At 39.9% G+C, this 121896-nt stretch overlaps 1 protein-coding gene across 7 annotated transcripts; it reads left to right on the top strand.

Annotated features, from left to right (window-relative positions):
- The first annotated feature begins 1127 nt into the window (after positions 1-1127).
- On the top strand, positions 1128-83998 carry DICER1 (dicer 1, ribonuclease III). 7 transcript variants are annotated; one of them, XM_072986618.2, is made up of 28 exons: positions 1128-1253; positions 21371-21466; positions 22458-22646; positions 26227-26389; positions 26780-26910; positions 27305-27439; positions 28646-28806; positions 29173-29341; positions 30538-31010; positions 32414-32546; positions 35170-35412; positions 37562-37716; positions 39050-39182; positions 40187-40262; positions 42223-42362; positions 44286-44465; positions 53418-53631; positions 61539-61692; positions 63153-63335; positions 64271-64376; positions 64474-64649; positions 67467-68229; positions 70851-71006; positions 77478-78366; positions 78493-78761; positions 80744-80906; positions 80994-81069; positions 81713-83998. In XM_072986618.2, the coding sequence occupies exons 3-28, from the start codon at positions 22533-22535 to the stop codon at positions 81876-81878; spliced, it is 5721 nt and encodes a 1906-aa protein (XP_072842719.2). In that variant the 5' UTR covers positions 1128-1253; positions 21371-21466; positions 22458-22532; the 3' UTR covers positions 81879-83998. The 7 variants fall into 7 exon arrangements, 6 of the variants coding, with proteins under 6 accessions (XP_072842719.2, XP_020666690.3, XP_072842721.2 ...); XM_020811031.3 differs by having other exon boundaries at positions 1252-1596; XM_072986620.2 differs by lacking the exon at positions 1128-1253 and adding an exon at positions 1458-1596 and having other exon boundaries at positions 35285-35412.
- The last annotated feature ends 37898 nt before the right edge of the window (positions 83999-121896 follow it).

Raw genomic sequence — 121896 nt, 5'->3', positions numbered from 1 at the left:
AGTTAAAGGACTCTTATCACATGTTAATCAACAAATATAATAGTGGTAAGAGATCAACAGCTGTTTCTGGAAAGGACCTGTATTTTCATCATTTAATTTCCTTGATTTCATTCTACAGCTATATGAATGCTTCACACTTCAATGAAGTAGACTCTGCAGTCTTGGAAACCTTGCCCCATGATTCATCTGCTCGTTTTAAAGGTGCCACAAGACTCTGTTTATAAACCATTTTTAATGCTGATTTGGCACAATGTCCTATGTAACCATCACCATAAACAGATGAAAATGTACAGGAATTGCTTACAACTCCAAGGATGTTTATTAAAAAAATAAGCACAAGAAAATTGGAAGGAATTTTAATAAAACTACACCACTGTAAGTTTGCTAACCATCAACATGGTGTATTGCTACCTAAAATTAACCTCTATAAGTTTGGTGATGCGATGGCTTTTTAAAAAATGCCTGCTTTCTGCCTGATCTGGCATTTCTTCAGATTATCACTTCAGAAAGATCCAGTGCAGGTTCTAACATGTATTTACAATCAAATTCGTCTCTTTTCTCCTCTCTTCCTCAAACTAAGCTAGGATGTTTTTATACTTAGCCCATTCCTAATACTGTATAATTCTTCTGGGAAAGCCCCATTGTAACAGGACTGCATCCTCAGCTCAAAAGCCAAGCCTCATTCAGTTCAACAGGGCTGCCTCTCGAGTAAAATAATCACAGCCTCGGTCGGAACACTTTCTTCTGAACCACCCCTCCTGTTTCCGGCCTTTGGCTTCACTTCCATCCCGAAATCCTAAATTATTTCGTACTTTAAGTGCCCCTTCCTCATATACACGTTTATTACTTCCATTTTTGCTTCTCGAGTTAGCTGAAGATTGGAGTGTAAATCTGAAAAGCACCAAAAGGCATTTTGAGGGAGCGAGAAATTCACCCATTAATTCTTCTAAAAAACCGCAAAAATGCTTTTTTTAAAAAACTTCTTCGGACTTTAACCAACTTCCCCCGAAAACCGAAGAAAACAGCAGAACCAACCGCACGCACGTGAAGTGCCTTTTCAAAGCCCCGCCCTCTCCTCCCGTTGCTTTCCTTAAACTACTGCCGTCTCCTGCCACGGGATTGGCTAATCTCTTCACCTATAACCTCTCACCCGCTCCTCTCTCCAATCACACCCGCTCTTTCATGGATTGGGCTGGAGAAAGACCCAAGCAGGGCGGATAGAGAAGAACGTGGTGGAGAAGGCGATCCCTTAGGCGAGTGCCATTGCGCGCGCCAGGGTGCCCGTAAACCGAGTGTGGGGGAGGGCGGCGAATAGGGAGGGGGGGAGGCGGCGGCGGCGGCGGCGGCTCGGTATTCTTAAAACACATTTGCGTTAAGCGTGTGGCGCCAGGCCCTGTTGGGAAAGCGAGAGCGGAGCTCCTTTGGCGCAGGCAGGGGCGGCGGCTTGTCTGAGCCGGCCCCAGGTGAATGGAGTAAAGTGACAGTTGAGGGGAAGAGGCGAGGCGAAATGGCGGCGGCAGAAGCAGCAGCAATGGCGGCACAATGAGGCGAAACTTGTAACCGGGGTGTAGCTCCGGGGAGGGTCCCACCTGGCAGGTAGGAAGCGCGGCCGGCCTTGTTTCTCTCTCCCCCCCCCAGTCCACCCCGTGTTCCCCTCGTCTCTTTCACTTGGCTTGGTGTGGGAAGGCAAGGTTTTCGGGGTTCTCTCTCCTGAGCCGCCTGACCGAGAAAAGGCCGGGCACCTGCTGGAGCCGCCGAGCTCCTCCTTCTCATCCTCCCTGGGGAGCTGGGCGTCGCCGCCGCCTCCGACGAGGTGATACGGAGCCCGAAGGATGTGGCGGTGAGGAGGAAGAAGAAGCAGGCTTTTGTCTTTCCCTCTCGGCGTCCCTTCTCTCCGGCTGCGCGGTCGGGGCCTCTTCCCCCCCCCCAAAGTTACCCGCCTCCTTCCCGTCTTCCGGGCGTGTGGTAAGAGAGCGAGAGCCGTCGGGGTGTTATCTCCCTCCCCTCATCCCCGTGCACATTTATTTCTTTCTGTTGGAGAGGTAGTTAAGAATTCAGTCCTGGATTTCTTTAGAGAAAGCCGGGAAAGAAATGTTTTAAAAAAAAAACAAACGAAAGAGGAATCCTCAAAAAGGTATGTGTATCTGAGTTATCTGTCACCACCATTCAGGATCTGGAATAACGAGAGTTTTATACTAGCTTGCTATAAAATCGGGGAGGGGGGTAATCATTTCCCTTCGTACTGGGAAGGAAGTCGAGGGCTTGGAGGCGTTTGATTTTCCTTTTTGGAAATGTAAAGATCTAGCTGCACGCTATATGGGCGGCGGGGAGGAGGAGGAGGAGATATATTCAGCAGGGCTATTCTCAGTAAAATCCGTCTTCCGGCGGCCACGCTTTGTATAAAAGAAAGCCGCCCGAGACGCTCTTTCGGCGCCCCTTCCCTTCCCCCCCCACCCCCATTGCATCCTCGAAGTGTCTGGTGAGAAACTGGTGTCCCTTTTTTCGCCTTCCCTCCGTTCTTTCATTTCCTCCTCGAGCCATTGTTCTTTGAGGTTATCGGAGCACAATCTGCGAAATAAGAGGGCCTCTGGGTAACGTTGTGTAGGATTAAAAGGGTCTGAATCTAAGCGACATTCATCGATCCGCTTCCGCGAGACTGGCATAAATAAGGGACGTCTGGCCACTTTTATGCGTGCCGCTTCAAGTCGATTCATTCTTCCTATTTTGTGTATTGTTGGGATTATAGAAGGAGGGTTTTGTTCCTCCCTGCACTGCTCCCCCGCCCCTGTTCTCTTTGAAGAGATGCATCATTGCTTCTGCTCATTCTCCCGCACAGAAGATCTGGGGAACAGCAGCCAGTGCTTGTTTCTGCCTTTTTGGTTACATGAAAAAGACTTGGAAAACATGACCCATAACCTAACTGAAAGTGCAAAGGTGCACTTGGTGTTGTAGGTTCTTAGAAATGTGAATAGATTGTGTTTCATTCCTCCCTTGAAAGATATTACTGGATTTGTGTGGGGTTAAAATCCCAAATTGATAGTGCTTTTAAATACTACTGTAATTCAAGTACAGTACAGTATTTGTTGAAAGGCTTTGCAAGGGAGCAGCAAACAATCATGTGTTAGAAGTGATGTTGTTTAATTGCATAATTTAAGCTTCAACATGAACCAGGTCTGTTTTTTAAATACAATTCTCTTGCTCATCAGTGATACTTTAAAGCACAATCCCATTGACACCTGGAATACTCTAGAGAACAACATGTGGAGTGGGGATATTGGTTGAACAATGTATGAGTATTAGTTATAGGGCCTGGCTTGCTGTAGTCCATGGAGTCACAAAGAGTCAGATGCGACTTAAGGACTAAACAACATTATAGTGTAGGTCATCTCAGATCAGGGTCCATCTTCGTATTGGATCACTCTGCTGTGGAAATGGGATAAATTTGAGAGGCAGATATAAGATCCAACTGGTGGAATGAATAACAGAATGGTGGTTCAGGAAGGTAGACATAACTATGGAACAAAATGTCTCTAAGTATATACTTAGGCAATATGTTTCTTCCAGTATCAGCATTGGTCCTTGTACACTAGTCCTTTCACATACACATCTGCTTCCTTCTGCCCATCACTGCTCTGTAATACATCCTGCAGTATTTCACCAGACCATTTGTAATTCGAGGTGTTTTCTATTCCTGTACTGTAATTAACTAGATAATGTATTCTGTGCAATAGACAGCTTTTCCTTTGGAAGAAAATAAAAATCTAAATGTACTTCTGCACTCTATATTTAAGAATACTTGTGAAGAAATATCATTTTATTACAGCTTTTATTGTATATTGCCATTCTACCTTCATCTTGCCCCGTTAGCTTTTTTGTATCATTTTTGTTACTTTAGTGGACAACAGGTGAATTTTGAGAGAGAAATCACTGCCATGGAGTCTGATGATTTATAGAGGTTATTATTCAGCCTTTTAGGTTTCTTCATGAGAAAATTTGTCCATAAACCTACTTTCTGTGTTGATACAGGTTTCATAAAGCTGGCTGGATAGCTCTGTGAATTAGGCATCTGGCTATGGAGCCAGAGATTGAGAGTTCATCCCGACTGCATCCCAGAAGAACCAGATTTTGTGGCCTTGGCCAAATTGCACAGGTCCAGGATGCCCCCAGAAGAAGAGAATGCTCTCTGCCTAGAAAATCATGAAAAGGGGCATCATGAGTCAGAAGTGAAATGATGGCACACAATTATTATAGGTTCTATAAGTGATACTGGCAGCTTGTAACAGCTACTATGTCTGAAAATATGACTACAAAAAAGTAGCAGTGAGTACTTCTGCTAGAAATAAATGGAAACAAACAGATAATGGTTAGGATTACTGGTTTATATTTCTTCCTCAGATTAAAAAAAACTGTCATAGTTGTAGATGCAAGAAGGGGAGTCCTGTGCAGAGCATCTTGATATATGTCGTTCCAGTCAAACTAAGGATAAATATGCTTAACATTTTGTTGTTTATAAGGATCATAGTTAAGTCAAAGCACAGGTTTTTGAAAATGTACTGAATTCTAGGAAGCCTGTAAAACCAGTCAACTGGGCAATCTTGCTATGTTTTATGCAGCTCTTTGTGAAACATAAAACTTAGAAAAGTACTGGTTGAAGTGTAGTAGTACGTTGCAGCTAGAGTAGGCCTATTGAGTCAGTTGAGATTTAGTGAGTCAGCTCTGCCATAAGTTCCATTATTCAGTGGCCTAGTTGTGAGTTACTACTCGATTTTGGCCTGTAACCTTTAAAAAGGGGAAATCACAGAATTAATAAAATAAAACAATGTCCCAGTCCTGTTACTTCTTCCTGGCTGACTCAAATAGTATAAATAGCTGCAGGGAATTACAACTAGTTAAGGAACCTGCACTTCCTTTTCTCATCATGTCACATAGCTAGTGTACAGTGCAAAATTTCAAGCCTTGACTTCTTAACTAGCAACAGTTCACCATAATGATTTACACTGTTTAAGAAAAATGTTCTGGCTTGTGCTACATAAAATTCTTTCTTCTGTTCATTGATATCAGAGAAAAAGAGACAGCTGTTACAATCTCATTATTTCTGAGCTCTTTTATTTTGTGGGATACAGTGGTGCCCCGTATAGCGAGGTTAATCCGTTCCGGATTAACCCTCGCTATACGGAATCATCGCTAAACGGGTAGGGGAAACGTATTGAAACGCATTAAACTTCGTTTAATGCGTTCCAATACCTTTGTTACTTACCCGTTCAGCGAGGATTCCAGGTGCCGGCAGCCATTTTCGCGCCTTCGCTAAGCGAGGGCAGGGCGCGAAAACGGCTGCCGGCAGCCATTTCCGGGCTTCCGGCGGCCATTTTGGAACCGCCGATCAGCTGTTCGGCGGCTCCAAAATGGCCGCCGCAATACCCGATCTTCGCAATGCGGGTTTTCCCCATTGCGAAGATCGGGTATGTTTCCGTATAGCGATCCCGAAAAAGGGATCGCTATACGGAAACATCGCTATATGGTGCACTCGTTAAGCGAGGCACCACTGTAGATAGAAATTCCACCTATGCATAAATGGAAACACTATTTGCATAGTGTTTAGAGCAATAAATGTTGATAAGTTAATTTGACAATACTTGCATTACAGTACAGTAATAAATCTCAAGTCTGGTTTATGAACTCTGGATGTAAGGGCCAGGGCTTTCAAGGAAGAAATCGAAACAGTCAATATTTCCATATTAGGAGTATTCAGGTGTTTCAGCTAGAGTTAAAGTTGCTAACAATACATAGCTTATCTATGAAAAGCTCTAAATAAACTGGATTTGGAAGAACAAGCTTACTATTTTCAGTAATTTATATTATCTTTATTGGGCTAAGGTTGTTTGATTGGTTCTTTTCTGCCCTTGCTGTAGTAGGTGAAAAAATTAAAGTCTATGCTGCAAGCCTAACCCAGCAATCAGCTGATCAATATTGCAGGGAAACTCTGTAGTTCAGTGTTTAAGAACATAGTTAGGGAAGTTAGAGAATTCTATAAAATTATCAGTCTACTTGTAACTGGTACCCATTCATGCTGTGTTCAGCATTGCAGTTGTAATAAGGTCTTCACGAGTACCTTGAAATTAAACATCAAAAGTACATAGTCACTATATATGTCCACATCCATAGCCTTTTGCATGATATGTACAATGAACTTAAATTTCCACTGAGTTAAAACCTTGCTAAAGAGAAATTCCTTTCAAATTAGCACAGGGAAATGAAGTTCATGGCAACAATTCATGTATCTCTCTTGTGTATACAAAGATATTTTCATCATGTAAACACTGGTTCCTAAACTGCTTGGCATCATGGTACCCCTCTTGATTTTTCAGAGACCCTCATGCTTCTTCTCCACTTTTCCTTCATTATCAGTTTCAGTCCAGAATGTTAAATTAATAATTAAATAATCATATAATCATTTAATTATTAATTATCATAGATAAATAAATTATTAATTTAAAATTAGAATGAAACACACTATTTAAATTTTTTTTAAAAATGTGAAAACAGTGTTTCTTGCCATATAAATTAATAAAAATATAATTTACGTTACGATACCAGAAAGAAAATTAATGTACAGTGGTGCCTCACATTACGATGTTAATTCGTTCCAGCGAAATCGCTGTAGAACGAAAACTTTGTAATGCGAAAATAAAAAGCCCCGTTGAAACCCCCTCAATGTGTTCTAATGGGCTGGAAACTCACCATCCAGTGAAGATCCTCCATAGGGCGGCCATTTTCGGTGCCTGTGCAGCGAGGAATCCATCCCAGAAAACAGCGGGGAGTCATTTTATTTACCCGGCGGCCATTTCTGAAACCGCCAATCATCTGTCCAAAAATCGTCGTTTTGCAAAGAATCAGTTCCCGAAGCAGGGAACCAATCATCGCAAAGCGAAAAACCCCTATTCAGACCATCGTTTTGCGATCGCAATTGCGGTCGCAAAAAAGATGTAATGCGGTTTCGGCGTAAAGTGGGGCACGACTGTATCGTGAATGATGATGTTGCATTTTCTTAACTTAAGAAATCTTGGAAGTGTATACTGTAAGCATTTTCCACATATATTATCCAGCAAAGTGTAGAACATATGATTAAAGCAATGAATTTTTTATTCATACACATCAACAAACATTTTTGAGAGTTAAATCATATTGCTTATTTTTTATTATTTGCATCATATCTTTCTCTCAGTTGAAAGTCAATTTGAAAATAAACCTCTTCCACATCTCAAATAGTCCCTGTAAGAATGCCACCTATTTTTTCTTTGTTTTTGTTTTAATATATGACAATATTCCATTACATTTCCTGTTCTGAAACCCATACAGAGAAGTTCCTTACACCTTCTGAGATTATCTGGTGCATTTAAGAAAGCTGATTTAGTGATAACTAGCTGCTGACAATTATTCTTTGAGGTGAAATGAGAGGCAGTACTAAAATGCCCATCTGAAACAGAAGTTGAAAAGCAACAATAAGGCATAACCAGGGAATTTTGAGGGTTCATTGCAGGAAAAAATGTTCTGATAACTTTCCACAGGCAGATGAAGACCTTTCTCTTCAGGCAGGCTCTCTCTTAGTAACTGGCTGTCTGAGAGGGTTTTTAAAATGGATTGTTGTGCTGTGTTGCTTTTGAATGTATTTTTGGTGCTGATGTTATTTACCATTGTTAGTGTGGTATTTAATGGTTGTTGTGGGTTTTTCGGGCTCTTTGGCCGTGTTCTGAAGAACAACCTTCAGAACATGGCCAAAGAGCCCAAAAACCCCACAACAACCATTAGATCCCGGCCGTGAAAGCCTTCGCGAATATAGTGTGGTATTTCTTTGATTCTTTAAAATATCTGTATACTTAATGTTTTTTAGCTTTTAAATATTATCTTTTAATAATGTAAACCACCTCAAGTCCTTTTTAAGGAGAAAGGTGTGGTCTGAATGAATAAATAATTAATTAAATAAAGGAACCTAAGCTCCTCAAATTTTTTAATTGGATGACTTTCTGAAGTCCATGACAGTTATCTCTAAGTGTTTATGCTTTTTGCAGGAGTGCATGCCCGGCACCATTTCACTTTTCCATTGTGCCCTACCTAGCAAATCTGAGAAGTGTATCACAATAAAATTATACATGTTGGAAGTGAAAATAAAGAAATGTTTATAGAGAAAGCCACTTCTTCAGGAGCAAAGGAACAACTAATGGTGGGGAAGGAGCATGTGCATCTAAACCTTTTGTAGCTAACAGGAGGAAAAGGCAAGAATAGGAGCTTGGGGCTGCTGCAGAGCCACTGGCAGTAAAAATTGTTAAATATTTAAATAAAGAAAGGAAGTCTGAAAATAAGCAGGAATGCTTTTTGTAGCCAGCAGCCAGTACATATAGCTTAGAATCTCTCCATTCCTTTGCCCAGGTTGTTTCTGTCTCTTCTGACACATGCTAATACAGCTCTCCTCCCATGGAGGGCTACTTCATGTTCCTTCCCTCCCTTTCTTTCCAGGAGTCTTCTTTTAACAATAGATTATGCAGTGTTGTTTAGTCGTTAAGTCTTGTCTGACTCTTCGTGACCCCATGGACCAGAACACGCCAGGCCCTCCTATCAATTATGTGTAAACCCCCCCCCAAAGGTGGGGGAGATAGAGAGAGAAAAGAGACTGATTCTGTTGCAGAGCAACTGGGAATAAAAATCAGCAAAGAAGAATACAAAGTAGGTAGTGTGAATACAAGTATTGAGAGGAGGATGCCAAATAGATTTTGCTGTCAATCTTTACCTCCCCTCCTTGTGAGCAGAGTGTTATTGGCATATACATTCCACTTGTATTCATACGTCCCTTTCCTGTCTATAGTCTGCTAATTTTTACTGTCATTTCAGGGTGTATTTGATTTAAATCATGATTTGAATTTTAAAAATTGGATTTTGTGACTATTTAATTTTTTTAAAATTTTAAATCATGATTTCAATTGGTTTTTTCATCCTGCTTTTTCTCTTGATTTTTATTCTGAAGCAAAACTCTCGCCCCACCTATTGCATATCACTGGCAGAGGGAGCTCATGCAAAAAATAGTGGAGAAGCGCAAGATCCAGCCTTTGAAGATGGAGCTGGTTTAATGTGCATAAGATGAGAACAAATAGGGGAAAACACTGATAGTTGTCTGTTGTATCTCATGAATCAAATAGTACAGTATATTCACACATTCCCCTTCACATACACTATTAACTGCCCCCTTTTGTAGGGAGGGGGGAATGACAAGAACTGATTTCTAGAAATCATGTCTTCATTTTACTTTTACCTCATTTCTGGAGATGTTCTCATGCCCTCCACCTTTCAATAGTGTTTAGTAACATTCATGCTTCCATTTTGATTTATTTTAGTCCACCTCTTCACACAACTCAATGTTGTGCTTACCAGTTTAGATAATAGTGATGTAGAATAACCATTTGCCTTTTGGAAGGCATTTTAAATGAGATGATTTAATATGAGGGGTTGGTGCATTCACAGCTTCAGATACAGGCTGATCAGGGCTAATTTTGCTGGTCAATGACCGCAATAAACATTTATTATTAATTTGGAAAACTATTTTGAAAGCAGTTAAAGTTGTAATACCATTTATGTGGTATGCTTGTATTCAGCTGTTTAAATTCTATTACAAAGAGTCATGTTCCTCACACCAGTAATATTTAATTAACAATTAATTTGTTCAGCAAAGTTCTAGTTAGCATGCTAAATCAAACTCTTCAGTGTGAGAAATCTTTGTGACGGGTAATTTAAAAAGGAAAGATAAATGAGGGGTAATTTGGAAATTGACATTTATTGAAATCTGTGATAATTATTAGCTGTGCCCCATAAACATTTTAAAATTGTTGGTGCTGTTTGGAAAGTATTTCCAAAGTACTGTATTGGAAATTCTTATTTTCTCCTAAATGATGAATAACAGGTAAGCTACCAAAAAGTGTCAGTTTTCTTTTACATCTCAGTGTATAAAGACTCTGTGTGAGATCAGAGGATGAGAAAGAATCATACACTGGAAAGGATCACTTTGCTGGGAGTCATTTCTCTTAAAGCAATCCTCTTTCTGTACAGGAACCACCCCAAAAAGACTAGTCCTTCCACTGTAACTTGCATGATCATCAGGAAATAACTCACACAGGTGGTCCAAAATGCACACAGTTTCCCTGTCTGATTTTAGCTTGCAGTAGTTCTGTAGTTCCGTGGGACGTGGCGTTGGGGGGGGGGGTAAACCGCAGAAGCCTCTGTGCTGCAAGGTTAGAGGACCAGCAGTCGTAAGATTGAATCCATGTGATGGAGTGAGCTCCCGTCGCTTGTCCCAGCTCTTGCCAAGCTAGCAGTTCGAAAGCATGTAAAAATGTGAATAGATAAATAGGTACCATAGACACAGAAACTGTCTATGGACAAATGCTGGCTCTATGGCTTGGAGATGGGGATGAGCACTGTGCCCTAGAGTCAGACAGTACTGGACTAAATGTCAAGTTGAACCTTTACCTTTACCTAGTTCTGTATAGGAATGGAGGGAATATCTTCCTCACAAGACAGTATTGTAGGTTTGGTAAAAGATGCAAAATTCAAAGACTTAAGCTTCTCATAAAGTTGACAACTTACAGATTTTGACCATTCCCGCAGTTCGTGGTTCATACAGTGGTGTCTCACTTAGCGATTGCTCTGTTGAGCGACGAAATCGCTTAGTGATGGTCCCTATGAGGAAAATTCGCTTTGCGATGATCGCGGGGAAGTGATCATCGCAAAGCCCCCATTTTCGGCCAGCTGATTGGCGGTTTCAAAATGGCCACCGGGTAAACAAAATGGCCACCCGCTGTGTGTCCTCACTTTAGAGGCACCGAAAATGGCCGCCCCTATGGAGGATTTTCACTTAAGGTTAGTTTTGAAGCCCATAGGAACGCATTAATGGCGTTTTAATGCGTTTCTATGGGCTTAATTCCGTTTAGTGATGAAATCGCTTAGCAACGTTTTTTCCTGCACGGATTAACGTCACTAAGCGAGGCACCACTGTATTTCATTCTAGGCCTGTTACCTATTTGCTAGAATGATAGAGTTGCACGTATCAGCTGACAGGAGTTGTAGTGCAGGTCATAACAGGCGCATGCTTCAGCAAGCTGTGTGTGCAAGGTAAGGAAACCTCAGTGAGAACACTGACTTGATTTTTTTGGGATACAGTATTCTGAAACTGGAAACTTTTCAGTGTATGTTCGTGGGTGTAGCATAATGTGTTCTCTGGAGAAAAGACTGTTCAGGGAAAAAAATCCAACTGTTTCATTACATTTCAAAAAACAGTGTTTAAGGAAATTAGCTGGGCTTGATCGTCATCTCAGTTGAAACAGTATATTGACAAAGTACAGTTTAAAAGCAAGAACCTTCTAGGGGAAAAGAAAAACAAAACAAAAATAAAAACTGCAATCTCTTTGAATGTGTTGGCATATTGTAGATCCATGTAAGCACAGTAAAAAAGACAAGTGTATGATTTACATTTTTGCATATCTTGAGCTTAGAACCCCACATGGGGCCCATGGCAGCTGCTTCTACATTCCATGGAACAAAACTTGTAAACCTCTGAAAAGACTCCAGCTCTATCACTTGTCTGTAGTATTGTTGCAGGAAGGTTATGTCTGAATGGTTTTCCTTAAGCCATTAACTATGTAGATCTGAGATTACAAAATAAGTCAATTTTATTTACCATTCTTATACTTATGTAGATAATTTTGATGGTAATTTTACTCTGTTACTAGTCTGCAAAGCTTATTTCAAGCAGCAGGTCTTACAGATCTTCTGTTGTAGAATGTTGACAGGTTTTGATAATGCTGACAATATTAATATGTTCTGAAAAATCAGATAAATTTTAAGCCAAGACTTTAATTTTGCTATAAGGAATTTCATGCTTTCACATTTTAAGATTTAGATAGGTTTATGTGTACAGTGGTGCCCCGCTAGACACCCTGTTAAACCACGAAATCACTTGATGATGCCTTTTTTGCAATCGCAGTAACAATCGCAAAACGATGTTTCCTATGAGTTTTTTTGTTTAATGACTATTAGGTCCCTGCTTCGCGAACCAATTGTTCGCAAGACGACGATTTAAAACAGCTGATTGGCGGCTTGCAAAATGGCTCCCTGCTGTTTTCCGGACCTATTTTCGCACAAGACAGGGATCGCAAAATGGCCGCCCTATGGAGGATTTTCGCTGCACGAGCAGATATTTTCCCCATTGGAACGCATTAACCGGTTTTCAATGCCTTCCAATGGGTTTTTATTTTCTCATGACGACGATTTCGCTGTACAGCGATTTAACGGAATGCATTATCGACGTCATGCGGGCCACCACTGTAGTTTCTTAATGAATAGTTTTTATGAAAATAGTATATATATGAATACTACATTCTTAAGGGCCAGTGTTACTTACAGATATTCTAAGAAATTGTAAGTAGACATTACTTAAACATTATTCTTACAACGTAGGGTATATTACAGACAACATGTTACAATAAAAAAAGACAAAATTAGGGATATATTTGAGTGATAAATGGTCTGTATACAGTGGGGTCTTGACTTAAGAACGGCTCGAGTTAAGAACATTTTGACTTAAGGAACATTTCTCATAGGAAAATATTGACTTGACTTAAGTACTTAGATTTGAGTTAAGAACTGAAAAAAACCATGTAGGAGGCAGGGAAAGTGCAAAATTTGAACTTTCAGTTAACTGTTGGCCAGTGAAAGGGTGCCTGTCTGCTTCCTCACTCCTCCCAGCGTTTAGAGAGTGGATTGGGAGACAGTCTTCAGACTGCCTGGTACTGTACTGCCTGGACCAGTGGTGTCGAACTGTGGCCCTCCAGATGTTCTTGGACTTCAACTCCCAGAAGCCTTCACCACCACCTCTGCTGGCCAGGATTTCTGGGAGTTGAAGGCCAAGAACATCTGGAGGGCCACAGTTTGACACCACTGGCCTGGACTGTATTTTCCCTGCCTTCCCTGAACCTTTCTTGACCTAAGAAAAAAAGAAATAAAATATCCCCCTCTAGTGGTTGAAGGCGGAATAGCAGCTTCCCATTAGTTTCTATGAACGGAAAAGAGCAGATACGGATCAAATGGTTTTCAATGCATTCCTATGGGAAATGCAGATTTGACTTGAGAACGTTTTGACTTGAGAACCGCCTTCCAGTACGGATTAAGTTCTCAAGTCAAGACCCCACTGTAACATGTTCACAGTCTTTACTGTTGGTGTGTGCATGAGATAAAGAACTTGAAAGAATACAAAACACAATAAACCTTGTTCTTTCAGATATGGAATAATAATTATAACAGTGTGTAGCAAGCATATTAATTATGTTAGTGTCTGCTTTTGTTTTAATTTTGTAAACATTTTATTTACTATTTACTTTCCTATATGCCTTAATCCAACATACAATTTATAATGACCTTAATAAGATTTTAAGATACAGAAAATATTTAAGGATTTATTTTACCAATGCCATCCACCAGTGAGCTTCCATAGCCACACAGGGATTTGAACCTAGGTGTCCCAGTCTTTCATTCCAGACACTGTACCACACTAGTTTTTGTGTGTATTGTTAGACAAGCATAATATGGCTGCTGTGAGATTTTTGTTGTTGGCAAATTGTGTATGTCCTTGGCTATCAACATAAGTCCAGGTAACTGCTGCAACAGATCTTTTGTCCAGAGGAGGACATTTAAAAGCTTGATACACAGTTCTGTACTGAAACGTGACTGTTTTGGTATGAAGCTTGTTGAGTAGTATGTTAAAGAACTGGAAGGACTTGCTGCTATCAAAACAGTAGCCATCCATTCCTGTCAGTTACATTTCGGCTTTTCTGTTTGTGACCTGTAAAGACAAAACAAATTACTGTATCAAAATTGTCAATGGAGTTCTAGGGAGAATCAACACTTCTTACTTACGGTTTGTATGTTTTTTGAAATTGTAGTAATTAGCTGCCCATATACAAAGCAGAAGAAATAGACAATGCGATTTTTCTTTTTAGAACAAGAACAGTGAAGTGCCTCTTTTTAGAATCCATCAAAAGTACCATTACATTTGTCTTCTCTTGGTGCCAGATATAGACAAAAACTGTTTCCAGTCAGTGAAATTCTACTACATGAAAAGTAATAGTTCTTTTAAAATTGAAAATTTTGTCATACACTTAATTATGTAAACTTGCACCAGGTTTTGCAGTTAGAAAATGGGATGGGTATGTGTTTTATGAAAGTTTTGCTTTCCTCACTTCACATAATATACCAAGATTTTACAGATGTGTAAAGATATACAGACGTACTGAATAATTACTGCTGGACTTCTTTCTGGTACTACTTTAGGCTATTTGTATTAACATCTTATGTAGGTGTATCCCCTTTTTGGCAAAATAACAGAAATGTGCTGATGTTTCATTCCATAACTGGAATGAGTCTGAGATGAGACTTAGCAGGTCTGGTTTGGTCTTTTGTTTAGAATATTCTCTTCTGGTCTGTTCCATGAATATTAATTTGTGAAAGTAGCTGCTTACAGTTGTCCTGAAATTCTTCATTTGTAGTGAGTTTTACCTCCTGCTTGGCAGGATAGCTCAGTGAGTTGGAGTACTAAGGTTTGGGAATTGGATTCCCCACTGGGCCTCCTGGGTGAAGAGAGAGCCTGCATAGCCTTGAATAAACTGTACAAGTACTAGAGTACCACCAGAAGAAATGGTACATCACTTATGAATACTTCAGATCTAAGAAATCCTAGCAGAGATTGCTAGATTATTACACGTAATAATTACACGTAATTATTATTTAAATGTACTTTGTCTTAATCTTTGTTAAACAGGCTACTTGGAATTATCCTGCCTAGTATTGAGTGTGCTTTATAAAAATTTATTTTAGTTTTTGAAATTAGCTACTTTATTGGAAAACGAAAAACCCAAAGTCCATTAACACTTAATTTCAGTACCAAGAGTAGTTCAGATCTTTGCATCTGTCTCAGAAAATAGTGAAATGAGAAAAGTATTTGTGATACATTTGCCTTCATTTATATGAGCACACAAAACAGGTAATGGTTTCTCTATGTGTAATAAGTGTAATAGAAGAAAGTAGCAGATGTTTGAAATGTGTTATCAAATTGACTTGTTTTGCCCTCCTATACCACTATCAAGTTTAATATTTCATTATTTGATGTTCAAGAGTGCAGCAATTACCTTGTGCTGGCAGAGCAAATCAATATTCTTTAAAGGTAAAGATTCCCCTTGACAATTTTTGTCCAGTCGTGTTCGACTCTAGGGGGCGGTGCTCATCCCCGTTTCCAAGCCATAGAGCCAGCGTTTTGTCCGAAGACAATCTTCCGTGGTCACATGGCCAGTGCAACTTAGACACAGAACGCTGTTACCTTCCCACCAAGGTGGTCCCTGTTTATTTACTTGCATTTGCATGCTTTCGAACCACTAGGTTGGCGGGAGCTGGGACAAGCGACGGGCGCTCACTCTGTGACGTGGATTCGATCTTACAACTGCTTGGTCTTCTGACCCTGCAGCACAGGCTTCTGCGGTTTAGCCCACAGCGCCACCACGTCCCCCCTATTCTTTTAGACAATTTAAAAAATGAGAGCAGCCTAAATATATATAAATATAAATAAAATATTCAACTGGGCTTCAGATTAGCCACAAATTGGGCATAGTAGTTGTAACTGGCAATCTGCTCTTTCTCTTTTCCAAATTTGGGGAAGTTTGGACAAAAGGTTTCCAAGTTACAATTTTTAAAAAGTAAAACAGTCTTACTCTTCTTCTCTCATTCAGAAGTAGGTGATTTTGAAGGTCTTCAAATTTAAAGTAGATCATATAATTTTGTTTATTTTGAAAAAGTGGTTGCCCCACCTGCTTTTTAAAATTTGGAGTGAATCCAGGGTGCAGGGGCTGAAATACTGATCCTCAAATAAGGTCTTTCAAAAGGGGGAAACAGCCACTTTGTTTTAAACTGAGCATGCATGGAACAGGCTAGCCAGTAGGAACTTTGCAAAATGAAATATTGTATACATGGGGAGGGAGATTTTTTAGAGAGAAAGGTTACAAAAATAGACTGAAAATACAGGTTTTCTTTAACAAATTAAAAAACAAACAATTCCTTTAAAAAGTAATGGAGTAACAGCTCTTCAGAAAGGGGGGGTATTTGTCATTAATCCTGAGTACATGTTGTTTTGGGATTATGGAGACCAAACTGTTTTCTTACATAAATTTTCAAAGGGGGAATCAGCTCCAGGTCCAGAGTAATCAAACTTTTCACCTGCTAGCCAAGCTAACTAATTTCTTCCTGGCTAAACAGGCTTATCAGAATCATTCTTCCAAGGGGATTCTGGGTCTGGTTGTAAAAACTAAAACAAAAAAGGATATTACAGTGGTGTTTCGATTTACAAATGTCCTGATCTAATGACCATTTCGAGTTGCGACCAGCTCTGGCCACAAAATTTTGCTTCGATTTGTGGCTAGAGCTTCGAGTTGTGACAGGAAACAGTGGGGGGAAAGGTGGGGAATTCAAATTTGCTAACCGTTGGTAGGCGAAGAGGCTGCTTCTCTGTAGCTCTTTTGCCCCAACAATTAGAGTGGGTGCGATCAGAGGAGGCTTTGGACTGCTTGGTGCTGCTCTCTGCTCCTGAGTAAGTCCATTTACTTTGTTTTGCAGGGTGGTTTTGAGTTTGAGGGGGGTTATATTTCTGTGCTTTATTTTTTGTGTTTTGGTGTGCTTTTCCCCCCCAGCCCCATTGCATTCTGCTGGGGCTGGCTGTGTGTGTGGGGGGTTGTCTCCCCCCCCAGCTCCATGGCATTCCTCCAGGGCCGGCTGTGTGTGTGTGGGTTGTGTTTTTTTCCCCAGCCCCATTGCGTTCTGCTGGGGCTGGCTGTGTTTTATTTGTTTGTTTTGGTGTGTTTGTTTTTCGGCCCCAGCGCGTTCCTATGGGGCTTGCAGTGTTTTTTTATTTTTTTATTTTTCCGGCCGGAACAGATTAGTCGTGTTCCAATGTATTCCTATGGAAAATGGTGCTTCGACTTATGACAATTTCAAGTTACGCCCATGTTCTGGAACGGATTGTGGTCCTAAGTCAAGGCACCACTGTACATTTTTTTAAAAAAAGATAGATATCGAATATACTTTAAAAATATGTTTTAAAATACAGAACAGATCTAGTATTCAGAGCTATCTTTTTTAAACCATGAAATTACTGTACAGTTTTTGCTTTTTGGCTGGGAATGTCTTAATTCATGTTAGCACTGTTGTGGTGTGTATATCCAATTATAGTCTCCTGTCATAGTCTCTGTTGCACCCATCTTGTCACTATACAATTGCTTGATAATTAAAAAAATCCAAAGATATTATGTGCCATCAGGTCACTTGTGATGTGTAGTGACTATATCAGTTAGTGACCTCCCGAATGTCCTATCATTAACCACTCTTCTCGGATATTGCAAACGAACGGCATCTCATATTAGGTCATGCTATCTTCCTACTACTCTCCCCCTTCCCTTTCCTAGCAATAGTGTCTTTTCCAGTAAGTTCCATTCAGGCTTTACAAACTAACAGCTGTGTGTTCCTTTGTTGAGAATACAACTCATGTGAGATCTTGCTCCTTTCCTGCTGCCTCCACTTCAGAACATTTCCCAGCAATATTGCATTTTCTAGCCTGTTGAATTCTCTATATGTGCAAGGTAGGATAGCTTCAATTTACACAGTTTTGCTTTAGTGAAATTTCAGATTTAACCTGATTGAGTACCTAGCTTATTTGCCTTTCTGGTGGACTGTGGTATCTGTAACACTCACTTGCAACACCATGTTTCATATGAGTTGATTCCTCCCTTCACCATCATCCTTCACTGTCTTTCTTTTTACATAGTATGGATGATTTTGACATTGGTTTCAAGAGACAATCTTTGCTAACTCTCAGCCTGTCTTTTTTATTTCAAAAGATGAGGGAAATCTTTTGGAAAAACGTTCAGGCAAAATGTTCATAGAACAAGAGCTTGGAAATATGGCAACATTAGTTTACCTGAGAAGTTAACATATGTGTATGCTTCTCTTTTGAATATGTTGCACTTACTCAAACATTGCTTTGCCATCAGAAGTTAGGAGTTTGATTCCCAGTGTGCCTTTTTGATAGGGGCTGGACACAATGATCATAGGGCCCCTTCCAGCTCTGTAGTTCTAAGATTATTGTTATTTCATTAAGTCCTGGCAACCCTCACTCGGAACCTTAAGCAATTATTAAAAACATTTTTATTCAGATATGTCTTCCTGGGCTCTGCTTTATCTTGACTTAAAACAGTTAATGTTCAACCCTGCCATCTTTTTCTTTTTTCTATTTTCATTTTGATGCTTACTGATACTATTTTTATTTAATATTGTCTTAATTTTTACTTTGTCCTGTTATTGTTTTGTTTTGTTTTTATACTGTGTTTTATTAAACTATGTAAAATGCCCAGAGTGGCCTGAGTTACCAGATGGTTGGTATAGAAATCAAGTAAGTAAGTCAGTCCATCCATCTGTCCAAAACAACCCTTTAAAATATTTTGGCACAGAGGGACTGCAACCACATTCCAGCTGTTCTTGGTTCTCCTCTCCTCCAGAAACCACATTACAGATAATGTGATCATCTGAGATCCTAGGTATTTTGATTACTTTGTGGCTCCAAGTATTTGATGCCTAGAGAATTTGTTGAAAAACAGCTCTGACAATTGCTTTGTGTTTGGGTAAGGAATGGTTAACTGATGAAAAAGGAGTCCGTTTCTGGGGATTTTGCCCTGCTTGAGGTCTCTTTGTGAATGGTAGTGAACACAAGAGGGTATCTTGACTTACTAACATGGATGTCATCAACATTCAGGTTACCCATCACTATGTAAGGTTTGGCATCCTTTTTCCTGTAGTCAATGCAGGCAGGGTAGTGTGCTGCAGGATTGTGCCTATTTTCTGGCATTTTGAATCCTGGATACAGAAGCACACTATCTCACATTTATAAACTAGAGGGTTTTTTTTTAAAGAATTGAATATTTGTAGAAGAGAAATAAGAAAGTAGAACCATGTGTAAATCTTTCTGATGTTGGTGAACAATTGCTTTAGCAGATAGAGTAGAAAATATTTTCAAACTCTTAGGGTGATCTTTCAGACACTCGGTGTCTGTATCCTTGGCCAAAAAGAACATACAGTGGCTAATTTTGGAGGTAGTGTGTTTTTGCATAAAGATTAAATACAAGAAAGTAGTATGCCATATTCTTGGGTTTTGTTAGAGATTAAGTTGAAATTGTGCTGTCTTTGTATTACCTTCTAGGATATCTAGGTTGAAATAAAATTGTAGACTTGAATACTCTGGAAAACCTTAATAACATAATTCATAATACAAAAAAGTATTCAGAAATAATGTGTGTAGCCTAGTTAATTTTTGGACAGTTGTTGAGTAGACATTTACTTTTTAAATATTATTCTTAGTTGATATTTAAAGGCTACTTATAATCAGATTACTGGGTTATTTTCTGAACAGTTCATTAAGAATGAGAAGTACTCATTGATCAGATTTATTTATTTTCTGTTTCTTTCCTCCCCCCCCCGTACATGCAAATACTTAAAAAGATTCAGCAAAACCCACCAAATTTTACAACCTTATGACACAATTAATTATAAAATAATATTTTTAAAAATGAATAATTTAAGAACACTTTTAAAAGCACATAATTAAAACAATAATATACAGCATTATAAGTTTACAACATTCCACCTTTCTTCTGTCCATTTTAAGTGCTAAAGCCTGTCTGAAAAGGAAAATCTTTGTTCTTCACTGGAAAGACAGCTGGGAAGGGGACCATAAGAATAGGCATTCCATATCCTGGAACTAGCCATGGAGGATGCAGTCTCTAAGATCTTTGCCAACCATGTCTGGCGGGACCAAGAAAAGGTCCTGTCCCCAAAATATTAAAATCCACACCAGCTTATGCAAAGAGATGCATACTCCTTCAGATTGCCTGGATCTAAGCTATACCATAGTTCATAACAAGCACTTTGAATTGGGTCCAGAAATGGATCAGCAGCCAGTGGATACATAAAACTCTTTGTTGTCACATAATCCTTTGCTTTTATGTGTTTATTTTTAATATTTCAAGTTCAGTGATTTGGGAGGATCTCTTTGTTAAATTTAGACAAGGCTGATATGTTAAAACATTCAGAGTCCAGTAAATATTTCTGTGCATTTCTTAGGAGGACCTGCTACTTTATTTAGCAAGTAGAGCAGATGGTCCAACTCACAATTTGGAATATGAGAATTTATCATACATCATAAAATCACAGAACTGTAAAGCCGGAAGGGACCCTATGATTCATAAAGTCTAGACCCTTCCCAGTGCAGGAAATCTACAGCCATGATAGGTGGCCATCCTGTCTGCTTAAAATCTCCAGTGACGGAGAACCCACCACTGCTCTCACCCTGAGGCATTCAGTTCTTAACAATAAGAGCCATTTGACGATGGAAATCCTTCATAATGTTTAGTCGAAATCTCATTTCTTGTCACTTGAAACCATTACTTCTCATCCTATCCTCTGGAACCATGAAGAAGAAAGCTGCTCTATCTTCCACATGACAGCCCTTCACATGATTTGTTTTGCCTCTCAGCCTTTTCTTTTCCAGATGAAATATGTCTGTTCATTTTCTTGATGTAGTTTTAAAATTTGTAAAATTAATTTGGTCCAGTAAAGTTGCCTGTTGTATTTCGCCCACTTGTTCCTGCCTGTACTTCTCTTTGCCAAGAGTTGGTTGCCAGTCTTCTTGCAACAAACTGGCCTATGATGGTCATGCTCATAGGGAGAACTGGGCATAAGTGAATATATGTGGAAAACCATTATTTTGGTCATTTTTTCTTTTTACAAATAAAATTCAAATTAGGTAATGTAGTTCAGAATATTCTTCATGTAGCATTATTATGAATATTATAGTGGTTTTAGTGAGGAATGGCACACAAATTTATACAGTGGACCCTTGACTTACAGACAGCTTGACTTACAGACTTTTTGAGTTACAGACTTCTCTGGCTGCAAAATTTAGGTTTGACTTGCAGCCTGAGAATTGACTTACAGACCAGAAAAAAACCAAAATGGAACAAAAACGGCCTGTTACGGGATTAATCGGTTTTCAATGCACTGTAGGTCAATGGAGACTTGACTTACAGACTTTTTGACTTGAGAACCGCTTTCCAATATGGATTAAGTTCTCAAGTCAAGACCCCACTGTAGATAAAAGTTTTTCTTGAACAGTTGTTGAATCTCTTATAGAAACATATGGTGTTTTACCTTATCTTTTAACAGTTTCTTTGTATTGATTGATCAGGAGCTTGGCAAGAATGTGATTAGCCTACAGGTGGATATAATGGTGTCAAAATGCAGTTCAGAACGTGCGTACACAGAGGTCACAGAAATTAATACAGTAAGTCTATGGTACCTAACATGACCAGATATCCATATATGTTTAAATGTTGCAGTTAACGCTGTCACCTTTGGAAGAAAAAGCTGAACTGTTCTATAAATCCATTTTGGTAACTGAAAACTAAAGTAACAAATATAAAAATGTTTAGTCATCAATGTAATCCAGACAGAATTTTACTTTTACTTAATTGCTAAGCATTTCTCATAATTTAAAACCATTTGGGGTTCTAAAAAAGTGAACTATATTGTATAAATTATTTTTGTTCTCATTCTGTGCTGTCAGATTGCTTCCAGTTTATAGCAAAGTTATGAATTAATGAGCTACAAAATATCTTATCCTTAGTAGCACCACTCAGGTCACTATGTAAATAGAATACTTTAATTCAGAATATATACTAAATCTTGTATGCATTATCTTCACAATACAAGTAAGATTATATGTAAATACAAACATTTTAAAAATAGAAAAATGAAAGAGCAAATTAAAGACAAGAACACGCTGGCACCTTAAATACTGTTATATTTTAATGTGAGCCTTTGTGGACAAGTCCACTTACTCATACAAGCAGGATGTTATAATTGAGAATTATAAATAGCATCCTTTTTTCTGAAAGATTAAGAACAAATGAAACAATATGTTCTATCACTTGGATAGAAAACTAGCAGCATGGGCACAGAAGTTAATGATGATATAATATGCAATTAAAATACATTCTGGACACCTGGCATATGATTAGATTTTGTATGCTCCTGAATACTATAAAGTAATTCCATAAATCATTCCTTTGCTCTTGGGGGTAAAATAAAATTTGTGCCTTGAATGTTCCTTTTGGTTTGTTGTTCGAATATTCCATAGTTGTATCTGAAGGCTTACTGTTACATCAAATGTTAATAAAAAATAACTATTTCAGCATTTTTGAAAATCTGTAGATATGAATGACCAACCTTAATTCATATGGTTTTAATGAACTTTCTCTCTTCTCTTCCCCCAGCTGTGCTTGAACAAAAATGCAATGAGAGAAACACTGGATGAATGAATGAAAAGCCCTGCTTTGTAGTCCCTCAGCATGGCAGGACTACAGCTCATGACCCCTGCTTCTTCACCTATGGGTCCTTTTTTTGGATTGCCATGGCAACAAGAAGCAATTCATGATAACATTTACACACCAAGAAAATATCAGGTACAAATAACAATGCTAAGATTTTATAAAGCATAATGGAAGTGTAATCTGGATGTTTCTTGCAGACTGGCTGTATATTATGTGCATTTCTATTAGAGTACGGTTTTTCTGCAGTTCATTCTTTCTCCCATTTGGTAACAACAGAAGCAGAGAAGATATAATTACTGGTGCTTTAGGACTACTGAAAAGTCTGTTGCTCAGTTTGACATATTCTGCAATAGCTGTTCAGATGTTCAGAACTTGACAGTTAGAAAGTTTGTGGCCCTCCAGATGTTGTACTGCAACTCCATCGCCTCTCACAATGAAGTGTGCTGGCCAATGTTAGTAGTGCTGATATCCCATCTCTAAGTTATGGGCTTACCACATCACAAATGTAATGGAAGAGCCTTGGATAGGATAAGCATAGTCTTTACACAATGTGTTTAATATACACAGATGGCAATGTTCTTTGTGTGTAATATTTGGAGATCCTGGCTTCAATTGAAATTTATTCTAATATAGAAATATGAGAAAGTAGAAGAGTCTGTGTACTATTCCATTATGTGACCATAAAAGCGTTAAGATTATGAAGTATGATTATGACCATGGTTTTGGTGAAAGAGTAGCTATACTGTATTTGTAGATTATACTGTCACAATTTTAGTCAGCTTATTAAACTAGGATAATGTTTAAATACGATGAATATAGAACATCAGAAAAGTTACTATATTGGCTAGCTGACTTGAATTCAGATATTTCTGCTAAGGACATCTTGCTCACGTCTGGGTTCTTTCATTCCCTGCTTACTTGATCCAACCATTCCTCCCATTTCCCCCATGAACCCCTTTGAATGAGGAGAAAGAATGAACTGCAGCAGGCTCACCCATTGGCTTGTAACTGCAGTCTGTGTGACTGCAGTGAGGAGAGATAGCAGAAATGAATGAAAGTCAGTAGAATTTCTTTCATGTATGTGAATGGAGGTAGTTTCTGCTTGTTAATGAATTATATTGCATCCTAGCTGTTACATGAAGTGTCTTGAAAACTGATTGGTTCATAGTGTAAAACCTAAGTTGATAAAGCTGTCAGAATTTAGGAGCACACTGCTCTCAGTTTTTAAGTATTTTGGAAATTATTTTTATCCTCAAGAAATTTACTTAATTCTCAAAAGTTCACATAACTTCAGTTGCTGCAAAAGTACTAAATATTTTAGAGCTGAATTGAGCAGAACAATTTCTACATTTGTTGTAATATTTCTGCAATCTAACAAAGTTTCTTTGCAACAGGTTTTTTTAAGTATCTTAATGTTTTATTGCATCTTGCAAGTCCACCCCTTAAAATCATACATGCCTGTCTGCTGTAATTTATTTATTCCATTTATATCCTGCTTTTGCATCACAAAGCATTTACTCAAGAGGGCTTACAATCTTAGTTAAAAAACTAAAACAAGTAGAATCAAATTTAAGCATAAAATCATTAAAATAAAGTAAAACTAGCACCGCCATAAAAATCATTGAAATTGAGTAAGTGTACAGTTAAGAACAACAATAGCACAGCAGGTCAAACATCATCTGTCAGTTTTAAGACTTTTTCAATGCCCTTCTTAAAAGTAGTCAAAGTGGAAACTGATCGAAGCTCTGAAAGGAATGTGTTCCACAGTGTGGGTCAGACAGGCTTCTGTTGGTATTTTCAAGATCTTCCCTAAAGATCTTAACAGTCAGACAGGTTCATAATGAGGCAGGCAATCAATAGATAGGCCCCAAACTATTTAGGCCTGTAAATGTTAAAAGCAACACCTTGAATTGATCCTTGTTAGTAATTGGCAATTAGTGCAATTCTTTCAGTATCAGGATTGCACGATTGCCATATTTATATTTATTAACAGCCTAGCTGCTGCCTGTTGCACCAATTGAAGATCTTACTTAAATCATGCCTTGTAATTGTCAAAGCATGATGTAACTAAGTCATGGATGGGGAAAGACTGAAAGAACTCAGCATGTTTAGCTTTGAGAAAAGAAGGCTGAGGGGAGATACAATAGCATGTTTGAAATACTTGAAAGGCTGATGTGGTGTTCACCCTTATGGCACCTGCGTGTTTTGCCCTCACAAAGGTTCACATCGCATTTTCTTCTCACTACCACCAGTGGATTACCTCAATCCACAATATAAATGATGTTTGTCAGAACACTTGTCTTGTGAATACAAACAGAACTTATTTATTGAAGTGAAGCAGATTTAATAATAAGTTCTTCAGATAAATATTGTACACAAGCAAATCATTAACAGTTCTCTCAGTACATGCTTTGCTCTTGCAATATCATTATCACCTTCTCTACCTGTTTTCTTAACCAGCTTTATCACTCAGTATCTGTTCACTCTCTCTGTCTCTGACTAACCAGCCCTTATCTCTCTCTGGATCTCATCTCTATCTCTGAATCCTCCTTTTCCCTCCAAACCTTCATATAGCTACTGACTCCGCCTCGCCAGTCCTCTCATAGGCTCATGCAAATTAGCTCATGACTATGAATGGCATAAGTGATGTGGGGCGATCGTCACAGATGAGGAGGGACAGGATCTGTTCTCAGCCATCCCAGAGTGCAGGACACGCAACAATGGGTTCAAGTTATAGGAAACCAGATTTCAGTTGAATATCAGGAAAAACATCCTAACTGTTAGAGCAGTATGGCAATGCAATCAGTTACTGTATATCGAGAGATGATGAGTGTTCCAACTCTGGAGGCATTCAAGAGGAACTTAGACAACTACATGGCAGATATCCTTTGATTTGTATTCCTGCATTGAACTGGTGATTGGACTCGATGGCCTTATAGGCCCCTTCCAACTTCATTATACTATGATTCTGTGACCCTCGGAGAGACTCAGGAAAGGATGTAGTTGGTGCACTAAATGGTGTTAGGCAAAATCACTCCTTGTCATTCATGCCATCTGGAATCCAGGGACAGTGCAGAATCATTGAGTACTCCCAGATTGTAAACCTAACTTGTCAGACAGTTGCAGCCCCTTCTAGAGAAGGTTCGGTTTCCATCCCAAAGTCTGACTTTCTGCTGATCAGCAGCAACTTCATCTTATAATGTTTTAATTTCAGTTTATATTAAAATTCTTTGGTGTTTGTGGCATGCATTAATAGAGCTGGGTGTCATCAGCATATTGATGGCACTTCACTTCAAAGCTTTGAATTACTTCTCCCAGCAGTAACACAGTTAATCTATACAGAAAGGTTTTTGAGATTTCTTTTGTGGACGCCAGTTGTTGCCTTGTGTTTATTTATTTATTTATTTATTTATTTATTTTTATTTATTTGATTTATATCCCGCTCATCTGGTATATGTATACCACTCTGAGCGGCTAACTTGTTTTTTAAAATGTATTTCTGAGAGAAAGAAGATGCTTTAGCAATATAACTCAATGACTTGTTTTGTATGGTATGTCAGCACAATATCTATGACTTCTTTCATGCCAAAACAAGGTTGGATGATAATTTTATTCAAGCACCAAAATATAAAAAGCAGATACTTTCTTGATAATTTATGGATTTTTCTGTAATTAGTAAAAAATTAACCATTTTTTTAATTTGCCAATACAGGTTGAACTGCTTGAAGCAGCTCTGGATCATAATACTATAGTCTGTTTAAACACTGGCTCAGGGAAGACTTTTATTGCAGTACTACTCATTAAAGAACTGTCTTATCAGATCAGGGGAGACTTCAACAAAAATGGAAAAAGAACAGTATTCTTGGTCAATTCTGGTAAGGATATAATATAAATTAAAAATGAGAAGTGTGATAAAGTTTCATTGGTAAAACTAATAGGGAGTATTATAATTTTAAAAGGAAAAACAGTATCACGAGCAGAATGTCCTTTCAGACTGTGTCAGTTAGTACAGCAAGGTCAGAGACTACGGATGGGACTAGCATACAGAGAGACTTGCGGCTTTCGTTGTCCCACCTCCTTTTATGTTTATATGTAGGGTTCAGGCATACATGGTAGATTGTAAACAGATTCCCCATGGATACAGGAGCCCTACCATAATTTTAACACGCACACAAGTGAATTGGTGAAGGGGACCGTTATCTGAACTTTTTTCAAAATATTCCTTTTTTCTAATTCCCCCCCCCCCCTTTTTTTTTCCTGTCTAGCAAATCAAGTTGCTCAGCAAGTGTCCACTGTTAGGACTCATTCAGATCTCAAAGTGGGAGAGTATTCAAGCTATGAAATAACTGAAGCATGGACAAAGGAAAGGTGGAACCAAGAATTTGCTAAATATCAGGCAAGCTGTTTCTTGTTTACTTTACAACAGAGAACTTACTTTTGAATCAGTTTAAGTCTATATCTGTCAGTTTAATGTCAAGGATGTTGCTATTGGCTAGAAATATTACTGGGTACTTTACTGACTGATTTAATGTTTATGAAAGAATTTGACATTGTGATGTCTTTTAGAATAAGTTCAGCAGCATTTTTGTACCCATAAGGTGTCTTGTTAGTTTAGGTTTTACAACCACCACTTGGAAGACAGAACTGTAGTCCTTGGCCTAAGTCTTATTACCAAATAGTTCTGTTTATTGGTGCTGTTCAAAATTAATAAGCTTTGGGCTTTTTAAATTTTTTTGTAAGAATAACATACATTCTTTATTTTAGCTTTTTCTTTATCTTCATTATTTCAGGTTCTGGTTATGACCTGTCATGTTGCTTTGAATGTTTTGAAAAGTGAAAATTTGCCCCTGTCAAACATTAATCTTCTTATTTTTGATGAGTGCCATCTTGCAATTCAGGATCACCCCTATCGAGAAATTATGAAAGTAAGTTATGATCCAGTTTCACTTCTTTAATAACTGACCAGAGAGATTGTAGAAAGAAGACAGGTATGCATAATGTCCATCTATATTTCACTTGTTTAGGCATCTGTCATTTCTGATACATTCTTAGGACTAACTTGCTCAGATTATACAGGTACTTCTAAAAGGGCCAAAATTTTAAATGAACCTTCTTCATTTTTCAAAGAAAGTGGGCTTTCACTGTTTTTCTAGTCGTTGATTAATAATATGTATTACTTTCACCATGCCACAAACTCCTATCAGAGTGTTCATACCATGACTCCCTGTGCAGTGAGTATCTCACTTGTTCTCATGGCATATGCTTTTCCATTGAAGAAATAAAGAGATTTGTCCTGTTTCAAAGGATCAGGGAAGGATGAAGCCTACTCATTTGCTTAGTGGATGCTGCTAAAGGAGTGGAGCCAGTGTATGTTATTTGTTCCCTTAGTCCGCAATGTTCCTTGTATTGGGGGGCGGGAAAGAAAACTTGGAAATGCTGACCACGAATTTCAGTGGTGCCAGAGCCAAAGAGCCTGTTTTGTGTTTCTGGAGACTAATACAGGCAGAATATACTTTGTTATCAAAGAATATCTTACAGTAGAGAATTAGATGCTGTATTACATGTTGAAAGGCTTCCTTTACTCTTTCCATTGAATAAATTATCAAAACTTTTCTTCCCAAATGTTAAATGAAAAACTGCAGACAACTGAATGAATAGTCATTATATTGCACAGATCAGTAAACAAGAGTCTACCCCCATTTTGCAAAGTATGAACGTTAGAGTGGAGTGAAAATAGTTGCATGCATTTTCCCCCTGATATAGCCTGAACTTATAGGCTTTCAAGACAATTATACTACATAAACATGTCAACTTCTGCTTATATCAAGAGTGCTGGTACTCTCAAATGTTAACATATTAGAGTTTAATAACATGTTGATACTTCAGAGTAACAATCTTGTTATGAGATTTATTGCTGATAAAAGGCCTAGTAGGTAACTCTGTGCAAGGTATATTTTTTGATAGTCAATAAATCTTCCAATTTCTCTCCTGTATCCCTTTGGATTTTTCCCCATATTGGAAAAGGAGATGCAGTAATTACTTTAGTCCTCTCCACTCCCATGGATTGGGATGCTATTTCTACTTCAGAGCAAAATTGATGGTCTTGTACAATGTCCCATTTTATTTTTCAGCTTTGTGAAAGTTGCCCATTGTGCCCTCGAATTTTGGGATTAACAGCTTCCATTTTAAATGGCAAGTGTGATCCAGCCGAATTAGAAGAGAAGATTCAGAAACTGGAGAGAATTCTAAAGAGCAGTGCTGAGACAGCAACTGATTTAGTGGTGTTGGATAGGTATAACTTAACTGTATGAATGGTATTAATAAAAAGTGCTATTGCAAAACAATTTATTTCTGTTTGTTGGCTTCAAGTAGTTTTCAAAATGTTTCAGATGTACTTTACATTGTTTTGATAAAGTCGGATCAAGGTGATCTTTGCAGCCCATTGGCTTTTAAAAGTAAGATACATACCCTTATACCTCTAACCCTACCTACCTACCTACCTACCTACCTACCTACCTACCTACCTACCTACCTACCTACCTACCTACCTACCTACCTACCTACCTACCTACCTACCTACCTACCTACCTACCTACCTACCTACCTACCTACCTACCTACCTACCTACTATGTTGACAGATTTTTCTTTATCCCAAAGGTATACTTCTCAGCCATGTGAGATTGTGGTGGATTGTGGACCATATACTGATAAAAGTGGCCTATATGAAAGACTCCTAATGGAGCTGGATGATGCACTCAGCTTTCTGAATGATTGCAACATATCTGTACAATGTAGAGAGAGAGATTCTACCTTAATTTCTAAACAGGTATAGCCTTGTGGTATATCTATTATTGTTCTTGCATTATGTGATTAGTTAACTGAAGTTTGGCTCTGCTTACTCGTAAAAACTTTTATTCCTTCCTTCCATCCAGAAATATTTTTTAGTTTTCCTTTTAATCAGCCTGTCTAGTTGTTTGTTTTCATCAGTATTAGCCACATTGGAAAATCAGTCACAAAGGAAACAATTAAAACTGGAAGGGAAATCTTCCCTTTAAATAAGAGATCACAGGAATGCTGGGCATTTGCTGCAGAATTTTGGTAGCAAGTCACAGCACAAATTTTGAGTGGAGAATCACAGTGCTATTTTTTGGCGGTGGATATTTTCTTGCGGGAGGAACAAAAAATGGCTTTGGGGAGCATAGTTTATCCACCTCTGAAGTTAATGAACCCTATTTGATGTGTAGCCTGTTTTTATGGCAGTATCCATAGTAAATAGTGATGTACAGCTTTCTTATAAACTACCATATTTCTATACTAAACTGTAAGCATTCATATTTTTAATATGGCTACCTGTTCAACTGGTATATGTTATTATCACTACAATTAGGTAGACATGCTGTGCATCTCTAACTCGTCTTAGGGTGTGTATCTGTGCATATGTCTTCTTAAAATGAAATTTACACATACTGACTGTTTCTTTGCAGATTCTCAGTCATCCAAGTGAGGTCATCTGGAAGTTGAGTCACGGCAACTGGACTTTCTTATAAGGTTGAAACGTTTCACTACTCATCCAAGTAGCTTCTTCAGTCTGAGGAAAGTTGGTAGGAGAGACTGTCTCCTGTTTATCATGCTGCCCTTTCATCAGTCCCCAGAAAGATCACACACACCAGAAAGACCACTATTAAGGACCCCTAGTCCTTTGTCTATATAACCTATTCAAACCAGGGGGAAGTTAAACCAGTGTGGAGGATATATCAGCAATCTCCTAGAAACTCTCAGACTGAAGAAGCTACTTGGATGAGTAGGAAAACGTTTCAAGAAGAAAGAAAACTATTTGCCATGATTCAAATATTTTTACCCCACCTTTCTCCTTAAAAGGACCCAAGGCAGCTATTAGTTTGTCTACAGAAAGGGAAATACTTAGAAATTCAGATTTGTTTTTCTTTATATGTATCTTTAAGATGCAGTGCAACCTGTGTGAATTGCTATTATGCTATGCTAAACTGAATAATTCATTTGCAGATACTGTCAGACTGCCGAGCAGTGTTGCTTGTTCTGGGACCCTGGTGTGCAGATAAAGTAGCTGGAATGATGGTGAGGGAGTTGCAGAAGTACATTAAACATGAACAAGAGGAGCTGCACAGGAAATTTTTATTGTTTACAGATACTTTCCTAAGGAAAATACATGCACTCTGTGAAGAGCACTTCTCACCTGCCTCACTTGACCTGAAATTTGTAACCCCAAAAGTAATAAAACTGCTTGAAATCTTGCGTAAATATAAGCCCTATGAACGACAACAGTTTGAAAGCGTTGAGTGGTATAATAATAGGAATCAGGATAACTATGTGTCTTGGAGTGATTCTGAAGATGATGATGAGGATGAAGAAATAGAGGAGAAAGAGAAGACAGAGACTAATTTTCCATCTCCTTTTACTAATATTTTATGTGGAATTATTTTTGTCGAAAGAAGATACACAGCAGTTGTCCTAAACAGGTACAGTTTAAAAAAAAAATTAAATTCCAAAGTGTTGCTTACTAAATAGTATTCATTTTGAATAACATATGAAAATACGTATATATTTATTTATACCTTTCCCTTTACATAAGTAGGTTATATGTACTGAGGCTGTGTAGAATATGCTGCTTTCAGCAGGTATAAATTTGTTGAATTGTTCCAGTAAAAGTCAAAAGTGGAATCTGGTGATCTCCCCCTACCAGTGGAACACAGCTGGCCTCTTACATTTCTCATATTGGCTCGGAAAGCTTGCCTTCACAGAAGGGTGAATGTGAATTGAGGAGGAGGACAGAGGGAGTTGTGTTGCACAAGCTAGTTGACATTCCATAGTCAGTATAGCAATTGTTTGCAGAGAAAAAGGAAAACACTGTGGTAACTTCCTTGGTTTTTTTCCACCATAGCAAACAAGTACTGCTGGGAAACTGAAAATGCAGCAGCATCCAATAGGAACTGATGACCTCAGAGTAAAGCAAGGACTAGATCAGGCGTAAGGGATTTTAATGGGGATAATGTTTGAACTGATCCACTGAAAAGTCACGTATTTTTCCGTGTATAAGATGACCCCCCTTTTTCTAACCCCAAATTAGAAAAAGCAGGGATCAAAGGGCTCCCTTTTTGCTGAGCCCCGTACCTTGACAGCCACTTTTCCTCACCTTTTGCGAAGGCACAGAGTTTAGCAAAAAGGAAGGGGAGCCGTCAGTGTCTCCAGCGCACCCTCACCTTTTGAGAAGACATAGAGGTTAGCAAAAAGGGAACAATGGCGAGGGTGCGCTGGAGCCATAGATGGCTCCCCTTCTTTTTTGTTAAAGCTCTGTGCCTTTGCAAAAGGCAGTGGTAAAGAGCTGCCTTCTGTGTATACAACAACTCTCAAATTTTTCTCAAATTATTTAAGGAAAAAGTATTGTTTTATACATGGAAAAATATGGTGGTAGTTCAGATTACTAAAATAGGGATCAGGGTACAAAGAATGGGTTTCCTGTCACAGGAAAATTTCGAAAGGTAAGAGGATTGTACTTTTCAGGAGTAAGAATCTTTTCTCAGTGTATGATAAGATTACATGGTTTCTTGAGGTCTGTTCAATGCCTGAGTTTCTGCTTGCCTAAAATTCATGACGGTCTCTGCTTATTTTCTGCACCAGACTTCATGAAGAACAAGAATATACACAAGCTAGGCTGTTTTTATTTTACATTTTCTGTCTGCATGTAAATCTTTCTTTGATAGTTTCAGTTATGGATAGATAGATGGGATTTAAGTAACCTTTAACAAACAAGTACAAGATAATCAGTTATTGTAGCTGTGCTGTCAATATTATTGGATACTCCAAATAATAGTTTACATTTTCTCAAATATATGTGACTTCCAAATGTGTGTAATATATTAAGGTTGATAAAAGAAGCTGGCAAACAAGACCCAGAACTGACTTATATCAGCAGCAATTTTATAACTGGACATGGCATTGGAAAGAATCAACCCCGTAGCAAACAGATGGAAGTAGAATTTCGAAAGCAGGAAGAGGTAAATTTAATAAAATAATTGCCCAGAAATGCTGTTTATAGTCTTGAATTTGAAACCTTTATAAAGTCTAGGAAATTTCCATTCCAAAATGCTGCATTGTTTAAAGTTATTATTTCTTGTGGTTGCGGGTTTTTCAGACTCTTTGGCCATGTTCTGAACGTTGTTCTTCCTAACGTTTCATCAGTCTCTGTGGCCGGCATCTTCAGAAGACAGGAGTCAGAATTCTGTCTGTGCTCTGGTGCTCTTATTATTTCTTCCTCATTATATAGAAGTTTTTTTTTAAAGAGCTCAGACAAATTGTACATGAGTTAAAAGATAAGTAACAAAGCTGCTGTTGGGTACAGAAATCTTTAATTTGATTTAATTTAATTTAAAATGTCCTATCCCCACATTCAGATTCCAAGACTCAATAGGGATCCCATTTGCCCTGGGAAAGACTTTGGGAGCTTCAGGAATTGGAGAATCACTGACAGTAGTCCTGCCTCTGGATCTGGCAGAAATTCAGCTGCCGTTTTTTAGTATGAAAGACTCCTCCCCACTGTACCAAAGCTCCCAAAGGTTTCCCCAGAGCAAATGGGATCCCTAGAATGTCTGGGAACCTGAAGGAAGGGGATAGGAAGAATTAAAGATTTCCATCACTAGCTAATAATGTCGTCCTTGTGCAAGATAAAGTTGTACAACAGGATTTCCATCAGTAATGTATGAATCCTGAAGATACTGAATAAGGTCTGTGTTCTTAGCACTCAACTTCAGCAGTTTTTCAAAAATGTTATTTTGATAACAGATTTGCAGTCTGTGGGGGCACAGATTATAATATTAATACAATTTTAACTCAACTTGTAGACACATGATAAAATCTCAAGAAAATTGTGTTTTATAACAAATATTGACTTTATTACTGCCCACTCACCCAGGTGGGACATTTTGATATCCCCAGGTCACATTTTCTTATAGAATTAGACCTATAAGGTACACATTTTACAACATTGGCATTTGAACAATTAGAAGTAATGACCTAAAGTTTAATCCACTTGCCATGTATAGGTTTCCCCGCCCCCCCAGGCAAAGCTCCCCAAACATACGAGGTAAACATTGCCCTAACAATGTTGCTGTTGGGAGTACTTTTTTAAAAAAATCCCAGCCAATATAGTATATTACGACAGAAAAAGTCCCATGCTTGTTTTTGGTGAATCATAGTGTTGAGAAGCAGAAGTGGCATATTCTGATTGCAAGTATATTGCCTCAGTTTTATGGGTCCACTGGAATTCTGAAAGACTTCGGGAAATATAAGACGTACTAACACTGACCCCATCCCTGATCCTCACCCTTCTATAAACCCTTTGTACATTGGAATTTATCCGAGGTCAAAAAATATCTTAGTACTATGTTTCCCAAAAATAAGACAGGATCTTATATTAATTTTTGCTCCAAAACACACTAGGGCTTATTTTTAGGGGATTTTTTAATGTAAAACTATCTCCATTGATTCAAATACAGACGTGTTATCTTCTGGTTGCTGCACAATGTTGGAGGGTGGGGTTTTACAGTGGTACCTTGATTTAAAAACGTAATCCATATTGAGACTGCATTCTTAAGTCGAAACGTTCTTCAGTCAAAGCACCATTTCCCATAGGAATGCATTGAAAACCGATCAGTGCGTTCTAAGGGAAGAAAAAAAGGCAAAAAGCCAGAGGAAAAGGGCTGGAAATTCAAATTTCCCGTCATTTCCCCCTGCCTTTTTGCCTTCAGAGGTCTCAAAGGGCTTCCTCTGATGTTGGGGGAGAAAGCCCTTGGAGACCTCCGAAGGCGCCGATCGCTCTGTTCACAAAAATTGGCATTGACTTGTGAACAGAATGCCTAGAGTGGTCATTTGACCAGATAGGCGGGGTATAAATACAATAAATAAATAAATAAACAAAGCCTTGACCTCCGAAAGCAAAAAGGCAGAGAAAAAGGGCGGGAAATTTGAATTGCGAGGCTCCGTTCACAAGTCAATGCCAATTTTTGCGAACAGAGCCATTCATAAGTCTAAATGTTCATAGGTAGGGACGTTTATAAGTCAAGGTCCCACTGTACTTCACTGGGACTTAGTTTGCTTATATTACAAGCATCCTGAAAAATCATACTAGGGCTTATTTTCAGGTTAGGACTTATTTTTGGGGAAACAGGGTAGCAACGCAGTGCAATGTTTTTCTTTTGCGTTGATCAGGATTCACTGTAAACATGGGCAAAAGTGTCAGTGTTCTTTCATAGCTGGGTTATGTTTACTTTTAAAAAGAATGGAATAGTAATATTGCCTAGACAATTTATTTAGTGCATGTGTACTTTGGAATTGTATCAAAACAGATGTTGATGCTGTGTTTACACACCGTGACTTTAAAAAAATGTGAAAGAGTGGATGATAGCAAAACAGATGCAGACTAATAGGATGCTTTTCTACTAGTCTCGCTCTCAAGAATCCTCCAGAATTATTTTATTAAAACCAGTTTTTACCAACCTGTATGAGCAAATTAGTAGAGTTGATTCATTCCTTACATTCTGAAATAATTTATTCAACTTTTGTCAGTCTCATAATTTTATAACTGCTTGGTCTTAGAAATGTGTCCTTTTATTTACTTTTTAGGTACTTAGAAAATTTCGAGCACATGAGACCAACTTGCTAATTGCAACTAGTATTGTAGAAGAGGGTGTTGACATACCAAAATGCAATTTGGTGGTTCGTTTTGATTTGCCCACAGAATACCGTTCCTATGTGCAGTCCAAAGGAAGAGCAAGGGCACCTATCTCAAATTACATCATGTTAGCAGATTCAGACAAAATTAAACATTTTGAAGAAGATCTTAAAACCTACAAAGCAATTGAAAAGGTATGTGGCACATGTTTATGATCACATCCAGATACTCTTAAATAAGATAAGTTCGGCATTCTTTTGTACAATCTCTCATAGGGAGTTTTTGAATTGCTTCCGTATAAATACAGTTTAGCAAATAGTTATCAACCTTTATGGCTTCTGCCCAAAAAAAATGGAAGACCTGCATCTTTTAATAGTTTCCGTGACTGACTGAAGTCTATGCTTTTGTCTTTCAATTAGACCATTTTCAGCAGGTGTAACCACATTAATCAAACACTGTCTAATGCCCTTGGCCCTCAGCCAATTTGTCAGTGCATTATTTGTAAACTCTCTACCTTGGTCCATTTGAATTTCAGCAGTTCTGTGTGGTTGGTATTTTCTTTCTATAAATTTCACCCATTGTTTCAAAACTTTGTTGTTTCATCCTTTGAACGCAATGGATAAACAAATGAATATCTTGCATAGTTAACTATAATTGTTAATGCAAATCTGGCTCCTCCCAGAGACTTTGGCAAAGGACCAATTAGATCACATGCCACTAACTGAAAAGGGTGACTTGTTTGACTGTCACTGTGCTTTGCAACTAGCGCTGGCTGGCTCTGCTTGTGCATATACTTCACAATGCAAATAATGTGTACATTCTTTTGCTTTTAGCCCTATAGAATGCTCAGTTGTTTTTTTAAATTAAGCCACATGTAAGCATTCATCATGTACAGGTTTATTCAAGCTTACACATATTTCAGCTTTTTCATTTTCTGTGAATATTAATTTATACAAGCCATCTCTCAGCTTAGGTTGCCCACAGATATTTCCATTTTTCTTTATGACACATCCTGAATTCTTGAATACAATTTCAATTAAATTCTTGAATACAATTGTTAAATTAAACACGCAACACTTAGCAAATTATGTTTTAATTGAACTAACAGAATTTGTTTTAATTCCCCGATACCTGCTATTATGACTGCTCCTTCTCCTTCTACTGGAGAGCACAACCCATTTGCCAAACTTACAAACTGCAGGGTAGATTTGTCCTTGGAGATAAGGAGCTGAGGATTTCTCATCACATGGTGACTGGCTCCACTATCCAGAATCCAGTCCTGATTTTGAAACTCATCTGCCTGGCAAACTACAGAAGCTTGTGGGATTCAAATATTCCTCCTTCTCAGCTGCTGTATTCCTTTCTGGAGATGAATGCAAATAATTCTTCTCCTTTCTCTCTGGACAAGCCCTTTGAAGATTAGTAGAGCTCCCACAGAAAAAACATCATTGAACCATCAAAATTCCAGGAACGCTTTGCTGCCTCGGTGCAGTTTCCTTCTCAGCTGGAAAATGCTGACTCCTGGCCACCAGATTATTAGCTCTCTTTGACTCCTCTTCTTTCAACCATCCAGATAAATATGCCATCGTTAGCTGGTCTCGTGGAATTGATTCCAGCGTCACTGCTAACACATCACACAAGGCATCCAGATCAGACAATAAACACTTTAAAAAGCTCCGTGTATTTGAAACCCATTCCATGTTGCTGAGTAAACACCAATGTCATTTTCTCAAGGTGTTTGGTTACATTTCCTGGAAATGTATTGCTCCAGCTGCATACGTTAAAGCTGCCTGGTCCAGGGTAACTTGAGAAGCAACAGTGTCTTCGACATGCGCTGTTCGCAAAGCCTGCCAACATAGTTGTGCAGAATTAATCCCTCACACCAGAGACAATTGGCTGTCTTCAAGGCACAAAATAATCACAGCTAGAGCATGTTGATTTTTTGTACCTTTTCCATTTGTACAGCTTCCTCATCCTCCTCAACTTCTATGGGGTTTCGTGGGTTATTAATAATGTCCCAAAAACCTTCCCTGAGAAGGAACATGTACATTTTCAGTTCCCATGCCAAATAGTTCGTCTCATTCAGTTGGGGAAGTTGAAAATTAGAAGCAGTTGCTGCCTTTCTGTTCAAAAAATGAGGTGCTATCTTTCACACTCACACTTATATAACAGCAAAAAAGCCTGTACCCATAACCTTTCGAAGTGTGCAATGCTATTGATAAGTGTTGTTGAATTTCAGAAATCCAAACGTAGAGCAGTGCAGAGACAAAAATGAAAACACAAGGTTCAGATGTGGAGATGTGCTTAGAATTAACCTTTCATTTTGTCTGCATTTTTTTAAAGATCCTGAGGAATAAGTGTTCGAAGTCTGTAGATGCTAGTGAAACAGAAAATGAACCCATTATAGATGATGATGATATTTTCCCACCATATGTTTTAAGACCAGAAGAGAGTGGTCCACGGGTCACAATAAATACTGCTATTGGACACATTAATAGGTACAATTATTGCTGTTTGGTTGTAGGCCAACTTTGCTGAATTCCTTATATAATGATGGTTGTTAGTGTTCTTTCACTAGGGTGTTGCATGGGAAGAATTTTTTTATGTCTTCTGATAATTTAACTACCATACTATTTCATAGCATAGGGGTGTACGATATTAATGGAATGGATTTGTAAGAATCCAATTTCGTGTTTTCTTAAAATGTTTTAAAATAGAAGTGTTTTTGTGTCTTAGCACAGTTAAAGTTGATACACCAGCATCAGCTGCTCTTGAAGTGTCTGATCTAACAGTAGTAATATGTGCCTTACCTATAGCTCCTTGGGTCACTGTAACAAAACTTTTTAAACACACCTTTAAAAATTTGTTTAGAAATGTCAGCGAGTTCAAGTTGTTGTAGCCACAATATTGACCAAGACATATTACAGGGAGCATGTGACTTATTGTTATGCAGTTTGTTTCTTGGTACAATTCAGAGTGCTATCTAACATCTATAAAGTGTGCTGCTTCTTATATATTGGCCAATAGTTCTTAAAGCACTTTCTGGGTAGTTTACAATTTAATTATGCAGGCTGTGTATTGCTCTCCCCCCCCCCCCCCCGGTTGCAAGCTGGGTACTCAATTTACCAACCTTGGAAGGATGGAATTCAGATCTAACCTTGAGCCAGCTACCTGGGATTGAACCAGCTGTGAACAAAGTTTTGGCTGCAGTACAACAGTTTAACCACTGCGCCACAAGGCTACATACACATTGAATGTTCATACACATTGAATGTTCCTAGGCTTTAAATCTTCAGAAGAAGCCCTTTTCTTGCTACTCTCATTAGCTTGGGAAACTTGAGGGACACATTTCATGGTGTCTGCTCTTGGTTGTAGAGCTCTGCACATATGGGCAAGATTCTTGAAGGGCTGAGAGTGACCACTTGTGAGTTGGACTCTTTCCTTGCCTGGTTTATAAAAGCAGCTAAGAGGGGGATTGACTGAGTGTAAGGAGAGTGATAAATTCCTAATTGCAACATGCCTAAAGGAGGCAATAGTAAGACCATTGTTTTTTTAAAAAAAATCCTTTGTTGAGACCCACTGTATTGTATAGTTATTAGCCAGTCTCCCAACATCCCTTTCCTGGGCAGTGTAACATTGAGTTTAACATTTTGAATGGTTATGAGCTAAAGTAAATGAAAGATTATGAAAAAAATATGTAAAGTGTTGCAGGATTCTTTGTTCCTTTTGTGAGCGTTACATTCCTTGAATATCCCTGCAGTGGAAGGCATCATAAGGTTTTAGTTCCATCTTAGAAGAACATATTCATTTTTAACATCTTGTATTATACAGGTATTGTGCTAGATTGCCTAGTGATCCATTTACTCATCTGGCTCCTAAGTGTAAAACTAGAGAACTCCCTGATAATACATTTTATTCAACTCTTTACCTACCTATCAATTCTCCTCTTCGATCATCAATAGTTGTAAGTATTTCAGTTTCTTTTGGTGACTTTTAAGTTTTGAACATCTTCAAGTTCTACATTTTCTGTTCACATTGGCCAAAATCAAGTAGTGTAACTTATACCGGGTAAGGCTAGTAATGTCATCAGCTGTGGCAGTTTCTTTGAAACTAAAAATTTCTGATCCTGTACCCTGAAATTTCTGAGGCTCCATTGGGATATCTTCCATTGTTGGGAAGTGTTAGGGGGAAGTGGGATGAAGGGAGTCTTTAATTTCTAAATGTAAGAGCGGGTGGTACCTTTTACTGGACTATTTTAAAAATCAGACAAATTGCAGGGAAAAATCAGAAATTTCCAATTTCCAAAAAACAGCTGTAGCTGATGATGTAATCAGCCTTACCCAGTGTAGCGAGAAGATTTCAGTAATTGATTAATAATGATGCCAGTCTTTTCTGTAGTGCATATTTTGCTACTAGGCCTACTCTGTGTTTTGCTAGATTGTGTACTGTCTTGCTGAAATTTGATCTGTCCAATAGCACACAATTGAAACTACTTGAAAAACACTGGGTAATACTGAATAGGAGGAAGAGAGGAGAAAGTCTATATATTCCTCTTCTCCATCCCTATTGGACGGACATATTAATGTTTAAATGGCAGAGCCATGCTATGCAGGAGACTTGAGAAATGACAGAACTAATTTATAAAGGGTAAAACTTTGTTTTACTTTTATTTTCAGTTCCGGCTTGACATATATGTATGCTCTGACATCATTTGTATATTAACATGCCAGATATTTTTCACAAGCTTGAATAGGCAACTGCAAACAATTTGTTATGATTATGTAGATTAATAGATCACATTTTTCTATTTTGTATATTTTTAAAGTGTTTTAGTTACTGCTAAATCTGTCTGCATTAAAAATTAGGATCTTTCATTATTGAAGACTGAGTCAAAAATGATTTAAAATATGATTCCTATGTTAAATACTGTGTAAGAAAACTATAATGTGATTCTGACTTTGTTGCTAGGGTCCACCAATGAGTTGTGCAAGACTGGCAGAGAGAGTTGTTGCTCTTATTTGCTGTGAAAAACTGCATAAAATAGGTAAGTATCTTAGGGGAAAACATTTATTTAGAATTGAAAATCTCAAAACATTCTACAGTTGGGCCTCTATATCTGCAGAATCGATATCTGTGGTTTCACTTACCTTTGCTTTGCCGCAACCCTATATACGACATACAAGGGCACCCCTTGTAGTCTTTGTCCCACCCCGTTGTATATATGGTTCCTTCAGATTCATTTTCAGACATCTGTAGTAGATCATGGAACCGACCCTCTGCTGATACAGGCATATTATAGCTCAAATTTTTGTCCAATTGTATTGATAAGCGTACCACAACCCGCATATTTCATCAGAATACATACTAGGGACAGCAAATAATTTTGTTGAAACTGAGATGCTTGGGGGAAAAAGTATCAGTTCTGATGTGAGGCTTCTTGCAAGACAAAGCATACTGTGCCTCAGAAATTGACACAGTTGCAAGATGTACAGTATATTTCCAGGAAAAAGTATGCACAAAACCACGTGTACATTTGAAAACTAAGCAATTTAAATTGCATAGAGATGAAGAGTATGCACAAAAGAATCAGTTTCAATAATACATTTTTTTCATTGTGCAAAAATTATGTACAAATAAACAACCTGATTCAAGTGGAAAATGGGATGAGAATGCAAATGGTTTGAAGAAACACTGATACTGAAGTTGAGTGATTATAATATTCTTAATCCTGATTTCCCCTCTACAAATGGAAGGACTCATTTGATGGAGGGAGCCAGCAGAGAATTTACGTTGGGCAAAGAGGATGGGAACACTGTTTTCTCTGATTTGGCCTACTTTTCCTCCAGTCTTTGTCACCACCTTTCACACTACAGTACTCTGGGTGGTCCCTCAACCCTTTTCAATGGTATGGGAAGCAATGCTGGGGTTGGAGGCAGAATTTAGAATTGGAGAAAATTGCTGTTCTGTCTCTCTGTTCTAATACCATTATCGGTTCCCTGCTGTAAGTCCCATTCTGCCTCCAAATAAGACTGTTCCCGAAAGTCGCATGCAAGGTATCTTAATTTTTTCTTCTTCTTCATTCTTACCCTCATGTAGAGGAGTCTTTGTGTGGCCTGTGCTCTTCCAGAAGGCCTATGACTCTCTTTAGCCAAAATATATTATAGGGTTATAGTCAACAGGAGTGGCTGAGAAAGCCCTGTTGGTGGGTGGAACTCCTAGGCAGTATGTTTAGAAATGATGCATTCCTATGTACATTTATTTTGGATAAGTCCTGTTGAATCCATTGGCACTTGTTACAGGGCTAATATGAGTTAGATCAATCTCAATTATTACTCTCAGAGGCTTGTCGATATAAATTGGTCTCTAAACAAAATCTAAACAAAATCATTTGACAAAATTAATGTAATATGTGAGACTCTTGAAAAGATGACATAGGTAGTTTTCCCTAAGACATTTATGCAGGAAATTAAATTCTCTGTCAGTTTCTGGAAAAAGAGAATTATGCTTAATTCATTTGTATGGGTAATTCAGAAGTGTTACTTTCATTGCCTCGAAACAGATTAGAAATTTTAGACTGTCAAATGGCCAAGAATGTAAGATACAAATATACATTTGGTATCATTGTTTTGGCCTGGAGAACCCACAACAACCATTGGATCCTGGCCATGAAAGCCTTCGAGAATATATCAGTGTTTTGTTGCTGAAATTCCCCAAATGTCACAGTTCCTCACCATTTTAATAATAATCATGTGCTATCAAGTGAATTCTGACTTATGGCTGAGAAGTGGTTTACCATTCCCTTCTTGTAGGCGCACCCTGGGACTGTGCAGCTTGCCTGCTGGCTGTACTTGCAGGAGGCACAGTGGGAATCAAATTCCTAACCTCTGGCTCCACAGCTAGATACCTAAACCATTGAGCTATCCAGCCTGTATACCACATAACGTGTTCTGCTGGATGAGCAAAGATTGTTATTGGATTTAGCATTTATTCTTACTACATTTTAGGTGAACTAGATGATCATTTGATGCCTGTTGGAAAAGAAACAGTGAAATACGAAGAGGAACTTGATTTGCATGATGAAGAAGAGACCAGTGTTCCAGGAAGGCCAGGCTCTACAAAACGAAGGCAATGCTACCCTAAAGCTGTTAGTATAGTTCTGTGCCCTCAGTGTGTGGTGGCCTGTGATATTTAACCATATTTCTCTTTCCTTTGTCTTCTCTGTCAAAGGAAAGCATTACATAAACCATAGCTGTGCAAATATGGGATCCTATAGATAGGTTATTTAAACAAAAGTAATTATTAAGGGGAGTAAGTGTTCCGAACGTGATTGCATAGGCTGATAGATCAGTTTTTTTCCCAATGAAATTTGTGGGATGTGTTTAGGGAGATTTAGGATAACAAATATGCATTTCAAATAAGGTTACTTTGATCATGTGGGTGTCAGTATGGCATGGGATAAAACTAAAGGTTTTCATTTCTCTATCGAAGGTTAGGTGTGAGGTGCCTTTGACTGGTTCCTGTGTTTGTACAAGAGCACATAAAAACAGGAGTGGAGGAAGCTTCAAGTTCTTGTTGGTATAAGGCAAAGCATGATGAAGATAGGGATGAAGATGAGCCATTCCAAGACCTAGGCACTGCCTGGGTGAAATACTATGCAGAAACCCCATTTGCACCATCAAAAAAATCTCTTGTCATCTAGTTTGTAAGGTTTCAAAAGTCTCTGTTCTTTCTGCAGCAATAGTAATTGTTTGGGTAACCTTGTAGCAAAAATGATGAGTCTTTTAACACCTTAAACATGATGGTGCCACAAGACTCTCTGCATGAAGGAAAGGCAGAAAATCAGGATTTTAAAATCAGTGTTATTTAATCATCTTTGTTACTATATTGAAACCTAGTATTGTCAACATACACTTGCAAATAAATGCACATATTTGGATGGGGGGGGGTTAGAAGTAAGTGGAGATTCTATAAAGAGCCTTGTGATATAGTAGTTGAATTGCAGTACTGCAGTCAAGACTGCTCATGACCCGAGTTCAGTCCTGACAAGTGTAGGTAGTCAACTCAAGATTGACTCAGCCTTCTATACTTTCAAGGTTGGCAAATGGAGTACCCAGTTTACTGGTGTGGGAGTGCGTACCCTGTATAATTAAATTGTAAACTACCTGAAGAATGTTTTAAGCACTATGGGGCAGTATATAAGCAGCACACTTTGATTTTGCTTTGCTTTTACATTGTATAACTTTCCCGTCTTCTTTGAGAGGTGGAGGCACATCTTGAAACCTATCCCAAGAAATGAGAAGTATAAGCCACTAGTACTTCTTGTTTACAACACCATGCTTCCACATCTGAAACTATTCAGTCAATACAAGCTAGGAAGCTACTTACACCGAGTCATATCATTGATCTGTCAAATTCTGCATTGTCTACATTGCCATGGCTCTTGAGAGGTTTCAGACTGGACTCCACCAGCCCAGCCTGGACGTGCTGGGGACTGAACCTGTAGATTTTTTGCAGGAAAGAAAATAACGTTCTACCACTGAGCTATAGTCCTTCTCTTAAGATGTTTATGATGCCGGAAAGTTACTTTAGTAGATGTCTGTTAACCCTGTCCACTCTGAAATGATTGCTAATGAGCAACTTTATTACTACAGCCTTGCTTTTATGTTTACGAGCATATAAATAGTCCTTACAAAGACTCATGAACTTACTGAGGCATAAATATTTTATAGGTTAGAACCTGCTTCACGAGTTATTTGTTCCACTCTGTTGTTGTTTATTTGCTTTTATATTGTGGCAGAATTGTTTTCAGTGCTTTGTTACTGAGGCTATCAAAGCAGAGGGATTATATCACAGACATTTTCTTCAAAGAGGAACAGTGACTGAAGTTCTGTTTTTATTTATGCTTCATAAATAGATGAAATTCTGTTATTTTCCACATCAGAATGTCTTTGTCATTCTTAAGTACTCATAAAGAAAGATAAATTTATGCTATTTTAAAAAGTATTCATTATATGTGTTTCAAAAGCAAATGTCAATTTAAAAATATTTATGTCTGTTGTGTCCATAGATTCCAGAATGTTTAAGGGATAGTTATCCCAAACCTGACCAACCCTGTTATCTTTATGTGATTGGAATGGTATTAACTACGCCTCTACCTGATGAGCTCAACTTCAGGCGACGAAAACTGTATCCTCCTGAAGATACTACACGATGTTTTGGAATACTGACAGCTAAACCTATACCTCAGGTAGCTGTGTGTATGTTCATTTTATCTCTCACTTATGTGGTGTTCAAAGTATTGGAAGCAATCCAGTATTTTTCATCACAGGTTCATGTTCAGCTTTGATTATCATTTCTTTCTGAAAGTCACATTCATACTTGTATCAAAAAGTTATAGACTCTGTTTAAGTGGCTGTATTTTTTAAAGGTGTTACTCCAAAGTAATATGTCACAGTGCACAGTAATAGCTTAACTTGGTTTTTCTCCATTTTATAGTGGACTGATTTTTCATTTGTAAAAGAAGCTTGCAGAACAGAGGTATTAAAAATTTAGAACTAAAAGCATTCAAGAACAGATTTAAACGTTTAACAAAAAGACAGCATTAAAAAAAGTCATAAAGACCAAAGGTGTGAAACAATATAGTTTTAACGGCCTCTTAGAAGCTAAACAGAAATTGAGTCCTTTTTCAGAGCCCTTTCATGTTTGGCAAATTGTGAGTGACTGGTCAGTTACGAGTTTTACAGTTCCAGGAATTCTGTGAGGAGCCTGAGGACACTCCTGTGTCATTATGGCCATCAGATCTCCACTGTGTGTTTCCTTCTTCAGCTTTGATAGCAGACTTCTCTTACAAGGTCATGTGGAAAGGGGACTCAATAACACTAATTTCTCTGTGGCCACACTGACACTGATTTACAGAAATGTTTTATCTGACAGTCAAAAGGCCATGGTGTTTCTCTCTCCTGCATCATCTCACATAGTGATCAGTTCTCTTTTGAGACTCAGGATTAGCATCTGAAAAGGACTCTTACATATATTTGGACAGTTTGGAAAACCTTGTTTCCATTCTCGAATCTTGAAGACTGTCCACAGAATGCCTGGGACTACACAGAAGACATTTGTTCAGTATTGTATGCCAAATCTACATCACACACTGCAGCTGAGTGAGTGGTAAAGAGATACGACAGTTCCTCCATGCACCTAGACCTGAAACCCAATACCTGAAAACATCTCATTGTCGTTTAGTCATGTCCGACTCTTCGTGACCCCCATGGACCAGAGCACGCCAGGCCCTCCTATCTTCCACTGTCTTCCGGAGTTGTGTCAAATTCACATTGGTTGCTTCGATGACACTGTCCAACCATCTCATCCTCTGTCATCCCCTTCTCCTCTTGCCTTCACACTTTCCCAACATCAGGGTCTTTTCCAAGGAGTCTTCTCTTCTCATGAGATGGCCAGAGTACTGGAGCCTCAGCTTCAGGATCTGTCCTTCCAGTGAGCTCTCAGGTTTGATTTCCTTTAGAATTGATAGGTTTTTTTCTCGCAGTCCAGGGGACTCTCAAGAGCCTCCTCCAGCACCACAATTCAAAGGCATCAATTTTTCGGCAGTCAGCTTTCTTTATGGTCCACATTCATAGTTGTATCAAGTATGAAAACATCTACCAACAGCATTCTCCTTTGTCCATTTTAGAGAAAGTCGCACATGCACATAAAACATTTTCTTAGTGGGGTGTCCTTTATTGGTCCTCTGGTGCAATGGTTCTCAAACTGTGGTCCCCAGATGTTCTTGGACTGCAACTCCCTGAAATCCTGGCCAGCACAGCAAGTGGTGAAGGCTTTTGGGAATTGCAGTTCAAGAACATCCGGGGACCTCAGTTTGAGAACTGCTGCTCTGGTGGTACTATTTCCTGTCCTGCTTTCCATTCTCAGAGCCCTTGCAAACATAGCCTTAAAATCTTTGCATACTATTTTCCTAAGACTCCTGTCTTTTAAAGTGGTTATTTAATTTATTTATTCAAATTATATGCCATCACATCAGCCAAGTATGTTTTCGAATTGATAGGTCTCCCAGTTAAATCTCTGTGCTTTAAAACACAGTTACATACTGATCATTTACTCTTAAAAGAAAACATTCTGTTTCACAGAACCCAATATTGTATTGGGAGAATAGATTGTCTCGTCTTTCTTTTTCGTGGCCTCTGTGAATGCACACATATGGGTATTGTCTGCACCTGCGCTGACTCTCTCAGAAGATTCTAGAGCTAAAAGTAACAATTTTATGGTGTGATCCTCCACGAGGTATATGCTTCTCCCACCCACCATCTTCCCCAGTTCCTTTTTTCTGCCGAGCTGAACGGTTCTCAGGAAAGATTGAGTGCTTCGCTATTTGCCTTTTGGCTATTTTACTCTAAATTACCTATTTCGTGATCCTCCGCTTCTTTTGTTTGCCTAATCGGCTTCCCGCGGTCTTTTTATTGCCTTTCCTTTCCCCTCCCCCCCAGTCCTTTGCTTATGGCCTCACCGTCTCCTTTTAAACATTGTACGACCTGTGCGAATAAAATAGCACTTTCGGATGGTCATAGCCAGTGCCTTTTTTGTTTGCATGAGGAACATCCGACCCATTCATGCCCTGCTTGTAAAAACTTAACCAAACCGGCACTTAAACAGAGGCTCCAAAGACTTCGGTCTTACCTTTGGCAAACAGCCATGAATCCTACGTCTTCAGAAACGGCTAGATCTCCTGCCCTTTCAGCCGATAGACTTCCAGCGAGACAGTCTACTTATGACTCTACCTCTGTGCTACCAGGTAAGGCACTGCTGAGAAAGCAAAATTGTCTGGTAAGCACAAGTTGCCCTCTTCTCAGAAGTCTTGAGTGCACGATCCAAGCTCGAAGAAGAAACCTAAACCTGCCCCTAAGAGGCCTAGAAAGGACAGGCTTCCCCGAGTGGAGCCCCCTCAGCCTTCTCTGCCTTCCCATCCTCGAGGAATCATCCAGAGAAGCCCCTGACTTGCCCTCGGATGGAGATGAAGCCCATGATGTCATGCCCCCCCACAATGCCGCTCCAAACCCCGAGCATTGGCCTCATTGCGGCTGCGCCACAGTCCAGCCTGACCTCGGCCCACTTCAACCCTGACTCAGGGCGGGCAGCTGAAAGCTCGGCATCCGATCTGGAGGTTCCCCCTTCACCTCCACGGAAAAGAAAGGAGAAACAAAAGCACCTCTCCCCACCGAGGGCTGTGCCATCGCAAGGCGATTTATGCCCCTTTCCAATGGTACCATACCATTTTGACCCCTTCATCTGGGAAACCCTGTATGAAAGGTACCAGCCTGAACAGGCTAAACGGCCCCGAATGACACCAGAACTTTCCCATGCCGTCCCTTCCGCGCGACCACTTTGGCCGTGACAGTTTTGGCTCCGTCGGTACGCCCTCCTGCCCCATCTAAGCTAATTCCACTAACTCGAATGCGAGACAGAGTTCATGAGGCCTTACCCTTACGTCCCACATCCTCGATGCCGGACCCGATAACATCTCAAGGCCCCTTTGAAGACCTGCTGACCCAACGGCACCAAGCTCCCCTAACAGAGGGCCTCGGTCCATCAGACTACCCTTCATCTCCAGGCTCCCCTGCATCTTCGGAGGCACAACGCTCTGAGTCCTCCCATGAGCCCGAGCTTCTGCCCCCAATCCCAGATACGAGGGGCAGCCATGCTTTGTCCTCCTCAGATGACTTCTCCTCATATTCTACTCTTATTTTCCAAATGGCAGAAGCCCTGAATCTCGACACCGAACAGCCCTCATCCACGGATGCCAGCCCGGTGTTCGATGACAACCAGGAGCGTCCCGTTCCATTGAGTCTCCCCTTTAACACTCTGCAAGCCTTTTTGCTCAGGAGTATCAGTTACCAGGCAACTATGGGCGCCTTTCAGCGTCATCTTTGGAATCAAGTCCTTCCTCTCATTGACTCATCTCCTGAACCCATGAGATCTGATCTCATCAACATCCATTCGCAAGCCATTTCTCTCCCAAGTATCAGAGGATCGCGGCGCGACACTCCGCTGAGGCCACTTCTAAAACTTTGGTTACCTCTATTTCTATTCAACGCCATGCCTGGCTCAAGTCCTCCACGATCTCTGAAGACACCAAGACAAGAATCGAGGACTTGCCCTTTGATGGTGCTGGGCCTGTTCAATTCCACAACCGATGATACCATGGAGGACTTCCATAAGAAGTGCAAAACTGCGCGCTCTTATTCTGCTCAGCCACCTACCTCCTATCAACGGCCCTTCTACCGTTCAGGCCAGTTTCATCCCAAGCAATACCAGAATCAAAGGTTCCAACTTTATAGACAGTATCGTTCCCATCAAACTGACAGGTCCTTACCTGCCCCTCAACCTCTGATGGCATCATACCGGCCTCAAAGCTTTCCTCGTCAACAGCAATCCTTTCGTAAAGGACAACGAAAGGGTCAGCAATATTGACAACTACCTATGCCTCCCTTTTCTGACATTCCTCTTTACCCACTGAACTGTACCAAACTGGCCCCATTTCTCCATCTTTGGCAATCCATTACCTCAGACAAATGGGTTCTATCCATCATAGCATCTGGCTACCTCATAGAATTCTACAAATTACCTCCATTGGGGTTCATTCGATACACCCCCTACTCTTCTGCTCTGCAGGACGAGGTTACCAAACTTCTCCAGAAACACGCCATTTTTCCAGTCCCTACTTCGGACTCTCTCAACGGTTTCTACTCAGAATACTTTACTGTTCCTAAAAAAGATGGAGGCCTCCGCCCCATCCTTGATCTCTCTCACCTCAACTGTTTCATATCTCCCCGCAAATTCTGCATGCTTACACTGGGCTATATTATCCCTTTGCTTTCACAGGGAGATTGGTTCATAATTATCGAACTGCAGGACACATGTTTCCACATCTCCATTCATCCAGACCATCAAAAATTCCTCAGATTCCATTTCAACGGCACTGCCTTCCAATTCTGTGCCCTCCCATTCGGGCTCTCCACTGCCCCCCCCGGACTTTCACCAAGTGCATGGCGCCGGTAGCTGCCTTCCTCTGGCTGCAGGGAGTAAACATTTATCCCTACATCAATGACTGGTTGATAGTGGCGACATCGTACCTCGACGCCATAAAAGCATGAGACACAATGCTCCATACGCTTCACAGTCTCAGTCTCAAGATCAACCTCGAAAAGTCACACTTGATCCCAAAACAGACGGCCAAGTTTGTAGGCATGGAAGTAGACTCCCTCCGTGCAAGAGCTTTCCTGCCTCCAGACAGGATCAGGAAAATCCAAAAGGCTGTCCGCCTTTTCCAAACACATCACTCCGTTTCGGCGCATCACACCCAACAACTCCTGGGACTCATGGCATCGACGACGACCGTCGTCCAACACGCCAGGTTCAAAATGAGATCCCTGCAGGCATGGTTCCTTTTCCTGTTCAATCCAGTCACAGATCTTCCATCTGCCCTACTGCCGGTGACACCAGAACTAGCCTCCCAGCTTGACTGGTGGACTCGCCCAGACAACCTTCTCATCGGCTGGCCTTTCTCACCTCTCAGACCTTCCATACAGGTCACAACTGACGCCAGCCCCACGGGATGGGGAGCTCACTGCCTTCAGCACACAGTCCACGGACTCTGTTCAAAACAAGAACTGCCACTTGACATGAACCATCTAGAACTGTTGGCAATCATCAAAGCGTTCCACGCCTTTCCCCCCCTCATCCAAGGACAGGTAGTGCAGTTGGCAACAGACAACACCACTGCACTCTTTTATGTCAACAAGCAAGGAGGCACCCACTCACCTTCTCTGCTCTACCCACTGCCCTTCTCTGCTCTGCTGTCAACCTCTGGGAGTGGTGCTATTCCCACCATGTTTTCCCTATTGCCATCCACATTTCCACCGACGACAACACCTTAGCAGACCGGCTCAGTTGGCTACCAACGAGGACACACAAATGGACTCTGAACGATGTCATATTTCAGCGGCTGTGCCGACAATGGGGGACGGCCTCAATAGACCTCTTTGCAGCCAATGCCAACAAGAAATGTCCCTGCTTCTGCTCCAGAGCGGGACGGGACATCAACTCTCTGAGAGACGCATTCCTCATGGACTGGTCCCAAGATCTCCTTTACGTATTTCCCCCTCTGCCTGTAATCCAGAGGGTAATCGTCCGTCTCCGACAGGACAGAGCCAACGTGATCCTGATAGCCCCGTACTGGGCCCGACAGCCATGGTTCACTCACCTGGTCTCGATGTCGTCGGACATGCTCCGCCTTCCTCTCCGCCCAGATCTCCTCTTGCTCAACCACGGCCTCGTTCTTCACCCAGACGTCACCTCTCTCAGTCTTGCGGCATGGAGGATACTCCTGACGTGATGCAGGTTCTTCTTCGAGCCCGAAAACATTCCACTACCCTCCTATACAAAAATAAATGGAAGTCTTTTCTAAAATATACTCATGACAATAACTTACCTGCTATACCTGTCTCTTTGAAGACTCTGCTCACTTATCTCCTGCATCTCTTCAGTTTCGGCCTTTCCCAGTCCACATTAAAGGTATATCTTTCAGCCATTATGTTTTCTCACCCAACTGTCAAGAAGTTCCTCAAAGGGCTCAACAACATTCGCCCTCCTCAACAACGTACAGTATCATCCCCCCGTGGTCACTGCAGCTGGTTCTTAATGCCTTGATGCGGCCTCCATTTGAGCCCATGGCGTCCATCGACCTCAAATTCCTGACCCTTAAATCGGCCTTCCTTGTCGCAATCACATCAGCCAAACGGGCTAGTGAGCTCGCCGTTCCTTGAGCCGGTCCTCCTTTTATCCAGTTTCACCCCGATAAAGTGACTATTTTGATGTTTCCTTTCTCCCGAAGGTGGTCTCCGACTTCCACCTCAAACAACCCATCATACTACCCTGCTTCTTCAAGTCTTCTTCATCGCTCCTAGAACATATGCTCCATAATCTCAATGTCAGATGTGCCCTGGCTTTCTACATCGAAAGGACAAAAACTTTTAGAAAGTCCAATAAACTTTTTCTTTGCTTTCACGGCCCAAACAAGGGGGCCCCAGCCTCCTCTCAATCCATAGCACGTTGGATTGTACAGACTATCTCCCTTGCTTACACCTTGTTGGGGAAATCCCTTCCAGAACATTTGACAGCTCATTACACCAAGGCGCTGTCCACCTCTACTGCCTTTCAACGTGGCACCGAGGTTCCTGACATCTGTCGTGCCGCTACGTGGTCCACACCATCCACATTTGTCAAGCACTACTGCCTGGACGTCAGAGCACGCCAAGATGCTGCATTTGGCAGAGCTGTCCTGTCATCCTTCTTACCGTGACGACCCACCAACCGGTAAGTGCAGCTTGCTAGTCACCCATATGTGTGCATTCACAGAGGCCACGAAAAAGAAAAAGAGGTTACTTACCTGTAACCATAGTTCTTTGAGTGGTCCTCTGTGAATTCACACAACCCGCCCATCCTTCCCCTCTATCCGTCACAGGTTGATTATGTAATTAATTAATTCTTTCCCTCATACCCAGCAGATAAAATTCAGGAACTGGGGAAGATGGTGGATGGGAGGAGCATATACCTCGTGGAGGATCACACCATAAAATTGTTACTTTTAGCTCTAGAATCTTTTGAGAGAGTCAGCGCAGGTGCAGACAATACCCATATGTGTGAATTCACAGAGGACCACTCAAAGAACTATGGTTACAGGTACGTAACCTTTTTTTTTTGCCTTAGTCTTCTGATCCTATAGAAGGGACATTGCATCAGTTGTATTATAGAGGGTAATAAAAATGAACAGTAAAAATTTATCCTTTTGTTTTTCTGAGTATTTGCTTCCTTCTTACCAACTTCCCTAGCAAAGAAAGTCATGACTTCCACCTTGATCAGATGGATCAAAGTGTATGTTTTTTTCTCCTGCCATGGTACTCCATTTGTAGATAACAGCATTATCTACAAATGCGCTATTTGCAGAGTTTGCAAAAGAAATTTAATGGTCTTGTCACTTTTCATTCACATGCCACTATAATTTATATGCCTAAGCAAAAGCAGGTTTTGGCATAAGAGTCCTGCAGCAGGTCTCTTAAATAACTGAAAACCACCTTCGCATCTGTGCTACGTGATAACACTTGGGTAAATCCCATTCTTCTGGATGGTTCTTTTCTGCCGATTGAGAATGTGTTGAATGCTTACCATGGAGATCCAGTCTGGTCTGTGACAAGTCATTCAGACCCATTAACATGGTGGCTTATATTTTCCCTGGCTACACGACATTATTGATCCTTTGGGTCAGTGGTCCCCAACCTTGGGCCTCCAGATGTTCTTGGACTACAACTCCCAGAAGCCTTCACCACCACCTCTGCTAGTTAGGATTTCTGGGAGCTGAAGTCCAACAACATCTGGAGGCCCAAGGTTGGGGACCACTGCTTTGGGTAACCTATGCCATGTCTTACACTGAGTTTTTAATTTTTTTTTTCCCTTTGAAGTTCTGTTCTTTCTTCATTTTCCTATGTTTGCTATATAAAGAACTTGGACAGGGACCAAGTGTGTGCTCTGGAAATGAAAAGCTTTATTTTGTAATTAACCTGTGTCTCACCTGAGCAATAAAAGTGAATAGCCCGTTCTTCCTGGATGTCTTCTACCTCACAGATCAGAATGGGTCTTCACAGTAAATATCCAAGTCTTTTGAGTTGGATAGATATAAGAGTGCTCTTCTAAATGAAGATGTCTGTAATGCTTCATGTTACAGCACTTCATTGGAAAAGAAAAAAATTCAAATGTGATACGATGGTTGATCATATGAAAGAAATTTACATATATGAGAACTACAAACTCATGTTTATATGGCTGTGGTATGTTGCTAGCTGCCTCATGCTTTCTGTTCACATATTTTAATCAAATAAATGTTACACTTTCCTGCTACTTTTCATCTTCAACTGAATGTTTAGCAACAGTTCCTTGTGTTTCTGGTAACAGATATTTTAAAAGAAATTGAATGACTCAAAATTGGATTTCTTTATGAAAATATTAATATTTGGGTTCTGTACATGCTTAGTTATAGATGAGCATTAATGGCTGAATAAAAACTTTATCTAGTGCTTTTCTGAAATGATTTCATATTGACTTTTTGTTGTGTGCTTGTTTTTGTTTCTGTACTTAGATCCCTCACTTTCCAGTATATACACGCTCAGGAGAGGTGACTATATCTATTGAGCTAAAGAAATCAGGTTTCACTTTGTCTTTACAAATGCTTGAGTTGATCACAAGACTTCACCAGTACATATTTTCTCACATTCTTCGACTTGAGAAACCTGCACTAGAATTCAGACCTACCGATGCTGATTCAGCCTATTGCGTTCTACCTCTTAATGTTGGTGAGAAGAGTGCTGTTGTAAATATTAATTCATTTCATGTACAGTGGGTTGGATCCAGAGGTGCTCAGCTGCATGTAGAAGGTGTCATCCACTCAACAGAAGGGCTGTTCTGTATGTTTAGTTGGAGCTTTATGCAGGAAAATTTTAAAATTAAATTCAGCTGTGTTCTTCCATTTGTATAAGAGCTAGCACATTCTCTTAGTATAAGCAGAAGCTTGAGAACTCATGCAGAAATTACCTATAGCGTGTTAAGCTATGCGTGAACTCTGTAAAATCATGTTCATGTGCTTATGGAGCAATGCTAATACAGTGGTGTCCAGCATGACGACGACCCTGCAGAATGACAAAATTGCATGACAATGACTTTTTTGCGATCGCTATAACGATTGCAAAACAATGTTTCCTATGGGGGATTTTTGTTTGATAACAATTAGGTCCTTGCTTCGCAAACCATTTGTTTGCAAAACAACGATTTTTCCAGCTCCGCAAAATGGCTGCCCTGTGTTTTCTGGACCCATGCTTTGCAGGGCAGCCATTTTAACAGCTGATTGGCACTCAGAAAATGGCTTCCCCTATGGGCGATCTTTGCTGGATGATGAGGTAATTTCCCCATTGGAACTCATTAAATGGGTTTCAATGCATTCCAATGGGGAATTGTTTTTCGCATGACGACAATTTCGCTTAACAGCGATTTTCCTGGAACGGATTATCGTCATGCGGGGTCACCACTAGCTAACATCTTTTCTCTCATGGGCCTTTGGATTCAATTACAGTAGTGCCTGGACTTATGAATGTTCTGACTTACAACCAATTTGAGTTACGACCAGCTCCGGCCACAAAATTTTGCTTCGACTTGTGACCGGAGCTTTGAATTACAGTCAGAAAAAAGGTGGGGGGGAAAGCGGGGAATTCAAATTGCTAACCGTTGGTCAGAGAAGAGGCTGCTTCTTTGTAGTTCTTTCGCCCCAACGGTTATAGTGTGTGTGTTTGCAGATAGGCTTTGGACTGCCTGGTACTGCTTTCTGCTTCTGAATGAGTACATACAGGGTTTTGCAGCATGGGTTTGGGCTGGGGGGTTATGTTTCTGTGCTGTGATTTTTGTATGTGGGGGGGTTGCCCCAGCGTGTTTCAATGGGGCTTGCTGTGTTGTTTGTTTGTTTGTTGTTGTTTGGCAATATTTTTTCAGCCCCAGCGCATTCCGATGGGGCTTGCTGTGTTTTGTTTTTTGGTGATTTTTTTCCAACCCCAGCCCATTCTGATGGGGCTTACTCTGCTTTTTTATTTATTTTACAACCTTTTTTATTCCGGCCCCAGCGTGTTCTGATAGGTTTGCTGTGGTGTTGCTGGGTTTTTCTGTGATCCCCCGCCCCGGGCCCTGTGCATTCCGATGGGGCTTGCTGTGGTGTTGTGGGTTTTTAGTGATTTTTTTTCTCGGCCCCAGTGTGTTCCAATGGGGCTTGCAGTTTTTTGTTTTGTTTTGGGGTTCTTCGTGGCCTCTGTGAATCACACCCTGGGTGATTTGCACCTGGGCGGAGCCTCATTGGAAGATTCTAGAGCTTCTTCTGTAGCAATGAACACATTAGAATATGCCCCTCCCCACCTGTATAAGTACCCCAGCGTCAAGCGTTCCCTTTAGTTTCTTTCAACCGCCGCATTGGGAGCGTCATAATTCTGCTTCTGTGAGTAAAAGAGAAAGAGCGCTTATTCTTGATTCCTTCCTGTTATCAATCTTTTTCTTTTAAACTCATTATCATCAGATTTTTTTTCCCTTTCTTCTTGCTCGGCCTCCAGCTGCAGCACCCGCCTCTTCAATCATCTTTTTTCTCCTCAATGATTTCTCCTATTCATGGCCCCTTTGGGCCCGTTTAAGCACTGCATTGTCTGTGATAAGATCCCACTTTCCTATGGACACGCTAAGTGCCTTTTCTCTTTGGGAGAACAACATCAAACTTCCTCCTGTACCCATTGCAAAAATTTTGATCTTCTATCTCGGCTCTCGAGGCTAAAACTCTGACTTTGGGAACAGTCATTACAACAGTTCAAATGGCCCAACCTCCCTGTAGGGCCACTTCCCAAACCAAAGTAATGGAAAAAGCCATTACTGAATCATCAAAATAACGTTTATCGACTACAACAGCTCATTCCGATTCTCCATCTGCGTCATCTAAGACCTCAAAGACACGCAAATCAAAACCCTTGATACCGAAGTCATCGACTTCATAAACTACTTCTAAACATCAGAGACCTACTGAAACTGCTCCAGCTCCGGAGCCTGTTCCTCCTAAACAAGCTAAACAGTCTAAGCCTACAGACATCCCGCCACAACCACAACAACTCTGAATCGATTTCGGTCAGATCTCCCTCATATGATGACAGACTTCTGTCCCATCAATCATGTTCTCAGTCTCCAGAATGGGATGATAGAGTCAACAGACTAATGTCCTCTCCTTCCAGTCCACAACCTTCCATTTCTTCCAGCAATCCTTCGGTTATTCCATCGCCCAAGGATTCCCATCCTGAATGGCTCAACACCATTCCATATTCGATGCCCTCGGATCACCCACAGATTCCTAACCAGAACCGTCAGCATCAACAAACTTGACAGTTCGCTTCATCGTGTGTGGTTCAAAGCCACGCTCAGCATGTGCATCAGCTTGTCATTTGCCCCAACCAGTGCTGTGCTCAACAAACTGCATTGACTAGTCAACCAGGTGTTTTACCCAGTTCGATAATACCATCTAGTAGTCGGCTTACCTCTCGACAACCATTGGTGTCAGAGCAGCCATATCACTGAGAGGTACCTATTCCTCAACCTGCTCCCCACTTGGTATTGAAAAAACCTCGAACCGTCAAGCAGATTTCATCCACACGTGAGGCTTTTGCAGCCCCAGCCTCCTGATACTTTCCTACTACAATAGATGACGGAAATCACTCCTAATGCCCGGCGTTGCCATCGTTCGTTTATTCTACTGCTATGCCATCATCTCCGTTTTGACATCAGAGATACACAGGCTCTGATATCAATGATCCTCAATATCCATCCTGGTCCATGGACACATGCTCCATTCTGTTACATCAATACAGTTCCCACCCTTGGGTAAATCCAAGTCATTGACCCCAGCACCATTACAACACCGAGCTTGACACCAAGGTCCATCCCTACCAATCGAGGTCTGTCGAAGCTCAACCAACATCTTTCGATGTTGATGATCCTCGACATTGAAGGATGTCCATGGACATGCCACCTCCATCTTTTCCGACTCTTAACCGGCAATACTACGAAACTCAGCCTCTCGACACAGAGGTTGATCGACAGTCCGTCGACTCCAGATGCAACCTCAATGGCTCTGGCCATGGATCTCGGCTGCAGACTCCATCAGTATTACTTACCTCTCCAGAGTTGGACATTGTCGTTTCCATCCCATCGTCACCAGCAGAGGCTTTCCAGACCTATGCTCAACTTATGATTCACATGGCTAAAGCAAATCCACCAACCATCAACAGAACCAGCTGATCATCTGCATGATCCGATCTCTAAAAATACAACCACTCTGGTACACATATTTATGTTGCCGTCTCTCCTTAGTGCTGCGCAGAGATCCTGGACAAAACCAGCTTCCTCCCGTACCATGTCTAAGTGGATTGATAACCTATATAGAATCCATGACCCAGGAGCCATTTTCCTCCAAAAACAACCAGCTCCAAATTCTATATTTGTCAAAGCCTCTCAATCAAGGTCTCGACACTGACAGTCTCTCATACCACCAAATAAAGACAGCCGACGAATAGACTCCATGGGTAAATGGCTTTACTCTTCCGCAGCCTTCACCATGTGAGTCACTAATTATCAAGGAACCATGAGAACTTACCAACACTTCCTCAGGGACATGTCCACCTTTATTGAATCCCTGCCAGAAGATAAAAACATACTACCTCAAACCTTCCCAACAAGAAGGTCTCTCTGTTGCTAAACAATAGATGCTTTCCACCCGCCACACAGTAGACACTACAGTTAAGTCCATAGCCGGTTCAGTAGCCCTGTGCCGTTTTTCCTGACTCAGAATGGCTGGCTTAGCTGAAGATGCTCGAGCATGTATCGAAGACCTCCCTTCCGATGGAGCAGGTCTTTTTCATGCTGAAACTGATGATATACTAGAGAACGTACAAAAGAAACATTCAGCAGTCAGACATTGGGGAGTTTACCCTTCCTACTAGCAATGTCGTCAGCATTGAATGGAATCAATGGAAACAACCCTATAACTCGTACCAGAGGTTCCAACAAGACCCTCCGTGACAAACCTCTTAAAATCAATACTTCAAAAAACAGAGAGCCAAAACCCGGCAACAGCCTGCCACTAGGCGGAATGACCGGAAACCCATGTTTGATGTTCCTCTGACCAAGATCGCCACCCACCCCACAAATCCTGCCCTCTGGAAATACTTACCTGCATGGGACTCCATCACCACAGATTCCTGGGTACTCTCCATCATAAAAAAAACACTGCTACCACATCCACTTCCTTGAACTTCATCTGACAAGACATGTCGTTAATCCTCCATCACAACCCCTACAAGAAGAAATAACAAATTGACTTCTCAAGATGCCATATAAACCATCTGTCCAAACAATACTGGGTTTTTCTCTCGCTATTTCACCACCCCCAAGAAAGATAGGGGTCTTCGCCCTATTTTAGATTGAAGATTATTAAACAACTATATCGTCACCACAAAATTCCACATGGTTACTCTAGAATAAGTTCTTCCCTTCGAAAAAACGGCTGGTTCACCGTCATGGACCTAAGAGATGCTTACTTTCATATTGCAGTACATCCCGCACACAGAAAATTCCTTCATTTCCAACTTGAGTCACAAGCATACCAATTCAAAAATTCCCATTCGGCCTTGCAACAGCTCCGAGAGGTGCTGGTAGCTGCTACCTCAAACTTCAAAACATTCTAATCTTTGCATATATCGACGACTGGCTCCTTGTAGCATACTCCCGTTGCAAAGCTTGACGAGATACCCGTTTCACCCTCACCCTTCATGATCTAACTATCAATAAGCAAAAATCAAAATTAAAACTTACAAGGACTATACATTACATAGGCACACTCATAGACTCCACACGAGCCCGCATGTTCCTCCCTGCAGAAAAGAGACAAAATCTCTTCACCTTACTTCCCGACTTCACTCTACATGCCTTGATACCTGCCTTAATGGTGCAACGAGTTCTAGGCACCATGATGGCCTCTATGATGTCAGTTGTACAACATGTGCATCTCAAAATGAGAGCTCTCCAATACTGGTTTCTGGCCCTATTCGATCCACTAACAGACTCTCCCCACACTCTCCTAAGAGTCACTCCAGAATTGGCTTCTCAACTTCAGTGGTGGCATTCCCATACCAGTCTTTCTATCGGGCAACCATTCCAACAGCCTCACCCGCGAATACAAGTCATTACCGACACCAGTCACACCGACTGGGGAGCTCATTGCAAATCCCTCACAATCCATGCCAAATGGTCTTACAGAGAAAAACTGTTCCACATAAACAATTTGGAGCAACTGGCCGTCATAAAGGCCTGCAAGGCTTTTCAGAAACCTTCTTGTAGGAAAAATGGTACAGATTGCCACTGATAACACCACGGCAGTGTACTACATCCTAAAACAAGGCGGCACCCACTCCCCAGGTCTCCTCTATCTAGCGGTCAATCTCTGGCAGTGGTGTCTGCAGCATCACATCTGTCTCACAGCCTTACACATCGCTGGTCAAGACAACGACCTAGCAGACTCACTCAGCCATACAGATGCCCAAGCTCACGAGTGGGAATTAGCTCAATCAGTATTCTGCCAACTATGCTGGAAATGGGGCACACCGACTCTCTATCTCTTTGCCTCCCGAGTACATTGGAAATGCCAACTGTATTGCTCCCGAGCAGGAATAGGAAAACATTATCAGGGAGACACATTTGTTGGCTGTTGGCCCATGACTCTTACCTACGTTTTCCCACCATTTTTTCCCTCTCCTCCACAAAGTTGTCATCCGTCTACAGCGAGACAAAACCAATGCCATCATTATAGCCCCCTGGTGGCCGAGACAGACTTGGTTCCCAATTCTCCACAGTCTCTCATCAGACATCCAACATCTCCCCTGCCTGCCACACCTTCTCACACAGAACAACACCCAAGTCCTACACCCGGACTTACCTGTTCTGCACCTTAATGAACGTTCTTCATCATGCCAAAAAACCATCTACAAGGAAAGCCTACCTGTACAAATGGAAGAAATTTCAATCCTTTACCAAATCTTCCTCATCCTACATCAATCCATCACTTTCCACTTGTCTCCGCTTCCTCCTACATCTCAAATCCAAGGGCCTCTCCATCTCATGCTTGAAAGTCTACCTTTCATCAGTAATATCATTCCAGCCCCCAAATTCTAAAGCAGCAAACTTCTTCAAACATCCAACAACAAAACATTTTCTGAAAGGTCTCTCTCATATGTACCCAATACTCGACTTCCCTCTCCACAATGGTCACTAACTCTTGTTTTGAAACAGCTTATCAAAGCTCCTTTTGAGCCATTAATTACAACTGTGTTAAGACTCCTCACCTTTAAGATAACTTTTCTCGTAGCCATCTCCTCAGCTCGACAAGCTAGTGAATTGGCAGGTTTACGCTATGACTACCCTTATCTAATCCCCCCCCCCCCCGATAAGGTGAAGTTATTCATGGACATTTTCTTCCTCCCCAAAATTGTCTCTCAATTTCATCTTTTCAGCTGGTTGTCCTTTCTTCATTTTTTCTGTCACCTTCTTCAAACCAAGAAAAAAATACTCCATATGTTGGATGTCAGAAGAGCTCTTGCTTTTTATCTCCAATGTACCCAACCTTTTAGACAGTCATCTCATCTCTTCATAAGCCATTAGCTACCTACAAAAGGCAGTCAGGTGACTTCCCAATTTATCTCCAGATGGGTCGCCTCTACCATTCATTTGGCTTATCAACTTGCTTGACAACCAGCCCCTAGAGTGGTTCGCCCTCACTCCACCAAGGCAGTGGCAGTTTCTACAACCTTTCTCTGCAGCATACCTCTTCTGGACGTCTGCGCCTCTGCCACTTGGGCACAGCCATCCACGTTTATCTGTCATTATAGACTCGACCTCCAGCAGAAGTCTGATGCGGCATTTGGATGTGCTGGTCCAGCCTCTACCTTGGCGTGACACCCTGCTGTCACCCAGGGTGTGATTCACAGAGGTCATGAAGAAGAACGACAGGTTACCCACTTGTAATTGTAGTTCTTCGCGTGGACTAATGTGATTCACACATCCTGCCCGTCCTCCCCTCTGTCACACCATTGTTTGCTTACTGTTAAGCGGCGGTTGACACAACTGAAAGGGGACGCTTGGCACCAAGGTACTTATACGGGTGGGGAGGGGCATATTCTAATATGTTCATTGCTACTGCAGAAGGTCTAGAATCTTCCGATGAGGCTCTGCGCAGGTGCGAATCACCCAGGGTGTGAATCACAGAGAAGAACTACAATTACAGGTGGATAACCTGTGTCATTTCAATGCATTCCTATGGGAAATGGTGCTTCGACGTATGACCAATTTAAGTTACGACCATCTTCTGGAACGGATTAAATTTGTAAGTCGAGGCACCACTGTAATGTTTCTGTTTCTTTTGGACTTAAAGTTTTAGGAGATTTTTAAGCCCAAGTGGCTATGGTTTGAAAGCCATCCAGGATGCCTTTGAGTCATGTGACACTAAAATTATTGGGCAATAGATTTCCTGGTGGAATTTACTGTAGCAGAATATTTGGCGTTCAGTAATGATGTGTCCTTAACAACTATACAGAAAAGAGTTTTCAGTTTTCAAAATCTAATCATACCATCTCTTTTTAAGTTGATGGTGCCAGCACTTTGGACATTGATTTTAAATTTATGGAAGATATTGAAAAATCAGAGGCACGTACGGGCATTCCCAGTACACAGTATACAAAAGAGACACCCTTTATTTTCAAATTAGAAGATTACCAGGATGCAGTTATCATTCCAAGGTAAATATTTTGTGAGCTATCAATCTGTTTATAAGTGTGTGAAGCCAATATTTCTCAGTTGCTAACATGTCCAGGCAAATAAGAGTGTTAGATGATGCTCAAACATGGCTTAGTTAACTTCCTGGTTGCTTAAAAAGATTATGTATTAAAATAGAAAAGTTCTTCTAAAGCAAGATGATAAAGCTCTTCATGTTTCTATGAATTACTCAATAGGAGATTCGTATTACTTTCTCATAAGCCTTTGTAGCTCAGCATCTGAATGTCAGATAGAAAAGAGAACCCATTTGATGTGCTGTATGAGAAACTAGTTGTTTAAAATCTTCAATATTGACTGTACTAAAACTTTTGAAAGTACTGCTAGTCTATGTGAAGAAAATTAATGAAATGAGATAACGCTATGGAATATTCTGCCATTTTAAGCATAAATTGAAGGAAAAAACATGAGCTTTTTAAAAGATAATGATAATGGCCAGAACCCTGTCTAGCATAACTCCATGGATATGATTTTTGGCAGAGAATTGTCACAAGTTAAGTAATTAGCATGGGTATTTCCTATTACACCCAACAGAAAATGTCCACATAGAGTCTTCACTTGTGGTAATTCATCACTAAAAATTGTGTCAATGATGTTGCACTGGCAGAAATACACAATACAATTCTGGCCACTAGGAACTGAACAGGAATAGAAATAATGTTTTTATCTTATATTTACATCTCGTTTTATGTATGTATTTGGAAGCCACCTAGAGTGCCAGATAGGCGGGGGAGGGGAGAGGGAGAGAGAGAGAGAAAGATAAGCATATAAACATAAAAGTCAAGGAACCTTCCAAAGTATTTTGATACATGGAACTGTGTGCGTTATTTAAAAAACAAAACAAAACTGGAGACAATGTTCAAGATATACCTAGTGTAGCTCTTCATATCATGACTAATAACTGTGGCTGAAATTTTGTTGGTATAAGTTTACAAGGCAGAAACTGATGACATTTTGTACCAGAAAAGTTTAAAATAAATTAATTAAAAGCTTCTTATCTCCCCCTCCTTATTTTTAGGTTCCAAGGTCCTAGGGCTATATTTTTCCCTGGGCATGAATTTTGGAAGATTTTAACAGATGGTCTCAATACCAGTGATGGTGATTTGGTGGTTAAAGGCTCCTCCCCCCAATCCTGAGGCTTCCAAAACTTATCACAGAGCAAAAGGGAGCTCTGGGGGACCTCGGAAACTTAAAAGAAGAAATAGCAAACATTTAATTAAGTTAAATCAAACTTTTGGGCACCAACTGATGACATCATCAGCTTCTGCCTCATAAATTTGCACCATGAGGCTTTTATCATATAATTTTTTTTTATTGTTTTGATGATCAAGCTATTGCTTTCGGAAACTAATGGAATTATATTTTAGACCTGATTGTGGTAGTTGCACAAAATCTGACATTATGATTCATGTATGCTTCTGTCTAGGTATCGAAATTTTGATCAGCCTCATAGATTCTATGTTGCTGATGTCTACACAGATCTTACTCCATTGAGCAAATTTCCTTCCCCTGAATATGAAACTTTTGCTGAATATTATAAAACCAAGTATAATCTTGATCTGACGAATCTTAATCAGCCATTGCTGGATGTGGACCATACATCTTCAAGGTATGGTCAATAAAACTAGTACTGTATTTGTTTTGATAAATCTGTATAATTTACAAATATAATCTTCAGTTGTAGGAATTATTAAAAGTATTTAGATTAAAGTTTCCCAAGTGGAGTTGGTTTTAAACTGCTCATCTGATTTTATTGCATTTTTAGTGATTATAGGCACAATCACGTGATGCCTAGAAGCCATATATTCAGTGAGACATAGAATTTTTTGATTGCTAGCTTCAATGCAGAGTCTGCGATCATTCTTTGAGAGGGCACTCTTACTTTGCAAGCCTCCTGCTGAGGTTTCAGAAAGACCCACAACAAGTTCATCTTTCATGTCAAAAGGAGGACTTCTAAGAGAACAAAAGACATGTATACTATGGAGATACTATAGAACCATAAGATCCCAAATTGTTCTGTTTCTCTGACATAGTTCCAGTACAGAAAAGAAGCTAGTCGGGTCTTGGAGCTGGAATAACATGGTTTCCTGCCTTGCACTGTTGGCAAAAGGTAGTAGAGGGCAGCCATTTTTACTTTGGCCCTACTGATAAGAACTAGCAAGACATAGGACATTTCAGTTACTTCACTTCAGCGTCTTCACCCACCCTTCCTCAATTGCTCTGTACCAATCGCATTTTTGAGAAGCAATTATTAACTACGATTTTGCTTGGGTTTTTCTGAAAGAAAGAAAACTTCAAAGTGAATTTGAAGGCTTCTGTTTGGAGAAATGTTTGAGGAATGACAGCGAAAGCATAAATATTTTTGTAACACTTCTAGAACATTTTAGAGGAGTTCGCCATAGACTTAGTTCTTAATGTTGTCTTCAAAATCACATTTTCGTTCTCTTTTTGGTATTGTGGCTGTCCTCTAAGATGCAGTGAGAATTATTACATTGTATGTTTTAAAGAAAAAGCTATCCCATTTATTTTTATTGCTCTTTTTAGACTTAATCTTTTAACTCCTCGTCATTTAAACCAGAAGGGGAAAGCTCTTCCATTAAGCAGTGCAGAGAAGAGGAAGGCCAAGTGGGAAAGTCTGCAGAATAAGCAGGTGATAGTATATTTCCTATTTTTTGTGTGCTCAGTACCTCTGTATTATTGTTAAGACAATACTAGATATTAAAGGAGTTTTTTCCCCTTTATTGTAGATTCTCGTTCCAGAACTCTGTGCTATCCATCCTATTCCAGCATCACTCTGGAGAAAAGCAGTTTGTCTCCCTAGCATTCTTTATCGTCTTCACTGCCTTTTGACAGCTGAGGAACTCAGATCTCAAACAGCCATTGATGCTGGTGTAGGAGTTAAGTCACTTCCTACGGATTTCAGGTATTGAATTTGCTGTAGTATAGTTCTTTGGCCAGACTTGGAAGGAGCAGTTCTGCTAAAAATCTCTTCCTATCAGTGGAATAGGGGTGGAGGGTAATTCTTATGCTGCTACCCTGTGCAACCTAAAACCCACAATAGAAGGCACAGAAACCTTGTAGAGTTTGATTCTGGGTTACATGGAAGACTGAAGATGTGAGAAGGGTATGGCTATACAGTGGTGCCTCGCTTAGTGATGTTAATCAGTGCAGCAAAAATCGCCGCTAACTGAAAACATTGCTAAGCGATTTTTAAAAGCCCATAGGAATGCATTGAAACCCCTTCAATGCATTCCTATGGGCAAAAAACATACCTTTAAGCGAAAATCCTCCATATGACGGCCATTTTCGCTGCCCGGTATGCGAGGAATCTGTCCCAAAACACAGTGGGCGGCCATGTTTTTTACCCGGCGGCCATTTTGGCACCACCAATCAGCTGTTGGGAAAACATCGCTATGCGAAAATTGGTAAGTGAAACAGCTTACCGATCATCGCAAAGCGATATTTTCCCATCTAAATCATTGCAAAGCGATATTTTCCCATCTAAATCATCACAATGCGATCGCAAAAACCAAATCACTATGCAATTTCGTCCTTAACCGGGGCGCTCGTTAAGCGAGGCACCACTGTATTGTACTAGAAGGAATTATGGAACTCTGTCAATGATGTGTACTTTGATGCTAATCCAGTGGAGCATCTTCAGTATGGAAAAAATGTCACCTGTTCATGGGGGCTCTTTGTGTATCTCGCTTCTGCCATCTTTTTAATCTGAGTGAATGAAATGAGTTGTTGTGGTTGCACACCAATACAAGTTGATACAAGATAACCAGTGCTGCTCTAATCATGTACAATATAATAAAAATGTAAAAGAAAAGAAAAAGGCCAGCAGAATACTGGAAGTCAGAAAAAAAATTGGCAACTTCATCAGTAATACTGTATGGAGGGAATCATCCCTTGCACAGAACAGTTTCAAATAGTCAGAAGAATTTGTCGAAAAGTTCTTAATAGAACTCTATTTGCTTGTATGCCACTAAGGTCTTGCTTGGTCATGAAGTTAACTGTATAGAGTTAGGCAGCACATTGAAACAAGCTGGCGAAAGTTTTATCTGAATTTGAAAGCAGTTGATGTAATGAGATATAACAGTTGCATAATTTGAAGATTTACATACTTTTTTTTTTAAATTCTATTTATATCCCGCCTATCTAGTCGATTAAGACCACTCTTACTTGTCATGGGGAACAGATTTATTCGTTGTAGTGCTTACATGCTATTTAGCAGAAATCCTGTTGCCATAACTTATGCTGTGTAAGGCTGATGATGCCATCAGCAGTGGTGATTTTTTAAAAGAATTAACAATTTTCAGTGTCTCTTGTGAAGCATTTGAGGCTCCCATGAGATCCCTTTCATCATTGAGAGCCTGTGGAAGCTTCAGAATGGGAGGTAAAATTCTTTAATTTTTAAAAATCACCACTGCTGATATCCTCAGCCTTAATCAGTGTAAATTATGGCTGTAGGATTTCAGCATTTATCTGTTAATCTCTGTGTAAGAGAATCTGATCTCTTAATTGCCCAGGTCGTGAAAACAGAAATTCAGCCAAAGAATTTGCACCACTACCCCACTCACTAACTAGCAAAAGTAAATGATACTAGGAGCAATTGCAGAAAAAATGAAAATATAACAATGTTAACAATTTCAGGACATTTTCTCAAGCTTTCAGTATACAGTAACTGATCACATATCTAGATGTTCACAGAGAGTGATAGACCCAATTTTTTATGAAAAACTGTGCTGAACTCCCCATTAGAGAGCACAAAAATTTAGTTGAGACAAAAACTTAATCTTGTAATTTATTTTATTTTATTAGACTTCTACCCTGCCCATCTAGGCCAAAGGTCTACTCTGAATAATGGAAGCCTGATGAATAATGGAACGTATAACATAACCCTTTTCATTAAGAAAATCCTTGAGAATGGCCTGTGGATATAGCTGACTCCATTGCTTATTTTTGTTATTGAGATCAAGAGCTAATGTTCTGAATTTGTATTTCTAAATTTCTTACAAGGTCACTTGCTATATGCCATTACGTTTTATTTTACTATGTATGTTTCTTATCATCCTTTGTGAAAAGTGAAACATTAGACTTGTTATAATTAATAATCAGCTGTTTTTAGCATAGCAAGCAACCAGAGTAACTATGCTGTGCAAGAACTGAAACTAAATTCAAGTGTTATGTTCTCTTAGCTTATGCATACAGTATAAGCATACCTACTGTATAGTTTGTTCCACTAGCAGTAGCCAAGGTATTTACAAATTGTGTTAACAACTACTTTTGTTCCATATGTAGTTCTTGGCTCCAATTCACTTTGTAGTTGTTCATCAAAGCAAATTTATGTCTTCAATAAACCATACATAATATTCAAGCTTTATGGTCACGTTAATAGTAGGCTTTTGATCTTTTAACTCTGGTACCAAAGCCTTCATTTGTATTTTATTTATTTATATTTATTCATCATATTTATATGCAGCCTTTCTCCCCATAGGTGCCCAAGACAGTTCGCAACAACTAAAACTATAAAACAATAAATAGTCCTAAAAATAAGTATAAACAAGTTTTGAAATTTGTAAAAAGAAGCTGATTTGTAATTTGTGTTTTCAGTGCTTTGCAATCAGTTTTACAGGTGGGATGGAAAATCCCATCATTATGAGCTAATATCCTCTGTTACAGATGTTGTGAGTACATGGTTAATCAGATTTTTAAAACCAACTAATTCGTTTTGCAGATATCCTAATCTGGACTTTGGGTGGAAAAAATCTATTGACAGCAAATCCTTCATCTCTGGTCCTAGCTCCTCTCTCACAGAGAATGAAAATTATATTAAGCACAGCGCAATTGTAGTCCCTGAAAATGCTGCACACCAAGGTGCTAATAAAACCTCTTCTGCAGATAAACATGACCAAATGTCTGTGAACTACAGAACATTAATTGAGTCACATAGTAAACTCCAAAATGATGTCTCACTAGAACTGGCAACAGTGAACGGTGTTTCTTACAATAAAAACCTTGTCAACGGCAATTGTGACTTAGCTAAGCAAGCCTTTTGCCAAGAAAATCAGCTAAATCACTGCAAGCAGGAAATACCTGTACAACCACCTACCTCTTCTAGTCAGAATTTATACAACAGTGAGAACCAGCTCAAGCCCAGCAATGAATGTACTCTGAGTAATAAATATCTTGATGGAAATGCTAACAAATCTACCTCAGATGGATCTCCCAAAATGGCAATGAACACCAATGCTTCAGATGGTTCAGAAAGAATGGATTTTGTAATAAGTTCTTCTAATGGGTATTGCTCAAAAATGCTTGGCCCAAACCCTGGTCTCATTCTTCAGGCTTTGACTCTCTCAAATGCTAGCGATGGATTTAACCTGGAGCGGCTTGAAATGCTTGGTGATTCATTTTTAAAGCATGCTATCACTACATATTTGTTTTGCACTTATCCTGATGCTCATGAGGGACGTCTTTCATATATGAGAAGCAAAAAGGTGAGTATTCATTCCATGCTTTGTAGCTTTGTAATAACAGCGTGTGCACTTGTGGATAGTTTATGCACACATCAGCCACATTGTAATACACTGCTTTTTTTGGGGGGGGGGAATATGGGTTGTTAAATTTATTTGTTAACCTTCAGAGTACAGTAAGTGAAATCCTATAAGTAATGGCAGCACATTGCAGCTCATTAACATGTTGCCAGTTGCATGTCCAGTCACACGACTAACACTGTTGCATTCAATCCTTTAACGTTTTGAATTTTTAAGTTTAGAAAACATTTTTATGCCAGTAAAATGCCAGGAACAGTAAAAGATTTTGATATGACTGATAGACACCTTATTAATAGATAGATAGATAGATAGATAGATAGATAGATAGATAGATAGATAGATAGATAGATAGATAGATAGATAGATAGATAGATAGATAGATAGATAGATAGATAGATAGATAGATAGATAGATAGATTTACTACTTTGAAGTAAACGATTCTGGTTACTCCAGAATATAATCTCAATAGATTCTAGCTAGAATGTGTTTTGATGGCACAGGATCAGAGCTAGTATAAACAAAGTCATTAAGGATTTCTCCAGGGAAGTAGCTTGATTGCCATTCTAAAGGAGTGACTGGATGCAAGCTGCCTTAGATCGCTGAATTGAGAGAAAGGTGGGATATAATTGAAAGGACTTTAAATAATACCGGATGTTCTAGGATGGCCAGGAACATGTTAGATGTAATATCCCCGACACATTTTTATTTATGAAAAATATGAACCTTTGTGGAAGCCATTTCTGGCTAATTACATATGTATTTTTTGTTATTTAAAAATTAGCTTTGTTTAGCCTAATTCTTTACTCCACATGAGGTAAATCAACTTTTTAAATCTAGACAAGGAGTAAAGGGTTACAGCTATTCTAGCCTCCCAATCTCAATAATTCCCTATTCCGTGAATTATTTGCTCATTATGAAAAAACTACATGGACCAAGTAGACCCCTAATTTTTTTTTTGCCCCAGAGTTGTCTTGCAGATACTAAATGGAAGGTATTTTTCCTCAGATTTCTTTCTAGGAATCAGTATTTAATGTACAGTTGTGTTCAAAATTATTCAACCCCCAATGCTGTAAAGGGGTTTAGGGACTATAGTGTACATTTGGAATTGTATTCAGAATGAAATCCTACAAGGACGTTTTAAAGAACCAAATGCAACTAAAATAACATCAATTGTTTATGTAATACAGTAGTAAATGATTCTTTTGTGGTTTCTTCATTGCCACAATTATTCAACCCCTTAAAGACTACCACTCTGAAGAAGAGAGGTTCATTCAGGAGTTTTCGATCAGGTATTGAAAACACCTGTGGATGTCACTGAGCACCAATCAAGCATAATAAGCACCAATTAGGCAGCTTTAAAATGACTGTGATACTCAGCTCCTTCTAGACATTTACTGGTGTGGTTACAAACGTGAAGTCAAGAGAATGGTCCAGGAAGACAAGAGAAGAGGTGATTTGTCTTCACAGGAAGGGCAATGGCTATAAGAAGATTGCAAAGAAGTTAAACATACCAAGAGACACCATAGGAAGCATCATTCGCAAATTCAAGGCAAAGGGCACTGTTGAAATGCTACCTGGTCGTGGAAGAAAGAAGATGCTGACTTCGACTGCTGTGCGCTACCTAAAGCGTAGAGTAGTGAAAAGTCCCCGTGTGACTGCTGAGGAACTGAAAAAAGATTTGTCAGATGTGGGTATAGAAGTTTCAGCTCAGACAATAAGGCGCACACTGCGTAATGAAGGTCTCCATGCCAGAACCCCCAGGCGCACCCCCTTGCTGTCTCCCAAGAATAAGAAGAGTCGACTGCAGTATGCCAAAAGTCATGTGGGCAAACCACAAAAGTTGTGGGATAGTGTTCTGTGGACTGATGAAACAAAATGAGAACTGTTTGGGCCCATGGATCAACGCTATGTTTGGAGGAGGAAGAACAAGGCATATGACAAAAAGAACACCTTGCCTACTGTGAAGCATGGCGGAGGGTCAATAATGCTTTGGGGCTGTTTTGCTTCTGCAGGTACAGGGAAGCTTCAGCGTGTACAAGGTACCGATTGAGAACCTCTGGTGGGACTTAAAGAAAGCAGTTGCAGTGCGCAAGCCTAAGAATTTGACTGAACTGGAGGCTTTTGCCCATGAAGAATGGGCGAAGATACCCGTAGATCGCTGCAAGACACTTGTGTCAAGCTATGCTTCACGTTTAAAAGCTGTTATAACTGTAAAAGGATGTTGTACTAAGTTCTAAGATTGAGTGTCACTTGGGGGTTGAATAAAAACTAATAATGATGTGAGCACAGAAAAGACATTTGTGGTTATTTCATTATAAACTTAAGGTTATATTTCTCTGACCTACAAGTGCCTCTTTCATGTAAATGTAAGCAAGATGACTGAATGATCAAAATCAATGTCAAAATGGCCAAAACATTCAATTTCAGTGGGGGTTGAATAATTTTGAATACAACTGTAACTGTAATTATAGCTGTACTGTATATTTATAGTCAGATGCTATTTTATGTGTGTTCATCAAATCTTAGAATCTTCATAGATCTCGATAAATACTTTTTCTTTAAGGTCAGCAATTGTAATTTGTATCGTCTTGGAAAAAAGAAAGGGCTTCCTAGTCGCATGGTGGTATCTATTTTTGACCCACCTGTCAACTGGCTTCCTCCAGGTTACATAGTGAACCAAGACAAGAGTAATGCAGACAAATGGGAAAAAGATGAAATGGTAAGCTTTTGTTGAAATATGCTTAAAATTAAATGTCTCAATGGGTGAAAATGTCATTACAAGTGAAACAAGAGAATGGAGTCTGCTTCTTTTCATACTTTAACTGCATATTGTCTATTATATCTTTGTGTTTAGCTCCTCTTAACTATAGTGAATAAAAATAGGGAGGAAGGTGATGTTGGATGACTTTTGAAAGGTAATTTGTGGAGAATAGTTTAATACTAAAGTGGAAAGGGCAAAAAATATTTGGAGTGAAAACATGCTGCTAATTTTCCTTGGCCCACTGTTGTGAAAGCTCACATAGTCCCTCAAGAATACAAATGAAAATGAAAAATTAGGTGTCAGATCTACATCATATAATTTAGGATGCCCTTTTCACCCTGATGCTTGCACCTGACTTAGAAATCGGGAAATAATGTGCTTCCAGTTCTTTAGGCTTATCTAACAGAAAAAATGCTAGTGTCTGCATTGAAGGCACATAGTGTTCTTTTGTAAATTTTAGTGAATATCAAAGAGCTTCTTCTGACTTTGCAACCCTGCTATCCATTTATTTGTTGTGATATTCAGTGAATGGTGTTTCATATGTAGTCTTTTGATGCTGTGTGAACTAATATTCAGAACTTGCATGCTTGGAATCTTCTTGCATAACATGAAAAATTGGTCTAAGATTTATTGTACTTTGGTTAAGTTATCAGTCAAAATGGACATTGCAGTGAAGAAACCAGTAGAAAACTGAGACTCAGAAAGAGAGCTATGAGGGAACTGAAAGATCCTGAAGTGTGTGTCACTAGAAACCAAGGCCAAGATCGTTTCTGTGGTATTCCTCCTTACAGTGTACAGTGTAAAGTACAAAGGGATGCCCCAAAGTCTATAATTAGGAACTGGACCCTCTCTGTGGAACTCTCTTCCGTGGAGGTGAATCAGGCCCCAACACTCCTTGGTTTTAGAAAGCAAATTAAAACATGGCTTCTGTTCGTTATTTAATTGTTGCTGCTGTTCCTGCCATCCTGGGAATTATGTGGTTTTTTTTGTAGATATACAGTGGTGCCTCGCGGGACAATTAAACTGCAAGACAATTAGTTTTTGAAATTGCTGTTGTGCTTCGAAAGACGTTTTTTCCTATGGACCATTTTCTCAAGACAATGTTTGGGTCTATGCTTCGCAAGACAATTTTTTAAAGAGACGCTTTTTCACAAGATGATGTTTTTGACACTTGCGTCTGCGACTTGCAAGATGATTTTTTAACGGACACTTTTTCACAAGATGAATGTTTTTCTATGATATTTATAAAGTTTTTTATTTGACTTTCTTCTGCCTTTTATTGCCCATAGGAACGCATTAATTAGATCTCACTCCATTTCTATGGGAAAATGTGTTTCGCCAGACTTTTTTTCCCCGCAAGACGACAATTCCCCTCCATTGGAACGCATTAGATTTCAATGCATTCCTATGGGGAACTGCTTTTCACAAGACGATGTTTTCACAAGACGTTTTTCGTGGAACGAGTTAACACCGTCTTGCAAGGCACCTCTGTAGTTGGGTTTTGGGAAGGTTCTTTATCTGTTGTTTTAGTTTTATGTTTATACCTGTTTTAAGCCACCCAGAGTAGTGGCTTTTGTCTTTTTATATGGAATTGTAGATTTGGACTAATATTTGCCTTTCTTTGCTAGAAATTGTTGTTGCTTGGTGAAGCAATGTTTTGTAGCCTTTACACAGTATGATTATGATGATGATGACAGGGAATATGAGGGAATCTCTGTTTAGGAACTGCATAGTGGTGGGTTGTACTTAAAGCATTGGTGGGCAGAACTGCTGTTTTCTTTCTTTCTGCCAACCTCTTTTCAACTCCTACCTAGTGAGTGGCTGGAGAAGGGACAGATCACTCTTGCCAGAGGCTTGAACTAGATACTTGCAGAGGGCTTTTGAAAGTATCAACTAGAACAGGACTGAAGACAACTTCCAGCCCTTGTATTGCAGTGACTGCAAGGAGAACAAACCTATCAATTCTAAAGGAAATCAACCCCGAGTGCTCACTGGAAGGACAGATCCTGAAGCTGAGGCTCCATACTTTGGCCATCTCATGAGAAGAGAAGATTCCCTGGAAAATACCCTGATGTTAGGAAAGTGTGAAGGCAAGAGGAGAAAGGGACGACAGAGGATGAGATGGTTGGACAGTGTCATCGAAGCAACCAACATGAATTTGACCCAAGTCCGGGAGGCAGTGGAAGATAGGAGGGCCTGGCGTGCTCTGGTCCATGAGGTCATGAAGAGTCGGAAACGACTAAACAACAACAACGATAATAAAGAATATTGACTGGTAAAAGTAATTAATTGTCTGTTGCTGGAGTTGGTCATTAAAATTCTACATCTTTGTTAGTAATATACAACTGATAACAGCTTTGCCCTTGTTTAATCAAAAATCTTACTGTGCTTCTTTGTATTATAACTAATGTTCCTTCAGATAATGCCACAATTTTGATTATAAAGAACACAGCACATTTTATATTGCTCAGTCTTCTGAAATTCATTCTTTGACTGTAGAACCACCAGAGGGCATACCAAATGATTGCTGTAGCTTGTACTGTGGAATATTTACTGCAGAGTAAAATGTTCTGGTTATTGTGACCAAAAGCACCTTAACTGACCAGAATTTACTGTACATGGATAGGATGTACAATTGCACAGGTGGCCTTAGCTGAGTATAACTGTAGTTGTTCTCAGCACAGGAGTGGGGGAAGGAGGTGAAATACTGGGAACTCTGTGTATGTGTGTGTGTGTGTGTGTGAGAGAGAGATATGAACTGATAGGTTAGCATAGTATGTTGACTGTAGGTATTTCATTTCATCCAGTGGCCATCGCTACATTTTGTGGCAAAATATTCATGTCCCCCCCCCCCAAATTGCCATTCTCCAGAGAAATAATTTCTTTTAGTTGTTTCAAGCTTTTTGATGGTCAAATAATCCTGAATCCCCAACCAGTAGGAAGTGGTCAAGAACAACATTGAGTGCAAGAGCATTCGTCCCTCTGCCTCACACTCCCTAATACACAGAATTAATTGAAATGACTTGTTTTTTAATTGAAATTGTGTGTGCATTTTAATCTTTTTATATTCTGCATTTCGGTGAATGTGCACATTTGTATTTGTACTCTTTAATCCATTAGCATTGTGTTTGTTAAACTGGCACCTTGTTCATGTATATATTATATGTACTTAAATTTTAATTTGTTGGAAGTTGAGTGCAAAGTGGTCAGAACAACAATAAAGTGCTACTTGTTTTTTAGTCGTTTAGTCATGTCTGTCTTCATGACCCCATGGACCAGGTAACGCCAGGCCCTCCTGTCTTCCACTGCCTCCCGGAGTTGGATCAAATTCATGTTGATAGCTTCAAAGACACTGTCCAGCCATCTTGTCCTCTGTCGTCCCCTTCTCCTCTTGCCTTTACACTTTCCCAACATCAGGGTCTTTTCCAGGGAGTCTTCTCTTCTCATGAGATGGCCAAAGTATTGGAGCCTCAGCTTCAGGATCTGTCCTTCCAGTGAGCACTCAGGGTTGATTTCCTTCAGAATTGATAGGGTTGTTCTCCTTGCAGTCCAAAAGACTCTCAAGAGTCTCCTCCAGCACTACAATTCAAAAGCATCAATTTTTCGGCGGTCAGCCTTCTTTATGGTCCAGCTCTCACTTCCATAAAGTGCTGCCACAGGACTATATTTCTGGAAAAAGTGGGCTGAAGTGGTAGGAAAAGAGGAAGACCTAATGTGAGACGAGTTGACTCAATAGAAGAAGCCATAGCTGTTAATCTGCAAGATCTGAGCATAGCTTTTTGGAAAAGACAATATTGTTATGAGGGGGGCAGTAGGTTTGCATGATCTCAGCAGAACTGTGAATGATAGGACACCTTTGAAGTCAGTAATTCATGTACAGCCTGCCAATATTGGCATATAGTTATTGTATATGGAAATCTAATGGCACTTTTTGGCATGAAATAAAAGGCCTTGTCCATGTGTGTCTACTTAGAATAATCGATCCTTCTCCTTTAAGAGCTGTCCTGCACCAAACTGGCACAGAGCTAGGGCATTCAATCTATTTATAAAGATTAATTGAGATGCAAAATAGCTCTTTGCTTAGCCTTCAGGGACTTTCACCAAAATGACACTGGCAGTGGCATTGACTGAGGAGACAAGCCAGTGATGTATTACTGGGTTGTGGCATTGAAACTGAGGGTAGAAAACTTTCCTCTTTTATTTTTGATACAATGCAATGCAATGCAGTCTTTCTTTGCTATTGTTATCTTGATGTCCTTGTCTGTTAACTGCCCAGAATACTGCATTGCACTAATGAGATTGTATACTAATAAATTAAATAAAGAATATTTCCCTAACTGATGCAATGAAAATTTAAATTGATTGTTGGGAGGGCAGTAGGAAGAGCGAACAACCCCAACATAAGATGCAGTTGGTTTGTAAGGTCTGAGCAAGATCTACTTTACTCCACCCAACCAGTGGCAGAGCCACTACTCATTCAGCAATAATCCTCCAACTGGGAACAGTAAAAATGGCAAATTAAAATCACCTGATTTCCCAAAGGAAGTCCCCTATGAGAAAATGCTATATGTTTGAAGCCTATAAGCACTGAGAAAAGATGATGACAGGGATGTATGGCTTTCATGGAGACGATGTGCAGATTTTTGGCCCCAGTATTATCTACAAAATTGATTACAGCATCCATAGTGAGGCCAAGCAAGATGCAGAATTTTGCACCAGATGAACCACCATGTCCTTGTTTAGACATCTTGGATGCTTAGCTTTTGCATAGTGGGAGAAGTGTTTAGGTACAATTCCCACTTCATCATAAATACTGAAGATTCAGGACAGACAAAAATAAACATTTCTTTATACAGTGCATAGTTAAACTATGGAATTGACAAAATGCCATGATGGCTGCCAACTTGGATGGCTTCAAAAGGAGATTTGTTGAATTCATTGAGATAGTGTAAGTATCAGTTGCAGGGGAACACAAATTGGAAAGGGTCCTGCATGGTAGCTGCTGAGAATTATGAAGAATGCTGGCCTTGTTTAGCCTTTAGTTTAGACCTGTGAGGCTCTCCTCACATTATTCATTCATTCATTCATTCATTCATTCATTCAATTTATTCCCCACCCATCTAGACCAAAATCTACTCTGGGCAGATGTTAATAAATTAACAGACATATTACATATTGGGTGTACAAAGCTAGTTGAAAACTTTTGTTTGGATCATCCTATCAGATTCTACTTGGGAATATTTGAGTGCCTTCAAGGAGCTCCTGTTGTTACAGACTCCCTATAACAGACTTACAGATTTGTGTCTTACACACATCTGACAAGGAATTTAATTGTGGCCACAGAAGATTTTGTACCTTGCTATATATTTATTCAGTTCTTCCTTCCTGGATACCCTTCAGAACCTTTGCTTAAAAGTTGAAAGATGAATCCTTTTCTCCTTTAAAATTTAACAAACAAGCAATTGTGTAAGTAAGAGCAAAGAATGCAAAATATACTTGGAGTATAAAATTCACAGTCCTCTGGTACAAAACATTCTAATTCTTGTATGCAGATAACATTTTTAATCTATAAAAAACAAAGATGTTACTAAAAATATAATCTTCTGTTTAAATAACATAAAACTTAAATTTACTATTTCAAACAATACAATATTAAGGTAGTTTCATAATAAAAAAGCTATTGCTTAGTAAAAAGAATGAAATATATAAACCCCCATACAAGTCACTTAAAAATCGCCAATTGCAATACATATTATTTATAAAACAAAATTAAGCATGACATAAGCATTAAGCTATAGTAAATAAATCACATTGCATTACATAATTCTCTCCCCAATCCAAGCAGAGATTTCTCCCTTGTTTTTAAAAAACAAGGCTTCTCTATCCTTTGAGATGTTCCATAAACATGTCAGAAATCTCTTATTTATATACCTTTTGATGTTATGCTTAGTCAAAACGTGAGACTTTAACTTTCCTGTGGGTAAGCAATGGCAGTTTGTCCAGATCTCTGTCTTAAGTAATGAGCTGGGGTAGTGATCAGCTAGGTTAGCTGGGCTCTATAGTCGCCCCTTTCTTTGGAGTACAATGTGCTAGGTGATGTAATTTCCTAACACCATATTTTGACAGTACAATACATTTTGAATGTCAATTATATGTTTATTACATTTTCCGTATTCTAAAATGTTCCCCATATAAGTTTCCCCTGCCATATATTTTTGTTAAAACCTGTAATATCCTGAGCAAGAGAACCCTTCTCTTCCAATTAAGATATTCCCAAAAGCTAACCCACATAAATACTTCTGTACCAGCATGAATGTTGGTGTATTTTAATCTATACAGTGCAGTCCAAATCTGTTTTCATATTAATTTCTGAAATTATTGAACGGTTATGAAAAATTTAATCTCATGTTTCATCTTTCCTACTTTCAGGCAAAAGACGGTTTGATGTCTAATGGCAAACTTAATGATGATGATTATGATGACGATGACGATGATGATGATTTAATGTGGAGAGTGCCCAAGGAGGAAGCTGACTTTGAGGATGACTTTTTGGAATATGATCAGGAGCATATCAAATTTATTGACAATATGTTAATGGGTTCTGGAGCATTTGTGAGGAAAATATCCCTCTCCCCATTTTCAACCACCAATCACAGTTATGAATGGAAAGCACCCCAAAAATCACCGTCACCGAGTGTCCAGTCTCCATCAGATCCTGAAGAATTTGACTACAGCTCTTGGGATGCCATGTGCTATCTCGATCCTAGCAAAGCTGTTGAAGAGGATGATTTTGTAGTAGGTTTTTGGAATCCATCGGAAGAAAACTGTGGTATTGATGCTGGAAAACAATCCATCTCTTATGACTTACATACAGAACAGTGTATTGCTGATAAAAGCATTGCAGATTGTGTGGAAGCCCTTCTTGGCTGCTATCTGACCAGCTGTGGTGAGAGAGCTGCCCAGCTTTTCCTCTGTTCGCTGGGGCTAAAAGTGCTTCCAGTTATTAAAAACAATGAACAGGACAATGCTTTGTATGTGTACAGAGATAATTTTCACAGCCAGCAGAAACATCCTTCAGTAAACTGTATTGCTGCCTCCCAAGCCAATCAAGAATCTTCTATATATAAGGACTTAGTATATGGCTGTTTAAAGATTCCACCACGATGTATGTTTGATCATCCTGATGCTGATAGAACCTTAAATCACCTTATATCTGGCTTTGAAAACTTTGAGAGGAAAATTAACTACAGTTTTAAGAACAAGGCTTATCTACTTCAGGCATTTACTCATGCCTCCTATCATTACAACACCATTACTGGTAAGTCATATGAAAAATCCCTAGCTCCATTAAGGTTGTTGTATGAAGGAATGCAAACTGTATGGAAGTAATGTTAATTACATTGTTATATATTTCTCTTCAATCCCTTAACCCTTCTGTGTTAAGATTGTTACCAGCGGTTGGAATTCCTGGGAGATGCAATTTTGGACTACCTCATAACCAAGCACCTTTACGAAGACCCACGGCAGCACTCTCCAGGAGTTCTAACAGACTTGAGATCTGCTCTTGTTAACAACACCATCTTTGCCTCATTGGCTGTAAAGTATGACTACCACAAATACTTCAAAGCTGTCTCTCCTGAGTTGTTTCATGTTATTGATGACTTTGTACAGTTTCAGATGGAAAAAAATGAAATGCAAGGAATGGATTCTGAGGTAAGTGTCATTAGAAAGGAGGTTTTTCTTTCTGCATCTTATGCAACATATTGGCTCATTTCCTAGAGTTTATACTGCAAATTTTAAAAGTCTTGCTTAAACCAACAAAAACAGATTGATGGTTTTACTAAATATTTATTTATTTATTTATTTATTTATTTATTTATTTATTTATTTATTTATTTATTTATTGTATTTATACCCCGCCTATCTAGTCATTTCGACCACTCTAGGCGGCTTACAACATAAGGATAACACGTTCTAAGAAAATTTATAACAATTAATTAATTAAATGATTCTATAAGATGGGAAAAATAAAAATAAATCAAATAAAGAGAAAAAAGAAAGAAAGAGGACAGGAATTAACTGGAAGGGAAGGCCTGCCTATACATCCATGTTTTTAGTTGGTTCTTAAAAGTACTCAGCGAGGGTGCAGCGCGAATCTCCGGAGGTAGGTTATTCCAGAGATGAGGAGCCACCGCCGAGAAAGCCCGGTTTCTAGTTCTTTCTTTCCAGGCCTCCCTCAGTGTCAGGCTCCTCAGCCTCACCACCTGGCTCGCGCAGATGACATGGGTAGAACTAGTTGGGAGTAAGCGTTCCGCCAAGTATCGAGGTCCTAAACCGCTTAGGGCTTTATATGTAAGCATTAACACTTTGAAGTCAATGCGGAAACGGATGGGCAGCCAGTGGAGCATGGCCAGAGTAGGAGAGATATGTTGGTAATAGGACATTATGAATGGCAATGGGTTATTGGCATCTTTCATCTCTTTAAATTATGTCTTTGTCTGTGGCACATGGTAGCAGGAATGTTCACCATTACTCCAGAAACACAGTGGTGCCTCGCTAGACGATGATAATCCGTTCCACTGAAAACGCTGTTTAGCGAAATCATTGTCTAGCAAAAAGCATTTCCCCATTGGAATGCATTGAAACCTGTTTAATGTGTTCCAATGGGGGGAAATCATCGTTGTCTAGCGAAGATCGGCCATAGGAAAGCCGCTTTGCGAACTGCTGATCAGCTGTTTAAATCACTGTCTTGCGAAGCTTAGGTCCCCAAAACACCTGTTTGCGAGCGCAGAGGGAGCTGTCAAAATCATCGTCTAGCGAAAATCGGTTTGCGAAGCAGGGACCAAACATTGTCCAGCGAAATTCCCCCATAGGAATCACTTTTTTGCAAATCGCTATAGTGCTTGCAAAAAGCCAATGTCTAGTGAAAAAACTGTCATGCGGGGTAACTGTCTAGCGAGGCACCACTGCATACTGAATTATTGATAAAGACTGTTCATTGCATCCTACAGTATTTCCCCTAAAATAAGACAGAATCTTATATTAATTTTTGCTCCAAAAACATACTAGGGCTTATTTTCAGGGGATGTTTTATTTTACGGTCATATCATCTTCTGGTTGCTGCACAATGCTGCACAATGGTGGAGAGCGGGGTTTAATTAACTGGGGCTTATTTTCGGGGTAGGGCTTATATTATGAGCATCCTGAAAAATCAAACTAGCCCTTATTTTAAGGTTAGGTCTTATTTTCAGAGAAACAGGGTATAATAGTTGAAAGTTCTGTTTAAATATATGTATTTGCATTGGTACCTGTTCAATGAGTTGTCATTGGCTGCAAAGCCAGAAATCAGGAATTTGATTTCCCACTGTGCCTCCTGGAAGAAGAGTCAACCTATGTAAGCCTTAGGCAAGCTAAACAGTCCCAAAACACCCCTGCAAGAAGAGAAGGGTAAACCACTTTCAATACTCTATGCCTAGAAAGGGTCACCATAAGTTGGAATTTATTATAACTTAGTAATTTAATTTCAGGCTTTCAAAATGTTTCTTCTTGTCAAACATTCTAGTAACCAAAACCAAGCAAGTGAAAGTTTGTTTGATAAAACATCAAATTCTAAATGAGGCATGTTTTAGTTGAAATTTGGCAACAATTTTGTGGAACCTGGGCTTTATTTTGGTTTTTTGTTTTGTAATATTTAGCTCCGAAGATCTGAGGAAGATGAAGAAAAAGAAGAAGATATAGAAGTACCAAAGGCCGTGGGGGATATATTTGAGTCTCTTGCTGGTGCCATTTACATGGACAGTGGAATGTCTCTAGAAATGGTTTGGCAGGTTTACTATCCGATGATGAGGCCATTGATAGGTAATACTAGGGGGTCTCAGATTAAAAGTACAATAATTCATTTTTTGCTCTTAGGGAATTTACAAAGAATATTTCTCTTAATCACAGAAAAATTCTCTGCTAATGTCCCCCGTTCACCAGTAAGAGAGCTGCTGGAGATGGAGCCAGAGACAGCAAAATTTAGGTAAGAATTCACTTGTTCAATGTTTCTGTAAAATACCCCTGAAATCATGCACCATCCTTTAATAAATTATGTCCTTGTAATAATTTGAAGACAATGCTTTTTTGAGGAGGAAAAGAGTGGAAAGAATAACTGATAGCTTAATCAGAAATACATATATTTGTTTCTCTTGAAGCATGTATAGATTGATTTTCCCCACCCCGGCCCTTTTGCTTTATGAACACCTATCTTCTCTGTCTTTTGATGAAGTCTGTCTTTTGTTCTACAGAAACACATGGTGCAATACTTAGCAGACAAAAACCAAAACAAAACATGGTGGCACCTGAAAGGCTATTTCAATAGAAGATTTTGTGGACTTCAAGTGAACTTCCTCATACATTCCTCAGTGTCTGAGGAAGCAGACTTGATCTACCAAAGCTGCTACTGAAATACAACAGTCTTTAATGTGCCACAAAGTTTTTGGTGTGGTGTCATTTTTATTTGATATGCTTTGGTGAAAACTACAACAGTGGTGCAATAAATTGCTACTGAAGTCCATGGCACTCTTTGCTACAGGCAGTGGCCGTGGTTATTCTTCTGAAGTAGTTTGGCTGTAACACTTCTGTACATTTTTTCCCTTCTTGCTTTCTCTCTACTCCTCATAAAGTCCTGCAGAAAGAACCTATGATGGAAAAGTCAGAGTAACTGTAGAAGTTGTAGGGAAAGGAAAGTTCAAAGGTGTTGGGAGAAGCTATCGGATTGCCAAATCTGCAGCAGCAAGAAGAGCTCTACGAAGCCTCAAAGCAAATCAACCTCAGGTTCCAAATAGCTGAGACACCTCTTCAGAAAAGTAAACATACCGTGTAGAGAAATTTAAAAGATGATGTTGAGAGGAACAAATTGAAGACAGCATTTAAAGTTTGATAACAAAATAGCTAATAACATTTAACCTGTATACATACTCTTGGAACTAATTGTAGTTATAGTTCTTTTGCGCAAACACAATCTTGTCTTCTTTCCTCACTTCTGCTTTGTTTAATCACAAGAGTGCTTTAATGATAACATTTAGCAAGTGTTCAAAATAATTGTTGTCAGGTATCTTTGGTTTACTTTGTCAGTACAGCTTTGCTTAATGTTTAAAGGCCAGGGAGCTTTTACCTATTGCAGTTACTAGATTTATACATATATATATATATATATATATATAGTAATCTTGAAATTCCTCAAATCTGTGCACTAGTGCCAGTCACAAAACAGTTTATAAACTGTACTGGATGATTTGGTGTAAGGATAAGTGTGCCAGTATTGTCCTCATTCTTTCCATGCTGTCTTTCCATTAAGATGGCGTTCCCGATCATTATTGCACTTACTTATTAGGGACAGGTTTTTAACTGAAATGCCTGGCATCTCCTAGAATTTTCAATGGATGCCACATAGTTTTGTGTTAAAAGGTTCTTGCCTTAAAAGTACATAAGCCCTCACTAATGCAACCTGTCATTTCTAGTATCTCTTTGGAGCAAGCTGTATTACATTCCCTTCACTTTTAAAATGCATTTTACAATGATAAAGCTCCATATTTACAGTTCATATTAGTTTAGCTGCGACTTAACTTATTACACAACTGTAATAGAAACTGTATTCATATATATATAGTGAGGTTATTTTTAACAGTTTAAAGGAAATGATTACAATAGGGTTTGATATTGCAAACAAAAACGTTCTCAGTAATTTCCAATGTTAAAACAAAATCCAAGGATTTAGATTGAGCACCATCCATCACTCTTGTGGAACCTTCTTTCTCTTCAAGGGGCTTTCACAGGAGATCTTCTTGGTGGATTGCAGACTGTGTTCACACTATTGGAACTTTGTAATGATAGTGGATTGCACAGTTTAAACTGTTGCTTTAGAAAAAGAACATATCGTACCTAAAATATGCTGCAGATTTTATATTGGATACATATTTAACAAATGGAGCACCTTTACACCTTTAAAAGTGATTTCCACATAAATTTCTTACTGTAATTTTCAGAATTGCATGCATGTTTCACCTACCAAAGCTGTGCTGTTAAAATGCCATGGAAGTTGTTGTGTGAGAGAAACTGCCATACTTTTGATACATCTGTGATTTTGGTCCTTTAACGTAGAGTAACTAGTTCATTATTGTTGTCTCGGTTGATATGAAAGCATACTTTTTAAAAGCTATGCCTAAATTTCTTTAGATGTTTGTAGACACCCTTCACTTAAATACCTCAGTTCTTCTTTTTTCTTTTATTGTCTCTGTCTCATTCTCTCTCTCTATTTTTGGCATGCATTTTTCCTGTTTTGGTGCTATGTGTATGTATTATGCTTGAAATTTTAATTTTTGCACTGTAACTATAATACCTCTTAATTTACCTTTTTAAAAAGCTGTGGGGCACCTTGCACTCCCACCAATATCAATAGAAGTTTGCTGCAATTTACCCTGTTAATTATGCTTGAAGTTTGAGAGCTGAGCAAGTTTTTAATGTTTTCCAGCACAGACGTCTGCTCTTAATGCTATTTTATTTGTTAAATTACAGATAATACTGTTCTCTGCTTTTAAAGACCCTTTTCTATGCTTATATGTGTATTCAAAATTTAAAGAGCAAACCCACCTGGGTAACTGTCCCAACAGAGGAGAAACAGGCCTCAGCAGCAGGAGATCTTATTTTCCGAAATACTGAGTTTAGTTATGTGTGATAGATTTTTTGCTAGGTTTCTAATGATATCAGTGAAGGGAAATAACCATAGGTGTCCCTGTGATCTCACTACAAGCCACTACTGCAAGGTACTTGTATGAAACACCAGACACAAATAGTATAAAATACCATGGAAGACATAAAGGATGAAATATTTTGCCAGGGTGATCTGCGTGTCTAGCTAAGCGTTGTTCCCACTGCAACCCACTCACACTAGTGAAAATGTAAATCACTTTTTCCCTTTTTTAAATGTTCTTAAAATGTGAGCAGCTGTCATAAAAACCTTTTTGTACATAATACTCTCCACCAAATAACTTTGGGTTGGAATTGTAGAGTGATAGAGTTGGAAGAGTCCTATAAGGCAGCAGTCCCCAACCTTTTTAGTCCCACAGACCGGCTGAGGAAGGCAGGGCACTCCCCCTGCGTGAAGGAGTAGGGGGCTCTCGTGCACATGCGCAAAGGGCGCTCACGCGCAGGAGCAAACAGGCTATGCAGGGGGAGTGCGTGTGGGGGTAGGGGTAGGTCTGTCTCCGCAGCCCAGTCCAACTCAGGCCATGTACTGGCACCGGGCCATGGACTGGGGGATTGAGGACCTCTGCAATAAGGCCATTGATTCAAAACTCTGCTCAGTGCAGGAATTTAAATCAAAGATATTCTTTGCATACATCTTTCAGCTATATTTTAATATGGATTCCTGCTTTAAGTAGGTGCTTTAAATCAATGGCCTGAATAGGCCCCTTCCAACTACATGATTGTACAGTTCGATGAAAGTATATCTGACAGATGTTTGTCTAGTTTTCCCTTGAATGCCTCTAGCGCTGGAGTGCTCACCACCTCCCGAGGTACTTGGTTCCATCGACATACTGCTCTAGCAGTTAGGAAGTTTTTCCTAATATTCAGCCTAAATCTGGCTTCCTGTAACTTGAGCACATTATTATGTGTCCTGCATTCTGGCATGATTGAGAACAGATCACACCCCTCCTCTGTATGACAATCTTTCAAGTAATTCAAGAATCCTTTCACATTTCTCCTCAGTCTTCTCTTCTGTAGGCTCAACAATGCCCAGTTTTAGTCTTTCCTCATAGGGCTTGGCTTTCAGTCCCCTGATCATCCTTGTTGCCCTCAAGTTTGTTGGTTTCCTTCTTAAAGTGTGGTGTCGAGAACTGGACACAGTACTGAAGATGAGGCCTAATCAGTGCTGAATAGAGGGGAACTGGTGCTTCATGGGATTTGGAGACTATAATATTAATGAGCCTAAAGTAGCATTTGCCTTTTCTGCAGCCATATCACTGTTGACTCTTATTCAGCTCATGCTCTTCAACAATTCCAAGATCCTTCTCACATGTTCTGTTACTGAGCCAAGTATCCCCTATCTTGGTAACTGTGCATTTAATTTCTCTTTCCCAGATGTAGAACTTTGCACTTATCTTTGTTATATTTCATTCTGTTGTTTTTAGCCCTGTGCTTGAGCCTATCAAGATATTTTTGAATTTTGTCTCTGTCTTCCTGGGTGTTAGCTATTCCACCTTATTTTGTGTCAGCTGCAAATTTGATAAGCATTGCCTACATGCTCTCATCAGCATCAATAATTAAAATGTTGAAGAGTACAAGGTCCCGGACTGAGCCTTATGGTACCCCTCGTTACCTCTTCCCAGTTTGAGAGGGAGCCATTGATAATTACTTTCTGAGTACAATTCTATAACCAACTATGTATCCAACTAATTTAGCTTGCTAAACAGAATATCATTGGGCACTTTGTCAAAAGCTTTGCTGAAGTCAATATATATATATATATTACATCTACAGTGGTGCCTCGCTTGATGAGGATAATCTGTTCCAGCGAAATCGCTGTAGAGCGAAATCCTTGTCAGGCAAAAAAAAAAAAAACCCCATTGAAATGCATTGAAAACCGGTTCAATGCGTTCCAATGGGCTAAATACCTCAGCGTCCAGCGAAGATCCTCCATAGGGCGGCCATTTTCTGCTCCCTGTGCAACGAAAAATCCGTCCTAAAGCACAGTGGGGAGCTATTTTACACAGCAGGCAGCCATTTTGAAACCCAACGATCATCTGTTTTGATTATTGTAATGCAAAGAATTGGTTCCCAAAACAGGGAACCAATCGTCGGGAAGCGTAAAAAGCCCTTTGAAACATTGTTTTGCGATCTCAAAAACCTCATCGTCAAGCAGATTCAACATTTAACAAGGTAATCGTTAAGCGAGGCACCACTGCACAGCATTCCCACTATCTGCTAGAGACGTTACATGATCAAAAAGTGAGATAAGATTAGTCTGGCAGGATTTGTTCTTGACAAATCTATGCTGGCTTCCAATTATTACTGCATTCATTGTAGAAACTGCGAGACCTCAAATCTCCGACTTGTGTTGCTTTTAAAGTACCCTAGGATCCTTATTTCGTTGAGATTTTTCAGTGATAAGTGGACTGAAGATAGAAAGCTCAGAAATAAGGTTGTAAAGTTAGTTCGTAAACTAATACAGTTAAAGCCACAATTGTAGCCCAGAATGACAGTGTTGCAATTCTAGTAAATAGCGCTTATTCATATTGATAGTTTTCCTCTACTGACACCCAGGCCAGCCTTTAAAAATTCGTAATATTGTTTAAATTTTTAAAGAGTATGTATTATCCAAATATATAAGATTTGTTTTATGGGTTTCAGTGTAATGCCATATATAAAATCAAAACTGGTCTCTCAAGATTGAGATAGTCGGTGAATACTCTGAATGATGAAGAATTTCAGAGATTAGCGTTTAGCCTGATGTCAGTAGTCTAGTATTACAGTCTCTAATGAGAAGGATTAAACGCCTCCATGATGCATCAAGCTAATGAACTGAAAATATTGAGTAGGGGCCAACTTGTAAATTTGGCTGCTGTGAGTGTGTATGAATGCCACAACTTTTTTTGCTGTATGATTTAATTCAGAGATTTGATAACACTATTAGAATACATAAGCTCACTAGTTTCCATCCCGTACAACAACTTTACTCTTTTAAAAACACAGTTGGGGATATTGGAAAATGTATGTTATTTTAAATGAAATCCTGATCATTTGAAGGTTGTGATTGGAATCCCTTGACATGCTATAAGCATGAGAAGAAACAGATTGTTGCAAACTTGTCTTCAGTGTGTACAAATCAGACTCCTTATGTAGACTGCTGAGGGGCTAATTGACATGAACCTGGCTCCAGTGTTTGTGTGTACAGTATGTGCGTGTATGTGTGTTTTCTGTTATACTGTACTACTTAGAGTCCTCCTAACTATGCTGCATTTTTACTTTTATTATCCTTTGTTTTGTGCTGTTTTCATGTAGCACAAATAAGCATTGCACTTGGTACCATGCTTTACCTCATTTCAAGGAGAAGTATACTTATTTAGAGGAAAATGTGGTTTGGGCCTTGCTGCTTCAATTTACTGAATTTGGAGAAAAAAATCATAAGAATGCCTGCGATGTGCCACTTAACTTGCACAACTGAAAAAGGCTGTTTGTTATGTCTGTGGCATGTTAATGTATTTTTAAAAAAACTTCAAGACTATTAGCCAGGATCCAGGGAGCCCCTTATATGACTGGAAAGTGCTTCCATTAGTGTGTGTGTGTATTACTCCAGTTTCTGATAAGTCTTCCCCCAATTGCAACTAGCCACCACATCCCATTTGTCTCTGGAGGATTGCCCAGCCCATGGGCATACCTTTTCAGTAGCTGCAAAGGGCTGGAATAAGAGAGAATTGAGACAGCTTAGAGAACCTTGTTGCACTAGCAGAATTCTGCTTGTGCTACTCTGGATCCCACCTGTTCATTATTTTTTTAAAATTCAAGTGAAATTTAATTAATGTTTTTAGCATTTTGGAGAAATAGTTAACATTTTAGGTATTCCCTTCCACCACTATTCATCTAATTAACTGAACCATACATACATAATAGTCAATAAAACGGTGAAGTACAGAGGACATAATTTTAACCCTTTCCAATTTTATATACAGCCTTTGAGCAGTCCGTTAAAGTATTGGACCACACAGGAAGGTGATATAAACTTGATAGCCCCAAAATTATGGCTTTTTCAAATTGTAAAATTCTTATTTAACCATATTTCAGCAACACAAGGTTCTACATTCCGTAATGAATGTATTGGATTTGGTTGTGCATCACAAACGGGGGGGAAACTAGGACAGTTTTAGGCTATTGTTGGCATACACTTTCATTTTCAGTAGACAAAGGTATATTAATATTTATAAAACTCTTTTTGGTCGGTAATCTGTGGCCATAAAATATGGCTGAAACCTAACAAATGTCACCAGCAGAAGTCTGACAGATCTCCATAGGGATCAGTGTAGAGTGGAAAACAATTAATTGCAACTTCTTTTAAGAGCAATTCAACATTAATCTATCCATTTTGTCTCCTCAGTCATTTTGTATGTTTCACTTACTTGGTATTTTTAATTTGAATAAGAACCACAGACTATTTAAATTGTTATAGTAGATGTGCTCAGTTTACTCCAGCAGCAAGTTACCTAGCGAAACTGAAGTTAAACAAGCATTGATAATTTCAGGCTTTTTTATTGTAAATAGTTTGACTTTGAAGATGGTTAAAATCAAGTAGAATGAATGATGTAATTGATGGACAATAAAATATTTCCCATCACATGCTGCAGCCATCTAAGGGACATAAAATGTAATTCATTCATACTGTAATCATGCTGCAGAAATTTGCAGTCTGCACCTTATGGATCACAATTACCTTTAATAGATTTTTTGTAATAATTGTAGCTGAATATTATATCTCCAATAAAGTTATGGTCTGTTCGTTTCTGTGTTTTATTCCTCACCCTCTCATCCTTAGAAGCTGATGCATTGTTTCTTACACTCGTTTTTATAATAAAAGGAAGCTGTCTTTTATATCTACTGAAACTAATATTTACTGTATTGACTGAAATGTTGATTACATTGTTTACTTGTGAATGTTGATTCCCGCCTCCAAGGAACCAATCACAACAGTTTTTTTTATTTATTTAAAATATTTTTAATCCCACCTTTCTCCTTAAAAAGGACACAAGGCGGGTTACATCATTATAAAGCTAACAACAGAAAATTTACAAATATTAAAAAGGATCAAACAAATACCATACTAAAAACAATGCCAGAATACATTCAAAACAATAAGGTACAACAATCCATTTTTAAAAAAAACCTCACTCAAGCAGCCAGTCGCTAAGGGAAAGCTTGCCTGAAGAGAAAGGTCTGCCTGCTTGCAGAAGGACAGTAAACTTGGACCTGGCCTTAATGTATTGTGTGGAAGAGTCTGGGAGCAGCAACAGAGACAGTGCTCTCCCATGTACCCATGAAATGCATCTATGAAGGTGGTGAGACAGAGGAAGACCCCGCCTGATGATCTTACACTCTAACAGGCAAGTTAAAAGGAGACATGGCCATTGAGATAGCTTGGGCCCAAGCTGTGTAGGGCTTTATATGGTATAATCAACACTTTGAACAGTGCCCAAAACTAGATTGAAATGGATCTAGATAATCTGTCTCATCCAGAAACTTCTGAAGGTGAGAAGCCACAACCCGCTCCAGCATGGAATATTAGGGACTGGTCAGTATTTATTCAGTATTGTGGGATCCAATGCTCTAACACGAACAAAAAAGAGTAGTTTAAATTGAAAAATGCTGCGCTTTTCTCACTTCTGTATTAGCATTCCTTTGTGTACCAGCAATGAGGAAAGAAGCAAAGGGAGGTTGGGACAGATAATGATACTGCTACCTAGCCATTCAAAGCCCTCACAAGAAACATCTTTCCCACAATAATAGTATAATACAAAAATGCAAGCTGACTGATATATTCAGGATATCCTAAAAAAGAGGAAAAATCCAAAACACAACAGGTAACCTTAAAGGGACATAAAAATCCTCCGTCATGCATATGTGCAAAACAGCTGTCTTACTGCTGCACAACAGTTATCCATTTATGGTGCATGAATCTTTGTGACATACAGTACATCACTATTTCCAGGCACTATATCTTCCCATCATGGCCGGACAAGAATTTTACCAGCCCATCACAGTTTTAAAAAATAACGGGGGGGGGGGCTTCATTGTATCAGTAGCAGAACTACAATTCTCATAATTTTCCCCTATCCATGTCTTACTCTGTTTTTGTAGTTTATTTGAATTACTGTAGTGTCTTGCTGTCAGTGTTACTTTGATACGTTTTTATTAGGGAGTGGCCATTTTTGGTCTGTGTTGTGTAGTGTTTTTGTTCTGTCCTTAATGCACATACACCATGCATAAATCAGATACTACCGTACAACAGAAAAACAATGCATATTAGCAAACTTTGTATTGCAGCAAGAGTTAAAGATGGATAGCTAGACATAAACAGCTAAACTATCTGTATGAAACATGTTGAGTGATCAGCTAAAGAAATGGCTACAGTGCCCCCATTTTTATGAAAAATGTTACAGCCATTTTAAGGAAAGGTTTAAAACCACTGAAATTAAAAAAAACTTTCATATTTATATAGGATTTGGCAGGCATGATCCTTTCAGAAGGTACTATAACATCTTCAAATTCCATAAAAATATAAAAGGTTACGTGCCATCAAGTCAAAACCAACTCATATTAACCATAACAGGCTTCCAAGGTAAGTGAGGTATTTAAGAAGTGGTTGTACCAGTTCCAGTCCCCCAGTGATTTTCCATGGCTAAGCAGGGATTTGAACTCTGGTCTCCAGAGTCCTAGTCCATAATTCTATCCACTACACTATAAAAAGTTACAACCTTTTAATTTTCTAGTCTAAATTAATGGGAAATATGACCGGATTTTTAATACCGATTTTTTAAAATTGATTTTGGTCTGAATTGGTTCCAAATGGAGTCTGGTCTGGCTTGGGTCCAAATTATTAAATTGGGTCCTCAACTGAATCGGTAACCCTGAACAGCCCAAATATTTATGTAGTCATCCTTGCTTTACATATCTGATGCAGCCCATCCTGGAACACTTGGCCAAAACATGGAGGGCTATATTCCTACCTACATATCCCACATGTGATCATCCCTTAATAATTAATCTTTTCTGAACCTCCAATCCTGCATGTGTTCCATCAGCGCTGCATGTCCAGCTCCCCAGGAGAGTGACATGGGGACCTGCTTTATATCAAGTCAAATAATTTGCATGTTTAGTCTGCTTTTGTGCAGAAGTCTTCCCTAGTGAGGTGGCAAACTTTCTAAGAGGAAAGTTTGAGCCTATTCATAGTGGGTACAAGTAAGAAATTGAGGGGTGAGGAATAAGGCAGTGAACCCCGAACTTTCAAGCTGATCAGCTTAACTTCCCCCCCCAGGAAGTGACAATACCATCATCATCTTAGAACTGCAGAGCTGGAAATGACCCTATGGATCACCAAGTCCAGCCCCTGTCAATGAGGCCCAGCGGGGAATCAAACTCCTAACCTCTGGCTCCACAGCCTGAGGCCTAAACCACCAAGCTATCGGGCAGTTTGATAGTGGCCTTCAAAATGTTTCATAGTCCTCTGTGATTCACAGACCTGGTTAGCATGCCTGGAATGTTTTAGATCTTATATGCGCAGTGCTTTCTCCTCTACCTACCGCACATGATCCTCCACCTCAGTCATTTCTGTCTGCTGCTGCAGCAGCACCTCAGATCCTAGTGCTTGTTTAAAACTTTTATTATTGTCCAGGGTTTTTTATATATAGTTTTTGTTAGTTTACCTACCTTTCATCTTCCTACGTATGCATTTTCTAACTTAAAGTAGGAAAAAAAGAGTTAGTTTGTTGTCATTTTAGAGCCTTCCCACCCCTTTCCCCATTCATTTCTTCAGTGGTTTCCCGCCAATTTTTTTGTGGCCTTAAATGAAAAAAGCAAAAACCTCTCAGGCTGATGGACATTCTAAATGTTTTTATCACCTCAGTGAGGGGGCTTTAATAAAAAATTGTGCTATTTGTAAGGGATTTACAAAAGTAGTGTTCCACAATTGTGCATCCTGTTTAAAGTGGTTTTTGTGGGAGAAGTCGCTGAAGGCAGTTCATTCCATAATAACTGACTCTCAACATAAAGACTATTTCAGCACTTAAAGCCATGGAAACCAATTCTACTTTACCTCACGTTGCAACTCCCATTCAGTTGGCTTAGGATGTAAAGTTCATTACATTGCAGACCTAAAAGTCACTCTACAAGGGCAGAAGCAATGTCTTTTGCCTTCTTAAAGGGCATACTGCTACATCACATCTGTACAGCTGCAACTTTGTCACAGCACATGGTATTTGTTAAACACTACAGGCTGGACCTTTGTGCTCAGTGGGATGCTTCTTCTTCATAGTCTCTGTGAATGCACACAAATGGCTTAATCTGTGCCTGCACAGGACTCCTTGGAACTTTCTAGAGATTAAAACACATGATTAGTGGGATGTTCCCCATGGAGTGCATGCTCCGCCTGTCGAAAGGTCCCTCAGTTCCTTTTGCTGCTGCTGAGTTTAGACTCCATGACTAGAGCAACTTTTTTCATATTGCTATCTTCGGATCTCTATTCTGCCTTCTAGGCATGTCCAATACAGTGGTACCTCGACTTACGAACTTAATCCATTTTGAAACAGCGTTCGTACATCGAAAACTTCGTAAGTCAAAGTACCATCTTCCATTGAAATGCATGGGAATGGAATTAATCCATTCCAGCATTTCAAAAAATTACCTTCGGAGGTCTCAAAGGGCTTTCCCCCCGACATCGGAAGAAGCCCTTTGAGAGTTCCGAAGGCAAAAAGGCAGGGAGAAAGGGCGGGAAATTCGAATTTCCAGCCCTTTCTCCCTGCCTTTTTGCCTTTGGAGCTCTCAAAGGGCTTTCTCTGATGTCGGGGGGGGGGAGCCCTTTGAGACCTCCGAAGGTGCCAATCGCGGTGGCAGGGACCCCCAGGGAGGTCTTCTACGGTGGTGGGCAAGCCCTGGGAGACCTCCCTGGGGGTCCCCGCTGCTGTGATCGGCACCTTCAGACCTCTCAGAGGGCCTTCTCCAATGTTGGGGGGGAAGCCCTTTGAGAGCTCTGAAGGCAAAAAGGCAGGGAGAAAGGGTGGGAAATTCGAAATCCAGACTTGAACTCACTCCACCTCACAGCTGCTGTTTTAGATAAAGCCAGAAAACCTTCCACTAAGTTGTTGTATTCCTACAAGTGGAGAACCGTTTCAACCTTTGCTGCCTCCAAGGGTCTGCCTACAATACCAGTCTCGTTGGAAACTCTTCTCACCTTCCTCCTACATTGCTTCAATCCAGGCCTCCCCCAATCCACTTTGAAGTTTATATTTCTGCCATTGTGGCTTACCAACCAACTGGGTCAGAGGCTTCGCACCTCTTTTCACACCCGACCTTAAAGAGATTCCCCAGGGGGCCTTCAGAACATTTGCTTGCTTCCCCAATGGTCCCTTCAGATTGTTCTCCACGCTCTCACTCACCCTCCTTTTCAGCTTTTTGTCACAACTCACCTCAAGCTTCTCTCCCTCAAGGCACTGGTTTTGGTTGCTATCATGTCTGCTTGCCGGGCCAGTGAGCTGGCAGTTCTCAGAACCAATGACCCTTATCTTCAATTTCACCCTGACATTTCACTTCTGCCTAAAGTTGTTTCAGACTTTCACCTCAGTCAGCCTCTTATCCTTCCATCTCTCTTCCCTTCTCCATCATCGGCTCTTGAGTGCATGCTACTTCTGTTGAGCTGCCACTTGGTCTATGCTGTCAACATTTGTCATGCATTATCGACTGGACGTCAGAGCCAAGAATGAAGATGGCTTCAGCAGGGCAGTTCTTACTTCACTCCTAACATGATGTCCCTCCTCCAGGTAAGTCAGCTTGCTAGTCACCCATTCATGTGCATTCACAGAGACCACAAAGAAGACAGAGAGGTTACTTACATGTAACCACGGTTCTTCGAGTTGTCCTCTGTGAATCCACACATCCCACCTGTCCTCTCTTCTGTCCATCATATTGTTGTCTCCATTTCTCTGACTGTGGCAGACTTCTTTAGGAACTGAGGGACCTTTCTACAAGTGGAGCATGTGCTCCATGGAAGAATGTCCCACTAATCATGTGTTTTAAAGCTCTAGAAGGTTCCGAGTATTCCTGCACAAGTGCAGATTAACCCATTTGTGTGGATTCACTGAGGATCACTCGAAGAACCATGGTTACCTCTCATTTGGGGGGGGGGGGTTGTCTTCAGTGTTACTGTGATACCCATCCTCCAGTACAGGTGCTTGCTAATCGCCCAGGTGTGTGAATTGCAAATGACCGGAAAGAAGGACAGGTTACCTACCTGTAATTGTTTCATCAAATGGTCGTTCTATGCATCCACACAACTCTCCTGCCTCCCTGCTAGTTATGAACTTTGCTTGTGGCTTTGCTGTGGACAGGTTGGGGCTGAGATGAAGAGGAGGAGCATGTGCAGTAGACTAGGGAGGAAAAGAAAGCACTGGGCATGTATGTTGTAGAATATTCTGATGGTGTACTGTGCAGGGTTGTTAATCAGGTGTGTGAATGCACAGAATGACCACTCTGATAAAACACAATTAACAGGTGAGTAACCTGTCCTTCTTTTTCATGGTCCTCTGTAATTCATCCCCCTTCCTTCCCCCCACCCCGGGAGTTACTTTTAAATATGTAATGCCACCATGCAGGAATATCACATCCCACAATGCACCTGGAGCAGGATACTTTCTACACTCTTGTAGCTCTGATTATAGTTAGGTAATTGGTTAAGCACTTTGAGACAAAGCTACAATAGTTCTGCAGGAGTTGTAAAAGTAAAATAAAAGCATACACTATAAAACAGATAATGGAAGAAATGGCATATAACAAAAGCCAGTAGCAAGAAGGTCAACACAGCAGAGCACATAAAGGCAAAATAAAACCAGTAGCAAAATAAAACTCAAGATGTGAGCAGTAAAATATACACACACATACATACAAATGCATGTTTACATGTACAGAGTCCTTTCAATGCCTAGGGAAATAAAAAATTCTGCACCTGGCACAGAAAGGACTGCAAAAATATAGCCATTCCAGATGAGTCAAAGGTCTCTTTTTGGTTCTGTTTCAATATTAGCTGAAATGACTCATGCTTGAATGTTCTGTTATAATGGTCTGGGATACGAGTCGAAGTGTATATGAATATATTATCTTTTAAATAAATGAAAGTCATCATAGGTGATGAATTCTGACTTTGTGCATTTTGAAAAGAGTGGTGACTCCAGTGAGTTAACGCAGAGATTGGTTACGAAGCGTGTTTATGAATGGCTTTCGCAGTCCTTTCTCATGCAAAAAGCAGCTTTATGATCGCTTATGGGAAGAACTGATGCTGGATTCATAGCAGCATGATTAAACCCTAAAATGTTTTCACTAGCATTTGCTCACTAATGATATATAATGATCCATAATGCAAGGAATTAGACGGCTGTGTGGAGAAATTCTGCAGGTCTCCTTACACTGCCCTCACTTGAAGTGTATGGTTTCCATTTGAAAGGAGAAAATGTCAGTTTCTTTTACAGCTGTGGTCTCAGTCCCCAAATTCTCTCACACTATTAAAAGGAGAAGGCATAGTAGTAGATATGAGAATTCCCCATCCCCTGAGAAACCAATGATCAATATGATTTATTTTGAGTATGTGCAGAGAGGAAACAGTAACTGGATCAGGTCAGTATCTGTCCTTCAAAACAGATGATCAGAGCACACCAAACAAATTTCAGTACTAAATTTAAAACCTGTTTCCATTCTTGTCTATCTCACGAGTGTTCATGGACACACAAATAGCACAGCACCCCTTTCCCCAAATGTGTAGACAATTTAGAGATCCCTATGTGAAATCTGATTCAACATGCAACTCTTTCTGATAAGGCTGACCCTGAGAAAGAGCAGCAAAGGGGCTGTACGGGGGGGGGGGAGTGTGGGCGTGGGGGGGAAGTCTGTCTCCGTGGCCCGGTCCAGCTCAGGCCACGGACCGGCACCGGGCCACGGAATGGGGGTTGGGGACCTCTGAAGTAAACAATAGTTTGCTGCCTTTTGCAACACCCCAAAGGTCATGTAATGGGAATCCATGTACATTCACCATAGGTAGTAAAGAGTGCTTCACATCCTTCCCCCATGCCCCAGTATTGTAACTGTCTTACATATAGAGGGTGATGATTCTGGAGAAGGGTCTGCATTTTTGTACATGTACTCCATTTCAATGGGACCCTGGAAAATCACATCCTGGTGCACATGGGAAGTGTCCGCACATACTGTGCGTGTGTGCGTGTGTGTGTGTGTGTGTGGTCTTTGCTTGAGACTCATGGCCTTCATACGCAAAAGACTAACAAAACCAAAGGTAGCTGTAGAGTGCTCCCTTTAACTGTCATGAGCATGTAGATTCCTAATGCCTGAACAGACCTGCTGACTGACATAGCTGTCTTCCTCCATCTTACGGTAGGGCTCGCTGTCTTTTCTTGATCATCATTGTGTTCCTAAACTCATACTTCTCTCTACACATTTTAGCATAAACTTACACACTGAAGAGTTCCCACTCTCTCTATACTAGTTCACAGAATGTTTCTACATTACCTGCCCTGATATTGTTTGGATGTGGCTTGCATCTGGCTGGAAGGTGCCTCGACTGACGACCATAATCCCTTCCAGAAGATGGAACGTAGGTCAAAATGGTCGTAAGTCAAAGCATGCCTTCTGTACCGTTCTCCATTTATTAGATCTAGGGTTCATGTATATTATGTAATGGAATGGTTCATGCATATTAATGTTGCTTAGAGGCGGAGCTGAGAGAGATGCTATCAGGCGCCTCCCGGAGGCGGTGGCCCAGCACCAGGAAGCTGAGCCTGGCCAGGCGGAGCCTGAGTCAGTCAGTCAGAGTCAGTTAGAGAAATGTAAGAGAGTCAGGCAGGAGAGAAAAGCTAGACAGTGTAATAGAGTGTGTAGTTTGGGGAAATTCTGAGGAATGATTAGCTACTGAAGATATTCATGAATCAGTCTATGTAATCAATAAACCAAAGTATTATTTAAAAGAACTTGAAGTGTGGACCTGAATCTTTCTGAAGTAAATGGTGATTTAGAGATCACCTGGTGGCAGCAAGTGTTAAAGAGGAGAGTGTTTGCCTTCGTGTGCTCTGAGTCTTGACGGTCAAACAAGGGGCATGATGGTGGACGCCATACCTTCCCATAGGAATGCATGGGAATGCGATTAATCCGTTCCAGCCCCCAAAAATACCTCAAAAAATTAAAATAAACAGAGCAAGTCCCACGCTGGGACTGCCAAAAAAACTCCACAAAAAAACAAAAACACCACAGAAACCTAACCTTCCCCCAGCCCTGCAAAACCAACCCAGAACAGTTTTTAAAAACCGGCTCCTTACCTTACCAGGCAGTTCCAAGCTGATGCCGCCACTGCTGCAGGTGCTCGACACCGCCTCCAGCTCCAGAACCGGCACCAGAGGTGGCCCAGTGCCGGGAGGCTGAGCCTGGCCAGGGTGCTCCCTCCGGCCGCTTGCCTCCCAATGGGCTCCAATGAGACTGGAGGGAGCACCCTGGCCAGGCTCAGCCTCCCGGCACTAGGCCACCACTGCTGCCGCCACCAGGAATCAAACCGTCGGAGGGAGCACCCTGGCCAGGCTCAGCTTCCCAGTGCTGGGCCACCGCCTCCGGGAGGCGAGTGGCCGGAGGGAGCAAGTGCTCTGAATGTGGAAAGGGGAAATAAGCAATATGCAGATGGATCATTTTTTCTGAATTTCCCCCTTTCTCATATTTCCTAAATCTGTATGCAGATTGCTAATCTTGGGTTCTTTCTTCCTACTCTTTTCTTTGCATGAAGAATAGTAGATCAAAAATCTTTTGTAACTCAGTTTGGAAACCCTACCCTCCTGTATGACCTTAAATAGATTCCCTTTGAAGAATAAAAAAAAGTGTTTACTTTTATTGTAATACCAGTCTTCATTGTCACAGGATTGGCATACTGAATAGTCACTTTAGACCAGTGTTCAGGGAACAGGGGTAAATTACCCCAAATCTGGTTATATGCCCATGGAAGGAAATAGCACTCACCAGCCTAATCAGTATATTCTGCTCTAGCTGCAGCCTCTGAACCAAGCCGAAGGATAATCACACATGAAGCACTTAACAGCTGTGCAATTTTGAAATTGCAGTATGTGAATCATTGTGGCCTGGTTAGTCCAGTCCAGAAATGATCATAGCTGTTTTACCAACCACAGCTGTACCTGTCTTAGTGGGGGAGTGTGACTCCTTCAGGTATGTGCATCACCAAACTGGTGCCTCTTTTATAGAGGACAATCCTCTGTTCGAAGAGTTGGCTGAAAATTTTCTTTCTTTCTTTCTTTCTTTCTTTCTTTCTTTCTTTCTTTCTTTCTTACTTACTTACTTACTTACTTACTTACTTACTTTCTTTCTTTCTTTCTTTCTTTCTTTCTTTCTTTCTTTCTTTCTTTCTTTCTTTCTTTCTTCCTTCCTTCCTTCCTTCCTTCCTTCCTTCCTTCCTTCCTTCCTTCCTTCCTTCCTTCCTTCCTTCCTTCCTTCCTTAAAATTTATGTATGTATGTATGTATGTATGTATGTATGTATGTATGTATGTATGTATGTATGTATGTATGTATGTATGTATGTATGTATGTATGTATGTATGTATGTATGTATTTATTTATTTATTTATTTATTTATTTATTTATTTATTTATTTCTATACCAGCCATCTGGCAACCCAGGTTACTCTGGGTGGTTTACATAATACCATAAAACAAAAAATAAAGAAGACAATAATATAAAATAATCTATACAATATCAACAGATAAAAACAATATCAGTAGAACATTGAATTAAAGAAAGGTGGAGGTTGAACATTAGTGAATTCTGGTTATTTTAGGGCCATTGTATTTATTTGTTTGTTTGTTTGTTTATTTAATTTATATGCCGCCCACACTACCCAAAGGTCTCTGGGCGGCTTACAGATGTTGTAGAGTCCAGGAAGGTCTGTCTAAATCTAGATCTTGATTTGAAAGGCTCCTTTGAAGGATTTTCCACAGTGGTTTTTGTACTATACTTTCAAAATTGCACAACTCTTATGTGTGTTGTGTGGGATTACCCTAGGGCTTTCCAGTCAGTCTGATTTAAAGGTCAGGAATCATAAGGAAGTTCCCCATCCACATTAAGCATCTAGGCCAATGGTCCCCAACCTTGGGCCTCTAGATGTTATTGGACTACAACTCCCAGAAGCCTTCACCACCACCTCTGCTGGGTAGGATTTCTGGGAGCTGATGTCCAAGAACATCTGGAGGCCCAAGGTTGGGGAGGACTGATCTAGGCAGCAAATACAGGAGGCACCCAGGTCACCTGGTCACTATTTTCTGCAGTCAAGTGGGATGCAGTATAAATAATCTCAAAGTACAAAAATAATTTCTAATTTTGCAATAAATTAACACAAGCAGATTTATGCAAATCTATGTCTTCCTTTCCTTTTTTAATGATGCACCTACTCCTGCTTGGTAATGTGTTATGTGGCCAGCCTAATGGGACCTCTGTGCTGAGCACATGGCTGGGATAGACTCTGTACGTTGTGAGAGGTCCTTGAAGGACACATATAAAAGAAAGTAGCAAGTGTTCACCTAGGTGCTGGAGAGTGAGGGGGAGCTGGGAGTGAGGTCATTTAAGTCCTTGATTTGGAGATGCTGCTTTTGCCATTGTAAAGAAAATGCACTTAGTGTTCCAGCCTAATTACAAACCCAGAGAAGCACAAGGAAATTCATCTTATTTAATGGCACTTGATTGTCACCAAGCCTTTGTCCTCCTCCCATTAGGCAACATTTTCTATAACACCTTGAGCCTGAGGTTTTTAATTTTGTGCAAAGCATTCTTTAAAAAAAAACCTGAACGAAGGCTGGAGTTTACACAAAGCCAGAGAATGACATGAAAAGTTTTAACTTAAGCAGCAAAATAGAAAGGCTAATCTTATTTAAAAGTAATATGTGTTTCTTGATTGAGTGCCCAGATACATTCAGCTGGGACATTTTAGTGGAATCGGTTCTAAGCTGTTACACTGAGTTATACAGAATAAGGTTTCCTCAGCTCACGTTGCCAGACCTGAAATACTCTTGTGGCTGCATTTAATAAAGAAACGAAAGTCTCGGGGTAAGGGGATATGATTTTTTATGACAGAAGGAATGCAAATAACTTTTAGTCTCATTGCCTAGACCGGGTTGGGTCTGATTTGATGGAGTTTAATAATGACTTATAACCTGTGCTGACAATATGCAGGCCCCCGCAACGTCATTTAACTCATTTATTCTGCTTGCTGTAAAAACAAAGAGATGGCAAATAAATATATGGAAAGTTCATTGTTTGTCAGAAGGCCCAAGCCAAAAGTTTTCAGTGACCTTTTAAAATATAGTCCCCTGCTAGTACTAAAATGTCTGTCACTCAACACACACACTTGCCTGGCTTGGCCTTTTAACCCATGCATCTTGTTTTTCTCTCTTTCAACTGGTTGTATGAATTTCAAATCAGCTGCAGCTCTTTAAGGGGTCCTTCTCCCCCCCTTTTTTTTGCATTGGAGGATTACTGTAAATTGCAGCCTGACAATTACAATGTACAGCGCACTGGAGAGTTATTAATGGATAGGCCTACTGATGGCCTTTCAGCACACGTCTGGGCCTGGTATTCCTCAGGCCTAATTGGATCCAGGGCTTGAGGCCTAGGTGGATGAGGCAAGGGCGAGCGACGGGTGAGTGGGTGTCGTCTGCGGAGCCCCACTTTATCAGAAGGAAGGTATCAATTGATCATAGATAGCTCCTATTGGCAACGTCAAAATCTCTAATTCACCTTCTTCCTAATGACTTGTATTGGCTTAAGCGACTCTGTTATTTGACAGCGTTCACCTCAGCTGACAAAGGCCTGCAGGTGGTTTTAATAGACGATTTCCATTGCAAGAGACTGTAGTAAAGACAGAGCAGCAGTTCAACAGACACAATAGAGGCTAGTAAAAAAGGGAGTTTTTTCCCCTCCATTTTTTCCAGAGTCTGTTTTACAGTACTCCTAGAGAATACTAATAAGACTAGAACTGAAGTTAACCACAACTTCCATTTACTTCGCACTTTTTGGTGACTTTTTTTTGTCAAGAAACTATGAATCCTGCACAGAGCTTTGCTGTTAGATTTCAGTATTTGATTTAAGCCATGAAATATGTAGAGGCATAAATTATTCTTGACAAATGTAAACGAGGGACAGGGTGTAGAGAGATAATGATCCTTTCCCTCTCTTTATTATTTTATTTCTGTGCAATGAAAATGTTTTCCAGAGCATGGACCAATCTTGAGACTCCCCTCCCCAACAAATGAAGATACTATCCAGGACGTAGTAGGGAAAATGAAGGGAATTGTATAGGTCTATTCAGGCATTATCTATTGGTATATATAGTCATCATATGGAGAGGGAAGTGCCCTAGCCATAATCACTTCCAGCCTCATTTCCATTACTCTCTTAAATGGTGGGGAAGTGTCTGAAATGGAGACATCCATGGGGGATATCCACAGGAGTCAAGACCCTGAAAAATCTGTGCCCTGACTCAGATCAGGAGCCCACACAGATAGCAAAGTCTGCAAAGTCATCATCCTCTGACATGTAGGAGTTAGATGGCCACTGCTACGTCACCAAAAAAAAGGAAGGCAGACATCACCAAAATGGAGGAAGACAAAAATCACAAAAGGGAAGATATTTTTGCTTTAAAGTTTTATATTTAAGATATGCAGATATGTCATATTAGCTGTATCTGCTGTAAGTAAAACATATAACTCCAGCTGTTCCACACTATTCAGCTTGGCTCGCAGTATTAGGGTAAAGTTTGGATATAAATTAAATCACTAAAGCATTTATTCTAACATCTTTCTGAAGTTATCTTCATATATTTGGAAAATATTATTTTAATATTCATTAAAATAAATTTAGCATAAGGTCAAAAATATCCAGTACTACCCACTCAGAATTAGTATTTAGTATTTAATTAGTATTTACTATTTAATACTATCTTTTTCTTAACCATTAAATATTATTTATTCCTTACATTGAGTGCATTAAAATTAATGCAGATTAAGATGTGGCCAGATGATGATCAAACCAGAAAGCGTTGCTTTGCTCGGTATGATTTCCTTTAAAGAGACCCTTCTGTCTTTTTTGCTGGACCAGAAAGTTCTGTTTTGGGCATCGATCAGGCTGGTTTGTGATCTCACAAACATTTGCCTTGAAAGAAAGTGGAGGAAGTTGCACTCTGTATATCAAGGGCTGCCAATTTGCAGCACTGTCTCCATTTCTTGAACGCCAATTCCAGGATTAAGTACACAGAACCAAGGCATGATGGGAAAAGTAGTCTCTGAGTTTGTTTATTTCAAAACACAAGTGACCTCAAAGTCTGCCCTTCCCACCATTCCTTGCTTCCAGAGACTTCCCTGGAACCCCTGTAATCCAGTCCAGACCCTGAAGCCTTTAGACCAATAGAAGGACAGGATTTAAAAAATAAAATTAATCCATCTAGAATCTGGACGAATGGCCTTGCTATGTAGGAGGGTGATGGAAGTGACAACAGAGGCATGGGACCGGAGCACTCCCCTATACCTGGTCAATATATACAAATAAGCAATGCCTACTGATGTCACATGGGATAAGCTATTAGGTAACAGCAGCAAAATAAAATATGTGTATGATTATGTGTGAGAGAATGCAACAGACAATGTGGATTACCTGCATTATCTTTTAAATGAATACTGTGGCCAAACGTTTCTTGCAAAGTTACAAAAAAAGTAATTTTGGCAATGCATTGCGAGTTAAGTAATCTCTGTAGACATTAGCTGGTGTGTAGCAAGATGTGTGACAGGTAAGGTCAATGGAGATCTCTTCATTTGAGGCAGTTCACCTTGATATGTTATGCCTTTTGCAGAGATATGCAAGATGATTTCAGCTTACGTGTGCAACACACATACAAACACCTTTGCACTAAGCCAGTGAGTCCTGATTCTAGTTGGAAGTCTGGAAAGAGAGGATTGCCTAGGTATTATAGCCACATAGCCCATTTTTCTTCTTCTGCTCCTCATCTGATTTGTTTGTGCATCTGGAGACGGGAGAGCATGCCAGTTCCCTTAAATTTCAGCTCCTACCTTGAAACATGGCAATCCATCTTTGAACATACCAAACCTGTATGAGTTTGGAAGCTAATCAGGGTTGGGTCTTGTGGCATCTTAAAGATTAACATGTTTTATTAGCTTTCATGAACTGCTGCCCACTTCATCAGGAGAAAGTATATCTTAACAGATAGGTTACACTCTGTGAAAGCCTTGTGCCAAATAAAACTTCCTAGTCTTTAAGGAGTTGTAACACTATTAGTTATTGTTACTGTTTGTTTCAATTTATATACCGCCCCGGAGTGCTAAAGCCCTCTGGGCGGTTTAAAACATAATTACAGTACGCAAGCAATACTACTTTTTGATGCAACAGACTAACAATGGCTACCTTCCTGAAACCAATAAGAATCATTCTCACTTGTTTCTTGTTCTTATGGGATTTTGGATCTTATTGTTAAAGTTGCGGTCAAGTTTTTTTTTTAACTTTTGAATTTTTTTCCACATTGTACTTTGTTTTCAATTATTGGGAGTGGGGGTTCAGTGTGGATCCAGATATAAATGGCATTAGTACTGTATATATTTAAAATTAAAAGACAGGGTTTAGAACATGAAGAGAAGAGGATAGCCTTCTTGATGCTGGTTTTGCTTGTTTTTAAAACTGCTGTATAGCATACACTCTGAGTTGACACTCGCAGAAAATGCCTTAGCTTCAGTGCCTCCATATCTTCCCCTTCTAGGAGGTGATGGGACCAGTGGCTATGATCCTTGCTTTCTTTTTATGTTGAGCTTCAGACCATTTTGTGCGCTCTCCTCTTTCGCCCTCATTAAGAGGTTCTTTATTTCCTCCTCACTTTCTGCCATCAGAGTGGTATCATCTGCATATTGGAGGTTGCTGATATTTCTTCCAGCAATCTTAATTCCACCTTGGGATTCCTCCAGTCCGGCCTTTCGCATGATGTATTCTGCATATAAGTTAAATAATCAGGGAAACAATATAAAACCTTGTCGGACTTCTTTCCCAATTTTGAACCAATCAGTTGTTTTGAACCAATCAGTTCTAACTGTTGCTTCCTGTCCCACATATAGATTTCTCAAGAGATAGATAAAATGGTCAGGCACTCCCATTTCTTTAAGAACTTGCCATAGTTTGTTGTGGTCCACACAGTCAAAGGCTTTTGCATAGTTAATGAAGCAGAGGTAGATGTTTTCTTCTATTTCTTTGCAATGTTCATTTAAGAAGGCCCTCTTGTCCCTTGCTATTCTTTGGAAGTCTGCATTCCATTTTCTGTAACTTTCCCTATCTCCATTGTATTTTATTTCCCTTCTCTTTTCCGCTATTTGCAAGGTCTCGGTGGACAGCCACTTTGCTTCCTTTGGGATGGTTTTCATTGCTGCCTCCTGTACAATTACGAGCCTTCATCTATAGTTCTTCAGGCACTCTGCACACCAAATCTAGTTCCTTAATTCTGTTCTTCATTTCCACTGTGTATTCATAAGGGATTTGGTTTAGATTATACCTGACTTTGCTGTTGCTTAGTCGTTAAGTCATGTCCGACTCTTCGTGACCCCATGGACCAGAGCAATCTTGAAGGAAAACTTGCAGATCTGTTGTGACAAATGAGTAGCAAGTACTAATTTTGTTGTGCTACAAATCAATTGTCTGGGATAGCTGTTGGATACAGAACAGTAAACCTCAGTTTATTTCATCACGATTGCTAATGTGTGTTATTAGATTAATCTCTGACCTTGGGAAATTTCTGCTAGCATTCACATTCTACAACACACATGAACCATGGGAATTTTTTTCCAGACATTTTTCTACTGCTGTGAGTTGCGGAAAAGCTTACTGCCAGTCCACAGTGAGTTTTTATTCCACCAGCACCTGCCCTGTGGCCACCAACAAGTACACGTCAGCGCATGAGTATTGATGATAGTACTCCAGGTTTTACCCTCTTCTAATAGATAGAAATTCATGCAGCCACTGGCTCCCTCCCAGTCTCTCCTCTAATTTCTTGGCTTTTTTTGGCATGCCAGAAGCAAGACACTCATGCAAAGCACACACAGCCAGTGAAATTTGGCATCTGAAAAAGGAGAGAGAGAGAGAGAGAGAGATGGGCACTAATGGATAAAAACAAAAAACAAAAATTCTTCCACACAAAGGAAGAGGTACTCACCACCTTACAAAGCATTTAAGGGTTCTTCCGTATGAGATTTTTATTGTGATTTTTTCTTGTATTATTCAGTTTTAACTGGGGGATGCAGTGGGTCAAGGCACTACTGTCTTCTTTGGTTATATCTCATTCTCTTATGTCTGATGAAGTGGGCTTGTCCACAAAGGCTCACATCAAAAGTTATAAAAGCTAGTCTTCAAGATGCCACTGCATTTTTGCCTTTTTAAAACTTTTTATTTTGTTTTCACTTATAATGTTTTCTTTGTGTAACCCTCGTGCACTTTTCATATTCCTTCTTCCATCTTTTTTTTTCTTTTCTGGAAAAAAAAGGCCATTAAAGAAGAAAAGGCAGAATAGCTACACAGTGGCTTCTGGTTGGTAACACTAGGAGCTCCCTGATTTGGAAGTGCTTTAAGTTAAGAGTGTGCTGAATATCTTCATCCAGGAATCAAAATATTACTGAGATAAAATGACAGTCTGAGATGGCAACAGCAATGGAATAAGGAGAGAACAACAGAGAACAAACACACAGAGAGTCATGTATTAAACATCAAGGGCAAAGACGTTCCTGCAGATAATTATGGTGCTTCCCAGGTCAAATCCAGACATCTGGTGCCCTACTTAATTTTTTTTCATTAAGGTTAAAAAAATCCATTTCGATTTTTCAAAACTCCCAGGCTTGCTAGCTTTCTAAGTACTGACCTAATGACTACAGGGAATTCCGGGGAATACAACATAATATTATTGAGAGGAAACAGTATCACACAGTGTAATAAAGCCATGACATGCAAAAGTGCTGCTTTGTGAGTAGTATTTATGTTCTGACTCCAGTCACATGACATGGTCCAGACTTCTACAAGGGTTAAACCTGTGTCATGTGACAGGACCTGAATTTCCACCAGTTTTAATGGCAGCTGTATGAATAATAGAAGATTAAAAAGCAGCATCTTCTGGAGGAGTCACTCTGGGACAGATCGGCTCTTGAGCCTTCTAAGAGCCATTAGTGATCGGTTCCTGCTGAACACTGCAGGAAGAGCACGTCGCGGGACATTGTTTGATTCTGAATTGTGCCTTTCATGCACAGAACATAAACAAGTGCTCAAAAAACAATTCTGGCAGTGCTTCGTATTTCTGCCTGGAGGGTAATCATTTGTCTATCCTCTTTGCCCCCATCGTAAGAATTTGGTGTGAGAAATATGACAAATAGGCCCCATGGCAGAGTCTGGGAAAAGCACGAGACTGATCAGTCCCTGGGAGTGTGAGCAAAAAGGCAAGAGGCAAACATGACACCTCAGGGATTGGTAGCCTTTCAGGCAGTATAAAACACCTGAGAGATATTGAGTTAGGATTAATGTCTCTGAAAAAGTCTGTCTTGTCAGAAATAATAAAGTCCATGTCAGCAGGGACTATGGAGATAAAACAGGCACCTACCTTTTCAAGGGATCACCCAGCTATGTCACAGATGATCAGGATCCTGCTAATCCAAGTTACCTGCCATGTGTCTGGTTCTTTTTCAATCCTCTTCACCAGCCACAAGGCCCTTTTGTGCTCAGGCAACTAATCTGTAGGCCAAATCAGTTAATATGTTAACGCTTAAACCACTATGCCACATAATATAGGGGTATAAGCAGATTCTTGGCAAAAGAAAAGAAGAAAGCAAAATATTGTAGCATTTTCAAGACAAACAGTTTTATTACATCATGAGCTTTTATTAATCAAAATACACTTCCTCAGACACAAGGAGTACAAACATTATATTCTTCATAGATATAATATTCCCATGACTGGGTAAGGAAACAGATAATGATCATGACAAATTATGGTAACACAGGAATGGAACTATCAAGCGTTTAATTACTGTTCGTTAGCAGGTCCTGGCCAGATCAATGAACCTGCTTGTCATATGAACCCTAAGAGGTGTTTCTGGGACAGAGGTCAGTGTCTGTCAAGGGAAATAACTCTTTCTATAACCATAGGATGTTAAAGAAAGCTGGGCTGTTAACATATGTAGTGTTCTAAAAAGCCTGGATCTCTATCGAGGCCTTTACCACGTGGCCCCTGCTTGTTTCACCAAACAAACAGCTCACGGTATGTCACCAATTGTGACGTTCATTCCTTTGATGCACCTATGTGTTGTGTCTTCACAAAGGGTTCAGTCTTCTCTTTCCCTCACTGCCACCAGTGGATTTCCTTTGTCAACAATATAAAAGACTTTAGTCAAACACTTGTCTGGTAACTGCCAACAGAACTTATTTATTGAAGTGTATCAAATTTAATCATAATCACAGATGTTCTTCAGATATTCATTGTACACGATCAAATCATTAAAATACCATATATCTTGCCACATAATCAATCACCACCTGCCCTATCTATTTATCTTAACCAGCTTATCTCTATTAGTAACTGTTCCTTCTCTCTCTTCTCTCACTATCTCTCTGACTATCCATCTGCAAATTCTATCTCTTATCTTTCTCTTATCCTATCTCTTCCTGCCACACCTTTATATATCCACTGACTCCACCCCTCCAATCCTCTCATAGGCGCATGAAAATGAGATCCTGACTATGAGTGACAGGAGTGACCTGGGGCAATCATCACACACCTCCCCCTTAAGAAAAGTTTGTTTCATGGGGGAAACTATTTATTTATTTATTTATTTATTTATTTATTTATTTATTTATTTATTTATTTATTTATTTATTTATTTATTTATTTATTTATGCTGCAAAGGCTTTTGTGTGCTGGGTGGATGTCACTGAAGTCAACTTGTTGTGTTCTCTTTTCTAAATTTCTGGTGGTTGACTGATCGCCCTCTACAGCTTTTTCTTTTTCATCTGTACTGTTGCATGCTTTTGGAGTAGATTGCCCCTCTATTGCCTCTCTCTCTCTCTCTCTTTTAATTCTTTAGGGCTTTTAGAGTGTCAGGAATATGAATGGGGAAACACAAAATTAATCACTTGAAGGAAGCTTTACCTTTTGCACAAAATGAACGAACTGGTGCATGAAAAATACAAAAACAAAGGGGGACCCCTGGAAAGAACCTGAAATAAAAGAAATATGAACATTTTCATAGGGATTGCACATCCCTAACTATGATCCCAAATTCGTCTACCTCTTGGGAGATAAGCGAGCCAAGATTACATAGAATGTGCATTACTCATTATGTACTGTGCCATCTGCACCAGAAGGAGAAACTGGTGAACCTCTTCTTCTCAGTACTGTACTTTATAGTTAGAAAAAATAGGAGAGTTGGAGCTGACATGATAGTTCTGAATTATTATCAAATTTAGGTTGAATGTCAGTAAACTGGGTTTTACATCTGTCACTCCACTGTCTTATTTAAAGCAAGTCCTGGGAAATCAGTAATATTTAACGTGAAAACAGAGTGAATATTAAGGTTTTTTAAATATATATATATACCTTTTTATCTTTTTTGACTTAACTGACTTTGACACAAATATAGTTCTAGAAAATATAGATTTAATGTCATATCTAATAAAAGCAACATGGGTATGCTATGCAAAATTGTCATATAATACCTAGATATTCTGAATGGTAAAATAAGTTGCATAAGTATGCTGTAATGTTGCTCAATAAAACAAATATGTGTACAAGAAAGCATGAATCCAAAACTGGATACTGTTTACTACTGGATAAAATAAAAATAAATAGATAAAAATAAAAATTAAAAAAATACTCTTCAGTCAGTATAATCCATTTTTTCCAACTGTGTGTTTTCTACTTAGATAATGTGCTTGTTTTTAGTTAATTGATGTTAAAAAACCTTTCTTCAAACACAAGACTATTGGGATATAGCAAGCAAAACAGAATATCCCAGCACATATTTTTCTTTTATTTGTAAGGAGTATTTGTATTTAAAATATAGAAAAATATGGTACAGTGGTGCCTCGCTTAACGAGCGCACCGTATAACAAAGAATCCGTATAGCAATCCCTTTTTGGGGATCGCTATACAGAGCTGCCCCAATCGCCGCACTCGCTTTGCGATGATTGGGGCGTCCGGCGGCCATTTTGGAGCCGCCGAACAGCTGTTCGGCGGCTCCAAAATGGCCGCCGGATGACCCGAAATGCCCCCCCACAGCGTTTTCGCCATCTTGGTAAGCAAGGGGAGGGCGCGAAAACACTGACAGGGGGCCATTTCGAGTCATCCGGTGGCCATTTTGGAGCCACCGAACAGCTGTTCGGCGGCTCCAAAATGGCCGCCGGACCAGCGAAAACATCGCTGGAGGGGTAAGTTTTGGCGCCTATTGGAACGCATTAAACTAAGTTTAATGCGTTCCAATAGGCTTTTCCTGCCCCGTACAGCGATGTTTTCGCATAGCGAAGGTTAATCCGGAACGGATTAACCTCGCTATGCGGGGCACCACTGTACTTGGATTTCAAACATTATTCAGATAGTTTCACTACATTATACATGTAACCGGAAAGTTGTAGAAACCATTATGTCTTGTTCAGTATTCTCATACCATCATCTAAGGTAGGGAGCCTTTGGCCTTCCAGATATTTTGACTACAACTCCCACAATTCCTTATCATTGGCCACAGTGGGCAGAACAATGAGAATTCTAGGCCCAAACATGCAGGGCAAAAGTTTCTGCATACACAGCAGTTAAATCCTGTTGGCATCATCAGGGCTGACTTCTCACTAAACATATATAGGTTTGTGCTGCAATTTGTTAAAAAACAAACCACAAACTGTTTTAATGATAGTTTATAAAAGTTTGATTTTCTTTCTAATTCTTATGGTTTGGACATCTTGAAGTAATACTGTAATCTTATTGTGCTCTGCCCTGTGTTGTTATTGCTTTCTGTAAACAGCAATTAACATATGAGACAGAGAAATGTTTACAGAAGAAGGGAATAAAAACAAGTGGATTTACTGTTTTGCAGAAAGAGGAGACAGAGGCCAAAAGTTGCTTGCACATTTTGCACTCATGAGACCTTTTGCTGATGGAAATAGGCAGCTCAGACATGACAAAAGGAAAGTTACCTTACTCTCCTTCCCTCTCTGTCAAGAAAAACATTTACACAAACCACGGAACATTAAATTTGAAATAATAATGGCTGGAATCCTGTTGTATATTTCTGCTGGTATAACTTCACTGGCGCAAATTTCAGCAGTGAATTGCCACCAATTGCAAAATGAGCATAGGCCTTTGCCATCACACATAAAGTCACATGAGGGATGTGTGGCAGAAAATGCTATGCTGATTTCTTAATTTGTGGCAATTTACCACTGAAAATTATGTCAGGGGGTTTACATCATTAGGTGCAACGAAAGGGATCACCATTCAGTTTGTTAACCCTGTTTGTTGAAAAATGTGAGACTTACTCATTGTCATTAGCAGGGCTTGAAAAATTTTAGAATGTCTCACCAGTAAGTCAAAAATTTCACCAGTTAGCATGACTGGACTATAGCCTTGATAGCCTTGCAATTTATTGGGACTGGGAATCACTGATTTATACCTTCAGACTTGGGTTGCTTCATTACCTGTATGCCTGTGGAGTCATGAAGCTTGTATTTTGAATGCCTTTCTTTTGAATGTCTCCAGCAGAAATAAAACTGAAAGCAAAAGTGCCCAGCCTCTTAAGGAGCCATGGTTCTCTCCCACCCCAGGATGTGTCCTCGTTCAGTTGAAATTGGGAGCAGGGAATCTCGATATTCTCCAGCATGGGACTACTCTACATTTTCCTGCAGAGCTGTATCTCTATGTATCGCTTGAATTCTCTTCTCACGAGAAGAGGGCAGTTTTCTTTTTGCAATGGGAAGGGGAAGGGAAGACTGCAGGATTGGAGAGAGAGAGAGATAGTTGGAGCGGAAGGAGGCAGGCAGGGAGGGAGCTGTGACTCGTCCAGCGGCATTTTTCACTCATTACAGATGAGTGGACAAGTGCATTTTTCAAGCCCTGGTCATTAGGGTTAGAAAGGAACAAATTTAATTTGTTGAGTTGATAATAGAGAGTCAGTGAACAAAGTGCTAGACTAGGCATCAAGATACCTGAGTTCAAGTCCCTGCTTGGTCACAAAAACTCACTGAAGGGTAGCCATGGTCAACTGCTCCTTGAACATCTCACACACTAAAAACATCATCAGGCTTGCCAAATGTGAGAACTGACTTAACAGCATTTATGAATAACCATGTTGGTTACCTTTTTTAGTTAAATCACTTAGGGTGCCCCCTACTTGTTCTTTCCCCACCTTACTGGCACTTTTCCAGACACATTGGAAATAAATAAAAAAATACATACAGATAAAAATTCAGCTCCAGTTCCCATAATATGATTGATGGGTGGAGATGACTGAATTTGTAGTGCAGTGCATCTGAAAACTGCCAGCTTGGGGGAAGCTGCAGCAATATGAGTAATAATCAGTTTGTTCGATTTGCAGGTCTCCTGACTATAAATAAACTAAAGAACTTTAGGTATAAGAAGAAAGGAGAAGGAGAAGGGACACAGCAAAGCAACCACTTTAGAGGAAGGGCAGCCAACTAAACCCGAGAGAACATCGTGTTTCTTCTTCAGTCTCTTTCAGGCACACTCTGGTCTGGTCCTCCAGAGCCACTCATCTCCAGCTTTTTGCATTCTTTCTCCCAGGAGGCAGGGATCTTTTCTCTCTTCTTGTGACCACACTCTGCAAAAATTAAGGTTCATTGTCTCACAGGAATATGAGTGCTATTAAACTCCACTGCAAGAAGGAAAAAAAATTATGCTGGCAATTTCAGTGGTGCTGTGAATCCTCCCTGGATTTGAATCTACAATTTACAGAAGTCATCCAAGATGCTGAACCAGTTTTGAGGGTAAGGTTCAGCACCTGGGATAACCCCTTTAATGTTCAGAATAAAATGAGGAGTGGACTCTTATGACCCCTATAATTGGAGATTTCAACTACCACTGCACATAAAAAGTTAAATTTAACCAGTTATTGGTGGGATGTAAATATAGCAAATAATAACACATATAGAGGCACATGTTAGAAAGCTGAGTAATGAGTAGGGTTCCAGCCGGCAGTGGGTGAGACTATTCCTTCCCTCCCCAACCCCTTCCCCCTTCAGCCTATTAAATAGAACAGATCCCTTTTGCTCAAATTCTGAAGCCTGTTTTGGCTTCATTGAGCTTCCGAAACTAGGCCCAGGACTGCATGTTGCAGCCTGCAGTGCCAGGCTGAGAAACTAGATGCATAAATCTTCTGGTTCCCCTGGCTGGCTTGCCAAATACATCAGATCAGAGAGTGTGATGCCTGTTCATTTCCCCAAGAGTCCTACAAAACTTTGTAGGCCTCTAGGGAAAAATAGAACCCATCACATGTGGGATATATTCCAAAAGGGTTAATTCCAGAATGAAATCAGATAACCATTTCAATTTTTTTCTGAGTATCTTTTTGTTTTTGCAATGATTCCAGGCAACATCAGTTTATCTAATTCTACGAGCTTTATTTACCTATGTTGCTGTGAGGGAATGCCCCTCCCCAAAGTTGCGAAGCTCTTGGCTGATTCTGCAGTAGAAGAGAACACTCTCCTGGATGACGTCACAGCTGCTTCTGAGAGGAATCGTGGCTACTACCCATTCTTCTTCTTTCTCATTGTGATAGGGAGCTAACTTCAAAAGCCTTTCATTTGAGCCAATCCTGATGGCATTATGTAACCATTATCCTATCTGTGAGCTTCTAAGGTTAATAAACACAGTCCTCCTGGGGACAGGGTGGTCTTATTCGAATTCCTCTTCTTCTAGTCATCCATCAGGAGCACTGCTGGCAGACATCCTTCTCTGTGTGTGGCTGACTTCTTTAACTTCTTTAAGACTATTTTCTATCCTAATTATCTGGTGATCACCATAAACCACCAGCCTTCTCATTTCATGACCCTACATGTTGCTTCTATATAATATACCTTATGTACAAAATTACTTCAAAATTGTTAACATCCAAAAATCTAACAGCAACATCTTGCATCTTTTATTGCTTGCAAATCTTGCATCACTCATGGGAGGTTGGTCATTCTGTGCTGATCTATGAAGATTTAAACCTGTCTTCTGGTGAAGATCCAGACGTGTTGCTTCTTGCTCTAATCTGAAAAGGAACAGAGAGGATGAAAGTACAAACAAAAAACAAAACAAAAAACCTGCTCCTCTTTTTGTCTGTAGACAAGAAGAAAGTAAGTGAGATGGTTCATTTTTCAGCCGAACAGGTGTGCTTCCAGGCCCTGCCTCCTCCAGCAGGCGCCCAATGGAGGAGGCAGGGGCCAGGAAGTACCAAACACCTATTTGGCAAAAACAAACAAACAAACAAACAAAACCCTAATTACAACAAAGCCAATATGGACTAGATAAATGTTCTAGGAGTTTGAATTAAACACTGAAGAAAACCAGAGAGTGTGTGGTTAAAAGGATTTGAGACATTCTCCACTTGTGGAACATAACAAGAGAAATTACTTCAGTTATTTCCTCTGTTTTCCTGTGATGGGGAAATAACTAAGGGAGGACAAGGAAAAGAAAGGAGAGGGAATTAATTTGCATTGATACATTGGAGATATAGCACGCAGTAATAAGTATTATCTCACTGATATCTTGAATTGCCCTTAAACCTTTTGTGTTGTTTCCAGGTAGAACACAACCTTTTTCTGGCTGCCTTAAAGTGAGCTGGGAAAAAAGCTTGTGCTGATTCTCAGCCACTTATCCCTAGGCCTTTGCTGACCACATGTTTGTGGTATGCTTACACCTCATTCGGTTTCAACTTCCTCAATAGCTATGATTTGTGTGCTAACCTTTCTGTGTTGTTGTTGTTGTTGTTTTATAAAAAAAATGATTTCTATATAATGAATGCTTGCCAAATTGATTTTTGGCATCCTAGTAATGTGGGTGGATGTGTTAAGCAATTTGTGCTAAGAAAGCGGGATATGACATGATGACTTGCAAATTACAGGGAAGCCAACAAATGTCTTGAATGATTCCTGGTTCTTTCTGAATAAACAGGCATTGAATGTGTTTACTGCTTCACCCGAAAGGAGGAAAACTTTAAAATCTGAGGCATAAGCAGGAGAATTATGTTCTTTTGAAAAGAAGCCATACCGATGCTTGTTTATATGTATGTATAACCAGTAAATTCTTTGGACTGGAGTCTAATAGGAAACATCTGCAGATCAGTTTGGAAGGGAATGAAATCGGTAATAAATTTTCCTTTTAACTCTTAATAATTCTGAATATCTTCCTGAATATTTTTATCTCTGCCTTCTGCATTAGTTGGGTGACGTGCTTTTAGTATTAAAGCACATTGTAGACCGGAAAGGTAACAGGAATGCAGGATTACTTTGTTTAAAATATTTTACTTCACCCTTCTCCTTAAAAAGGACCCAAGATAGCTTACATCATTAAAAGACAATATTTAAAAGCTGAAAACAGTATGTGTGTACATATTTTTTAAAATAATCAAATACCACAATGCTAAACAAAATCAACACTAGAAACACTATTTATGTGATTTATATACTGCCCATCTGGCATCAAGGGCCACAAGGCATAACACTCCATTTAAAACCCCTCTCAAATAGCCAGTCACCAAGGGAAAGTCTGTCTAAAGAGAAAGGGCTTTGGCCAGTGGGAAGGAGTTCCAGAGTCTTTGTGCAGGACAGAGAAGGCCCTTTCCTGTCCCTCTCAGCAAATACACTTGTGAAGGTGGTAGAACCAGGAGAAAGGCCTTTCCTGATGAATCATCTTAACACCCAACAGGCTCATAAAGACAGAGACAGTCCGTAAAATAGCTTGGACCCAAGCCTCTTCGGGCTTTATAGGTTAAAACCAGCTCTTTGAATTGTGCCTGGAACCAGATCAGCAGCCAGTGAGGCTGCCTTTCAGGAAGGTTATTTATTCATCTGATTTAAAAAATTGGAAGCTTTCTTATACCAGGTCAGAATATTTATCCATCTACTTTTTTAGCGTCAGGTCTCCAAAGTTTAAGGTGAAGGTCGTCTACCGATCTACTACATCAAGAGAAGTAATATATGATCTATGGGTTGCATGCAGGAAACAACATGTGGGCTGCCAGAAACTCTGGGTCCCACCAACACTTTACACACGTACCAAAGTTGTTTTTTAAAAATATTTTGTATGTGTGCAAAAATTCTCTTTGTGCACCAGAGGGAGGCATTTTTGTCATGTTGAGAGCATGACTGGGCTCCCTCATCCCTCAGAATGTTTTTTTAATTGGTCTCTAGGTGCATTTCCAGTTGAAACACACACACACACACACGCACACACACCAATTTTTATAAAGGAAAAAACTGAGGTAGGAATTGCAGGAGCAGTCACAGCCCTTGGACCTCTGGGCCACATGATTGTTTTACTTGGAGATGGCAAACACTGAACCAGCAACCTTGTTCTTAACAAAAATTGTGCTCAATCACCGAGCCGAGGTTCCAGCCAAGTTCTAAAAACATTTCTAAAATAATTTTAAACAATTTTACATTGGTGTATGTTTTGTTTGCTTGAGGGTTTATTTAGCTTGTGACCCTACCACATTTTTCACAATAATGTGAGGAAATGACAGTCCTAATCTATTTTCAGTGAGATAGCCATGTTAGTCTGTTTCAGCATGTATAGCAAAACTAAAATTAAGAGTTGTATCACCTTGAAGACCTTCACAGTTAATGGATTTATTTTAGTATGAGCCTTTGTGGGTTACAATCTATTTCCTCAGACACATGGAACATAGTTGTTAAGCCACATGGTACATAAATGATCTCATTCCTCCATCATGCACTCTGTATACATAATGTGGCTTAATTATTACACTCCATGTAGCTGAGAAAGTATATTGTAATCGACCAAAGGTCATTGTTGTTGTTTAGTCATTAAGTCGTGTCCGACTCTTTGTGACCCCATGGACCAGAGCACACCAGGCCCTGCTGTCTTCCACTGCCTCCTGGAGTTGGGTGAAATTCATGTTGGTAGGAGTCTTAAAGGTCATTGTCAGGAATGAAATGTTGCACTATCAACAACTTGTGCCTAGGGAACAAACAGTATCTTTGTTTGGGGCCATGTATAAATGTATAAACATTTGCCATGTAATTCCACTCTTATGTCAGAGGAAGTGGACTTGTCCATGAAAGCTCACATTAAAGTATAGCAGTTAGTCTTTAAGATACCATGGCATTGTCTTAATTTTTATTTTGTTTTTGCCTGATATGCTAACACAGACTAACCTCTTCAAAAACTTCAAGTTTGTTTCTCCTTAGGTTGTGAGGCTTTATGGAAAAACTTATGCACATGTTCATACATTTTTCCTGAACATTTATTTACACATTATATAGTGTCCCAAGCCTTTTCCCCCTCAATAATTATATGATTGCAAAAATTTTGGTCAAGTGTTTGCATTTCAGCAGATGTCCTTTTAAGATGCACGCACTATTCTGTGCACCCAGCCTTTCTCCACAATCCCCTATAATATTTACAAATGGGGGAAATTTCCAAGGTGAGACAGTTCCTGTTACTACCCAAGGCATCTTGGGAAGTGTCAAAACGCTACTTCTGTCATGACAGTGAAATCCAACAACATTCTTTTTCCACACCTATTTGCAGACATCTCATTCTGAGGAACTGTTCCTCTGGACAAGGCATTGCAGACACTGTAGTGATGGTAACAGTTTGCCACAAAGACCTGCACTTCATCTCTTTCTCTGTTTTGGCACTTCTGCGGTAGAAAAGCAACTGGCACAGATCTCGTGAGCCCATCAGTGCTTCACTCAGAAGAGTATGTCCAGTGGCTGCTCAGCCGTAACATTTGCCAGAGCTAAAGAATTCTGGAGAACAGCCACCAAAGTCTCTGGCATGGTGGTGGCAGCAGTGGCATGCTCCTGGTCGGGTTTGTGGGAGTAATACACTACATCATGCTTACTGGTATTAGGCCTCTCCCTGCCTAACAGAAGCATTGGCTTGAACCTTACAGTAATGCTGGTAGTCATGGAACATGAGATGCCCTGAATCAGAGGGATCTGTTATTGCAAGGGTTATCAAAACTGCCATATTTATTATTATCTTTTTAAAAAACAGAGTTTAGAACTTTACTTTGTAAAAGTAACTAGCTATCAATATATTCGCGAAGGCTTTCATGGCCGGGATCTAATGGTTGTTGTGGGTTTTTCGGGCTCTTTGGCCATGTTCTGAAGGTTGTTCTTCCTAATGTTTCGCCAGTCTCTGTGGCCGGCATCTTCAGAGGACAGCACTCTGTGCTCTGGTCACGTTAGGAAGAACAACCTTCAGAACACGGCCAAAGAGCTTGAAAAACCCACAAAACCCATAACTAGCTATCCTTAGAGTTCCACTCACTGTTTTTTCTAATCTAATAAATAAAAATTAGTTGCCACCGTCATATTTTAGTGGTTTTTCAAAAATCTGAATGGTACAAGCTACTGACCTAGAGAGGGTCAAACACATGGTCCTTTCTGTCACCTCAGGATCCACAACAGAGTATGAAGCAGAGTACGAACAGCACCACCCAACACTTGAACCATATGATATTATTTCTCCTCTCCTTAATGACACATTACCCCATAAATATACAAGTAACATGTTAGTTACACTGCCCAAGTGATGTTATTTATATTCAGTTACAACTGTAATATAAGATAGTTAAAGCTCTTACTGAAAAAAAGAGAGTTCCTTTGTAACTAATTATTTGTAATGAGGTACTTCCAAACTCTGTTAAAAACCCAAGTTCATTGATCTTACAAGAAAGAGTGGCTGACCCCTTTCCATGGATTCTTGAATTAGTGGTGCTCAACCATCTAAAGTTCAACCCACTAAACCTTTCTTTTCTCTTCTGGGTGTGCAAGTAAGCACATATGTATATAGATGCTAATCCTTATAAGCCTTAATTATGTTTTGCTTTTGTTTTGTTCATCTGTACAATGTCACTGATCTCTGTGACACAAAAGGCAAGCTGTGGTTTCTCTGGCTTTGGGAGTGAACAACATGGGATCTTTTGAAATAAAGATGACGTCATTTCAGTGGTCGAGAACATTTTTTTTTCTACATCTCTATTCCACTAGAATATCCTCAATTATGGTTGCTTGGTCTTTCGACTGAAGAGATTCCAGAAAGATGGTCTGCCATAGTAATTGCACCATTTAATCTTCAGATGTGAATTGTAGACTGATCCCTCTGCTCTGATGAAATTACACACACCATGTTATTTTCTCCATTTGCACAAGATGTATATACAAGGGTGGCTGCTGGAATGTATACTTAGCTTTACGCTGCCAGAATGTGCATGCCTGTCAGCTATCATCATAATAATAATCAAAACCATTAGAAGGATTTATTAACCAAAGATTGGGATTTAAAAAAAAAACTTACAGTAAAATCATTTCATTTATTTCATGATGTGTTACCTCCCTCCCCTCCCCATTCGCACACTTCCTCCAAGGAGACAATGGAGTGTAATCTACTCCCTATTCCCATTTTATCTTCAGAACTAGAAGTGTCCCCACTGAATGAGATGAAACAGGTACTACTAGGGAGAGGTCCTCTCAGCATGACCTTAAGTTATGGAACAGTTTTCCCAGTGAGTTTCACCTAGTGTGATCCCTGTGGCTTGTTCAGCAACATCACTTTTATCTTAATCTTACCTTATTGAACTGCTGGATAGCTCAGTGGTTTGGGTGTCTGGTTGCGGAGCCATAGGTTGGGAGTTTGATTCCCTGCTGTGCTTCCTTGATAAGGGCTGAACTTGATGATCCGTAGGATCCCTTTCAGCTCTGCTGTTCTAAGATAAAATTATCTTAGAACTGTAAGACTGGAAGGGACCGTATGGATCACAGAGTCCAATCCTTGTCAAAGATGCCCCCCCGCAGGCATGACACCCACCCACGTGAGATGCCCCACACACGAGCGACATGCCCCCCTGTGTGTGCGAAGATCCGTATCCGCAGCCCAGATCCAGCAAGCCCACGGACCAGTACCAGGCTGCAGACCTGGGGCTGGCAACCCCTGGGCCAAAGTGTCCTTAATGTATACATTAGGATAAGCCTCTTCAGAGATGGATATGGAAAACACATATGAATTAATATGCAGGAAGGAAAAGTTTTCCAACTGGATGCAAATAAAGGACGAGAATGAGAATGACAGTGGAATTTGAATAAAGGCAAGATCATTCAGACTGACAGTTTTTGCCATCTTTAAAACAGCATATTAATTACTTTCAGAAGAACATAAGGAGATCTGACTAGTCCAGGGGTGGGCAGCCTGTGGCTCTAAGGTGACGTACTTGTAATTTCAAGTGATTTACCTTTGGTAAGTGTAGTCTGTCCCACCCCAGAAGCCAGTTGGCAGAAGCAAGAAGTGGCTATAGCCAGTTAATTTTGACTTTGCATAAACATGGCCGGCACAAGGGGATGTGGCCATCATGTGGAAAGGTTTCCTCACCTCTGATCTAACCCACATGCTGCTTCTTACAGTAGCCAGCCAGATGCTACATAAAAGCACAAAAGCAAGGGTTGAGGTTAGAGCCATTATCCCTTGTTTGTCTCTCAGTAGCTGGAATTTGGAAGTATTCTGTCTCTGAAGATGGGGGCTACCCATAACTATTACTGTATGTGCAATATTCACTAAGAGAGTCTCTCCTACTCTAAGAATTTCTCTAATCCCCATTTAAAATAATCCAACCCAACAGTCACGAGAATATTTTGTGGCAGGGAATTCGAGAAATATCTGTTCATTGGTGATGTGATTAGTAAGCTTTACACCATTATAAAAACCAATAGATCCCAAAGTAACACTTCAGCTGCTCATAAAGGGGGAATAGGAAAATGTGTCTTGCCAAATGTTCTGAACTACAACTCTCACAATCCCCTACCTCTGGATATGATAGGTGGCACTGATGGATGCACATCTGGAAGATGTTTCACACCCCTATTTTAAACCAGTGGAGAGTCTCCCAACTGCACAAGTATTTCTACAGCCTTCCCTCACCAGGCACCCTGAGACATATTAGATTACATCTCCCATTATCCTCAATGAACATGGTTGCCATGCTGGCTGGGGATGATGGAAGCTACCCTCCAATGACTTGAGAATGCACCATGTTGGGGAAGGCTGGCTTACAGAAAAGAAACTAAGTCTCCCTTTAGAAAACCAAACTCATATTTCCACTTCCCTCTCATGGTCAGCAGTTCTTAATTCTCAGGACATTCAACTTTTCAAAAACTTCCTTCAAGAAAAGAATAACATCCTTCGTAGTTGCCTCTGTGAATGCACACAAAAGGGGTTTATTCTGTGCCTGCACAGGATGTTTGGAAGATACTAGAGCTTAAAAAAGAGTAACAATTTAGTTTTTTCCCCCAGGGTACTAGCTCCTCCTCCTCAATCCTCCTTTTAGTTCCTTTATTTCCAACGTTCGGTTAGGACGTGAGGAACACTAAAGCACTTAAGGAAAGTGACTATAGCCTTTATATTTGCTAACTTTTCTATTTTTTTGATCTCAGTCATATTGTTTTTTCCCTAGACTGATTAGAACCTTATTTTGTTTCTTTTGCGGCTTCCCGCCTTTCTCCCCACCTTCTCGTCCCAACCGTCGGAATTTCCCTTTTTATCCACTTTTTCTTCCTTTGTTTTATGGCCCCTCGGGGCTTTAAGAGGTGTTCCATTTGTTTCGGTCAAATCCCTTACAGACGGACAAGATAAATGCTTATCTTGCCAGGGGGAATTCCACCAGACTCAATTGTGCACCGCGTGCAGGATAAACAAGCGATTAAGATTAGGCTGCAGATATTAAGACCTTTTCTCTACAAAAAGTCTCTGAATCCTACTATGGAGGCTCAGACCTCTCCTTCATCTAACCCTCCTCGCCCAGAGGCTGCAAAAACCGTTTCCAGTCCAGTTCCACAATCTCAATCCAGCTCAGATTTCGGTTCAGAGGCACCACATATTAATTCTCAGCTCTCCCCTTCAGGTTATCAACAGCTCTCAGAACGTTCACAAAATTTATGGCTCCAGTCGTAGCATACCTGAGAATCAGGGGAGTCACAATTTCCCCCTACATCAACGACTGGCTCCTAGTGGCCCATTCCTATCACAATGTCATCAGAACCACAAAACTTACCCTCAACACTCTTCGCAAACTTGGCTTGCAAATAAACTTCGAAAAAATCACAACTCGAACCATCTCAAATCATCACCTACATCGGAGCTCAGATGAACTCCATGGGGACAAGGGCATTTCTGCCCTTTCAAAGGATCAGAAAAATATGAGAGGCCATACACCTCTTCCAACCTCACAAGACTGTGACTGTCCACAATGTACAATATCTATCGGGCCTCATGGCATCTACAACCACAGTTGTTCTCCATACCCGCCTCAAACTCAGAACTCTTCAGGCCTGGTTTCTATCTCATTTCGACCCCATAAATGACAACCCATTAAAAAGCCTCCACGTACCACCGGAGCTGGTGAACCAACTCGCCTAGTGGACGTCAACATGCAACCTGTCAGCAGGCAGACCCTTCACATCACCTCATCTCTCCATACAGGTGACTACGGACGCGAGCCCCTCGGGATGAGGAGCGCATTGCCAAGAGCTACAAACGCGTAGCTTGTGGACAGAACAGACACTCCATATACAACTGGAGATGCTGGCCATTATAAACGCATTTTGAGCCTTTCTCCCACACCTCAAGGGAAAAGCAGTTCAACTTGTCAGGGACAACACTACAGCCATGCATTACATGAACAGACAAGGAGGAACACACTCTTTACCTCTCCTCCACCTCACCATGGAGTTCTGGGAGTGATGCAGTACCCACCA

This window comes from Pogona vitticeps, chromosome 1 (assembly GCF_051106095.1).
Source record: "Pogona vitticeps strain Pit_001003342236 chromosome 1, PviZW2.1, whole genome shotgun sequence".
Lineage (NCBI taxonomy): Eukaryota > Metazoa > Chordata > Lepidosauria > Squamata > Agamidae > Pogona > Pogona vitticeps.
Note: the sequence above shows the minus strand (reverse complement) of the source record. Positions and strands in the feature narration are given on the sequence as shown.

What these genes read in the sequence shown, in the direction of transcription:
- DICER1 (XM_072986618.2), top strand. Translation starts at nt 22,533, where the DNA reads ATGGCAGGACTACAGCTCATGACCCCTGCTTCTTCACCTATGGGTCCT. An exon ending in GATTTAGTGGTGTTGGATAG is followed by an intron (nt 28,807 to 29,172) that starts GTATAACTTAAC and finishes TTTATCCCAAAG; the next exon opens with GTATACTTCTCAGCCATGTG. An exon ending in CCTACAAAGCAATTGAAAAG is followed by an intron (nt 35,413 to 37,561) that starts GTATGTGGCACA and finishes ATTTTTTTAAAG; the next exon opens with ATCCTGAGGAATAAGTGTTC.